Source organism: Ixodes scapularis, unplaced genomic scaffold, assembly GCF_016920785.2.
Source record: "Ixodes scapularis isolate PalLabHiFi unplaced genomic scaffold, ASM1692078v2 PGA_scaffold10__122_contigs__length_95168666, whole genome shotgun sequence".
NCBI lineage: Eukaryota > Metazoa > Arthropoda > Arachnida > Ixodida > Ixodidae > Ixodes > Ixodes scapularis.
Genome location: NW_024609836.1, coordinates 6803937 through 6936552, shown reverse-complemented (window position 1 = coordinate 6936552; position 132616 = coordinate 6803937). Strand labels below are relative to the sequence as shown.

General features: G+C 47.1%; 2 protein-coding genes across 2 annotated transcripts; one reads left to right on the top strand and one right to left on the bottom strand.

The window, feature by feature from the left end:
* Positions 1-28986: 28986 nt before the first annotated feature.
* On the bottom strand, positions 28987-35137 carry LOC8041112 (general transcription factor 3C polypeptide 1). Its single transcript, XM_002414412.4, has one exon. It carries the CDS (start codon positions 35023-35025, stop codon positions 29227-29229), a length of 5799 nt encoding a protein of 1932 aa, XP_002414457.3. The 5' UTR covers positions 35026-35137; the 3' UTR covers positions 28987-29226.
* A 163-nt stretch (positions 35138-35300) lies between these two features.
* LOC8041113 (5'-3' exoribonuclease 2) lies at positions 35301-110051 on the top strand. The gene is given in 34 exon segments (XM_040219653.3): positions 35301-35424; positions 35928-36009; positions 43774-43901; positions 47518-47629; positions 49866-50039; positions 54702-54864; positions 55932-55982; positions 59153-59260; positions 62587-62636; positions 62892-63017; positions 68109-68188; positions 69601-69658; positions 70809-70866; positions 72623-72672; positions 74761-74808; positions 74895-74951; positions 75948-76088; positions 77286-77374; positions 81859-81943; positions 82157-82207; positions 82308-82415; positions 84476-84565; positions 90060-90132; positions 91746-91829; positions 92312-92415; positions 94449-94528; positions 98439-98495; positions 98593-98661; positions 100333-100461; positions 100765-100850; positions 101825-101876; positions 104180-104285; positions 104287-104322; positions 109854-110051. Coding segments are annotated over 33 exon segments (2868 nt in total). The 5' UTR covers positions 35301-35424; positions 35928-35934; the 3' UTR covers positions 109944-110051.
* Positions 110052-132616: the final 22565 nt, after the last annotated feature.

Sequence of the window (132616 nt, the reverse complement as noted above, 5' to 3'; positions counted from 1 at the left end):
AAGACGGAAACGGTATTCGAACTTTTGTAGCAGGTTTTGTAGTAGGCAAAATATTGGTTTGGCGCAGCAAAGTTTGTATTAGATCGCTAACGGCGAAGGCAGGTGGTTGAAATATTCTCGCGAATGGGATTGCCCAAAACCGTCTCCCCCGATCAGGCCAAAAACTTCACGCCTGAGCTCACACAGGAGTTGCTGTGCAAATTGGGGTCGTCAACCCATCTACGACTTTGGTTCGGTGGAGGAACTCCCAACAGACGGGCGGGGAACAGATGGGTCACAGAAGACCGTGGAGAAAAAGGAGATGTAGAGCGCGCAGCAGCTCGTTTTGGTCTTTTCTAAGCGCACAGAAAAGTGTGCAAATGGATTGCACAAGATAAGACTTATTGAAAGCTTACCCCAAAAGAAGAAATATGCTGATAAGGTGCCGATAAAAATGAAGGGAGGAGTGGAAAAGCAGGTTGAACAGCTTCGAGAGTGGGGTATGATCTACCTAATTGAATCAAGGTTTGCTCGTCCGGTGGTGTGCCTAGCGAAGCAGGATGTGAGTACGAGATTGTGCATCGATTAGAGATAATTGAACGCAATCATTCAAGTCAATGCCTTTCCTATAAATAATGCAACCGAAATTATCTGGATGGTCGCGAAGGCGTCGTATACAACACTACTGTACCTAACTCGGGGGTACTGGAAAATACCATGCAGTTGAAAAACGGTCCCAGAAGTTTGTGGCATTCGTAACCAATACCGGACAGTACGCTTGGACAGTTATGCCCTACGTGTTGAAAAATACAGTGGCAACGTTTCAGCGTGTGATGAATGAGGTGCTGCAATCATACTGAGAATATGCAGGAGCATATAACCATGACATTGCAGTTTATTCGTCTAAGAGGGGAAGACCACCTTTTGCATGTAAAGAGGGTTCTCGAGACCTTGAGTCGCGTGGGGCTCACTGTAAAGCGCGAGACACATGCGCGCAAAACATCCATCCGATCCGACGTCCGATCCGGCAGTACGACTGCCTCATCCGAAAAGTTTGGTCGCTTCAGACATCGGATCGGCGATCCGACATGCATCCAACGCGCCAGATAGTTTCGAACGGCGGACGGATTGTCGGATGCGTCCAGCCAATGACAGCACAGCTAGCGCGAACGTCATGATGACGTACTGGGTCTGGCTGGACGAATAAGAAAACGGGACGGGCGACGGGAAGCCGGACGCGTGGATCCCGCTGACCGATTCGAGAAAGATGGCCCCGGCAAAGAATGCACGAGCTAACGAGAACGAGCTTCTAACTTCGCTCGTGTGAGCTAAAGCGTCAATCTGGGACCAGAGATCTGTGAACGCGGACCTCCGCTGGAGTGCTTGGATCTCCTGGGCGGAGCCGAGCGAATCGTCGTGTCGCATGCAAGGTCGGAAGCGTGTGTCTCAAACTGTCGCGTGCGGCAATTTGGAGTGGCGTTCGGACTGTCGGATCAGACGTCGGATCGGACGATTCTGCCGTCCATGTGTCTCGCGCTTAAAGCTGTCCAAATGTAGCTCTGCCAAGGGAACGGTCATGTACCTGTGCCATCAGATCGGCTCTGGGGGGCATGCTCCTGACCCCGTTCGTGTCAAGGCGATTCAGACCATGAGGAGGCCAAAGACGAAAAAAGAACTGATGAGCTTTACAGGTCTCATGAACCATTATTGGGACTTCATTGCGAATTATACTGGAGTGATGTTACTGTTGCCATCAATCGTCTAAACTGGAGACAGGACTCCGAATGTGCTACCACGGGGCAGTGTTGTACACGTTCCTCGCTCCTTCTGACTTTTGGAACGCGTCCCCGTTGCAAGTTCTATTTCTGAAAAAGGAACTCGTTTGCGTTACAGTTAAAAGAATGGAACGTATCGTTACATATACGTTACACTTCTATTTTGCTGATTACCATATTTAGTTAGACTAAGCAACGTTTTTTTTTTATCTATCCCATCAAATGGGAGCATACGAATTTGAATGCAGTTATGGAAGCGCATCACGAGGAGAAAACAAGCGGAAGCGGGGTTTCATTTGTTCTATCCAAGTTTAAAATCTCGGCTTTTACCGCATTCTTGGTTGTGGTGGACGATTCAAACGAACCACCTCGGTATGAACTTTCAGGCCGACCGCGCGAACACCATCCTGATAAATAAGCTCAAACACACCACAGACCAAGTCACCCACATGATCCGACGTATAACCACCAAAACGAGGGGTGTGCGCGAGGTCGATACGGCTCGCCTAGTCCAGGCATTCATAATCTCCCGCATTACGTATGCCATACCTTATGCAGTCCTAACCAAGACAGAACTCTTGAAGGGGGATGTAATGATCAGGAAAGCCTACAAACAGGCCCTCGGACTTCCCGTCAGCACGGCCACCGACAAATTGTTAAAACTCGGCCTACACAATACAGCTGACGAGCTCATAGAAGCCCATCTTTCCAGCCAAAGAATGAGACTGGGAGCCACGGGCACAGGAAGACTTCTTCTCTCTCGACTGCGTCTCACAACCCCTCTGCAGCATCCTCCCTCTGAAACCACGACTCTCTCTCACGAGGTCCGGAGACACCTCTCCATTTCACCGCTCCCCCGCAACACGCACCCCGTGCATCATGCGGGACGAAAGGAGGCGAGAGCCCAAGCCATATACAAACGCTATGGCCACGAACCAACCACTGCATACACGGACCCGGCCTCTTATCCCGGCATAAGAGCCATGACAGCCCTCGTCGTCCAACAAAATCATCATGTCAGCAGCATCACACTACCAAGATACGAACCTTTACAAGCGGAAGAGGCGGCCATTGCTCTTGCCATCGCGCAAACTACAGCCGAAGTCATCATTACAGACTCGCAGCACGCGTGCCGTAGTTTCTCCATAGGAAGAATTCACCGTACAACAGAACAGATTATCTCCCAACACCCGCCGGATAGACTCATCACTATCATATGGACACCCGCCCACTCCTCTGTACCAGGCAATGTAACTGCCCACCTCTTGGCCCGAGAGTTATCCCGCCGGGCCCTGGGAGACGAGCAGGAGCGGCCGGTCCCATTGGTAACATATCAAGAGATCACGCAGCACTATAGGTTGGAGCGACGTACCTACCCACCCCCACATAAACAACTATCGAAAGAGCAGGAACGACATCACCGTGCCCTACAAACTAACACCTTCCCTCATCCCACTAAATGCCATATCTTTTTCCCTACCCTCTATTCCCCATTATGCCGCTTTTGCGGAGCTCCTGGGACCATCTTTCATATGGTAGGGGGATGCGACCAAAATCCCACCCAATTGTCTAACCCCTTCCAGTCTTCATACGAGCTTTGGGAGAGAGCACTGACCAGCTCCAACCTCGACGACCAGCTCATGCTCGTGTCGAGGGCTGTCGAAGCAGGGAAGGCTCAAGGCGTCTTGGACTAAGGACTCCTTCCCATCGCTTTCTCATAATAAAGATGTTTATTCTCTCTCAAACGAACCAAATGGACTGTTGCCCCTCATTGCACGAGCGTTTTACAACAACCTCACACGTTTTAATCTAACAATGTCCCTTGTTCGAACTTAACAGCAGTTGCTTCTCGATGTTGCTGTTCGCAATACGAGCAAGTGAAGACAAGGATAAGGCTTTTGGAAGGTCAGTCTTGAAAACATCAAGTCCTCCTTCGTGAAGGTTGGATTCGTTGTTCAGCTTGAAGGTGGGGGACTAGGGGAGAAAGAATGAAGGTAAATGTTTTTTGTATCTTTTAAGTGACCAATGTTCGGGATAAAAGGGTGCGTTTAATGTCTGGTAACCTGTTATTTTCTTGTAACTGTATGTCTCTTCGTGGAAGCTCGTTGATGGCTCTAGTCGGCCTTAGATTTCTGGATATATGAGGATTCGTAGAAACAAAGAAAGTTCCTGAGTTTAAAACGTCCCTCTTTCTGTGTCTTTTCCTTTGACTAAGAGTTTTGCTTTTTGTACTGCCGTCTGGCGCGCTTAAAGAATAATCGATGTCCACTAGCTCTTCTGCACCCGACTGTTACCAAGCGAGGACCACGCGAAATAAACCCTAAGAAAAGTAACCCCAAAAAAATTAACGAGATCTTGCTCTTCGTAAAGATATATTGTTTTTATACTTTAAGAATTTCCTTCACAGGAATAAAAATTTAATTACCCAACGTCTCCTGTTTAAGGCCCGAGCAGGAGCGCAGCGCTCCTGCTCGGGCCTCTAACAGGAGACGGCTGCCTAGACTGTTATCATAGTAGGCCTCCGGTCCAATTGTGTCCTTGTGAGCGCTATAGATTTGGCGTGAGGATTTCTTGTTTGCCTCCTTAACCCAGAGGGTCGTCTCTGCCTCTTTGACCCGTCGCCTCACATCACCTGCCCACTTACTCGCAGTCGCCTCCATGACTGACTGTGTGAAAAATCCATACTTCTTGCGGAGCTGGTTGACCCGCTTCGTCCACTGCGTCTGCACGCAGTTGATACTGATGTAGCCGAACACTCGCCTTGCCCACCGATGCCTGTTCATAGGTAGGAGTCGTCCCATGATGATGATGATGACGATGATGATGATGATGATGATGATGATGATGATGATGATGATACTGCGGCTGCTCCCTTTATAACGGGCGCGCTCGAATAACCGTGCCCAAGCCTGGGGGTGAATTCAGCGCCCTTTGTGTTGTGTATGATGCCACCAATCCTCCAGTCGCCTTTTCGTCTGCTCGATGGTCTTCCAAAAGGCTTCAGTAGTATTGGCTGTTTCGCTTGTTGACGAAAAGCCCAACGCTGCCTCTAAAGGCGGGACACCTTCGTGTAGTCGGTTCGCCTCTTCGGTGGCAGAAGTGGCAGGAGGTCGGATTCCGCCACAACGGAGTATGGTGCGCTCTGCGGTTTCGCTCTCACCCTCGCATACTCGGCATACAGTCGACTGCACACTATTGTCGAAGCGCTGTTTGTACACCAGTGTGCGCAGGGCTCCAGCACGAGCCTCGAATTATAGGCGGCTGCCCAAGCTGTTGTCGTACAGCCGCGTCTCTACCGTGATTTGCTGTTTTAACTCCGCATACATGGTAAGGGTTGACTTTGTCCGGGCAGCCTCCAGCCATTGCACATTCTCCTGTTCGCGGACCCTCTTCCGCACCACAGACTCCCATTCTTTCTCTGTGGTCGCCTCCACCGGTTCTGTGAAGAAGCCGAACTTTTTCTCAAGCTGGTAAAGGCGCTTTCGCCAACGGCTCTGCAGAGAAGTCATATGTGTGTATATGAACAGCCTCTTGGCCCAGCGGCACCGGTCCATGAGTCGAAGCCGCCCGTCATAGGAAATTTTACTTGTCGCCTCCCTCGCTTCGAAAGACGACCAGCCCAGGTCCCCCTGCAGTGACTCAATCGCCATCGTGCCATGGCAGCCCAGCGCTTGGCGTCCCACTTCTCGTTTTCTGCGCTCCAAGGCGGTTCTTGTGTCGCCTGGTACACACACCACTGCGTTGGCGAACGAACGAACGAAAGCTGGAACCAGCGCCATTCTTGGCAGTTTACTGAACGTCGCGTAGTCACATTTCAGCCGCCACCACATAGAGGGCGCAACCAGACATCCAATTTATATTTTTTGTATTTCTTATGATTTACGCAATAATTATGCACGATTAGAAAAAAACGTGAGCTAATAATCAGGACCTGGGACAGTAAACTCTATTTTATACTAAAAATATCGGCCTAAATGTCTGCCAAAAGAGGTCAAAATACTCGTTTTTCACTATCAACAAATTCGTGATTTTGCCTATATTAAACGTTTTTTTGTTTTCTTTTATGGAAAATCAAAGGTGAAATTTAGAGAAAGGGCCTCGGTTGACAAAGCAGAATATGTTTCTCTTCGCGGGCCTACAATTTCATTCAACTGTGCCAATCTCTAAGTGCTGTACCACTGTACTTCCAAATGAAGTTTGCCAAAATTAACTGTTTTTGTCAATTTTCACGTGAGCATTCTGAAAAAGGTTTAGGTCATATTACAATAAAATTTATTGTAACTGTTTCGACTGTAATCGCAAACACCTGTAAAAAGTTTCAAATAAAATGACCGAGTAGGCGCCGAAAAATTCGCGACTGAAAGTCAGTTTTGTAAAATAAATATCTGTCAAAATTAAATTTAAAAAAGGAAAAAGGGCCTCGGTTGACAATGAACGCACTCTTCTTTTATAACATTCTAAAATTTGAAAGAAATTGCTCTAGTAGTGCACCCTGCACCACTGTACTACGAAACCATGTTTTGCCGAAAAGGCCAATATTTGCGGGTGCCCCACTGAATTAGCTTTCTGCATTAGCACAACAAACCCTACATCAGAGTAAATATAATGTTGTTCACTACAATATAATATATAACACATAATTCTAGCAAGCTTGAACACGCCACAATCGCATTTCGAAAACGCGCGGAAAGCGTCATATGTCATGGCCGCCGTGGGACCGCACCGTCGCCGACGGGTTATCGGGCTTCGTGGTGACTTGTTTCTGTTACACGTGGTGAGCACTGATTGGTGCCCAGAAAAAAAAAAAGCAGAACTAACGACGGAAGAGAGGAGAGACGAGACGGACAGTCGGGGGCTGGAGCTGCTGCAAGCAGGACTTGGGTGGCGACCAAGGAGGTTATATTTGAAGACTTCTGGAGTGGCGGTGGCGCTGCGGAGCTGAAGCCAAAAACAGGGACCGCCGCCATCTTACTAAAGATAGAAAGCGGATTTTACTAAAGGTAGAAAACGAGTCTTAGGGCGGCTTTTGAGTCCTCTAAAACACATTTTAAAAAATCTTTTTTTTTTTTTTTTTATATACGCAGCTTTAAAAAGCAACGGTGCACTGCTACTGCCGCTTCGAGCGCCGTTTCGTTTTACCTTTAGTAAGATGGCCGCCGACTGGCAAAACTGCCTTCACCCGGTCGTATGGGAGAGTGTGGGAGACCGCCACTCCAGAAGTCTTAATATAACCACCTTGGTGGCGACCCGGGGCCCTAAACCCGTCAAATACAAGGTTGCAGCCGAAAGTTCGCGAAGAAGGCCAATAGGACACCGGCGACAAAAACGCAAAGTCATCGTCGTGATAGTCGGATTGGTGCGCTCCGTGAACTTCGGCTCATACTTTGTGTTTGCCGAGCCCGAATCTACGCAGCAACTCCTGTGTGAGCTCGGCCAACACCACATAGACAGAAGGCCTCCGCACCGTCATCGCAGTCAGATCGATCCAGGCCTGAGATTGGGCACCTGTACTGCGTCAGTATTCGTCCGGGGCTCGTGTCCAATCAGCGCGTCGAAGGTCCGGCTCGGGCCCAATAGCCGAGTCAGCACGATCCGACTCTGATGACGTTTCATGAAGGGCGGGGAGGCCATGCGGAGGCTTTCATTCTTCTAGGCGGCGGCTCGACCGGGAAGTTTGTATCAGATCGCTAACGGCGAAGGCAGTGCGTGACGCGCTGGTTAAAATATTCGCGCTAGTGGGGATTCCAGAAACCGTCTCGTCCGATCAGTGCACAAACATCACGACCGAGCTCACGCAGGAGTTGAAACGTAGATTGGGGTCGTCACCCAAGTCTTGCTCGCCCAGCTTCACCACCCGACTGCCCGTCTCATCTTTCTTCCGTCGTCAGTTCTTTTTTTCCGGCCCACCAATCAGTGTACACCACGGGTAACAAAAAAAAATATCACAAAGCCCGATAAGTTGTCGGCGACGGCGCTTATAATCAGCTGCCTCATGCATGCATGACACATCCACTGACCATTTTGGAAGAGAGAACATGTGTTAGCATGTCACTTGAAAATTTAACCCCCTCCCCCTCCCCCTCCCCTCCCCCGACTGTTGCATCATTAAATTAGTCAATCTTAAATGAGGATTATGGATATATATCATATTGCTGGTCAGAGCTACGGAGTTGGAATCATTACACACTTTTGAAACCGCAGAATAAAAGGGGAATAAATGGAGGTAGTGCCAGAGGTATGGTATGGGATTGAACTTGGGTACTTTTTGCCCGAAAGGGAGTAGGAACAGAATGGGCTCTGTTCTGAGTTGGTAGTTGAGAAAACGTCTTTATTTAATGCCATGCATGGCTGTTCTTAAAAGTAAACATTAGAAGTATGTCTGGTTGGGGAAAGGGAAATGGTTGGGGAAATGTCTGGTTGGGGAAACACCTTACCGTTTCTCGATGTGCTTGTGCAAAGGCAGAAAGCCCATCTCCAGTTCTCAGTTTACCGGAAACCAACGCACACCGGAAGATACTTACAATTTGACTTCAATCACCCAATGTGCCATAAAGTGTCGGTGGTTAACACACTCCTATCAAGGGCAAAGAACCTTTGCTCAACTGATTCTGACCGACGAAAAGAAGAAGAAACCATCATTTGCGACCTCAAGAAGAACGGATATACGGGCAGCTTCATACACCGTATTGCCCGTCGTCAAAACCGAAGTCGACAACACCGCCAGTCGCAGGTTGATACGAAACGCCGGCCAACCACGCGCATCAGCGTCCCATACATCAAGGGAACAAGTGAAGCGCTGGCACGAGTGATAGCAAAGGAGGGCATTCAGATAGCCCACAAGCCAATTTCAACCCTTGGACGCTTTATGTCACGACCAAAAGATCGGCCCCCTAAAGAAAAAGCGCAAGGTGTGGTGTACGAGATTCCCTGCACGGAGTGCCCGTCCTCGTACATCGGGGAAACAAAGAACTATCATGAACGGATTCATCAACGCAAGGCTGATGTGCGCAACTTCGATCAAGAGCGCAGCGCAATTGCTGAACACTGTGAAAAAAATGACCACCGCATTGACTTTCTAAACACACGCATCCTGGACATCGAAACTAATCCTCGCCGGAGGCTCTTCCTTGAATCTTAGCACATTCAGACCACGCCAACAAACATTAATAGGTCTCTTGGCGCACTGCCATCAGTGTATGTGAACGGACTCCACCAGTTGTCTTTAAAAAACAATCAAAGAGGAAGAAGATGGGATCGTGCACGTTCGCCTCCATCATAGAGGAAAAAGAAGATTGTGGCTCCTTTCCTCCACAGTCGCCTCTGAAGAAGAAGCCGAACCGGTTTCGAAACGTTGGGCCCCTAATTTAGGGACTGGTTGGTAGTCGTATTTTAATAATGGCTGTTCTTGCCTTAAGGCATCCGCAGCGCCAAAACACACGCACGCAAACGCTCGAGCGCACACACACACACACACACAACACACACACGCACATCGTTTCACAATTCAACGCCCACAAACACCGCCAAACGCTCCAAACACCGCCAAACACTCCAAACCGGGACCGTGCGATGGGACTATTAGTTCGCAGTCGCCGATGGCCATCGGGACAAGAGCCCCGCTGGACCGCCGTCCGCGTAGAAAAAACTGCAGAGCTGATTCCACAGGAGCCGCACTGTAGGCGGCGGCTTGCCCTGCGGGATCACCCAGTCCTCAAAGGTGCTAGGTTGGTCTCGGTGTGTCAGCCAAGGCCTCGAAGCGAGCCGCATCGTGCCCCCAGATAACGGCCTTGTGGCTTACTACTGCTGGCATAGGGGGTATCATTATGTCGTGCTTGTTGAAAAGGGAGTCCGCAGTCCTCAGGTTGCGGAGAATTTTCATTCGCTCAAGATTGGCGAACGCGGCTCTTTCTGTGAGGTCCGATTAATCGAAATGGGGCCCGCTGTAGATGGTGGTACGACTGGCGCGCAAGATTTGCGAATGGCGCGCAAGAAAGAAACGGGCCCATAAAGAGGCACGCGCCTTTTTATGGGCCTATTTGTTTCCCCGAATACCCGAGTGGGCGGGTGCCCAAGCGACACGGAGTTGAGTGTGGTGGTTGGAACACAGGAGGCACGCTGTCGCTGGTCGATTTCGATGCGTGGCGGCACTCCGAGTAGGCCACTTGCCTGGCCACTTGCGAGTCTGTCTGGTGACATTTGTGGTTGATGTTTCTGGATGGTTGTGTTTGGGATGTCGGGCGGCTTGTACAATGCCTTCTAACTCGGCCTCCTTAAAGGGGCGGTGCAATGATATTCAATTGGAATTTTTTTTTCACTTTACATGAGCTTACTGGCACCAGTGGGACTCAAGGATACTCGCACGCAACGCCACTGGCCAAGAAACTCCTTTGTTGCGGTGTAATTTCAAGGACAAAAGCGATCATTTTCATTCAGTCTTTCCTTCGCAAAATTTGATGACGTAACGTGGGGATTGCAGTACACCCCAATGACGATATTTGAATGTGATTCATAGATTCGACCCGAGCATTGCGTGAGCACTCAATTTGGGTTCGTGGTAATTACTAGCTCAGAGCATTCGGGTAGTGGCCCGTGTCCAATCGCTGCAACGACGACAGTAGCGGAGCCATAACAACGTCTGGAACTCAGCGCGTGTACTGTGCTTTGCCAACTCCAGCGCACGGCTATGATCAACATTGGCGGCATATAATCGGCTCGAGATCACGTGGCCGCTTGTTCTGGCTGCGAGTTGAGGGGGTGAACGCTGCTCGTTTTTTTTTTTTCATTTTTTTTCTTGGACTCCTATTGCGTGGGGTGAAAAACGAGTGCGTGTTTCATAGGTCGTCAACGTCAGGGATCCGTTCTAAGCGGTATTTGCGCGAAGTACAAAAATTGTTGCATCGCCCCTTTAATGCCCACTCCTGTAGGGAGCCGCTGGGACAAAATCCCCTTCATGTTATAAAAGTAGCGCAAGGTGCGTCGATGCACAAGGCACGTGCAACGTGCAGCATCATGGCGGCACAGCGCAGCTCTGAGCTAGATTTCAGACGCCATGTTCTTCCCAGAAGTGGTACGCGGCACGTGTCTCGAGCATTTGCACAACAATGAATGGGGCCAAATTTCCCAGGATAGAGGGGCTTTATCTGGAACCACACGTCTGGGTGGGTTATGTTGACCCACGCAGCCGACGCTGGTGGTGCTCCCTGGGCTGGAGCGGGGCCGCTAGCAGCGTCCGTGTAGCAAACGACGTGTTTTCGTGGATCCAGGGCGGCAACGTGCCGCTCGTGCGCCTTGGCATGATAGGCTCGTCACTCTGGATGATCGGCGTCCATGCTGTCGTGTATCGTTACCTTCACAGACGGCGCCAAGCGAACAATGGGGCAATGGGGCCATGGGCAACGCACGGGATGCACGAGACACGCGCGGGAGATCTAACCAGGCGGAACGATCTGTGATGCTGCCGAGTAAAAGCTTGGTTTACCCTTCGCACTCCTCAACTCCTGATCGGAAACGCGGCACATGCGTCCTGGGGTGCTATTCTGGTCGCAAGCGGGCACCTTTCGAGTTGTCACGTACCGAGAAAGAAGGGGCGGAGCCTCAAACTAGCATGATTCTTGTTTGAGGCTCCGCCCCGACGTTCGGGTTCACGCACACAGCCAGCTAGAATTTGACGATCCCCCTACGTCGCGATGACGTGTCCACGCAGTTGGGGCGCAGAAATCTCCGCATTTCCCCCCTCCCCCCTCCCCCCCCCCCCTCCCCCCCCCCCCCGTTCTTTTTGTTCTCTCCTTCCTTTCTTCCGAAAGTTAGAACCAGCGAATAACGGAGAAAAGGCTACCTTCCGGAAAATGGAAGGAAGCAGAAAAAAATAATATCATCATTTTATAAAATACGAATGATTATTTCAATAATTATGACGTAAAGTAAATTTAGCTAAGATATCTCAGCTTTTTTTCTCTCGAAGTCTTTCCACTACGGTCTTTCAAAACAAACACGGCGAAAACCGCGGTAGCGACCTTGTGGTGTTTGTGCCTCGTTTGTGTCGTTGCTTTCCCTGTTTCTGCACGATACGGATGGCATTACGAGAAGAAAATATTAGGGGAAGGTACGCTGCGACACCGATCATCTTTTGTGAAGCTGTCGTGAATATAAGCTGCAAATGAAATGTCCTGTTTGCCTGTGAAAGAGACTCCAAATAAATACAGCGCTGACGACGACTCTGGTAATTTATGACAAGTCGTGAGATCGACGCAGAGTGCATCGGTTGTCGACCCTGCGGGCGGCAATCTACTGTGAATGACGCAGGAAAGTTTCTTCGGGCAGTTGTAATAATGCTTTGCTCCCTTTGCTCACTGCAGTGATTACGACGGTAGTCCCCATGAGCCATGTTCTTTTCTTTCGGCGCTGAAGAAATGGACGCGACCGCATAATCTCGGGCAGTCCTTTTTACTTACTTTTTTATTTGCAAAAAAGCTCGTGGAAAAAAAATACGGCTTTTACGTTTTTACACGTCCCTACATAGGTACAGTACGTAGTACTTCGCTACCCACTGGCTTCATTGCGCGTGACGATTCAACGCTCTTTGCCATGGGAACGTTCGTGAAACTAGAAGGCCTCTGTTGGCCGCTAACAGACGTCGCTTTTCGAGTTCGGGTTGTGACGACAAAATGACGTAAGAACAAGAATGCACGGGAGTGTTTGCATTGTTTTAACTCGACAACCGCGTACCCTTGGCGTGATAAACTCGAAAGAACATGGCCACGATGCTCGTCGGATCGACCGCGGCTGAAGTTTGACATGCGATCGGTAACTTGATCAACGCGCACGCGAATGCTTATGTACTGTTGGATGAGCCCAGTTGACGGCAGGACTGGGTTAAAGAGCACGGTGAGCTGGCGTTCAATGTCTCCGGTTTAACACTTGGCGAGATGCAAGACTTGGCTTCTATTCGTGCCGGTGTTATGAAGCTTGAAAGTGGTGGTGGTGTTGTGGCTCGTAACGGCAGCCTTGCTGAGATTATGAAGACGGTTATAGGCCTTCATTCAGCGTTGCCATGCGTCAAGATTCAAAACCCCACCTTGTCACAAAGTGAACAACGCTTCCGCGAGCACGGAGGCAGGAGCCAACGGTCTGGGAAAGAATTGTGCCGCCGCCACGACCGTCAGTGATTGCCCCAACGGCAAGAAAACAAACGGCAAGCTCATTGAGGTTTGTGTAGCGCTGACTGCTGATTCATTGGACGGCAAGGGTGAATGATGTAAAACGCAATGTAATTTTCCCAGCGTTTTGCAAAACTAACGTGTTTCGTTGAAAATTTAATTTGTGGAATCTGTTAATGCCTTGAGAGTTTGACACGGACTACATTGCGAAGGCAGCCTTCACACAAGTAATTTTTAAGTGTGCGCTTTGCCTGCATGCATATAAAGACAGAAACACAGGTTACCCTCGTCCACAGCCACCTAGTAGGCGTATCCGGTATGGGCGAAGAAAAAATAATAAAAACGTTTCAACCTGTAACCAGCAAAAAAATAGAGGGGAGCCAAAACGAGAATGTGTGACGGTTAGGCTTTTATCCTAAATGTCTTCTATTGGCGTGGCGACGGCAAAACAATGCTTTCGCCCGTACTGGAAGTGACGACAATTCAAGATGGCGGCGCCCTTGTGGAAAAGGTCTATATGGTGCATAAAATGAAGGAAATTTCGCTTATCCTGATAATTTTGACTATATATTAAGTGCAATTGATAGTATTGGCGTAGCCAGGGACTTTTGAGGGGGGAGGGAAGTTGATGTGACTGGGATGTTCATGACTTGGGGTGCGGAGGGGGGGGGGGGGGGGAGGGTGTCGAAATTTGTGTGCATATTCCAGGGCCCGCCAAATTTTGGGAGGGGGGGGGGGACAAAGCCCCATAAGCCCCTTCCCACCTCATCGTCCCTGGATGATACCATAAGAGGAGCATCCTACATTCACAGGCTGCCATAAGCGTGTGCATAGCCCCTGAGCTCGTACAACAATGGCAAGATATTTGCTGACATTCTTTACGTTACGTAGCAGTTCTTTCTTTAGTATATATGCTCGTTTTTCCTTCACATATCTACTCTGCTTCCGCTTGTCGTTTATGCTTGATGGTGACAAGTCAACAGTACGCACAGGCAAATTTCAAAAATCCAGTTCACACTACTCTTTAATTTCAATGAGTTACTGTCACTTTTGAAACGACAATCTATGTAATTGGTATCATAACCTTATGTTGGTATCATAACCTTATTATTTAAAAACACCTTACGTGTTTTTAAATGTAGGACAATTGTATCTTCCTTGTTTTCCTTGATCACGGAGATGACAACCATCCACAAGATAGCACCGGCTAAATTTCTCGTCTACAGTGGGTAACAATGTTACCATACTCTGTCAGACTAAACTCCTGCTGTCTAAACAACTAACGATTCATTTTAGGACACAGCTGTCCATAGTTCATTGCAGGGCATCGAACAGTGTTTCTTGTGACTGTCCGATGACTGACATGCAATTTCAGAAGCTTGGCGTGAAAAGGTAAAATATCTAATTGATACAATAAAATGCCATCAGCAACCCATCCAGATTTTATTGCGTGATTCACAGTAGCTACAAACCACAACCAATTGTCAAGTGTAGACATAGGTACTAAGCCTGCACTAACTTCGAAGCGGTAGAAACCCAGAAGTTTTAACGTCAACTTACCACCATGTTGTTAATGGCAAAGTAATGTTTGCGGCAAAGTGTTGGAGTCCTTCAGAACGATGACGGTCTCCTTCAGACCCATGATGATGGTGACGAAGGTTCAGTTAGATTCTAGGTTCAGTCAACGCACCCCACGACGTCGGTGTGCTTGTCGTGGTGGCGGCGAAAGCCTTCTTTCGCACATGCCTCAGCTGCCTCGGTCCGGGGTTTGTCGACCCAGCCGTCTCTTCCCAGCCGGTCGACAGCGACACTCACGACGACCGTCACGGCTCTGATCACCATCCACTGGGCATTAGCTATGTGATCATCGGTGGCAACCGCGCCCTTGTAGTTCCCCGTTGCGAAAAATCTCAGTGCGATTCATTTAGTAGCTGCTGCTCAAACTCAAACTCAAACTCAAACTCTTTATTCCTCTCCGTTTGGAGAGGGGAGACAGAGAAAAAAGCAACTCAGTTGTTGCTCGACGAGCCTTTGCCTCCCCACAGCAGCGAAAGGGGACAGCATGTACATACACATGTTTTTTTTTTCTTTGTTTTTTTTTCACCATCACACTTATAGCACAAAAATGAACAACATTAGATGGGGGAGGGGGAAGGGGGAAAAGTAATCGATTTAGCCAAGTTTACAAACATGGGACGTACATTTTTTATGGTTTCATTCAAAACTTCTACATTCAACTCACTCAGGCGAATAAAAAAAACAAGGTACTATATATTTCAACGTCTGATTTATGTAGTTCGTTCTGCAGTGCGGCACTGACCATGCGTCTGCAGACCTAGTTTCATAGGTAACCTCCCTCATTCTAAGGTTGGAAATGCACACGAATATATTTTCTTTTTGGTAAAAAGATCTTTTCAATGCAAGAAAAAGTTTATAATAATACTGATTAGGAATCTGTACTATATTCAGTTTAATAAATAATGGACTAGTATGACTATTATACTCAGTATTACATATAATACAAACCGCTTTTTTGTAGAGTATGTATGAGTTGTATGCTTGTAGGGGTTGTATCCCCCCATACCAAGAAGCAATAATTATATTTTGAGTAGAAGAGGGAATTATATATAAGAAGCATAACCGAAATCGGGATGATGTGGCGATATTTGTGCATAATACCTACAACTCTTGATAATTTTTGACATGTCTGTTGTACAGTTTCGTCCCATGACATGTATTAATTAAATATAATTCCGAGAACTTTTACGCTTTCAACTATATCTATACAGTGTGTTCGAAGAGAAAGAATGAACGCATAGAAAGAGTTTGTATTTCGTGATCTAAATAATACGGCTTTTGTCTTACTGCCATTTATTTTTAATGAATTTGAATTTGTCCAGGCACTTAACTTTTCCAAATAAATATTTGCGGCACTTATAATCTGATCAGTATCATCACTTGAAAAGGATATACTGGTATCATCAGCGTAAATAATGAGACTTCCATTTTTATCAATATTTACGATGTCATTGATATATAGATTAAAAAAGTGAAAGCCGTTTACAACTCCCTGTAACGCCGAATTGGAGCGCAGCTCTTGAGGAGGAGGAGGGAAGGGTACTGAGGGGAGGGTAGACCCCTCCTCCTCCTCCTTCTCCTCCTCCTCCCCTCCTTCTTGAATATGCTCCGGGGGGTCACCTGACCTCGGGGGGGATGTCACGTGACTTCGGGAGGGAGGGGGGTGGTGTGACCTCGGGGGGATGTCACGTGACTTCAGGGAGGGGGGTCACGTGACTTCGGGGGAGGGGTCACGTGACCTTGGGGGATGTCACGTGACTTCGGGGGGAGGGGGGTCACGTGACTTCGGAGAGGGGGTCACGAGACCTCCAGGGGGTCACGTGACTTGGGGAGTCACGTGACCTTGGGTGTCACGTGCCCTTGGGGGTCACGTGACCCTCAAGGTCTCCTCAAGGACACGTGGGTCACTTGGGGTGACCTAGGGGCGGTCACGTGACCTCACGGTTACGCCGACGGCGACGCCGACGCCCCTCAAGCCAAAAACGGGCGCCTAAAGCGCGATCCAAACCAACACTTCTTTTTGCGCCTGTAGGTCGTGCGGCTGCGGATGTGACGCATTTCGTGGCGTTTTTGCTGTTTCCGGGCGCGCTTTCTGAGTCAGAACCGTGCGCTTTGGTTTGGACGGGCGAAACTTCGGCACGAGCGCACAAGCAAGGTGCAACTGCGACAGACTGGCCGGCCAGACGGCGAGAGAAAGAGAGAGAGAGAGGCCGCGTTGTCATGTTGGAAGAGAATAAAAGGGGGGGGGAGGAGAGGGCAGCCAGACGGCGAAGAAACACGGAGCCGGAACTAGGTTGCCCTCCACCGATTGGCCGGGACACAGGAGCGCCCTACTACGGCACCGCGCGTTTTTGTGCGCGTTGAGAAAGAAGTTGAAATTATCCAACTTTCTTGTGCGCGCCCGGAAGGAGCGAAGAAGCGGCGCGACGTCACGAAAATACGTCACATCCGCAGCCGCACGACCTACAGGCGCAAAAAGAAGCGTTGGTTTGGATCGCGCTTAAGCGCGATCCAAACCAACGCTTCTTTTTGCGCCTGTAGGTCGTGCGGCTGCGGATATGTGACGCATTTTCGTGACGTCGCGCCGCTTCTTCGCTCCTTCCGGGCGCGCACGAAGAAGTTGGATGCAATAAAATGCTTAGATGGGCCAGTGTCGCGCCCTGTGTCGTTGTCAATCTACTCTTTGTCCGTGTTTTTTTGGCGCTTATTTTCCCACGAAGTTGGATGATTTCAACTTCTCTCTGGACGCGCACAAAAACGCGCGATGACGTAGCAGGGCGCGCCTGTGTCCCGGCCAATCGGTGGAGGGCAAGCTAGTTCCGGCTCCGCGTTTCTCGCCGTCTGGCTGCCCTCTCCTCCCCCCCTTTTATTCTCTTCCAACATGACAACGCGATCTCTCTCTCTCTCTCTTTCTCTCGCCGTCTGGCCGGCCAGTCTGTCGCAGTTGCACCTTGCTTGTGCGCGCGTGCCTGCGTGCGCGCGTGCGCGCTCGCCCGAAGTTTCGCCCGTCCAAACCAAAGCGCACGGTTCTGACTCAGAAAGCGCGCCCGGAAACAGCAAAAACGCCACGAAATGCGTCACATCCGCAGCCGCACGACCCACAGGCGCAAAAAGAAGCGTTGGTTTGGATCGCGCTTTAAAGCGCGATCCAAACCAACGCTTCTTTTTGCGCGGAAAAGTGTAGCAAAATGATCCCTAAACTTTTTGGCCAAAATAACCCCTTTTTCAACGATACCTTCGATTTTTATTTCCGTTACTTTATCCGCGTGCCACCCTTGTTGTATTAACTCATTTACTTTTTTCCATACTACCTGGGATCTCTTGTCATATTTAAATAAATTATTGAAATACACGCGTTTAGCCTGCCTTAAAGTTTTTGTTGATTTCTAAGTTTCTTAGATATAACCAAGATGTAAACATCTATAGTGTGCACGAATCTGTGGTAGAGATTATTTTTCTTATATATATATATATATATATATATATATATATATATATATATATATATATATATATATATATTATTTCCGGTGTAACCCAGGGTTTACGAGACTTTCGAGGAACCCTATGCAATTCATAAGGAAAGCAGCAATCATGTATCATTTTAAACTTTTCAAGAAAGCAATTAATTGCTTCGTCAGCAGACACGCTAGACAGCACCGCACTCCAGATTTCGGAACTTATCTGTTGTTCAAAAAGATCAAGGTTTTTAGCGCTTATATTTCTAAAATAAATCTGGTCATCACATATTTTTTTTGTTGTTGTAGTAGTCTACATTTACAAGCATATATATTGGAAGGTGGTCACTAATAGTTTCCCCAACCACTCCAGCAATTACGTCCGTTTCTGAAATATTTGTTAAAAATAAATCCAACAACGCCGTATTTCGGGGTGTAATGCGAGTAGGTTCGGAAATAACGTTGAAGAGTCCGTATGACTGATATGAAGTGAACAATTTAATTTTATGTGAGGACGACGCAAGCATGTCTATGTTAAAATCACCTCCAAAACAGACAATCAATTTGTTTTCACCAAGAAACCTAGAACACACGTCGAGAAACTCAAGAAAGGAGGGGATATTACCATTTGGCGGGCGATAGACAACAGAAAAAAACAGATTTTGCATGTTGTAAAGTTAGTATTTCATAATCGCTTGAAATAGCTGCAAAGTCACTTACAAGTGTGCACTCAAGACCTCTTTTTACATGTATACATACTCCGCCTCCTACTTTATTGGTTCTGTTTGCACTAAATATTTCGTAATTCTCAAGCCTACCTACTTCTTCGGTATTTTTATATCATGTTTCACTGACCATAATAACATCAAAAGGAAAATTAAAACCATCCAAAAATACGTTTAAGTCATCAAATTTATTCCGTATCGATTGCACATTTACGTGAAAGAAAGAAAGTGGCACCTTTGGTTTTTTACTCGTTTTTAATTTACAGCGAACCTGAGCGCACTGAACGTAGTAACTTAGTGAACCTTTTCTTTTCTCGAAATTCGCTTTATTTTAAAAGTTATAGGTGACATTCACTTGACGTCACTCGCTAGGTTCGCTGGCATCGCCTACCACGGTCGCCATCTTCGAGGTCTCTTTCTATCGCGGGTGTCGTCTGGCCGGACTTTTTGAGCGTGGTTTAGCAGCATTTTACAACTTTAAAGGGTCTTTTTGACCGAAACCAGGGGTTATTCTTATACTTTGGTGCTTTTGAAGCGCCGTAGGAGTATTTTTTGTGTGTTTTAGTTCGTTTTTGTCGCTATCGGACTCGTTCACCGCGGCCGTGTTGCTCCCTCGGCTCCATGAAGCGCTCCGTGTCGCGCGCCGTGCCCACGGCGGCAGCTTTTGCAAGAACTGATTTTTCAACGTTGGTGCTTTTGTAGCACGGTGGGATTAGTCTTTGTTTTATTTTGCTAGTTTCTTTATTGTTTTTCTCTAGCGGATTTTCTGCACTACGGCCGTGTAATCGTGTTGCTCCATCGCCTCTGTGTCGTACATACGTCGTGCCTTCGTGTTCGTTCCTGTGCAGAAACATACCGTGCGGCTCACAGAGTGCGCACCTTATGAAAAATACGGTGCATTTTTCATTAGCCCAAGCGATTTAAAAACCGCATGTAAGCGATTTGGCGAGCTGCGAGACAAGCGACGGCGACCCGCTTCGCTGCCGCTCGGTCACTCGCGCGACGAGGCAAACCGCATGAAAGCGACGGAGCACACAACCAAGGCCGATGAGCGCTAAGTTCTCTAGAAATCCCAAAACCGTGCTACGCGACGAGCGACAGTGAAGGGTGAACCGCATGTAAGCGATTTAGCGAGCGACGGCGACAGCGACGGGAGTTGGCGACGAGCGACGGAGATTTCTCACGGTCGGTCGTCGCATCGCTCGGTTTTTTGGATTTCTAGAAAACGTCGCTAATCGCCTTGGTCGCTTGCTCCCGTCGTTTTCATGCGGTTTGCCTCGTCGCGCGAGTGACCGAGTGACAGCGAAGCGGGTAGTCGTCGCTTGTCTCGTTGCTGTCGCCGTCGCTCGCTAAATTGCTTACATGCAGTTCAGCCTTTACACACGGTACTCGGCGGCAACAAGGAAACTAAAACGGCCCGCCCCCGAGATAAATCTTTTTCTCTCTTTTGTTCAACGAAGCTTCTTCAACTATATGAAGTTAGCACACACTACCAACGTACGACCGCGTACTCAATCCAGTCAAACCGCGACCTCGAAGATGGCGGATCGACGGTGGCGCTCCCTGGCAAAATCGAACCTGCAGGCTCAGTGAATACCACCTATGGACTAATCAAAATTACGAAAACAAGCAAAAAATAACCTCCCTCATGATATCCTTGGTTGCTTCAGTGGCCGTGAACTAGAGGAGGGATAGTGGGCTCATCGCGAGCGCTCACGACTGCCGCGCTCCGTGTCGACGGCACGAGAGGGCGCCACTAAAGCATGTTCTGAATAGGCTGTATGCAGCGGGCATCCAGAGCGGCTCTCATTGCATTTGCTGCGTTATTAAACACTAATTCGGCACGACACTTCATTGGCCACAAACAACAGCAAACACGGTGTAAAGATCAGTTCAGAATGGGAGCCACTTCGCACTGCCCTACCGCGAAACGGCCAAAACGCAAGACAAAGCTGCTCACTGAAGGCCTTCGGAACGCTCGGAGCCGGTTGGATCCTGCAGTCAGTAAACGACCGCAGCGCCGCCGCGTACATCCGGGACCTTTCCGTGTCGGCGCGTGATCCCACTACTCTTTATCCCACGGACGGCTAAGAAACGTGCTTCTCTGTGAAAAAAAAAAAAAAAGAACCTTTCGATATTTTTGGACTGTTTTATCCTGTTCTCAAAGGTTAACAAAAGCTTCAAAAAGAATTTCAGGCACCGCGTTGCTGCGCATGCGCTTTCGGATTTTCGGCATTTACAGTTTTGATTTTTAGGTTTTAGGCAGACATATAAGTTTTCGAACTTTTTCCTCTTCTTCAAGTTCATAAAGTGTTGAGTTGGGCTTTCGTTGCCTACAGAATAAGCCACAAGAAACACTCGCCCGTAATTATTAATTTGGAAGCAATATATCCAATAAACTTAACAAATAATACAAAACGACATTTCCTCTTTTTACAAAGCTGACGAATTTTAATGATAACAAAATGATATATATGTTACGCCTGATCCAACAGCCTACATCATCATCATCATCATTTATTTTCCTTGAGGGCCCGTGGGTCATTATACATAGAGTTATTATAATGTACGCTAGAGGTTCAAGTGGCGCTAGTGTGCTGACGCAAATTGAAGCAGACAGCAACCAGTCCAAAATTGACTTCCGGTAATGCATTGCGCTCAATCATAAGAGCAAATATCGCAAATAATTCGTACGTACTAGGTAGCTTAGAACATTTTTCAGTCAGGCCGACGAAATAATTGGTCAGTTACGGTGTTTTTCTTTCAAATTCATCGCATTAAAAACGGTGCTAAAACAGCTTCGTACGTGTATTTATGTGCACTGTCGGACACTGTTAGCGCGAACACGACTTCGGCGCTTTTCAGCGTGGGGGATATACGTGCCAAACGAAAGAAGAACATCTGGAAATTAAGAAAGACGGCAAGAACTACGTAGTAACACCGGATCAGTAACTACACGTGCATATACGATCAAAATTAATTGAAGGCCGCGTAATGTATTCCTATTTTAAATAAGTAAGTACCGTTTTATTCTTTCTGCTCTGAGCGAAGCTGCTTGTTCTACGTTCAAAATATCACTCGCACGCTCGAAATCTTTGAGAACAAGTGCCCGATAAAAGCTGCCTGGCAGAGAAAACAATATGAAGAGACAACTTTTATAGCCCACGGACTTTATTCTCTACGTTTTGAATGTTTTTATCCGCTCATGCACGACGGGGTCATTTTTATATAGTGACAAGACTGGCATATTATCAATATATAAGCGTCACCGGATTGCTGGCGAGCCTTGAACACACTCTACATTCCTTTCGATTCTAATTTTGCTTCGAATCGTCGCTTGTTTCTACACACCTGCTGGGGAACACACGTTTGGGACTGAAATGTAGCGAAGTTAAACATCGGTCACTGATGAAGAAAAATGCGCTAACTAAAGCAATTACACTTTTACAGTCTTAATTAAGGTACATACTATTCGGTACGACCCAAATAACCAAAGTGTTCCGTGTTATTTTCCGGCGAAGAGACAAAAGGCACGCGCGCTTTCCCATAGGAATACACAGGAAGACTGGAAAAGTAGACTGGTTGCTGTCTGCTTCAATTTGCGTCACGGAAGTCGCATAGACACTAGCGCCAGTTGAACCTCTAGCGTACATTATAATAACTCTATGTCATTATACAAGGGGGGTGGCAATAGAACAAAAACAAACAGAACAGTAAACACAATTATAACACTGTAAGCTAGTTAGGTAGGTTAGATAAAGAGAGGGTAATGGCTTCAACAAATTTAGTAGTATCATTAATAGAAACGATGTTAAGAGGTAGTGAATTCCAATCCTCGATGGCCAATGATAGTGTGGAAGTCTGGTGAGAAACAGTTAATGATCGAATTGGACGTAATTTACATAGGTGATCTAAACGCGGGAAAATACGATGGGGAGGTGATAGCAGTGATTCTTTGAGCTGGCTATTGTGGTAAAAAATTCGATGGAGGAGAGAACGGCGTGATACTCGGCGGCGAAGGGAAAAAAAGAAGAAAAAAAAATTGAGGAGCTTTTCTCCGCATACGCTCATTGGCCGCGGTGAGCTTTTCTCCGCATCCGCCGGTTTTGCGGTGAGCTTTTCTCCGGTGAGCTTATCTCCGGTGAGCTTTTCTCTGGTGAGCTTTTCTCCGGTGAGCTTTTCTCCGGTGAGCTTTTCTCCGGTGAGCTTTTCTCCGGGATTCATGAAAATGACCCCGTCGTGCATCTGGTGTTTTTTCTTAATACTTCCTATGTTGGGCTGTTTTTATCGCGCACCTGTTCTCTGGCTTCCCCCTATATGCAAATATTTGGAGCGTGCGGGTGATGATTTGAACACAGAACAAGCATCTTCGCATATATTCATGAGCAGAAAGAATAAAGCAGTACTTATTTATTGCAAATCGGACTATATTACGTGACTTTCAATTTAGTTTGATCGTCTGCAAGCACGTGTTACTCCGTGGTCCTTGCCGTCTCTTTTGGTTTTCCACATGTCCTTCGTTCGTGTATATCCCCCATGCTTGAAAGCGCCGACGCCGTGTTCGTGCTAACAGTGTCCGACAGTGCACATAAATACATGTACGAAGCGGTTTTAGCACCGTTTTTTATGCCACGATTTTAAAATAAAAACGCCGTAACTGACCAATTATTTCATCTGCCTGTCTGGGAAATGTTTCAATGTGCCTAGTGGGTACGAATTATTCGCGATATGTGTTCATAATATCGAGCGCAGAGAGGAAATCATAGAGTTATTACAATAAACGCTAGAGGCTCAGCTGGCGCTAGTGTGCTGTTGCAAATTGAAGCAGACAGCATGCAGTCAGAAATTGACTTCCGGTAATGCATTTCTATGGGATAAAGCGAGTGCATTTTCTCTCTGCGCTCGATTATAAGAGCAAATATCACGAATAATTTGTACGTACTAGGCACATTGGAACATTTCTCAGTCACGCAGACGAAATAATTGGTCAGTTACAGCATTTTTATTTGAAATTCGTGGCATGGAAAACGGCGTTAAAACCGCTTCGTACGTGTATTTATGTGCACTGTCGGACACTGTTAGCACGAACACGGCGTCGACGCTTTCCAGCATGGGGGATATACGTGCCAAACGAACGAACGACATGTGGAAAACCAAGAGAGACGGCAAGAACTATGCAGTAACACTAGGTAAGTAACTCCTTGTGCTTGCAGACGATCAAAATAAGTTGAAAGTCACGTAATATAGTCCGATTTGCAATACATAAGTACTGTACTTACTGCTTTATTCTTTCTGCACACGAATATGTGCGAAGATGCTTGTTCTGTGTTCAAATCATCGCCCGCACGCTCCAAATCTTTGCAAATAGGGGGAAGCCAGAGGACAGGTGCGCGATAAAAACTGCCCAACATAGGAAATAATAAGAAAACACACCTTTCGTAGCCCACGTACATTATTCTTTACGTTTCGAACGTTTTTTTTAACCGCTCGTAGAGATGCACGACGGGGTCATTTCCATATAGTGAGAGGACAGGCATATTAGCAATATATAAGCACCAACGGAATGCTGGCGAACTTTGAACACACTCTACATTCCTTTCAATCGTTATTTTGCTTAGAATCGTCGCTCGTTTCTACATACCTGCCATGGAACAGAGGTTTGGGCCTGAAATATAGCGAAGTTTAACATCGTTCAGTGGTAAAGGAAAAATGCTGTAACTAAAGCAATTACACTTTCACAATATTAATAAAGGTACATACTACCCGGTACAACCGAAATAACAAAAGTTATTAATGTTTTTTTTCCGGCGACGAGACAAAATTCACGCGCGTTTTCCCATAGGAATACATAGGAAGACTGGAAAAGTAGACTGCATGCTGTCTGCTTCAATTTGCAACCGGAAGTCCCATAGACACTAGCGCCAGCTGAGCCTCTAGCGTTTATTGTAATAACTCTATGGAGGAAATGCACTCCGGCAAAAGGCCAAAACACGCTTTATGGATGGATGGATGGATGGCAGAGCCGTATATGTAAAGAGTTTGGTCAATGGGAGGTGCGGGCAGAGCCAGGGCGTGTGGCAGACTCGGAAAGAGGGCTTGGCATGCTCTCTTGACCAACCAGAAGCCGAAAAGAATCCCCTAGCAGTGGTGGCGACAAACAGTTCTGATCAAAGGTCTATATTCGTTAATGGTATTAATAAGCGCGTAAGAGTGAAAGGTAGTAAGTCTTTGTGGTTGAAAATAGGGTGCAAGCAGAAAGATGTAAGAAACGAATGCGCCGCGCAACTCTGTTTAGCGTGGACAGAGTGTGACCGTTCGGACGGCAGATTCCCGGCCATCGGCGCTTGGCGTACGGATTATGTCGATCGTTCCGCCAGTCGCACTCTTACAGCATCATTTTGGACGAACGTGATTGAAACATCACGTGTACCATATTTTCAGCCATTGAGAGTTACTCCAATGCAGTTATCAGGTTTGTTTCTGGCGACCACCGCCAGGGTATTATTTCGAGCTTCTGGTTGGTCACATTCAAATTTCTGAAGACGCCCTGGAACACACCCAGCCCGCTTTCGGCCAATGACGCCTCCTCATTTGTCTCCTATACTTCCCAACAAATGGCCAAACTCTCTACATATACGGCTCTGATGGATGGATGAATACGGCTGAGCCCTTTGGATCGGGCGGTAGCTTACGCCACCTAGCCATTTTGTTTTACCATTTAAGCTTAGAATATTTAAATGTGAAATCTATATTCACTCCGCAGTGCAAAGAAAGTGAGGCTATGAAACCCCCTTGCCATCAGTGGATAAGAAAATGCCTAGTTTTCTCTCGATTTCTTATTTGCGCGACCTCTCCTGCCCTCCAGTGTTGAAAATTGAAACTAAAGCCGATCGACGAACCTGTCTCGTGTTTGGCAGTGAAAGCAAACCATCGTTTTGACTGGACGAGTGTGACTCGTCATTGGCGATATCGGTACAACCTTCCATGACGAGTACAGCTCGGGCCGGGTGGTTAAAGGGTTAACATTTACCTACATCAGCTCACTTGCCCCGTCGTATTTTGTTCGAAAAAGCTCTCGTTCTCGACGCCCTCACCAAGGCTAATATCTAATCCGCCTATAATGACGATCCAAATCGAAAGTCCCAGTTTTGCTGGATATTTCAACAGGCTAGTTTTAAGTAGGGATGTCGCGAACCACCCTAGGTTCGATTTCGAAAGGTTTCGATATTTGCGAAGTGAACTGAGGTTCGATTTCGAAAAATTTCGATATTTTCGTACCGACCGAGGTTCGAATTCGAAAAAATTCGCAACTTTTGACCACAGCGGAGTTTCGAATTCGAAAATTTCGAAGCTTTCACGGTTTCTCAAATTTCGAATTCGAATATTTCGAATATTTCTTTCCTTCAGGTTCAATAAATTCGAAGATTTCGAAATTCTTTGGAAAAAAAAATTCGAAAACTTCGAACACTTCGAATTTTTATAGACATGAAGTTCGAACAATTCGAAGATTTCGAATTTCTTTATGCATAAAGTTCGAAAAGTTCGAAGGTTTCGATCCTCTTTTAACGCTAAATTAAAAAAAAAAAGAAGAAAACTTTGAAGATTTTGAATTTCTTTCTCATCCAAGTTTTCGAAGTTCGAAGTCTGATTTTCAAGTTTTTCCACAGTTTCAGTTTCAAATAACGTTTTCACGACTCACTGGTTTTCACAAAATCAAGTTTAGAAAAGTTAGGGTAAGATATCTAGATTCTGCGAAGTTGCTCAGGCAATTGAATGAGACGACGAGTGTCCCGGACGTGCTAGAATATTTATCAGTGCAGAATTGTGACCGCCAGCCCCCGGGGGGGGGGGGGGGGGGGGGGGGGGGGGTCTTAATCACGCAGTAGTGATTGCATGAACACACTGTTTTACGAGACTCATCCAGTTCGAAACGGCCAGGGGTGAGCAGGAGGTTGAGGCTCAGAAAAACCTTGAAGCGACCTGGCAAACTACCTCGCCACCCCTTGCACGCTGGTAGTAATCCGATCCGGTGAAGTTTGTAATTGTCCTGGAGGTTTATTTTCTGGGAAGGAGGAATTGCCTCGCAAAAAGCACAAAAGCCGACACAACTCGAGGTCGAGGAGCGTTCTACCATACAAGTGGCGTCGGAAGAGGAAAAACGGGGGGAAAGAGGGTAGCGGGGGGAAGGGGGGCTTCACCTCTTTCTCCCCCTTGCAGGTATTTCGGACTGTTAAAGAAAACAATACGGGGAAAGACGGCGTGGTCGAGCTTATTTTCATCTGAAATTATTTATGCATATGTATAGCTACTGTCGCTCTTCACTGCATAAAAGGTTGCGTAGATGGTCATTGTTAGAAACTCGTTGTCAGAAGGCACTACTCGTCACATGCTCAGTGGTTCGGAAGTTCAAAGCTGTCTTTTCGACCTAAATACCTGTGCCGATAGTAAGAAAAAAAAAAAAAAAGAATAAATGCGGAAATAAAAAGCAGGAGGAAAAAAAAACTATCAAGAATTCGTCAGAAGTGTTCTATTCTTGCATATTCAGAGGTGCAGAACTTCGAAACAAGTTTCTTTTACCAAAATGCGTACAGGCTAAAAGAAACACGTCCCAGGAACGTGAAGTGAAAAAAAAAAAGCTTTCTTTTAATGACGTGCTGAACTTGAACACTATTAGAAATCTTCTCCCATGAGTTAATTTATTCCTTAACGTGAAAAAACAAATATATTATTTTGTATTGTGCAGATAGCAATGATATGTACTGTCTGTGGTGTTAATTTAAATGCGATACCTCAAACAACTTAGACGAAAATAAATATCAAGTTTAGGTCATAATTTTGCATGCAGATACATGTTTGACATTTCTTCGAAACTCACGTTGAATAACAATAATCACATCTTAGACGGCACTTACCTAGGCTATACATAGATCATTCTTAAAAAAAAGTGTAACATATCTATCATAAATAGCTCCGGCTGCAGCGTGCTTCAAATCTGGCACAAACGATAATCGTCAAAAACCCGTTGTCCTTCCTCGCCCCTTCGGGGATTTATTTCTTTAAACCTAAGCATGCCAGAACATTGAAATTAAACGACATTGTTTTTCGTAAGGAACGCAGCACCGCGTGTAAAAGTTCGAGAAAAAAAAAATTACGAATGTACCCCACTACTTGAAATCAAATGAAACCGTCCGCCGGTCTTTCGAAGTTCGACGAACGTCGAACTTTTACCCTAAAAGTTTGAAGTTCGTCGAACTTCTGACTTTTCAGAATTCGAAACTTTTCGATTTCTCTTGATAAATAAGTTCGAAAGTTCGAAATTCATCGAATTTTTTGGTCAGTAAAGTTCGAAAGTTCGACAAGCATCGAACCTTGCAGCGCAATAAGTTCGAAAGTTCGAAAAAGATCGATTTTTTAGCGTAATAAGTTCGACGGTTCGAAAAGCGTCGAACTTCTTAGCCTAACAAGTTCGAAAATTCGACCTCCGTCGAATTTTACGATATAGACAATTCGAAAAATCGAAATATTTCGAACCTTTCGAACCGCTTGATTCGATCATCGAAACTTCGATTCGAAAAAAGTTCGCGGTATCCTTAAGCCGTACACTTTCAGAGGTTCACGCATAATACCATGCTCAAACGGATCAGGTTTCTGCTCGGACAGCATCATCAGTTTTCTTCAGTGTAAACGGTTATAATTGAAAGATCACAACCAGCTGCTTTGTAGACAGCTGGTTGCGGAAATTTACACTTCTGTAATGATCTCTACGGCAGCCTAGCTCCTTGAAGTCAGTTGCAGCGACCAACGTTTGTAAGTAAACGTTGGTAGCGATGGCATTCTCGCATTCCCACGCATCACTCTGAACAGAAAGGCTCTAGTTTTGGTTTGAAGTCGGTACCCTTTCTACAACATAAATGGCGGCAGCATCAGTCTTGTGCACTCGGTGCATTTGGCGAGTTCGTTTGAGTGTTCTCCGTGCAACACTCTGCGAGTGCGATGCATTTTGGGGGAGAACTCGAACGGTGCCAGTGCGTGTGAAACGAACGGCCCGTGACCACGGAAAAGAGTGAGCGAGACTCAAACCGGCCAGTTCTCGATCGGCGGTTTTCGGGCGGGAAGAAAACGAATTTTGAGCCGCAAATTCTGTTCTGGCTGGGTAGTTGGGCTCTCGTATGTCACGTACGACTAAAAACCTCGGGGAGTATAAATACAATGACAGTGTCCCTTTAAAGGCATTTCCTGTTAATCTGCCCAATTTGTAGCTTGCAAATAGAGAAAGAACAAGACAGTTGAAGGAAATCTTGTCAGACATCAGCAGTTTGAAATGATAAGCAATATTTATTTCGAAAAACCGGATGGGCTATACAGAATTTGATAATGGTGGTATCTTGCGCAGAAATATGACTTGAACATGTATCAGGCAAGACTCAAAAACAGCTGCAGGCTAACCTGAATACTGAAAAACAATACATCAAAAGTAAATAAGCATTATGTACTTCTCAACAAAAAAACGAGTCATTTACAAAATGAAAGCTGTACAAAACTCTTGTCTCTCCCTTCACTTGAGAAAATAAGATGTGAATGCCGCAAAGTTCAGTAACGCCTCCATGGTGCCCTCAAAGCAGACATCGTCGTTGACTTCGTACACTTCGGAAAAAACAGCCGTCCTTCTCTCGGAGAACAGTGTGCACTTGGAAGTGCCCGACCTGAAGTAAAATCGCTTGATGCACCCAATCTCCTCTAACATCCTGAGCACGTCCAAAGTCTGGATGCACGGTCCAATATGCTTCGCAAATGAGGTCCGCATGGACTCTTCCGTAATGCCAGGATTGTCCATAACGAACGACAGCACAGCAGACATGTATTTGTGGAGCAGCGCTCGGTTGAGCGTGCCGTCGGGCTTCTTCCACAGTCGCGGAATGTACATGATCTTCTCCAACTTTTCCATGTTTATGTTGCGAGACATCGCTTCAATGCATGTGCGATTAAAGACAGCTCCTCGTGTTGCTGGTCGCTGTCCTGGAGAAGTCTGCTGCGTTTTCTTGGGTTCCGTCACTGTCACAGCACTGTTGGGATCATCTTTAACTTTGAGCACAGAAGCTTCACCATTGTCTGGTTTCTGCATTGTATTTACAAAGTCACTCGATTTGACTTCATCAGCTGGAGACTTGGCATATGTAGACAGATCACAATTGTCGGCTGTGCTGTCGTCCACTTCCATTGCAGATACACCTGCTGGGCTCTCGTCAACCGACATAGGAGAGACTTCAGCTGTGTTTTCATCGACTACCATTGGGGAGGTGTCCACAGCAGACGGTTCCTCCATGGCTTCGTCCTCTGCTGAAGAGGAAGTCTTTCTTGCCTTGGCCTTTCGAGCCAGCTCTTGTTCACCGAGTGCAGTCGCAAGCGACCGCAAGTCTTTGGGGATCTTGACTGCTCGTACCATCCAAGGCTTGGCGTGAAGCAATGCAATGTACCGCACACAGGTCACTCCTGCTCGCACAATGGCCTTGCAACTCACCAACACATCCAAGTGGGACTCAAGAACTGCACTGGTTACATTCAAATGAAATGTTTCACACAGAGTGGTGAATGTGATGCCAAGCTCCTTCCTGTCGACTATCAGGGCATACAGCCCATGAGCAAAGTTTGCCTCAGCATCATTCTTTCCGTGATCCGCATAAGCTTTGCTAATGTCCTCTGCAGTCCACAAGAGCTCGCATGCGTTTGCTGCAAGAACTTCTCTTTGTTCTTGCACGAGCTTGTCGTAAACAGGACTTCGGATCTTGAGTTTGTATGACTTGTCAGTTGGTTCCTCGACGGTGCATCTGGCAAGAACATCACCGTCTGACAGGCCAAAGCTTATCTTGCACGGCTTAATAATGACATAGTCCTGGGGCCGCAGAGAGGTAAACTCTAAAGCCTTTGTCATGTCCTGCCTGAGCATGTAAAGGAAGCTCCGAGATGCTTTCGCATTGCTTCCAGAAGTTTCGATGTGTAGGTTACTAAGACTGTCACTGTATGAGCAACTACCTGCCAATGGGCTTTCACTGGGTGGACCCTTTGTGACAACCTTGCAAGGGTTTCCATTATCTTCACAAACTTTGCTGTCAAAGTCGACAATTGCCTGTGGAACATCAATGACATAGTCTACCTTCTTCATCATGATCAGCGTGATTAAAAGCACTGCATGTGGAGGATCGACAGCATCAACAGTTGTAAACTTCTCCCCAGAAGTCTGATTTTTAAATAGGGTAGTCAGTAACTGAGCCATATTCACAAAATTCTCTGGTGCAAAGCGTCGCATGAGCTCAAACTGGAACCGCCCTGACAGCGTGAAAGGCAGCATGGACATGTTGAGTGAGCTGAACTGCTTTTTGGCATGGCACTTCTTCCTGCAAATGACACTGTTGTGCCTAAGCCTTGCAGTCACTGATCGGATCAGCTTGTCTGGATAGAGCTCATAGATCCTATACAAGATCAGCGACCAACTTGTCTTCCCGTCATCAGCGCCAAAGGACGAGATGATGATGATGCCCACCGTGGTAAAGTGAATGTCTACAATATTGTGGGGTTCCTGGTACGACCAGCTGTCAGGCAAACACTGTCCGCTCACCAGGATGTTGTACTGATCCTTGAGCTCTTCTACTGTCTTTGGAAGGGCAATCGCACGGTGCCGCTCCTGAGGGCTTTTGCTGAACTTGATCATCAGGTGGTCCAGAACCGTTCTCAACATGTGGATCCACGCATCCTCCGCACTCTTCACTGGCTTGGGACCATAAAACATTTCTGTAAGCTTTTGGTCCTGCCGTGCCTCACAGAGGAACACGGAGGCATTGGCCTTTGTGGCTGGATTGAGCAGCATGAAGCGCAGCCGCCTTTGACAGGCACGGGACGTCTTGTCCTTGCTGAGCTCGGGAAAGTGCTCATGGAGAATATCCCTAACGGCCGTGAAGGGCACAACCATTTTAGGCTGGTGTGGGTCCAAGAACCAAGAGGCCACTTTACACATTAACAAGACTATGTCTTCTTGAGAGCTCCATGCAACACGCATGAATCGCATCTGCTTCAGGGCAGCCATGTCCTTGTCATCATAGTACGGTCTTCGTTTCTTAGCGCGCCCGCATCGTTTCAGCACTCTGAAGATGCTATGGGGCTTTCTCCTAAATAGAGTTCTTTTCTTGGCTTCCTCTGAAGCCTTACTCCTCTCTCTAGAGCCATTGATGACAACAGGAATGGCCACCGGATCTGTGCTTGGTGCTCCCGGCTTTGGATAGTACACAGACATGCGGGAAATGGTTGATCGGAGCCTTGAGAGCCTCTGTTTCTGTTTCTGCTTCCGTGCAGTACCGCCGTCGGTCTCCTTCCCAGTCTTATCCAGGTATTCAATGTAGTTCTCCAGCGGCTTTGACTTTTCCTTTTGTGACACGGTCATCAGTCCAGGTGTCTTCAAGACCACAGTGGTCGTGTAGTTCCAATTTCTTTTAAGGTGTGCAAAGAGTGCAGAATCAAAGCCGGCTGCACCTAGCTGGTCCCCTGGTATTGAACCGGTGTCCACTTCCTCACCAAACTCTCTGTTCTTGGATGCCTCAATCATTGCTGGCTTCTTGTAGAGGTTCTGCAGCTCAATTACCTGGCCGCGCATCGTCTGGGCTGTTCCCAAAGGAGTGCTGAGGCAGATGCCTTCTAAGTCAAACCAGAACCGGTTGACGTCCTCTTCAGTCTCAAGAAAGTAGTCTTTGAGAGGATACTCTGTGTCTGGTGAGATCTGGTGGTACCCCGGGGCCGAGCAGGCAGTGTCTTTGATGGTGATGCGCTTGTGAAGGAAAAGATACACTTGATCCTTTTCCTTGAGGCGCTGCGGTCCAAATGTGAGCAGCCCAACAAAGGACAGCCTCTTGATCGTTTCATGGATGGAGTATATGTAGCGCCTCGCGAAAAGCAAGGCGTTCCTGAGCTTAACAGGAAGGCTGCGTATCAGGTAGTGGCACCTCACATTGTGCTGCAGGTATTCGTCCAACCCTTCTATCTTGTACTTAATGCAGCTCACAATCTTGACAAAAAGGGAGAGCGGCAGCGAGAGCAAGATGTCACTGAAGAGGAGCCACCCCTTGGGTGTGCTCGGGTTTGCTGGGAGTGGAGCCACGAACGTCTTCCAACTGATGCCTTCCTGGTAGCGCATTGGAGCCGATGGATCGTCATCCAAGTGCCCTAGGGGTGCCCCATCATAAGTATACAGCATGTAGTGGATAAAGCTGTAGCACAGCTGCATCCGGCGGAACTTGGGCTGAGAGCCATAGAAGCGGCCCATCGAAGGGTTGTACTCCATCTTGGAGCACTCCGTAAGCTCGGGGCTTTTGGGAGCTTGAGGTTTATTGTTTTCGTTGTGTATGGCGAAATACTTGAACTTGGCTTGTTCGATGGTCGACCTGACCAGCTCGTCGTCTTTAGTGACATCGGGGTGGCAGATGAACTGCAAATTCTTCTCCTTTTCTCCCAACCGCAGAGTAGTCCGTATGGACTTCAGATAACCGCTCTTGCAGAGCTTGTAAAGCAGCCGCTCTAAAGAGACCTTGTCCAGCTTCAGCTTGTAGCCCTCTTCCAGCTCTTGCTTTTGCAGTGTCTTGAGAAGCCTTGTTAAATCGGCAACCAACTTTTCAGCCTTGACGTAGTCAATGATCCTGTTGGCCCTCATAAGCATTTTGTAAGAGGGGAGCAGCTCCTGCAGGGACTGCCTCTTGTTGATAATGCCGGAAGTGCTCGGGAAGCTCAACACCGTACAACCCTTTGTCTTTATTTTCTTAGAGAGTGGTTCGTTGCTGGCCTCCACTGTAATGGTGGGTTGGTCGCACTCTTCGCTCGGAACCTCGTCTCCAGTCCCTTGCTTCATTGGCGCGTTCTCCGAAGCAGGTGGCTTGACTTCAGAGATATCCGTCCTCTGAGACACCCGCTGCCTCTTAGCAGGGGGACATTTGCTCGCTTGCTCGAGCATTCGCTTCTTCTCTGCCGCAAACTTCTTGTGAGTCTCCGACTGCGATGCAAACTCCGGGGTGAAGTAGCGTGTCACTCTCTGACGGCCAACGTCTTCCCTGTACGGCACCACCAGTTTCCTGAAGAGAAGGGCTTTCAGGAGGGGACGAGCTTCCAGTCGTGTTGTTGACATGAGCTGCGCCAGTTCCCGAAGTGTCGCACCTTTCGTGCCGGCTCGCTGCAGTTCCCTGTAGGCCTGGTCTAGCCTTGGCAAGTCATAGATGTACTTGCGCGGGTCGTAGAACATTGCGATGCTCGACTGGCTCTCCATCTCTTCCCCGTCGTCGTCCCCTTCTGCTCCTTCAGCCTCTTCCTCTTCAAACGATTTGGTGAGCTCAATGACACGAAGGAGCTTCATTCCAGTGTTTTTGGTGTACCACTGCTTCTCCGGCGTGTCCGGGTAAAGTTCGTTGTAAGCCATCGTGTACTGCGTCACATACGGTACGGCGGCAGAGTTAATCAGCCTCTTGAAGACGGCGTTCTTGAGACCCATCTCCGCACGGACCTTCCGGAGGACCTCACGCTTCAGGGGCTTTGTGTCCAAAAGCGCGCACAGCTCCCTCGTCAGCATCTTGAACTTGGTCTGGACCTCGACGAAAAACCGGGGCAGGTGGAGCAAAAACCCAGTTCCGGACTGCTTGTGATCGGAGCGCTGGTAGTAGAGCTGCTTCGTGATGAGGTGCCGCTGAACGAGCTGCTTGCGCAGGAGGAACATGGACGCGTTGGTCAGCTGGAAAACCTTCATGTCCTGCTTGCCCTGCGTCGTTAGCCCCGCGTAGCGAGTGCGCCCGATGCGCTCGAGGACCGCGTACTTCACGTCGGAGAGGTCGAGGTCCTTCACCGAGTTGCAGGGTCCGATCAGCGCCCGTTCTCGGGTCGCCTGGTCTGCGACGATCACGAGCGAGTTTCCCCATTGCTTCACGACCGCTTCGAGAGTCAGTTTCGCCTTGCGGACCTTTTCGCTGACGTTGACGCGGCTGTCAAAGGTGGAGCACGAGCCTCGCTGTCCGTTCTTGTTCACCAGTTCCACGGGGTAGAGGTCCGGCGGCAGGACCTTCGGTTCGATCACATATCCTGAGTCCGGGTCGACGTGCTTGTACCGGTCGTAGAGCACCAGTTCCTGACGTGGCTCTTGGAGTCGGTAGAAATCTAGCCGTGCATCAGGGACGATGCTTCGCCAGATGAAGGCTTTCGACTTGTCGTCCAAAGCGAACGGGAACTTCGGTCGATCCTTGAGACGGATCCACAGGGCCTGTAAGGTGATGCCATCGAGGCCCTCCAGGGCTATCTCTTCGATGCAGGCGGCATAGAAGTCGTTGTCCGCCATCTGCAATTGGGCGAATGGGCTATTTTCCGATTCTAGCCATTTCAAACAAGATTCCGAGGACCTCCACTGCACCCGCGTGATTTACATGGAACGCGTCCATGATGGACCCTCGACCACAGCGTGCATTTGGTTCAATCGGGCGTCAAGCGCCGACCAAGCCATCGCAGAAGCCTATTTTAAGTGTTCCTAATTAAAGCTCAGATACTGTTTTATTTGTAAACAAATACATATAAAACGAATACATTTTACACCACTATGGTGCGCTCGTGACCACCAGCCGCTTCTCGACTCTCGCACCCAGCTCATCGTGCATGGTCTTAAGTTGGTGGTCGTCGCGGTGAATTTTGTGTTCCCCAAAATATCAAGCACCATTTGCGTTTGCTTTTAATACGCACCTCGGTGAGTCCTGCCAACGTTTCGAAAGTCTGTGGTTTAACTTGGTTTCGCGATGAATGAACCAGATTGTTTTAGACATCCCTCAATCAAAAGTGGCGTTTCCCATTGCATTGCTAGTAGACGCTTCCGTGAGTTTACTGAATGTTTGAGGCGGTATTAATGTACTAATGTTCCATAGTGATTCTTATAGTTTTCGTGGAGGAAGAGATTGCATCTAATTACGCTATTTTTGCAGCTCGGTAGCGTCTTATCGCGAGCGTTGTTATTGCAGTCTGAACTACTCCATGACACCTAGCATAGCGGCAGAATGCCAAACAAAAAAATGTAGGGATTATCGTAGCGTTTACTAATCAAATGTTGAAAACATTTGCGTGCGTAATGTACCGTTCGGAAAACGTACGCACGGACATCGGAGTGCTTTCGATGCGGCCGTGCCTTTGCGCCGGCTCCGTGATGTAAATATCCACTAAATCTTTATTGCTTTTTTTCCTCTTTTTCTTTTTTAGATGAGCTATGGGAGTCCCAGCATTCTTCAGATGGCTGAGCAAAAAATATCCCTCAATCGTCGTACACTGTGTGGAGGAAAAGGTGAGTTGCTACCTTTTGTTTTATTTTATGCGATATCTTCCCAGACTGATTTCACGGAGCTCAGCTTTGTCGACATCCGATGCGCTGCAGGGACCAAGGTCGCTTAAAAATGGCTGTTTATGTAAGCTTTTTTTTTTTTTTTTTGCTTCCTTATTATTATTAATTGCGAGAGGCATTGCAAAGTAACGAGTTCCATTGTATTGGTCACCTTTACAGCGAGGAAACCTTGCCTCTAAAAACTCCAGGCAATAGACTATTTCCATGAATCCCTGCATGCAACACGGCGCGCGTTGCACTCTGGGAGCTAGTTGGCCAGGGAGGAGAGTGGCATGGTTTCGATCGACTTGTCGACAAGAGATTATACACAGAGTGTGGACTATTAACGGCCGTCATCTCATGTTTTCTGGTCCTGAAGGCGTCATTCGTGGTCTCTAAACAAACCTAAATGGTCAGACCTCGAAGCTTTAGCACAAGCCTGAGACGTATAGACCGACACGCGGAGCTGCTCTGTTTACCAACATGGCTGGAAGGCCGCACATGCGCGGTAGCTATGTGGGCAAAAGCAGCCCGGCTTTCCATGTTTTCGCCATTGCGTTCTAAGGCGTGCGCTCGTTGTTGACGTCGTAGGGACACTTGTATCTTTATTTGTGCGTCATATTTCCTCATAATGTATGTCATATGCTATGCCCGACTATTTGAGCTCGCTGCCCGAGCCTGAACGGCAGCGGTATCGAAACAAACTATGTGTGGACGGCGTTGCCCACAAAGATCCGTACGCCGTAAACAAGTTTTTTTTTTTTTTGCCGTAAACAAGGCCTGCTGGACTTCCGACGTAAAGTTGCTGCCACGGAAGTCGATGGCTCACGTCGTCGTTTATTTAGTTTTTTGGCCAAGCCAGTTCACGGCCGACACGTTGCAGGCGTACAAGTCTCTCGAGGTCTACGATTACTTCGAGTCGGTTCCCGCACTGCCGGCGGGAGCAGCAGACTCGGGGTCTGCAGAAGTCTGTGTATTCATTGATTGATTAAATACAGACAGCGTCTTCAAGTCAAGGTATGATATTTTTCCTACCCTCATGACCACAAGGCATGACAAGCAGTCACGGTTTGTCCGTTCTGCAGTCTCGTCGGTAACAGGTTACAAGTAACGGCTTTGTTGGTAACGCGTTACTTTTTTGAGTAACGTAGTAACTTACTCGTTACGTTTTCTGCACAGTAGCGGGTAACATACCTAAGTTACTATTTCAAGTAACGGAGTTACGTTAGTCGTTACTACTTCCCAAGTCTTAACGAAATTACACTTAAATATTTTCCGTGTTTTAGGCGTCAAGCCATGTTTTTCTTTGCGTTTTCTCTCGTAAGTATTTAGGTGAAACCGTAAAAAGAGATAAAGTAATTATGTTCAGTTTCTGCATGAACATAATGTTTCTTGATATATGACCTATATCATCAAAACCGTAAAATGTGTTAAATTATAATTTAAAAAAGTAACGCAGAAATAACGTGCATTACTTTTTATCGGTAGCATTAATGCGTTCCTTTTATTTTTGGGTAACGTAGCTCAGTAACGCATACCTTTTATTTGCAAGTAACGAGTAACGTATTTCGTTACTTTCTTTCGGTAACGCCTACAACACTGCCATTCTCTCGCTGATCCCCTTCTGCTGGGTAGCACGGGCGTAGTGAGTCTCCGACGAGCGCTTGGCCAATGCTTTGTGCGCGAACACCATGGGAACAAAATCCGGGTGGTCTCGATCAGACAACGGTTTCCCTGCACATAAGCAAGCCTCGGGCGGAGATTGAAATTGAAGCCGCCCTTGCCTTCAAGAAAGTGTTTGCAGCGCAAACGGTCGTTCGTGTGAGGCGACCATTCTTTTCGATCCACAAATATTATCCACCTTCTGTGCCTTTCAGAGTCTGCCGGGAACTCGTGGAAGCTCACTCCGCTGCTTTTCTTGTACATTTCGGTGCAACACTTTGCGGAATGCGGAAATGCTCTGACGCCCATGCAAAACGTGCGCGCTTCTGCCCACACCCCCGGCTCCGGCGCAATGGGAGCGCCGCCGCAGCTCCGTGACGTCAAGCCCGCGTGTCGGTCTATAGCTTGTCTTAACACAAGCTTGTTGCATTTTTGTACTTGAGCCTTTTTGTTAGCGGTTCGAGGTATGTGGACGAGCCAGTGCTGGGAATCTCGACGCTGCGAAGCTGGGGGATCGTGCTTTTGAACGAATCAACGAGCTGTAGCAACCAATAAGTATGCATACATCGAGCTCGCGCTTTTACGTTAGTGTTGTTGATCAGGAAGTTAGTTTGTTTCGTGCGTCCATAGACAAAAGATAACTTTTTGCAATTACTGTTTTTCTTAATACGCCTGAGTATGCGAGGTAAAACTCGGAGGCGCCATTGAAAAGCTCAATTTGAACACACTTATCTCTTATCTGTACTGACCCGCAGCACTGCACGAAGCAAAGTCCCCATCCGCTTGCATTCCACTAATATTCAACATCGCGTATGCGCATAAAGTTATCCTCAATCATAGGTGTAGACTATGGGGGGGAGGGGGCTTGTGTTCCCCCCCCCCCTCCCGGGCCCAGGCCATGATCCTTACCGAGACGCTGTTTACGCGCCATGTGACGAGCTTGTATACTTGGTTCATACTTAGTATGCAACGCTGCCAAAGCTACTGGCGCGAGCACGTAACTTTCTTTATAGTTTCGTTCGCGCGAGCACGCATGCAAATGATCAACAAGATCAAGCCTCATGCTCGCGCCAGTGGCTTTAACAGCGTTGTACGCCAAGCATGAAACAGAGTATAGGGAGTATTCACTGGACGCCATATTTGTGGGTGCTGTTTAGAGCGCATGCTCAGAATGAGCTCACATCAATAGGCTGCTAAGACCGGCACTCTTGAGGGTGCAGAATGCACGTTGCAAAAGAACTGTGGAGGCTCGCCATCAGCACGCGCTCAGCATTCGCGCACACGGCTATGGCCACCAGGGAATACTCCCTGTAGTAGTGGCATGTAGACAAAATAATGCCCACGTTGCTTTTATTGACAAAATACTTGGGAAATGGAATCCCAGCGTGCTTTTGTTAGCCTCAATCTCCAGTTCTGGCGAGAAGGTAACGTGCAACACCCCCCTCCCCCCTCCCGCCCCCCGGGAAAATGGAAAGTCTACATTGCTGCATGCAATAGTATAGGCACATTCGCACATACAAACCGTTTTAAGAAAGCAAGTTGAGCACTTTTGTGAAAAATGTCGCACCGTTCGTCATAAGTGCGCCGGACGGATGCGGTGCGCCAAACGAACAAAATTATTCAAAGCGAATTTGACGGTTGCTAATGGCCATAATATTTGTTATGTGTTTACTTTCTTCCTGACTGAGTATGCCGAAATAATTTCAGACACACCATTCAGGCACAGATCTCGGGCTTCAGTAAAAGCTTGTCCAACAAGGCTTAGCGAGGAGTAGGGGACGCTTGCTATCTTGTGTCGTAGCTAGCCGATCACAGTGTTTGCGAAAACTTAAGCTTCTATCAGCATAAAATTTGAGTGGGAGATATATGATGACACGAGGAAGACATCATAGTAACTTTTGTGCAGTAGTGAGGTCAAATTTACTGCGTTTCCTGAAAAGTTCATGCGTCAACGCTGGGCTCAACGTTATACTCCTGTGAGGATGCGGCTTGCTTTTCGCCCAATGAAGTAACAAGAAGCGGACGTTTGGCAAACAAAATACGTGCAAGGCTCAAAGTGACAAATTTTCAGATGTAGTTCACTGGTACTAGACGGGATTATTGAAATTGAGCTCAAAGATGCACTTGTGGCGTGAGGTGACTAAGCCACGCCATACTAAGTTTGCATACGCACGCACAATATCCGGTGTTTTGGGAACGAAGGAAAGTGCCCTGGTCTTTGTTTTGTATTGCTCGAGAATGAGTGTACTGTGCATTCGGAAAAAGTCAGATAATCGAAAACGCAAGCAGCGCGTTCGGTTGCGGCGTGATAGCATGGGATGAAGCTGCTCAGTCGAAACTGAAACTGTGTGGACAACTAGTTCCCAGAGTGCACTGCGTGGTATTTCGCCGCGATGGGGCGCGTTGGTTTTGGAAGAAGTCCATTGTAGTTAATTTGTGTTATTGCTATGGTTCGTAGTTTCTTCCATTGATGCAGGGTCTGATTCAGTAAACCACTTCAGTTCGTCTTTAAGTTGTTGGCCTCAATTTAAAAATAGCTCACTATGCTTGAATTGCCAGTCGAGGTACAGAATGTTTTAATTCTGTGTTTATATTAGATGAAAGATAGGGAGGGACTCTAACCAAACGTTTAATAAAAAACAGTCTGGCTTTACTAAACCAAAAGTTGAATACATGAAACTTTTGGTTAGGTTCCCTATTTGTCGTCTAATGTCTATTCCTAACCAGGCAGAGATCTGCCGAATGTTTATCTTCAAGTGTTTTCATATTTCTTGAGGCCCTTTCTTTGAATGTCTTCAAATTCTATAGAGTCACAACATCAGATGGATCCAAAATTATTGTGTGAGCCCAAAACCTAAGAATTTGAGCTCGGAATAATTTAAAAGCTCAGGGTTTTAACTAAAACTCTGAAAACCGTCCACAAATTTCTCTCCAAAATAAACTCGGAAAATGCAGAACCCTCCCTCTATTCATATAAAACTAAACGCTGAAGGGGTATTTCCGTTTTCGGTGCCCCATCTGATTTTCCCATCAACCTAACAAAATGACTGCCCACATCTTTGTTTCATGCTGCACGAATACCCCCTCCCCCCCTTTTTGAAAAGGAAAAAAAATAAGATATTCCTGGCTATGTGCTAGTAACTAGAAGACCTAATTGTTGCTTACCGGGGCTACTGTCAGGCCTGTAAAGTCTCCAGCAACTGTAAAACTTGTATGTGCCAATACCAAGTCCTGTGCTAGGCTTTCTCAATTATGCGATTGGAGGCAGTTTATCACACTTTCATGTAAATTAATTTGCAGCGAGTTCAAGGACTTTTGACAGGGCAGTTATGTGTGCCTTTGTTCTTATGAAGACATGACCCATCAAGGCCCAACAATCATAGAAAATGTTGAGAACTGAAGTGCCCTTTCCCTCTATTTTCCTCGGTCACATCCAAAGTATCCGTTTAACTTAGGATATCCGAGCTGTCATGGCACGACCATTATTTTGAGTTGGAACTCACGAAGGCGAAGTTTTGTGGTCATGGAAACCCCAAAAGTGCACCGATATTGAAGAAACATTGAGCGCATCACAGGGAAGTGAGTGACTCCTCGCAACTCCCAAGATACGGTGCCTGGAATGTGCCTTTGACTTGTGTGTTTAGCGTCTAATTCACTCCTTCTCGCGCGAGTTGGAACGTGTTGGCGCATGTGTGCAAGTAGCCCCCAATCACTTCCGATTTTGAGCCAGACGGCAGGTTTCGCAGTATTTCTGGAAATGGCCACCTATAGCACGGTCAGACTTAATTCACTCTTACGATAAAGGATGATGTGTGGAAATAGATGTGAACCGGAAGTGTGCCGGGGCTACCCAATAGATGGCGTCGCCGAGTCGTTGCCAAACGAATAAGGCCGAGAACCACCCGTGCATCCAAAGGGGTCCCGAACTGGTGGCAAATTACATTGCGCAAGCTGTCAATGTCACGCCGTAAGTTGTTGCAATCTTGGGAGTACGTTGTAGAAGTTCCGACAAGGAGGACGAGCGTGCACATGCGTCGCTGTTGTCATGGCTGCCAAAGCTTCCGCAAACCGTCACGCTCGGGAGCGACCTGCGTCACAGCAGGCGTCTGCCGCATACACCACTGCTGCCGCACCACTGCCAGTATCGTGGCAGGCGACGGCATTACACGATTGCGACGTCGTCGGGCAAAGGTCTAGGAAACACAAACGAGGATGCGCTAGTCGCGGCAGTTGAAGACACGTTTCAGGCACCATACTTGAGGTCCGATTTTTATTCGAAGTGGGAGCTAGAGCGTTCTTGGCCGCCGATCGGACACGGTGCCACAGCCTGCGCATAATCAACCTAAGAGACGTTTCCGAGCCGTTCGCGGGCTTACGATCGGGCAAAAATCTGGCGAGAATGTTTCGTCAACATACCAATGTGGAGCGCAAGTTTGTCTGCTTCTTTTGAAGGTGTTGTGGTGACGTCAGAAAGCCGAGCTTTGTTTGGCTCTGACGGAAGGATAGTGGGTAGACCTCAAGGCAGCTTGCTTCGAGGGCTACCGACTATCCTTCAATCAGAGATCAGTGTCTCTCTGGCATCACCACAGCCTCTACAAAAGAAACAGGGAAACTTGTGCTCCGCATAGCGAGAGAGGTCTGCCGGTCGACGTCGCCTTGTATGGCACAGCAGGACAACCTCGGACTTGCAAACAAAGCGCAAGTTGTTAGTTTTAACGTGAAATAGCGGACAACCACAATCACAGCCTGCATTTAATCTCACTTCGCCGCGGTGCTCGTTTCGTTGCGGACTATCGACTTTTCTCCTGGCCGACTAATAGACGACATACGGCGTTTTCTTGTTTCATTTTCGTCCACAAATGGCACTTCGTAGCAGATGAACTACATTCTTCGCTCGCGTTAGCGGACAAACCGTCTAAAAAAGCTATCTTTGCACGCTCCGCGAGATGCAAATTAGACCTCGCTCTCGCAATGACCAAAGTCAAACCCCTGAACTATTTGATATCTTTCACGTTTCTCCAAGTTGGTTTCATTTTGTTTGGTTTTATCCGCAAGTATGTTACTCCACAGTAAGAAAGTTTCTGGATGGTGTTTTGACAAATGGCGTAGTTCTTTGCGTGAAAAGAATAATTGTTTGTTTGCGGTGTCAAGGCTGGTTTTTCATATTTGCCTTTGAGCGTGTCCAACTGCAGTCCTGGAACACTTACGATCCGAGTATAACTAGACCCACGGTGAATCAATGGCGCTTAAAAAATGATAAAGATATATACTATGCAAATTAATAGTGTTCTCTGATAGAGGGTGTCAGTATGCCCCTATGTTTACTTGTTGTAACCAGTTACGCAGAACGGTGTTCACACAAAGGCAACTGCATGAAACAGCCTTAAAGGGGCACTCATGTGGAACCTGAAATCTTCTGTTTATGGTGATAACTCAACCTAAGCCCTTGAAGCTCCCTAAAAAAACACGAAATTACACTCATGGGCGGCCGATTTCCCAAATGAAATTGTTACCAAAGATTGTGAAACGTTCCTCTTTCTTCACTTTCGCAGATGGCGTTTTCGATCAATAATTGCTGTATTACTGTACTTCTACACCCAAAGCTTTTGTTCAAACATATGGCACAAACTGCCTAAAAAGAGCAATACAGTGATATCTCGTTAATATGGACGCCTGTGTTCCCGTAAAAAATTGTCCATAATGTGAGTAGTCCATAATAATGAGTCAAAAATGCATGTATTTTCCCAGTTTGTCCCCGAAAGTGGTGTTCACAAAAGAGGGGTATCCATATTAATGGGGTCCATATTAACGAGACATGACTGTAATAGTACAGCTTGGAATCTTTACGCAATTAACTATTTTCATTGGTCAAATGGACCTGAGGGAATATTGCCCATGTGTTTCTATTACCAGGACGTCTACTAGCAGGAAGTCTTGCCATCTTGAACTGGTCAATTTTATTTGCTGAACGGCAACAAACAATATGACATCAAAATCAGGCTTCTACAAAAAGCGCTAGAGTGCCGCCTTGAGTGACGTGCTTGCCCTCGCCTCCTCGCAAAACAGCCGCAGGTGGTTGACGGCGTCAAGGTGCCGGTGGACATGACGAAACCTAACCCCAACGACGTGGAGTTCGACAACCTGTATCTGGACATGAACGGCATCATCCACCCCTGCTGTCACCCCGAAAACAAGTGGGTCTTGCTTTTGTTTCGAAGTTTTGCTGCGGACGTACCCAAACGTTTCCATCTCGAGGAATGCCGCGAGTTCGCGCGCCAAGAACGCCTTCGCATAGTTCCGTACGTACGCGAAGCGCCTTCGGGCGCACTGTCAACGTTAGCCAAGGCTATGGCGGGTAGCAGGCCCACACTGAAGCGTGACGCCTCGTGAACACTGCCTATACATATAAAAGTAAAAGCAACGATAAGATAGAAATATGAGATTAGTACGAAACATCATTTAACAAATTAGTGATTGCTATTCTAAAATCAGCGGCGTTAGTAACTATAACTGTCAAATAGCAGGTGCTCTGAGCACGCTGACGGAGTGCCTCGAGCGATCCCAAGAAGTTCTTAGCGCCACCTTTTTTGGACGAGTTTGATCCATAGTCGCTCTCAACATTTCAATATTTACACTAGCGACGTTATTGCAGCCAACTAAGCGATTGTGCCAGCAGCGCTTCACGATAGAAAGTTACGCGAATATCGGAGGGATGCAGTGCTGTTACGGGCCTCGTTACGAGCCGTTCGAAGGTCGGCGAAGCAATACGTTACGATGCAGTGCCGGCATGTTGGAAGGTCCCTCCGACCGGCCGGAGTTACTATCAAGTTTAAAAAGTCATTTTTACTTGGGGGTTACGCCTATTAATCTGTGGGAAGGGTACGCCAGTCGGCTTCCTTAGGAGCTAAGGTAGTTCACCCTAAAGTGCCTTGGACGAGCTGAGCTGGTCGGCCACTTTCTGTCTAAAAATGCCATGGACGAGCTCAGCTCGTCCAGTGCTTTATTCGGTAGTCCTCAATTCCACAGATGAGCTAGGCTTGTCCGAGTAGCTTTGCGGCGCGAATCATAGATGGGAGCACTCGTTTTAGTTGGCACATTTTTTTTGCCTCCGCTGATTTTTGCATAATAATTTTTTCAAATTTTATGTGTAATACTAGAGGAATAAAATATGACACTTTTAGGTTACTTTAGGAAAAAAAAAGTGGCACTTAAGGGGTTAATGTATGCTGCGCTGGTCCAGCTTGATGGCCTTTCGTTTTGTACGCTGGGCTGGCGAGGCGTTGGTCGGCAGTGGGGGTGAAGAGGACAGCAGGAACAGCAGCGTAACGGTGGTAGGAGCGCGGCGAAAATGCCAGCGAGTGCCAGGCACGTGCAGCTAAAGTCAATGCGCCCCTTAGAGTTGTCGCTCAGCCGCTCCACCACCGAGACTGGATGCTCCGAATTCTAAATCTGCGATCGCTCGCTTTTCGTAAGGGGAAGGAGCTTTATGACTGCGGGAAGGCGATTCCCATTGACGTAGGTTTGGTGGGCAGAAAGGAGGCACTAAGAGTAGGTGCGCTGCAATGGGGATCCTAACTTTTAGTTGACTACTGGTGCATGGTGAAACGTAAGACGGTTCTATAAAGGACGCTTGGCAGAGTGTTGGGTTGGAGTGATGCAGTAAAGCAGCTCGCAAGCCTGCAGACCATGTACACAGTAATGCACATACTATGGAGTGCACGACGCCCGGCTATGCATCAATAGGTGACTCAGATCTGCTAAAGTAGTGCTTAAACTGTAAAACATGCTTAGCACTTTGGGACAGGGAAGGTTGAGCAAATGGCTTGGGGGACCCAGTAAAACAAGTATTCTGGAAACCCAATTTTTTTTCTTTATTTGTTTCATAAGGGACAGAAATAAAGATGTGGTGTCTGACAGCCTCTGCCCCCCCCCCCCCCCTCCCCTAACATTCAGCAGCCCAAGATAGTTACATAATAACAGTTCTGCAAAACATTATGCAATTAAATAAACAAGTCAAAGCAACAAGGGGATATAAACAGTAAATTAATCTGGTAAAAACACTATAAATGTTGGTATATGTTAGTTGTGTGAAAACTAAAAACAAAACAAAAAACTGTGATACAGTCACATATATATCCGACATCTCAGCAACAATAATGAATTCAGATGAGATTAAAAGGCAACATCAGGGTGTTTTATTTTTGTTGAATACAGATTTTTCTAAAAAAAGCCGTGAGACTTACACAATTGCGGTCTGTGCAAGGAAGTTATATGGCCAGGCGGGCATTATGTCCAAGAGAGAATGCAACTAATAGATGACTAATTAATTTAAATTCAATAATTACTCTTTTAATTAGATGCTTTAGGGCACATGGTAATATTGAAGAAGTGGAGGCAATCAACGTTGAAAGCCAGCCCAGTTTTTAAAAATCCTGGAGAAGGTCCACGCCTTCGGCCACGCGTCATTCTTTGTGCTCAGACACAGCCAAGCCACCCATCCATCTCACCAAGGACAGCTTTGTGACGGGGCACAATATCGGTTCCTGGCTAAACTTTGGTCCGTGGTCCAACGCAGACTTGATGTTTGGTGGTTTGAGCACGAACAACGATGCGTGGCCGACGGCGTGGACATTCTCCAACGCACCGCTGGCCAGTCAACGAGAAGCTTCAAGACCAGCAACATTGTCGCCTACTTTTCGAAACACAACCTCAAGCTGGTAACTGCTAATAAGGAAGGAGGATTCGTCGTTGCTCCGTCCGCCCTTTACGGTGGGAAGGCAATCCAGGTCATCGACAAGGATTTCAAGGGAGTCTCTCAGGACCCTTGTCAAAGGGGAAATATAGGACTTATGCAGCAAATTGCAACTATCGGGGTTGCTAAACAGCGTCCGGTCTAGCCAGAAATTGAACCTCGTCATATTTTTGACTGCTAAAACACATAAGCTTGAAGTTCCCTTTAGGGCCATTGTTACAGAAAGAGGCGCTTGGCAGTTTCACACAGTCTTGGGTAGTAACGCGTTACTGTAACTTCGTTACTTTTTTGGTGACTTCTAACTGTATCGAGTTACTTTTTTTAAAATTGTAACTTGTAAGTGTAGTTCCATTACTTTTTCTGACGTAACGATGAAAGTAACAACGTTACTTTTGTTGTTACTTTCCAGTTGTTTTATGAATAATATATCATTGAACAAGTACAATCCGGCTACTCCTTGCACTTTCCAAATTGTCTTTTCCGACATTTCGGGTGTATTGGCTTTGCACAAACTTGTAAATACGTTTGTTCTCGCAAGTCACGACCCAAATATAGCCACGTGTAGATTTATGACACTAAGATTTTGGCTAGGTATAAAGATAAAGTGTCGCGAGAATTGCACGAGGCATTTGAAATTAGGAACCGAGAGGAGAAATGTATAAGTGACACGTCCCTATCCTTATCTACAAATGAGTTGGAATTTTTGAAACACGGACTGAGCAGGTAGGGTAAACAAGGTTTTTGTGGCTATATAATGTGCGAATTTTCAATAAACTTCAGTTGAGAGTGTGCCTTGTCCTGTTTCCCGTCGTCTGTGTCCCTGTATTTTTTCGGCGCTTTTTGTTTGCAAAATAGTGACGCGAAATAGGTTTTTTTATTGAAATGGACGGTTGAGCGACTTGGGAGGAGTTCATAGTAAACTCGTACTAACCTGCTTGTCCCGTGTATTTCTTTTTAATCATCATCCCAGTCGCGCTGTTTTTCACTATGAATAGGGTTCTGTTTCTCCTCTCTTCACATGATCCCCGCACTGACCGGACGTGCATACTCTGTCGCAGGCCCGCACCCAAGAACGAGGACGAGATGATGGTGGACATCTTTGAGTACATTGACCGCATCATGAGCGTGGTGCGGCCCAGGAGGCTCCTCTACATGGCCATCGACGGCGTGGTGAGAACTTCGTCACCAACAGCAAAGCGAACCTCGTCGCAGGTGTCAGAGTGAACTCTGTCGCAAACGGCGGAATGTGCTTTGTCACAAATGGCAGGGCTAACTTCGTCACAAATGGCAGGGCTATGCCCATCAAACACTTGCGGTGCTGAGTCTGACTGCAAGTTTTGCAGTATTTTTGAGATCAAATCTATTCGCCGTCCTCGGGGTAACGGTTGCTCGTATCGTTGTTGGACTTATTAATGCGAATGCATGAACTGGTCTCATGGAGCGAGCTGACGTTGTTAGTTTGAATCGCGAAAACGGCACCTAGTTTCCCCGATCCTTCAGTTCCTTTGGCTGGCGCACGTCGACAGTGCTCCCACTGGCCGCTGCGCTCGTCAGTTTTCACGACCGCTCACCCCGCGGCGCTGCATGCCCGTCAGCGTGCCAATGCTCCCCTGGGCACGGAGCGTCCAAGGTCACTGTGCCCAGGGGAGCACACCACGCGCTGACCGGCGACAAAAAGGGGAGTGGACGAACGGCTTGCATGCTTTTGCATTCACAACCCACGAGAAATGCTCGGGTGTACCTCAATCTTTTTTTTTTTTTTTTGCCCCTCTGGTGAAAGTGTGTGTTGGGAAATATATTCAGACCAGAAGTGTACCAGGGATACCCGACAGCTTGAACCACTGAGTTTGTTGCCGAACAAATAGGGGCAAATAGTCACTAGCTGCATGCAGTTTGGGGTTGGACCTTATTGTTGCTCCAGTGAGATTGTGACATGAGGCGATAAGAACGCCAGAGAAGGAATTACAATGCAAGAAGCCTCACAGCCATGATGCATTATATCTTAAGCTTTATAGCGATAGAGTGACCGGATGCAAAGAGTGGCAATGACTCTTATGCATGCAGGATGTTTGGGAACTTCAAGGCCAGAACACACTGCTGCAAGTTCCTAGGTTGGATTGGAATGTTCCAGCCAGGTGTCGAGGAAAGGAAATGGGAGCCTGAGGGGGTCGATTTAATTTTTGGAAAAGAAGCTCGAAATGTCTAGCAACTGGGAAAACCGGGAATTGTCAGGGAAATTGTAGTTACCGGGAAAAATCGGGGAATTGTCAGGGATATCGTCAAAAAGCGAGCCAGGTCGGGGAAAACCAGCCGGAAATGCCATCGAGTGCCCTGAGCAAAGACTTAAGGACTTGAGGGCAGAAAAGTAGGCAATGAATTCTGCTTAGAGCAGAGCTCGGGCTCTGCTCAGCTGATGTAGAGTGAACTACCCGATGCAAAGCGAACAGCCGACAAATCCGGTCCAAGCCTTGAATTGGATTGGATTGAGGGCACGACACTAGGCTAGATCCAGTTAGAGCTACAAGATTTAGTAACAAACGGGAAAGTCGCAGACTCCAATCCAATCCATGCTTTAAGCCAAAAGTATCCGAAAGTGTGCATCTGGCGGCCATTCCGCCAAGCTGCCATTCGGTTATTGACGTGTGTGGTTGAGCGTCGTGTTTTCATTGTGTGTCCGGAAGTGGCCCCTACACTGATGATGTCGGCGGCAAGAAAGTGCTCATTTAATCTGGACTGGACGAACCCGAATATTTCAGAATATGCAAGTTGGATTAAGCCCGTGCAGAATGATCCTCACAGTGCTCAATGTTCAATGCCTTGTGCTGTGATGGTCTTATATATTTACCCGCCTCTAGAATGATCAGGGAATTTCACCTGAAATTGTCAGGGAAGACCTGGAAAAGTCAGGGCATTTTAAAATAATAATGTGCTAGACACCCTGGAAACTTAATTTCCACAAACTTGGCAATTTAAAAAAAAAAAAAATGACGCAAAAAATTGATTGCAAGAGCACATCACTTTGCGTACTGAATACACAGCGTACCATTCCCAATCGCAAAATCTTGCGAGCACGAAATATTGTCGGAACCCATATTTTGCCAAATTTGTTCGATGCAGAGCCCACGAAAATAAATTTGCTTACAGATGGGTCTGGCTGACTTGAAATAAATTGCAAATACAAGCTTTTCATGCTACCACACTGGAACTTACCCGGGAAGTGAAGCTGGGTTGTAGATAATGAACCAATAAGAACTCTGACAAGAGAAAAAAAAAGGGAAAACAGATAATAAAATAAAATAGTTGGTTTGCCCAGCTTTCTGCGAAGTAAGGATGGGAGCAGAGCTGTACCTGTTTTGTGGGGTTTAAAGAGACTCCAGGTTTGTGCAGAGTGTGCCGTCTTTTGCAGGCGCCCCGTGCCAAGATGAACCAGCAGCGCTCCAGGCGCTTCCGTGCGTCCAAGGAGACGGCAGAGAAGGTGGAGGAGATGTCCCGCATCCGGACGGAGCTGAGGGACAAGGGCATCCCGCTGCCACCCGAAAAGCCCAAGAGCGAACACTTCGACAGCAACTGCATCACCCCCGTGAGTTGCACCTACCCTCTCCGATCCCTGCCGTCTCCGAGAAGAGAGAGATGGACCGGTACCAGCTAGAAGACGCGTGGCATCACCAAAACACATGCTTTGCGGCGACTCTCGTCGAACTCTGGCGTGTCGGGGATCCACTAACGACGGCTATATGCACGGGCCTCGTCTTCTAGGCGGTATTGGATGGACAGATGGTTTCTCTCGTAGGGTGTTGTTGCGCTTTCTCATTGATGGCACGTATATTGGGTCTCTGATGCCGGACGATTGCGTGTATGTGCTCTATGGCTCTTGGTGAGGCACCTCCTTCACATTTGCAATTTTCATAAATGTAACCTTTATCAAACATTATTTATTTATTTTATTTTTTTCTACCTTCAAGGCCGCGGTGGTACGGAGGGGACGGGGATTTGGAAAGAAACATATTCAAAAGCTGTTATACAGTGCAATCAACTTACAACGATAATGAGCAAACCCAAAAATGCAATTGTTATAACCAACAATCCTTATATGTGGACTGGAAACTGATCGTTTCTAATATAAAAACTCTATAAGCTTATTGTTATACGTGGTATTGTTAAAAGTGGATTGCACTGTATACCGTAAAATCCCGGAAGGGTGCCCACCCCTTGAGAGATTGCTCGTTCGGTTGGGCTAAATACCCGTAACATGAAAATTCTGAAACATTGCCCACTCCCCGATCCCCATCTGATGTCACGCGATTTCCGACGGGAAGCACATCAACTGGTATGTGTGACAGGCGGGCTTGCAACGGGCTCCCGCGTTTTTGTTTGCGATATCTCGAGTTTGTGTGACACTCGAGTTTGTAGCGAGTTTCCACATTTTTTTGTCCGCGATCGGCATAAGCGTTATCGGTTCCCGTGGCACGCGAGTTTAGCTGGCTTCTACGTGTTTATCGCACTGTGAAACATGAATCTCCTGCATCCGCAATATGTGGTATCCTTTTCCATGACACAGGAGTCCTTAGCGAATTCCCGCTTGTTTATCGCGTTGTGAAACGCTAGTTTGCCATGTCCGTGATTTACAGTATCAGTTCCCATGTCACATGGTTTGTAGAGCTTGCCCCTTGTGTTTATCATTAAATTTTTATAAAGTTTTGCTGCCTCATCCCCAAATATAGCCCCCATATCATGTTTTTCACCATTTCTTTTCATTATGAACAGGTGCCTTTTACGAGATATTGCGGTAGGCTCAAAACAAGAAACTAGGGCAGCCTTAAACCTATCAAAATCTTCGATTGTTGCCGTAGGAGGGGGAAAGTGGTTTCAATTGCAAGAAGTTTTAGGGATGAAGGAACCGTAAAAAGGGGTAGGCACACACGTGATTATGCCAACTGTGCAGTTATGGTCGAGACGTGAGACATGCAGATGCGGTCATTAACTAGTTGTGCTTGTAGATTTGAATTACTGTAATATACTTATGAAATGGACTTAGACGAGAGAAAATGTGCCATATGGAAAGATGGGTGAATATTTGGTTATTACGAATATCCAATCGAATTCTGTTCTGTTCGGCATTCGCTTCGAATCGAATTTAAGTATTCAACAATATCAAATTATCCGACAATATCGAATTATTCTGCCTTTCTAAATACAGTCAAACCCGACTATATCGAACCCGATTGCATGAAAATATTCCTTATATCGAACAATTTTTGTGCTCAGTAATGTTACAGTGATAATATATAGCAAAAACTATGGTTGCTTCGAACAAAAATAGCAGCCGCTACCGATATATCGAACTGCCAAGAGCGCCGTTTTGCTCTGCAAGCTGGCTTTCCCCCAATGCGGGTGGCCGCATTGGGGGAAAGCCCGCTTGCAAAGCACGCTGGCTTTTTTTTTTTTTTTTTTTTTTCTCTCTCTCGGGGGAGGGGGGGGGGGGGGGGGGGGGCGGTCGCATTGATTGTTTGGAAGAAAAGAAAAAAAAAATCTTTTTCGGAGGGAGCGGAGAGAGAGTGCTTCGTGCTCCCTCTCCTTGTTCTGTCCGCAAAAGTGAATATTATTTTTTCTTCCAAACAATTAACCCAACCGCTCGAAAAAAAAAAAAAAAAAAAAAATAAGTTAGCTTGCTTTGTTATAGTGAATTCCACTCGTAGATCCGGAGCGCTTTCCAAAATCCGCGAGGGAGGCGATATTCCGCTCCGTGGGGCCCGCTCCAAATCAACGAGGGGAAGATAAACTTGCATTTTTGGAGCGACCTCCCCCACACCCTCCCCATCGCTTCCCCCTTGCCGTTCAAAATTGGCCGCTGCTCAAACTTGACAAGCGCACCAATGCCTCAGCCGACTGATCTTTCCGACGACCTGTGACGACTGCCACTGCTTGGCTGCAGAAATAACACGCGACACACGCCGGGCGAAATTATACGTACCACGACGCCTATGTCACAAATAACAAAGACGTCCGCGTTCGCACCGTCACATCCCTTTCGGCCGCCTCGAAGCGGCGGGGCACGGACAGCGATTGCCAGGGGTGGAGTTCAGATTTCTGGTATGACTTTAATAAACACAGAGGTAACCAACCATCACTCTCACGATCGTTGCCTAATCACTTGTTGCTTTATTTCTCGGGAAACGCCAGCGGTATGCAGTGTAAAAAGGTAAACAAGCATTGGCTGCAGAATGAACCGGCCTAACCTTGCGTCTGCCTCTGGCTTTTCTGTTGTTTTTTTTCTTGTTCTTCCTCTCACGATCACAGATGTCAGCGCCTACGATTTACCACGCTCCACAGTCCCGGCTTTCTATCCCTGATGTATGCGAGGTAGAAACATTCGAGCCGTCGCAATCCCACGTAAACAACCGACACCCCCGAACAGATCCAACTCAACGATCTGACTGTGGCCCGACCGGCCAAAGCCGCCGCCCGGCCCGCGAACCTCTCCAACCTCGCCGCGCATCTGCACTGCCGATTTAGACGGAAATCACGTGAGCAGCTCTGTCAACTTCCAAAGAGATATGTGGAATCCTGCAGAGCAAGTTCGGCGGGGTTTGGGGCGCTCCGTGGAGCGGGCGCTGCCAGAGATCTACGAGCGGAAGATGACCAACTCGAGCCAGATCTGCGAGCGGAATATGCACGCTCCAAATGGAGCGCTTTTGGAGTGCTCGAGATCAGCGAGGGGAATTCACCATAATGGTGAATTCCCTGGCTTCCCCCAACGCACCCACCTGTCTTAAGGGAAAGCCAGCTTGCAGAGCAAAACGGCACTCTGCAGGAGAAGGTGCTCCTGCTCGGACGTACTCCGTGCTCTCGGCATAGTTCGGCGCTAATTGGGAATATAGAAGGCAGCGGCCTCGGCATTTTGCATTTTGGAGTCCGTCGATAGCGTACAAAAATATCGTTATTGTGGATGCAATGAAGGAAAAACAGCAGAAGATGCAAGACTACATACTTCATTGTGTAATATTTCAGGAGAGTGGATTTTTGAGAGTCAAATTCAATAAAACTTTTATATTGAATTACCAGCTATATTGAACTAGTAGACCTTTTTTTCCGAGTTTGAAATAAACGGGTTTGACTTACTCTGGCTTGGATTTCCAGCCAGGTGGCGCAAGCTTCCGACCATTTCGTGCTCCTGAACTCAATACGCTTGAAATTAACAATTACAGTACTTCTAATACCAAATAAAGGCAAATATAAGACTATAGTTTAAACATATCTTGTGATATTTGTTGCTTGTCCTATTCGAACTATTCGATTCAAAATTATTCGGCCAAAATCACTATTCGCTTCGAATTCGATTCCGACCCGAAATCCTCTATTTGCTCATGCCTAGTAATGAGAGATTACATTTTATTGACATGGCACTTGACGTTCAATGGTAGTCGGATAGTATAAAAAGTGCTGACCGGTTTTTAATATTGTTATGGTCCAGATTCTCTAAAGTTTTTAATGAAAAGAATTGATGTTCACATACGAAACCACCTCAAGAGGAGCAGAAAGTTATACTTAAGCCCTGGTCCCACTTGAGCAACAGACGACGACCAATACCGCCCAGCCTCGAGCATGTGCAGCAAACACGTGAAAGTATTTGTGGTAGGCTCGCTGTCACTTGTGCTTATTTCACGAGTACTGAAGGCGTACAAGCCCGCCAGAGGTACCTTGACGTGCATGCCACATGTGCTTAAAGTCAATTGTTGTCATTTTGTTGTGAGTTGTAGTTACGAGAAATTTGGGAGATATGCTTTGCCGTAACCGACCAAACTGACAGAGTCCAAACTCAAAACAGAAACAGTATAGTTCAGCCATTATGTATATTAAAAGAAAGGATAGTTACACTAGCTTGATCGTGCCGACAAAGACTGGGGAGCACAGAATATGTTGTGAATGAGGCGAGACATGCTTTGTGTTTGTGACGTCACATGACGTCATGTCACATGATAGATGTCGCAGTTCTTTGTGACAGTTCTTCGTGATGGTACTTTGCGACGGTTCTTTGTGGTAATCATTCGTGGCGGTTCTTTGTGATGGCTCTTTGTGATGATATTTTGTGATGGTTCTTCGTGACCATTTCCTCACAGAATTAGGCTCGCAAAACACATTCTGTGTTAGAAGCTTTTGTGTGGAGCATGTCCCATTAAAACAAGAAGCAAAGTGCTAAGCCCAGCGTCCCATGCTGAATCGGGGTTTTGGCGTCCCTGTGCAGGGCACTCCATTCATGGCCCGGCTGGCCAAGTGCCTGCACTACTATGTGCACGACCGGATGAACAACGACCCCGGCTGGAAGAACATCGAGGTCATCCTGTCGGACGCCAACGTGCCAGGGGAGGGGGAGCACAAGATCATGGACTTCATCCGCAGGCAGAGGGGTCAGTGACGGGCACCCTGCTGCCAACACCCCTTATGGAACTGCGGTTCTCAAACTTGCAAACTCCCAGGGGTCTTCGTAAGAATTCACGGAGGATTGCGCCAAATAGGAAAGCTACCCTTAAAACAAAAGCTCTCCTAGCCATCGCACGAGACCTTTGATGCAGAATGCATGGTGGGTCCCCGAACGGCCTTCGAGTGTCGGGGGTCCATGACAGCTAAACGTTTGAGAAATGTTGCTATTGACCAGGGTCGCTAGCCTTGTCAAACACAAAGTTGGGGCCTAATTTTGCGGAGCGTGCCGATTGAACTCTTGCGGCGATGGCCTCATACGGGGCGAGATCTCAATTGTTTGAACTTTCTAGGTACTCAAATTTCAGCGTGATTGTGGAACATGAGGTTGTAGCGAGGTTCATCGGAGCGCACGTGAGCAACACTGTGCGGCTCGCTGAATGGATGGCTGCACGGACGACGTTGCGGCGGCGTGTCCATACGTCCCGATGCCGCATTAGGGGTCGATGCCGTCTAGATTGTCCCTAAGCGGGCCGTGAATACTCCAAACTTTCTCTTTGCTAGGGTCGTTGTTTACGATAGTCATCAGAGACGACAAAGTGACGTTTTACAACTTTGGGAAGAAGTTATTTGAGGCCAAAATCTTTGCTTTCGGACCGAGGCAGAGATTTAACTTTCTGATATGGCGGTTTCATGGGCGGCTTACACGGTTCACAAGCTCATCGTTTGCCATCGTGAATAACGCTACCGGGGTCACCGAGAGACGGTGTTGTTCACTGTAAGGGATAGAGAGATGAGGGGCTAAATTTAGCGGGGTAACCGAACCAGTGTTTACGCTACCTTGAATCACCCACTAAATTTGGCGGGAAATGCGTGGACGAACGGATGGACATGTAGTACCTGTTTGAATTCATACATCCGAGTTTACTCAATTAACCGAAACCTCCTGTACCTAAAATGTTTGTCTGCCTTTGTAGGCAAGGATTGCCCTTTGCAAGAGGGTCTCAACATTGTTTTTTCTTTTGACTAATGGTTTCTTTTTGTATGCCTTTTTCAGCGAACCCAAAGCACGACCCAAACACCCACCACTGTCTTTGTGGAGCGGACGGTGAGTGCAGCATGTCGTGTTCTTGTTGCCTGTTCTGGCGGTACACTTGTACCTGTTGTTTCTGCATTGTTGCATCTATTCAGACTCGTGCAATCTTGGGTAAGCCAATAGCGTGGGGAGAAATCTTCATAATTGCTTGAATTCCAAGACACCTCTGACAGCCCCCCAAATACGGAAAAAGTTGCACAAAATTTTATAATTTGGTTTCTAAGACTCTACTTGTTGATATATTTGCTGCACAGTTGCATATCTGCTGTGAAAATCAAAGGAAGTCTGACCAAATCCAGGGGTCCAACGCAGGGAATTGGTGTATCAGGAGCTCCGGAACTTCCCTGTGTATTTTCAGCTCTTATTACTATGCATTTTAAATTTATTAAAGGTTCTGTGCTAGAATATTTGTACTTTCAGCACATTTTCTTCAGAATCGTCTGCTCGCGTGTGCCAGCTCAGAAATTACTTATATACACATTTGCAAGTACGGTCTCTGGGCACCGCCATCTTGCCGATGGGGCACCAAACTAATTTGATTATCGGACTATGGCAGCGCCCAAGTGTACCCCAAGCGAGCAAGATGGCGACGCCCAGAGGCCGTACTTGCAAATGTGTATGGGAGGCCAGTGTCGTTGCATCAAATTAACATCACCCTAAAGGTAATTTTGTGAGCCCCCCATTGGTTGGAGGGAGTGCAGAGGAGAGATATCCCCGCGGCATACCGTTCCTTCATCAAATTGACAAAATAGAGGGACTTTGTCAATTTCTTAGCTCTCTTAAAAAATAAACAAAATTGACAAAGCTAAAAAAATGTTTTTCAGTTTTGTCTTCTTAATGCGAAAGCTTTAACTGTCCCATGGAGTGGAGTCGACGGCAACTGTAACCCCAAAAGAAACCGCGAAAGAAATTCCCAGGAGCCGGCGGCGTCTGCAACTGCGAAAGACCGCAAAAGAAATTCCCAAAACCCGGCGGGGTCTCTAGCCGCTGTAACCGTGAAAAACGTGAAAGTCCCAGCGAAACGGCTCCCTGGATAGCCATTGGCCGGAACACACGTACGGTCAAACCCGGATATATCAAACTCAAAGGGGATCGTAAAATAATTTGATATATCAAGAATATTAATTTGATATACAAAAATATCTTCAATTAGGCTCGAGTTGAAATATCCTGGCGTCTCCGCTAATGCCGAAGGTTGCGACAAACGAGAGCTTAGCAAATAGAGCATCCAAGAGTTGATAAATAGAGTAGAGCGTAGTTGGCGGAGACCGCAAACACTGCCGCGCTTACACGCACGCCTGGACGGAACCTCCAACAGCGTAAACAGCAAAACGCAAAAATAATTTTAAAAAAAATGAAAGAAAAATGGAAAAAGGAGACTCATAAAAAATATCTCGTGATCCATAGGAAAAAGTTATACAAGCAACAAAAAAAAAAGCTCACTAAATTGTTTTAACAATACAGTCTAAGTTTGTTATAACAGACCTTGATTTTGATCAAGATTTCAGTCTGTTGTAAAAGGAGTAAGTTGTATGCAGATATGAAGTTGAGTCAATGGTGCATAGAGGAAAACCAACCGAACTTCAGAAATTGGTATGTTAAATCCAAATGTCTACTGTAACCAGGTCTGTTGTGATGACCTTAGACGATATTTAAAAGGATACAAAGACAAAATACAAAGAGTTGTGATTGTGAGTTCAATGCTGTGTGTATGTTTTTGTGTCCGTAATCGAGTGAGGGCCTGTGTTGGGAGAAGTTTATATTTTTTATTTATTTATTTCCAATACTACTAACCCCATTCGGGGTTGTTGTAGGGTGGTACAGTTTGAGACATTACAAGCAGAAAAATAATATTCAACACACAATTTGCAGGTAAATATTCAAAGCAAATATAGAAGTCGCGAATGAAAAATTAGTAAACAACTTCAATACAATAGATACACTGCACTTTTAAAAACAGCATAAAATATTAGTTTATGATGAAAAGTGGGCATCTACGTAATCGAGGAAGATTTCAATAGAAGAGCAATGAACAACGTTTTGAGGCAGGTGGTTCCATTCGTTAATGGTTCGGGGAAAAAAAGAGAATTTAAAGCAGTTATTATGAGCGACGTCTTCCTCGTAAAGCTTGCCATGGTTGTACCGTGTTAATCGTTTGCTTGTATGGATAAGATAATTTTCTTTTGGTAGGTTGAAATGATCGTTGGCTAATTCGTATAGAAATTTAAGTCTAGCTGTTTTTGCTCTTTTTTCTAAAGAGGAGAGACCCAGTTGCCTGCAAAGTTCAGAGGGAGAAACGTGCCTATTATACTTATTGCAAATAAACCTCGCGGCCATTCTCTAAACTCTTTCTATCTTATTGATGCCGGAGACTGTGTGGGGAAACCAGACGACGTTGGCGTACTCGAGCATAGGACGTATTAAAGTTTTGTAGGCTAGTAATTTAGTGGCAGGAGATGCAAATTTTAAGACTCGTTTAAGGAAACTCAGTTTGTTTAGAGCTTTATTAGTTGTGGAGTGAATGTGTGAGTCCCAACGTAAAATTTTGACTTACACACATAAGGTGTGAAGTCGCAAGATAAAAAGAAACCTTGGGAAGGTGCCCTAGTTTTGCGTGGCCTCCCTGCATGCTCGCACAAAAATCCAGAGAAGAAACAACGTGATGAGACATCCTTTTGTTTTACGAAGATCTCGAGACAGGTGTCTGCCCTGCAACAGTGCCGGCAACGACTGATCATTATTTATGGATTTTCCCTTTGAATCGGGTGGTCCCGCATGCTAGGGATATAGCCTGTGGTGTTTGCTTATCCCCTTTGCTGCACCAGCCAGCCACCAATTGTCTACGCTCGGTACTTTCCACCCTCCCCCTCCACTTCCAAAGTTGGCCGTCGGCGTAGAGTCAACGTATAGACCAGGCCTAACGCTGAGTGCCCCTGCCAGTGCGTGCTCGCGGGTCCCTTGACCGAGAGGTGATCTAGTCTGGCTGGATGAGAACTGGTGCGTAGATATCTCGTTCACCGTCTCTCGAGGTGAACTAGGAGTTTTCTGCCTAGCACAATGCTGACCTCTCACATGCAGCAGGGAAGTCCCTATAACTGCCATCACTGTAAAATTGTGAGTTTAGCGAGTGATTGTCCGCAGTTGAGCCTCGTTGCTCAATGGCACTGTCTCGTTCTGCGCAGCCGACCTGATTATGCTGGGACTGGCTACACACGAACCCAACTTCACCATCATCCGCGAGGAGTTCAAGCCCAATCAGCCGAGACCCTGCGAACTCTGCGGCCAGCTCGGTGAGTTGGGGCTGACGCCTTTTAAACTGGAGCAGCCCAACATTCAAATGGCCATGCGCATCTCCCAACACACATAATGGATCACGTGTGCATTTATGCTCGCGAGGCGATGTTGTCGAGACGTGGTCGGTGATGTCTTTTTTTTTTAATTTCTAGACTTTGGTTTGAGTGAGGGAAGCTCACAATTACGAGTGGTTACCACTTTTTAACATGGAACATGTTTTATGAGTCGTTTTTTTTAATATCAGGAACGAGTGTCACGCACGATTTTGGGAACGAAGGTCACAAACGATCGATGTTGACGAGCGTCGTGAACGAGTGAAACGCTGGGAGCGTCGCACGTTAAGGTTATATGTAAAGTTAGAGGCTCAGTGGGGCTCGAACATGGGTCTGTGCGGTGGCAGTCGGATACTTTAGCCACTAAGCTGCATAGCACAGCTGCTCTACAAGGACTAAGCTCCTGGCAAAATGTGCCGGCGAGAGCGACGCAATGTCGTACTGTGTGACCGTGCGGTGCGCTCGTTCGCTTGGTCTTACCCTGGATATCACCCGTGATGCACAATGAAAAAACTAGCGCAAGCCACGCACGGAGCGTGGCTTGTGCCAGTTTCAGAATGAGTCCCTGGTTTCCGTCTCCACAATAGAGTGATAGAGAATTTTTTTCTATTTGGAGGACTTTCGGTTAAGAAGACCTTGCTTATCTCCCATTCCTTCCAGTGATGGCATGCAAAGGGCTGGGAAGAATGAACATTTATCTTGATCCTACGGGTAAAACTGGCATGCGCAGACTGTGTGTCTGCGGCAGTCTTTGAAGCCTGTGGCGAACTTTGCAGTTATATTTTTTCTTTTAATTTTTTTCGGTTATACAAGTAGAAACCAAGGTGGAGGAGGATATGAGAGTGCGCAGGGACATCGGAGCTTCGAGCTCTGGTTGGAAGGATTATTGGGTGGACGCAAGGCTAGCCGCCCTTGTCTCGACTCGCTGCCAGAACGCGTTCTAACGCTGGCATTCACTTTCGCCACTGCCCCTTTGGCACGGCGGGAGAGTGTCAGAGCTCATAATCACGAGGTCATGCTTTCGATTCCTGTCTGGGCGCATTCGGATTTTTGTTCCTTCTTAATGAATTTCTGTGTCTTCCCCCTTACCATATTTACTCACGTAATGAACGGTCTTCATTTTCCGAAAAGTTTACACATACTTGGGGGGTGCATTCAATACACGCCCTTTTGCCGAAGGAGAGGCGCCCCACGAAGCTCGCTCAGCGCAGAGAGCGACGCGACCATTCTTAGGTCTAACCACTTTGGTGATTTTACTGTCTGAAAGCGAACCACGGACGGCGGCATGTCCGTTGGCATCAGTGTATTTGATGGGTCAAGCATGTGCTATCTTTTTGTTAAGGTTAAGGAGGGCTGTTATATTTGTGCAATTAATTTTTCGCAATACATTTCCATTCCCAGTGATGTGATTGCTGCGCCAATTGCGCCAAACTGCGCCAAGGGGCTAACCCTGCTATATCCTGCTACATTTTGTCTAAATAAGGGTAATCTGTGCCAAATGACCAATTTTGGTCGCCTTACAATACTAAAACTAAACTGAGTGCCGTAATTGAGCATGCGTGAGCTAGGTGGCGCAAGCGGCCGCCCGACACAAAGTACCCTGCATCAATCGTTCATCTGTTGTCTCTCGTTTCGCGCCGTCTCTCGTTTTGCGCTCTTGTCGTCTCGCATGTCACTTCTTTTTAAAACTCTTTCAACGATAGACGCGCGCATGTGCAAGCAGCCATGCCATCAAGCTGTGAAACGAAAAACGTTTTTGCGCGGTGGGAGTTACTTTGTGAGCTGAAGCACTTGCGCCTGAAAGCAATGGTCGTGGAAAAACTATATTCGGTCGAGACAGAACGAGCGGTTTGGTAGAGATAATCAAAAACTTGAGGAAACTTGCCAGTTGGAAGTTTGTGCTTGTCTGTTCCTTCTCGTTTTCTTCCTCAAGTTTAAATATATTTGGTCTCTGCCTGCCAGTCAGCCGGGTCGCGCGACGTCGGCTGTTGCCATCCCCACGTCGCTGCAGATATGGCGCTTTCTAAAATGAAACGTAAGGACCGCCCTAATGTTCACCAACGTTCCAGTTCTTGTTTAATACGCTAATATCCCTTTAGCTCAAAGACTGCTGTGTCGAAGTACTGATTGCCTGGGTTTCTCTTGGTACACTTTCTTTCGAGGGGTACCCCGGTACAAGAAAAATCTGCCGCAAAAGAGAGTTGGTGAAGGGAAGTAAGGCTAAAGCAAAGAAGCAATCTCTGCACGCTGAACACTCACAATGCACTTGTATGTCTCGAGTTCAGTCGGTGCACAAAGCGCTCCGAGAGCTTTTTGACCCTGGCTCGTGAAGTCTTGCATCGATGTGCTCAGATTCTTTTTTTTTTTCTTTGTGTTTAGCTTGTACCTCACTAGCCGGTCTCGCAAGTACGTGCGGCTGGACTGTTTTTGTCGTATCCTGGACAGTTACATTTTGTATACAATTTTGAGAACCAGTTGGCGATGGAGCGGAGTGGCATGGTTTCGATCGAACAGCCATTGCCGCTCGCGCGACAATTTCGCATTGCACTGTAGTGGTCTCGTGTATCAACGGTCAAAGACAGCTTCCATTTATTATATAACTAGTCAACCTAATGCTGCGATATTTACTACTAAGCTGGTCATTTTCAAATAAATTTTAATATGTGCAGCTTGGTTCTCATTCACCTATAACGGGTACATATATATGCATCACTTAACTGAAGCATTGCAAAATGTGACATGTCATTGGCATTTCAGTTACATGTTGAAAGACTCTCAAATGGTCTAACTTGACTATAATTTGTTTATTTCGGCGAGCAAAGTGCCCTTCGTTTGTCCAGCACTTGAAGCAAATATTTCTATTTTTGTAAGAATATCTGCACCAAAAGTCACTTTTGCTGTTCCAAAACACTATTTTAGCTGCTCCAAAATCCACCTTTGCTGCTCCAAAACACTGTATTAGCTGCTCCAAAGTCCACTTTTGCTGCTCCCAAGCACTGTTTTGGTTGCGCCAAAAGGTGCTCCAAAACGGCTTAGGCCAATCACATCACTGCATTCCCAAAATGCATAGAAGTTGTGTCCAGTGTTCTACATACAGACTTGTGTTGTAACCGCATTTCTGGTGACCAGGTTATGCCGTGGCTAGGCTTTGCTTTTTGAGTTTTCCTTCCACGTTTTTGTTTTGCCGATTGGCAGAATCTACTGTGTAGATGTCTGTGCATAGTCCTGGGAACAGCCATTCACGGTGCTTGTTCCCATCTTTCTTGCAGGCCACGAAATGAAGGACTGCCAGGGTCTAGCCAAGGAGAAGACTGGAGAGGTGAGGCTTGCTTCTGGTTTTTCGGAGCAACTATGGCACATAGCAGTCAAATACAGGAGTGTTGACTAAACGACAGAAGAGTGTCAAACATATTTCTTGAGAGTGTCTTTGGGTCACGTGGTGAAAAAACCACGTGACGGGATGCTAACGTTGCATTGGAGACTATGGTTAAACTATGATCACTGTAGTTAAGACTCTTGTCTGCCTATTCTGTGCCTGTAGCAGAGTCTGAGTATTTGATTAATGATATTGCAGTTTGACGAGCTGGAAAAGCCGATTGGCTGCGAGACGGAGTTCATCTTCCTTCGCCTCAACGTCCTTCGAGAATATCTGACAAGAGACCTCCACATGGACAACCTCCCCTTCACATTCAACATTGAGGTAAGGTCGCTTACCCACCACCCCTTTTTTTTTTTTTTTTTTTTATTAATGTGTTAGCACTGGTACCCACGTGACGGGGAAAAGCTGATGGCGTCCGTCTGCAGGCAAAACAGTGGAAAGGGAAGCGTGCCGCGTAGAGAGGAGGAGAGTAGCGAAGGTCAAAGGCGAGAGGGAGGCCACGTCACGGGGCGGAAGCCAGTGCAGAGCACGTATGCCTTGGTTTGTGCTAGAAAATGGAGTGTAAACCAAGCACCAGCAACGGTCCAACTAGGCGACAAAATAAATTACAAGAGAGATCCATTGGGGGATCTTTAGGGGATGTGTTAGTATTGGCCTCGAGATCGACCTAGAGGTGGCGCTACGGTCGCGCTATCATCATCATCATCATCATCAAAGCGGGGATAGGAGAACGGCCGCCCCATAGGCTCTCCGCGGTCGCGCGCGAGACGGCGTAGATTCTTGCGTTTATTTTGTCGCATACTATCGATAGAAAAACGATTCTAGCGTAAAAGGATGCAGTACTGTTTGGTGCTTCAGTAAAGATCGAATCATGTTGCCAGCGTGCGGCCCAAATGTATATAATCGCTTCTGTGGGTGCGTCGTCTGCTCTAGGCAGATGTTGGAAAGCATGGATCACCACGACTGATGCCTGTTGAACTGGAATATTTATGTTAAATATTTGTTTCTTTTAAAATGAATGTATCGGTTCATCAATGAAGGAATTAAAAAAAAATCCAACCCAGATAACATAATACTGGTACTGTGGGCTGTGAAATCGCAGTTTCTATGCTTTTTTTTAACATCTAGCTTTTGCAGTAATATAAATATTTAGAATGAAGATGAGTTAGCGCTGTATTGGAAATTACCATGCTATTGAGTTACTCTGCCCTTTTACTGTGCCATAGTGTAGGTAACATTCTTGGAGTCTGAACAAATCTACTGCGTTGCGATGAGGAGAGAGTGTCTCTTCTTGTTAAAATCTGCAAACTTCACGGTCGGCAGGACAACTGAAACAAGTGAAACAAACTGATCTAATATATCTTTTGTGACTGTAATAAACGAGTGTAACCGAGCAACGCAGCAATGTTCCTGTTATTAAATGCTTTTCTCGGTAGTGTGAGTTCACCCGCTTCAATTTTTCTAGTGAGGGCCGCGGATGTCAAGAGGTAATACTATAAATTTCTGGCTAAATAATCTTGTATTCAAACATGGTAGACCTTGCAACCCAAACAAACGACGTGCACCATGACACAGGCAGCATCGGCCGCAGTGATACTCTTTTACCGACGAGGGCTAGCCACCTTCACGAGACTCCGATTACCCTCCGCCCTCACCTAACGTATATCGGGACTGGGCATTCCTCGATTATGAAATTTTTTTGCCAATTAATTGGAGCCTTGTGCTGGAGAAAGTCAACAAGGAGTAAAATATGCCTGCTTTAATAGTTTTGACCTCTTTACTTCTATTGTGGCACCGGCTTGCACGGTAAACCACTCCAGCGTGGTTTACCATTTATTAATTCTCCGAGGGTGATTATACTGTTTAAATAATAACTTAAAAATACCTCATTTTAAAAGGCTTCCCGTGTTCATATTTATGTAGGACTCACAACATGAAGTTTATAATGGGAATGCAATATGCCATTTATGACATAGTAAAACCAGTAAAAAATGTGTAGTTTTAACGTCTTTCACGCAATATGACTGGGGAAAAATCAACATACGGATTTATTGATTGATTAGTCTATTGAAGGATAGCCATCAGTCGGGTTAATTTTCTAATAAAACCACAGACCCACTAAACATTCAATGCTTTATGAAAGCCGCGGTTTGTGCGAGATAACAAAGATACGTAGACCAGCGATTGTATAAAAAAACAACACACTAAGATTATGGAAGCCTCCGACTTAATAATAATCGCTTTGCTGAATTTCTACGCAAGGCGAACGATACAACACAACCTTTAGTAAGAAGAAACGGCAACAAAAACATAAAACATTTAATAAGGACTGTCAAGCTCAGCCTGAAACGGGCTTGCGTCGTCGAGATCCATGCTTCTGAGCGTGCGCCCGTAGCAGACGACGCACGGCGGTATCCCCGCTTTCGCGCGTTTCCAATTTCGGCCGCACGGTGGCAGCACGGTTCGATCTCGAGGCGAATAACCCTTGGGAAACGCTAACGCTAACCACGTAACGAAGCAAAAAAAAAAAAAAAAAAGATTTGTGTGGTGTTTTTTAAGGATCACGCTAGCACATTCCTTATGTATCCACCTGACACTTGCATTGCCCTGGGGGCATTATTCCGGGGAAGTTGCATAAAGTAAATAAACATTATTCATAAATGTAAACAACGTACACTTAAAAAGAAATAAGAACAGAAATTTGGTAACAGTACATCTGACGTGCTTCTGTAGAAGTGAAAAGAAGGCATTTTCCTGACTGGTGAAAGCAAAAAAAGTGGTCAAAAACATTTCTACGGCAGCTCAACTCCCACACTTTTCTTTTCACGGTCGTTCCGTTGCAAAATAAATTTTGGTTCCTTCGCATATCCTTATGCCTGTGTGCACCACCGCTTCCCAAACTCTGCTACCGTGCGACCCACCAAAAGTATAAAATATGGCGTCGCGGTCCCGACTTCCTGGCTTTTAAAGACGCCACAAGCTTTTCAATTTTGAGTGCCTAAACAGTAAAACACAGAATTGAGACCCAAATTATTTTACGATTAATTTAGTCGCAGCGTACCATCTGATCAGGAAATTGTGAAAAAGAAAAAAAAAGTGCTCGGCAGCACCTATTACTGTTACTAATGACTAAAGCCGGCTGTTAGAGCACGCTTTCCCAGAACAAGGGCAGAGTTGGGACACCGCAACTCTCAGCTCCGGATTGACGTTGAGCTGCGACCTGCAACTTTTGTTTTCATCGACACCACCGCAGAAAAATCAAGTTTGTATTTTTTCAACTTTTAGAGCCGCTTTTCAACCCATTTGTTGAATCTGTGGCAACCACATCTCGGGGTAATGACCCGTAGCGCAGGAAATGCTGCTGTACAGTCTCACTGTTTGGAATGGTATTGTTGTGCCTAGCTTAGTGGCCAGGAAAACAGACATTTTGTGTTTTTCTTCCTGCTTTTCTGCTTCTAAGGCCTTTTTTTTTTCTTTTTTTTTTAATCCGTGTGCAACATATAATAAAATATGGGTTTCCGAAATAATTTTTGTCACTGACTGGTTGACAAAGCAGCAAGTCCAGACAAACTTAAAAGGCTATGGAAACAACCAAAATCAAAGGAAAGAAGAAGACAGAATGACTGTTTTCTTGGTCACTGAGCTGGAAAAAACGATGTAAAGCCTGACGGCGAGAGATCAAGTTGGTATCGCAGCTTCTGCCACTCGTCGTGCCACCGAGATACAGCTGCGGCACGGTGGCCAATGGTGGCTAGCGAAGCGGTGCCCGGCGCCGTGTTCGTGAGAATAAGAAGGCATCGGCATGCTTACGAGTACCAAAGGACGCATATGCACGCACTATGAGTGTCGACAACAGACGCCACGCCACAAGGTAGCGCGATGATGCAGCTTGGCCATGGGTCGAGTGGTCCGTAATCTTTTGTGACCGGCTGTACACCATCAAAGGTGTGCAGAGATGCTCTTGAACTGTAGACCGTTAAATGCTTATAAACGCTTAGAAGTGAAATGTGTTATACATAGATGAAGTACCAAAACTTTCGGCGTCATAGTTGCCATGAGGAGCCGAGGCGGAAGACTACTGTCTTCAGGTTGACAATACTTGGCTGCGTGTGCATCGTGTTGATATTTGCACACATTTGCAGTTCATGTCGCTTACTTCGAGACTGCAGTTGAACATCTGCTACCTACTTATGAGGTCCAGAATTGCTGTATAATTGCGTGCATGTGCCGCCCTCGTGTAAGGGCTGCAGCCTCATATTTATACCAAAGTATAAAAAAACTGTTCTAAAAATTATTTGCGGATAAACCGCATCCCGCCCCCCTCCTTTTTTTCCAAGGCGCGCCAACCGTTTCTGCAGTGTGGCGCGCGCTCCGCATCTTTGCCATCCTTGCCTCACCTAGTACGCGCTGCGCTTGCGCTTTTTCCTGTGTTTCGAAGCACACATAAGAATGGTTGCGGGAGTAAAGCTTCGGAGAGCTGTCCTTTTTATGGTTTTCGTATGGTCCACAGTCGCCTTCTGCTCACGTGACAGTAGCTGCTGTGAAATCGGACACTCTGGTTTGCAAACATTGCCGTTAGGCCTCGTGAAAGTTTCGTTCTCCTAAGTTAAGGGTCTTGTGGACCCCACAACCTGAGAGCAGTGGGCGAGCAATTTTGGAACCGTCACTTATGCCCTGGAGTGTGGCAGACTTGCAACGTGTCGGAAATACTGTGTCGACAAGATCTGCATACAGCGCTGCACAAAGCGTGCGGTCCGAGGCGGGTTGTCAGTACGCTACAGCCGGTCGGCATCAAAGCGAAAGTTGAGGCGAAATTTTGCGGAATAAATGGTCGACGCGAACCCAGATAGGCGCATACTGGGCGGCTAGAAAGAGCAACTCTGGCCATTGTTGCTGCCAGTCAGACTTGAGTGCCGGGGATACCGCAGGTTATAACGGTCGAGATTGTAGTAAAGGCGCTCGCTTGAGACCCCTGTGTTCAATCACAAATACATCCACTTTTTTTTTTTTGCACATGCACGTACAGAACTATTTTGTTTTTATTCAGGTATTTGCACTTAAACTCTTTGTCCCGAAATTTGAAAAGAAAAGGAGCGGCCCTTACACGCTCTTATACAGTATTTCCAGAAACCACAACTCGCTTGAAACATTTCATGGGGAGTGCAAACATATTAGATTTTGAATTTGAATTGAATAGACATTTGATTGCTGTTCATTTCAAGACTATTCACCACTACTCAAATTTGGCCACATCCTCTGTATGTAATCTTTTTCTGTGCATCTATGTATGGGTGTACTTTGGTAAATCCCAAGAATCTGATTTGTACTGCAGAACTTTGCATGGCTGCAGGTTCACCATTCACTTTTCTTTTGCATCATTTTGTCCGCATATTTTGCTTGTTGCTCCTCCAGAGGGCCATCGACGACTGGGTGTTCATGTGCTTCTTCGTTGGCAACGACTTCCTGCCTCACCTGCCTTCCCTGGAGATCAGGTGACGCAATCTCGACGAGTTTCTTATGACAACCTTTTCTGGCACAGCTGTCTTGTGCCTCAGAAACAGCAAGGTCGAGGCTAAAAGAAAGGGTTCTAACGCAGAATGTCATGAGAAAAGCGACGCGTTACGCCTGACTGACAGACTGATCAAGGTGATAGAAGCAGTAGAGCTGAAAGTCTACTGTGTGTAAGCAATGGCTTATGCACCCGTGATGTCATGCTGTCACCCTGACGGCACGTGACACCCAAACTTGACGTTATGATATTGGGAGATGTCACGGTGTCATGTGATGTCGTAGGTCATGTGACGTTATGCCGTGATGTCATAGGTCATGCGACGTTATGCCGTCACACGATGCCACGTGACTGACATTCTGCGACACTGTGATGTAATGTGATGCTATGACGTCATGTGATGTCATGAGGTCACACGACTGTGACGTGACATTCTAGCGTCACTTGACACTTTGACGTCGCGTTACTTCACACACCACAAGGTCAGCTCATTGCGCAGTACATTCTGTGCATCTCGGAGTTTATCAAACGTAATCGAGACACGCTTGGATTTTGTATAGGAAGTGTGTCGGCTTTCGTTACAGGAAATGGCCACTATACTTACCTTCGAGCTTGGAATTAGGAATATAGTTTTTGTGCCTTGGACAGTCCTTGAACTCATTGTTTGAATCGAAGGTTTTCTAATTGCTTCGTTCTACAATGCAGACATTGGGCTTGAGGTCATTTTATGCATTCTTTTTGTACTTTTTTGGAGGAATGAACAATAGACCGATCTCGCCAAAAGTTCGGCACAAGCATGAAGCAGCCACAACTTTAGGTCGCGAGAGGCAGGTGGCGGCGCTCGAGGTGCCGTGTGTCGTCTCATGCCCTGCACGTGTAAGCCGCCTCGGTGGCTCCGAGGCGAGAGCGCCGGCCTCCGGATCCCCATGTGGCGGGTTCGAATCTTGGCCAAGGTGCCCGCACTATGACGGAGGCTTATTGCGGAGGAGGCGCCGTGTAACTGAGCTTTCGGTTGCACGTCAAAAGATCCCCAGGTGGTCCAAATTAATCCTCAGTCCTCCGCTGGGGCATGCCAGATGCCCGCCGTTGGTTTGGCACGTAAAACTCCCAAATTTGGCTTTTTTTTTTGGCTCTGCACGTGCGGAGCTCCGGTGAGGTTGGAGTACCTGCAGAGAGACTGAAGTTTTCTCGACGCAGTGCAGCAGCAGTGGCATAGCCAAACTGCCTGGTGAAATCTATTAAAGTGTCTGTTAAAAAAGTTGCATTTTGTGTTCCATTCTTTTATGTTGCCTGTGCTTCTACTGTTGAGCACTTGGTATTTTTTTTTCTTGCTCTTGTAAAACATCCTCATGAGGTGTCCAGCGTTTGAGGTGTAACGATTGACAATGATTTCAGGGAAGGGGCCATCGACAGACTCATCACGCTGTACAAAAAGGCGGTGTACAAAACGGGGGTGAGTCAGAGTTATGCTCACTCATCAAAATCTGTTTTCACGTTTTTAATTCTATGGTGCCGCAGCCCCACGCTGCTGCGGGAGTATGTGGCTTTGTCTTGTGTCTCGTTTCCACGTGCTTGGGAAAGTACAGAGCTCACCAAATTTTTCCGGAGTGCGCGAGTGACGTTTTATCTCACGGGAGAACCGCTCCACACCGTGGCTCTCAGCGAAACAGCCCGATCGGGGGAGGTCGCCCGCCAGACCGTAGACACCACAATCATCCTTTCGGCCAGCCAATTTATACTTACGGTCACCTTTTTGCACGGAGATATATGGGTGACTCTCCAAACAGTCGGCGATTAGATGATTCAATCGCTAAGCATTTGAGGTACTTACTGAATGAGGAGAAAAGTAGATTGCCTCGCAGACCAAATTGCGCGTTGTCTCCGGTCCAGCCGCGATTTCGGCTTTGAGCTAGTGGCGCCCCCGCTGTGGCCGTTGCACTCGTGTTTTTGTCGTGAAGCAGTTCTTTGGTTACCCCCGGGGTATCGGCCCCCATGAGACAAGACGCCGTTTGTGTGTTCCAGACAAGTTTGGTGGGCACTGTACATTTGACGGTGTTGGAGCGCTGTGAAAGCTACGCTAGCCCCGACAACCTAACACAAAATAGTTGACGCCGAGTATAGTTAGACAGTATTTATACTTTCCTCGTAGGCATGTGCAAATGTTTGTTTCTTGCGTACGTCGCTTCTAGTATTGTTGCGTTGAATCGGGTGTTCGAATTGAATAGTGACATTATTGGAAAATATGAGGTGTTATATTCTGGAAATTTGTCGCAATAAACTCTTTCGGTCCACTAAGTGGCCTTTGCCAGTCCGAAATCTTTATTGCCTCAAGCACGAAATGTTGCAGAAACATTCTTAGTGCCAGGAGAGCAGGCATATGTAACACATAATGCTTGCCCAAAGAATTTTTGAGTGCAACGTTTTTGTCGAGACTCATTTTGGAGTTAGGACTGATTCTGTAAAACATGCTGAAGACATGTGTTACATGTAAGACATATATTATGCAAAAGACAAGGTATTCTTTCGGCATCAAACTTCTGCTGACCTTTGCATGGCTGTAGTAAAATTTGAGTCTTTCTTTCCCGCCATGTCTCGTTGTGCAGGGGTACCTGACGGAGAACGGCTTTGTTGCTCTGGAGAGAGTGCAGCTGATAATGTCGGGCGAGTGTGGATTTTCTCTTCTTCTTGTCTCCCATTGTTTCTGCCTCTTTCTTGTTGCACGTTGCGACATGTTGCTAAGTATGGTCGTGCGTGCACCAGCATATGTTAAAAAAATGTTAAAAAATATTTTCAATATTTGCTGGCCGCGGCTAGTAATGCTCGGCTTTTTCCTTTAGCATTCTTCTTTGCGGCCGGTGCAGCAATTATTGGAGTAGAGAAGTCGAATGAACCCCGTAGCTTTTGCTGAACAGACGAGTTTATCACCTTTTATTTCTTTCTAATGTAGAATAGGCTTTTTGACTCAGAACATGTAACATCACGGATGAGATATAACAGGGAGAAATTGAATGTCGTGGATGGATGTAGCATCATGTTCGGATGTAACATCCTAGATAGACGTAGCGTCACTGATGGTTGTGACCATTAGATATATGCAACCTCATGGACTGAGCATACATCCTTTTCTGCTAGATTTAGCCAAGAAGGTTACCACGTCATATGATGTGATCTTGTATCTGAAGTCACATGACACCGGGACACTTCTGAAGATATTCTACACTCACAGGAGCTTAGTAGGAGCCCAGGCAGTTTTTCTTCTCTCTTGTTCTGACTTTCTTCAGGGCCAGGAGTATTGACCAGTCTTAAGTGCGAAACACATGTATGTACGACGAAACCGTCCGATCCGACGTGCGGACTGCCGGAATGACCTTGGGGGGAGAGGGTTTTCGTAGCATTGGAGAGCGTTGAAAACCCTCGCCTCCGACCGTCGTATTGCGCGGTCGGACGTCGGATCGGACGGTTTCGTCGTACATGTGTTTTGCGCTTCAAACTCTCGCTTGCCTGATGTGTGAGAGAGTGAAAAATATGTTGAGACCCTAATGACAAAACTAGGGGAGCATCATCTTAGCAATGTTTGTATTTGGGCGAGTCTGTGTGTTACAATTAAAATAAAATGGCTAAAAAGAAAGACACACGGACAAGGAGAACAGATGCAGACACGACACTGACTGTCAGCTTGTTTTTTTTTCTCTGTTTAGTTGCATGACATTTACCAAATATCCCAACTGGCTTGACGAGGGCATTTTCCGCCTCTGTCCCTTTCCGGTTTTTTCTTTTATATATTTGTATTTTAGAGTAAAAGCAGTCAGTGCTATGTCTGTGACGCTTTTTTGGATGTTAGAGTGCACAAAAGCAGATGCAAAAGTTGCACAGGCACACAAAAAGGGGGACACTCACGCAGCACTCACTTAAAACTGTTTCTTTAATTTCATTATTGTTTACTCTTCTTTAGTGCATTAAAAGAAACAGTTCAATATCTCTTTCTTCAAAATTTTTCTTTGTGGCGTGATTACTGTTCCTTCCTAATGTGGTGCAGTTGGTTAGATGTGCAGTACAACCGCAATTTTGCAATGAATCCCTAGCTGTCCAGAATTGGCTTTGGTAATGTTGTCTCCAAGTCGGTCATTGAGACAATGTCCAGTCTGCCTATGTAGTGTCATTTGTGCATTGTCGCATCGGAGGTATTAACAACCAACTTGCCCAAACTGCAGTCTCCTTGAAACTAAAGGTGTGCGGGCGAGCTCGTTCAATACTGTCGGGCTGTCCATCCTGTTTTCCCCTCGCTCCTTGCTAACCATGCACGCCTGTCCCCACGTCTTTTTGCATTCTTTTGCTGTTTGTGGAACATCTGTGTTCCAGATATGGCGACTGAGGAGTTCTGAACTTGCGCGATGTTAAACGATGCCTTGCGTTGCAGAACTGGGCGAGGCCGAGGACGAGATCTTCAAGCGTCGTCAACAGAACGAGGTGCCCCTTTTGCTTCTGTCGACCTGCAGTTAGCTTTGGAGCGTCCGGTCTAGGGTAGAGAATAAGGCTAGATAAGACCCTCTCAGAAATTCAGGGCCCTCTAGTGGCTCAAATATCGGCCTAAATTTTTGTAAGTTAATGACAGTTAAAATATGGTGTCTATTCATCGAGGGCAGATGTACAAAAGTTTGTGTTTTTCATCGAACAGTTATTTCTTTCTCTACACAGTTTAGTTCCAGTAGCGTGAAGAAACTTTCATTTTGTATGAGGAGCGTAATACGAGTAAATCAATTTATAACGTTCGGCACCTTTTATTGTCACAGGCTGTCTGGGGCATGCCAAAGCCAACCATTCCAAGGATTTCCGCGACACCCTCGAATGTGTAGCGCATAGAAGCTCATAAGTCTCGTGCGAGTTGCTCGCGCGGCAGTAGAAGGCAGTGCTTCTCTTCTCGTAATTGAAGACGGAGGATCAGAACTCGTCATCCAATGTGGAAGTTCTGTAGAGTGGCTCCTGTTCAGTGTCTGACATTGCCAGAACGTTGATGGGAAGTGGACACGCGAAAATGAAATTGAATGGAAGAAAGGTGACACCTTTTCGCCTTCGAGGTTTCCCTTCGATACTTTCTCTTAACGTTGAAGAACTCTTTGCTTAGGGTAGGGACAGTTGAGGAAATTTGGGAGCTTGAGGAACGGGTATCCCGAGGAGAGTTCTTAGGGACTCGACTTGAGAACCCACTGTGTAGACAAAGCTACAGTTTGCACTGCAAACACCTTTGCAGTTCCTTTTATATATATATATATATATTTTTTTTTTTTTTTTAATTTGACTCGCTTTATTAATTATGTCTAGCTTGAAACTTGATGTCGGTACTCTAGTTGAAAAAGTTTTTACAGCATCGGCTGTACCGGGCGGGCGTCGCGTTGCCGAAAACAAACGGAGCATGGGCGCGTTTGTCGTAGGTGGCTTTGGTGCCGGTAGAGGGCGAGTACAGCAGGAACACCCTTGCCCTTTCACCGACGATAGTCGCAGTTGACGTGCAGGGCATTCGGCCAATCGCGATTGTGCCGGGGGTCATGAGATCACGCTCTTCTCCACCCAGTCTTCCTCGCCTTCGGTTGCCAGTTCCCCCGGTGCTCTCAGCCTTTGCAAAGGCTCAAGGCTCTGTTATACTCCGACGTAACACGCGCGCAAGCAAACGCTGGCCGAAGTCTGCTACGTCACGTCAATCGCGCCGCGCGCGTAAAAAATTCGCCCTCTTTACACTCCGGCGGCCCTGGCGACTCCCGCGGCTGTGCATTTCCCACAGCTGTGCGTCTCCCGCGGCTGTGCGTCGGTGGGCCGCTGGCGTGGCGCATGCGCAGAGTCTGACTACGAGGGCGCGTTTCCTGCGAGAGTGTGCCACTTCCGGTTCCTTTTCGTTTCAAATAGCAGACGAAAATGCTCGCGCTTCTTGAGCGCCAAGTTTGAGTGATGGCGTGGACGTACCTTGCACGACGAAAACTCGCGCTTGCACTGTTGGTGCACTGCCTGCACTGCAAGCGTAGGTGGTCAATGTACATGCGGTACATCTTTCACAAGTGCCCGGTCTACAGTACTCAAGCTTCCTCGTGTCGTAAACGCACGGGTGAGGACGAATTCCCTCGATCAACTCCTCGACCGGTCGAGTCCGATTCTTGAAACATGACGCCACACGGAGTGGTGCTCCCGTCGTCTGCTATTGCTTGTATTCGCCGCGAGGGCTACCGGGAGCCAGCGCGTGATGCATCCTGGTCCGACGTCGCCGGCCCGGCCGGCGCGGAATACGGCATGCTCCATTTTGGTGTCAAGGCGGTCAGGCTGCGTCAAACGCCGCCGGTCGCGTCGGTTACGCCACGACGCCGGAGTATAGAGCGTCGGGTTTTCGCCGACGTGACGTCGCTGTGACGCGCTCGCACGCACGCACGCACGCTTTACGTCGGAGTATAACAGCCTTCAGAGCCACAAAAGACGGCTGTCGGCGTTTCTTTGCATCTCATGGCGTGATTATCCACGCAAGCCTTTTCATTGCCCTTCTCGTTGTCTCATTTTCTTTGCTCGTTGTTGCAGCTCAACTTCAAACGAAGGATGAAGGAGAAGAAGAAGAGGATGAAAATGGTACGAGCTTACCTCACTTTTCGTGGCATCTGGCGTCTAACTGTTGTCTTCGGTGTTGCCCATTTGTTTGCTTGTTTCTTCTGCAGGAAGCAGAGTCTGAAGCCAGGCCTGCATGGACTCCACGTGGGCAGTTTGCACCAGTGGTGAGTGCCAATCGTAAATCAGTCGAGCATTTTTAGGGCCAGCTCTTAATTAAAGGGGACACAGACAGGGTTTTTATGCTCACCAAGGTTTTTATTTGTACACGACATACGAGGGCCCAACTACCCAGAACGCAATTTGTGGCTCAAAATATGTTTTCTTTTCACCCGAAAACCGCCGATTGAGAACTGGCCAGTTTGAGTCGCGCTCACTCTTCGTGCCTTTTTCAATGGTTTAGACATTAGCTCCAAAGATAATCAAAGTCGTGGGTCATCAAAGGCACACACTTAATATAAAAAAAATGGAAAGGAAATATGATACCCATTTTTCGTGGCTTCTAAAACTGCAAATACGTTCATTAGAGAAAAAAAAAAGTTACACAGCCCCATGACTTGTGCCAACTCTCTCCTCCTCTATATTTCTTCTTCCTCCCCAGTCCAGCTTCAGTTTCAGTTTCGAGCAGTTGTATCTTTTGACTTTATTATAAATATATGTGGCACTGTAGCAAAATATTGATTGGGTAGCCTTCTGACACCATAATAGATTGCCTGGCAAAAAATGAAAAAAAAAGATTGTGGGGCGTCAGTATCCCTTTAATGATGGTTCACTCGCTACTGCTTACGATCGTGAGCCTTAAAATGTAAAATTTCTTTCAACGAGAGAATACACTAGCACCACCTATCGGGTAGCTGTGGAACACTCGCAGTTTTCATATGTTTCGTTTTTTTTTTTTGCACGTCATTGTTTCTTTTTTGGTTGGAGAAACTTTCAGCGCGACCGTAACAAACATCTGTTTCTCATAGTATGTATGTTTGATCTCGCAAATAGTACTGCAAAACCTTCGCTCTAGTTAATGCAGTTCTAAGATTACGTAGCAGACAGCAGCAGCTTGCCATTGTGTTCTCTCGTCATAAGGCTTCCCAAAAGCTCGGTCCTGAGCAAACGCGAGCGTGCAAACGGTTGGTTTGCAAGTCGTTCAACGGTGCTCCTGTTTGCAGGCTGTGGGCCAAGCGGTGGGTGCCACCCAAAACGCCCGTCGGGAGGCGTACGACATGCGCCGGGAGGGCATGGACCACCGCCGGAACCTGAGCACAGGGAACCTCGCAGCCAACGGACCCCTCGAGTCTATGCTCAGACCCGTGAGTGCACGCTCGAGCGCTCCCTCGTCTCCACACCCTTCCCTAGGGCACAGGGCGTGCTCAGCAGAGACTCGTCGGGGCAGACCTTGATAGCGACGAAGACTTTGGTCTGTTGTAAAAGGAGTGTGCAGAACGCGAATGCTCGTAGTACAAACCTTGACGTGGATTGCGTCTGGAATCTTTTCTAACCGGTGATACTGACGAGTTTGAATGGATGTTGAAGAGCTGGTTTATTGAAACTTCTAAACTTTGAAAGATGGGAATTTTTTGTTGAGCTGTACTGACTATCGTAGTCGCGTGGCGCCGAGCGTGATAACGGCGGTTCATAAAATGGGTGCCGCCATTACTGAATCAAAGCTGCGTAGTTCCCAAAGTCCTCTTGGCGCGCGCTTCAGTAGCCTATTCTGTCGTCCAAATGGTGCTACTGAGAAAAAAAAGAAGCTAACAAACGCATAAAAATGTCTTGTCATGGCGCCTGGGCACACACTCTTTCTGCTCGGAGCGTGTTCTCTGACCTTGACGTATACTGGCTCGCCTTGTTGCTTTAAACTCTGTGTTTCCAGTTAGCCGAAGCCTTGTCTGAAATCGCAGGAATGTCAAGATTCTGGCAAGGCACAAAGACAGAATTTCAGAGAAGTTTGGGAGACAGATTGTGCGAGCGAAGCCTCTATTATAGGTTAAAAAGAAAAGAGTGTGAATATTGTAAACAGCTTTGCGTATGGAGGTAATTGAAGGCAGTTACGTACTAGCCCCGCTATCGACCTTGTTGTAAACAGCTTTATTTTCACGAGCTCGGTATTTTACAAAGTTTGAGAAAAGTGGGTTTTGGTTTTGAAAATATTTTCCGGAGTGGCGTGCGACAAACTCGTTATCACAGTGTAATGTATTCAAGCAATCTATTTTTCGCAATATTAGAGTCGCGCAATTCGAGAAAGTCAGGTCCTAGTGAAAATTAACTCACACCAAGATAAATAGGCACTTCTAGGTGGCTTTTATTATACGTGCTTTCTCGATAAACTTTGGTTGGGTGTGGGCATCATATTGTTCGACCGGTCTTGTTCTCGTCTCTTCCTGCACCTTTTCTAAACTTCTAGGGTGTAACTCCAACCCTGCGGGTGTTTCACGCTTTTGACCGCTTCGTGACGTTCCTGGATCGGCGAGCGTTCACGGACTCATTTTTGTCTTCCCTGGCTGCAGGTGCAGAGCGAGGGCGACGTTCAGGGGGTGAAGCGGAAGCACGAGGGTGACGACAGCTCCGACGAAGAAGAGCCGCACGACGAAGTCAGGTGCGCCAGCCTCACTCCCTCTGTCCGCTCTTGCGCGGAGTCAGGGTTGCTATGTACTTTAAGGCCCACTCACAGACTTGCGCAGAGTCAGGGTGGCAATGTAGTACTTTAAGCCCCGTTCACAGCTTTGTGCAGAGTCGGGGTTGCTATGTACTTTAGGCCCTATTCACAGACTTGCGTGAAATCAGGGTTGCTATGCACTTTAAGCCCCATTCACAGACTTGCACAGAGTCACGGTTGCTATGTACTTTTAAGGCCCATTCTGAGAGTTGTGCAAAGTCGGGGTTGCTATGTACTTTACGGCCCGTTCACAGAGTTACATAGAGTCGGGGTTACTGTGTACTTTAAGGCGCGTTCACAGACACTCGGGGAGTCAAGGTTGCTACCGTAAAATACCGAGCAAGCGCCCACTCAAAATTACGGAATAATCGCGGAAAACTCGGGAATGGGCTCTTGTTAGGTCCGAGAGCAAAAACGCAGAAGGATAGCATAGTCGGGTGGGCCCTTGCTCGACTTGACCGCCGAATTCAAAATGGTGGCCATTTGATGATAAGGCATCATCAACCTCTTCACTGAACACCGGCGCCCCCGTCACTCCGCTTGCGTTTCAGCCGTGATCTTCGGTGGTTCTGTTGCAGGAGCAGTTCGTACTTTGAGTCCCACTCGTGCACTCTTTTATGGTCAATCTTGAATTCACGCGATGTCCGGCTTACATTTTTTCCGTGGCGCCTATGCCACTCAACAACTTCGACTTTCCTAGCAACCGTATACGAGTGCATCGTCCAAACACGCGAACCGAGCGAACGCAAGCAATGCAGCGCGATAAACACGGAACTAACCGAACCACCGAACAACAAGCGAAAGCGGAGGGGCGAATGGAAAGCTCTGTGCGGCTTTCCATTCGCTAGATCCTTCTTTCCAACGTAGTGTATCTTCACTGCTTCACTCTTGCCACAGCGCCCTACCCTCTCTTCCTTTGTACACCAGCTCGCCTGTATCTTTTGTTATTTCTTCCATTGACCTCTATTCCCGCGGCGCCCGAGTGTTGCCGTATTGCCGCGGAGCCCTTCGCCCGATTCCCGCGGCGCCCTTTGCCCTCTTCGCCCGCGCTGTCGTGACTCATAACTAGTGCCGGTCGCTTCAACTTCAGGAGATAACGGCCGTCCGCGGCGACTGGGCGCTTGCCATGTCCTTCACATATTTTTTAAAATTTGCCTAAAATGGGGGTGGGCGGTTGATGTGTCCTCTGTTTGTTTTTGAGATAGTTCGAAAATAGGGGGTGGGCCCTTAATGTGACATGGGCCCATGCTCGGTATTTTACGGTATGTACTTTAAGCCCCGTTGACAGAGTTCTGCGGAGTCGAGGTTGCTATGTACTTTCAGGCCCGTTCACAGAGTTGCATAGAGTCGGGGTTGCTATGTACTCTAAGGCCCGTTCACAGACACTCAAGGAGTCGGGGTTGCTATGTACTTTCAGGCCTGTTCAAAGACCTCGGGGAGTTGGGGTTGCTATGTACTTTAAGCCCAATTTGACAGAGTTGCACGGATTCGGAGTTGCTATGTATTTTTAGGCCCGTTTGCAGAGTTGCAGAAAGTTGGGATTGCTATGTACTTTAAGGCCTGTTCACAGACTCGCACGAGGTCGGGGTTGCTGTGTACTTTAAGGAGTGTTCAGACAGTTGCGCTTAGTCGGGGTTGCTATGTACTTTAAGGCCCGTTCACAGACACTCGGGGAGTCGGGGTTGCTACGCCCTGCAATCATATTTAAGCGTGTACCTTTTTTGCTGTTTCCACGTCTCTTGGGGTTCGGGCAAGCCAGCGGGCACGGAGAGAGTAACTAAATATCAGTGAGTCATATTTTAACCGGACAACGCGGAAATCTCCTTTACTGACGGGGGCGACCTGCGGTGCCGAAAGCGGGCGATGTGTGACGTCTTTGGTCCTGGCTTACTACTGGTCAGAGCCGCTAAAAGCTTTTTTTTAATCGAAATACAAAATATAAGTGTCGCAAACTGTTTCAATAATTTATAAAAGTAGATTTTGTTCAGTATTTTGGATCAGAAAACAAACAAATGCAGTTTATAAAGTATGGAAACAAGAAAGGACCCGCCGACATACCCCCCACCAAGCGGTGGAAAAGGCGGCGCACACTAGAAAGGAGTAGTGGGATCAGGCGCTGACATGGAAAGGTCCCGGATGTGCGCGGCGGCGCTGCGGTCGTTTATGGACTGGAGGATCCGACCGGCTCCGAGCGATCCGAAGGCCTTCGGCAAGCAGCTTTGTCTTGCTTTTTGGCCATTTCGCGGTAAGGCAGCGCGAAGTGGCTCCCATTCTGAACTGATCTTTACTCCATGTTTGCTGTCGTTTGTGGGCAATGAAGTGTCATGCCGAATTAGTATTCAATCGCGCAGCAAATGCAATGAGAGCCGCTCTGGCTGCCCGCTGTATTCAGCCTATCCAGAACATGCTTTAGCGGCAGCCGTGAGCGCTCGCTGAGCTCACTACCCCTCCTCTAGTTCACAGCCATTGAAGCAACCAAGGACGTCATGAAGGAGGTTATTTTTTGCTTGTTTTTGTTATCTTAGCTTGCCTATAACTTTTAAACTAAAGCGAAATTTGAGAAAAGAAAAGTTTCTTTGAGTTACTACATTCAGTGTGCTCAATATAGGTGCAAATCAAGAACCAGCAAAAAAGTCCTTGCAGGGCCCCTTTAGGGCCCGTTGACAGACTTGTGCGGGGTAGGGGTTGCTATGTACTTTAAGGCTTGTTCGCAGAGTTGCGCAAAGTCGGGGTTGCTATGTACTTTAAGGCGCGTTCACAGACTTGCGTGGGTTTGAGGTTGCTATGTGCTGTAAGGCCCATTCACAGACTTGCGTGGGTTTGAGGTTGCTATGTGCTGTAAGGCCCATTCACAGACTTGCATTTCCTTACGGCCGAGTTCCTACAATCTCTCACGACGTGTGAACAAACTGTCACGCCGGGGCCATCTGTGAGGTGACCCCGAAACCGCATTTCGCTAGCTCAAGAATTTTGCAGTAATTGTGAGACCAAATGTATATACTGTCTGTGAAAAATGGCCGTTTATAATGAGGGTTCTGGAACCGGGTTCCGCAGAGCACCCTTGGCTGTTCTATGAGCTCGCCAATTTCCTCGACCCTCCCCACCCTTGGGTTTTGTGGCTTACCAATTTGAGCACTCCTTTAGCAGATCGGTGCCACTCAGCGATGCATGACTATGTGCCAAGCGCTTTCCAGTGTGGGTGTTATCGTTTACAAGGCCTGTAGACTCTTGTTCAGCGTTACCGCATCAATGCCAAGACCAGTAAGGGTTCCTCAGCTCCCATCCAAGGCAGATGAGGGTTCCTCAAGATAAAAAGGCTCGAGGACCGCCGATTTATACATAGCCCAAAGATATTCGAGCCGAGAAAGTGAGAATGATGGGCAAAAACTTGGGAAATGTACAGAAATGCTGAGGGGTCCATGGGTACCCATGGATTGTTTGGAACACTTACAACCTGCGAATGTTTCACACTTTGTTTTTCACCGTGTGCTCGAAGTAATTCTGGCAATGTTAGAAAAGACCCTTTCTCATTGATGGTGTCTGGGTTTTATTTTACAAATGAAACCGGGACACCCCATTTTACAATCCTTCAGTCTGGTTATATGCAGATCGGACGGGTTCCTGGGCTCGTCATAAGTGTCCCCAAGCAGCAACGATGCACTTGAATTGCATGCAAATGCAAATGTGGGAACCAGCCTTTGGAGGAAGTTTAAGTGTTTATTTCCATAGGTGTTTTTTCCCTGGCAGAATTAACTGGAACGCTGCAACACTAGCTCTGTAGCTAACAAAATAAGTACTCTGTCTATAAGAAGAGTATGCCTGTGTAATGATGCTGACAAAGACTGGTAAACACAGAATGTGCGACAGGCCTTCCACTTATCGACGCTCGTCTGCAGGGTACCGGGCAAAGGCTCTTCCCGCTGTTTCTGCCATTTCTTACGTTCTCGATAAGTTCACCTCTCTCTTGTAGAAGGTGAGAGTGGCACCTGGATGGCATGGCTTTGCTACAACGCGAGTGTGTCGAGGATTCGCTCCCATTTCTGAGTAACACCGCAAGATGGCATAACACGACATGCCCACGCGCTTCCAAAGCTACAAGGCAAGCGACCATGCCGTCTTTGAACGTTGCGCGAAACTGTCTCTCTCCGCATTGAGAGCGAACGCCATCCCTCGCTAGCCCGGTCGGTAAAGCACTTGGCTCACAATCTCAAACTGGCGAGTTCAAATCATACCGGGGGACTGAAGTCTTTTTATAAAGTTTGCTTTGGGCGTAACGCTTTCAGCGTTGGTTTTCCGTTACAGCCAAACGTTACACACAAGGCGTTGCTTACCTCTGTGACAAATGCGCGATTAAACGCATCCCGCATTAAAACGTTTCTTTTGGCCGTGACGGCTAATGCTGGGTACCCTCCGTCTTCATGCAGGCTGTGGGAAGACGGCTGGAAGGAGCGCTACTACGTGTCCAAGTTTGACATCAACTCTGACAACGTGGCTTTCCGCCACGAAGTGGTACGTTACTCCTTGCAGGAGTGCCTCGTACCGGACGGCTGCGTGTAATGAACTTCCACAGTATGAATCGAGCCGTCATATGCTGTCCCGTTTTCTGCTCCGAGGAATATGGTCACCCTAGTGAGAATGCAATTGTGCATCGAAATAAATGTCATAAATTAAATTAAGAACAGTGCATTTGTGATACGAAATCTGTTTCTGCGCACATTGCAGGCCACGGCGTACGTGGAGGGCCTCTGCTGGGTCCTGCGCTATTACTACCAGGTGAGGGCCACGTCTCGCCACTCTCCCAATCTTTGCCTTTCACGAGTACGTGAAATGTTGCAGAGACAGGTTAACGGAGTCAATCATTTCCTTCCGCAAGGGCTGCGCTTCCTGGAAGTGGTTTTTCCCGTACCACTACGCCCCATTCGCCTCGGACTTCATCAACGTTGGCGACATCAAGATCAACTTTGAGCGGGACACTCAACCTGTGAGTGTGCACTTATGAGGCAGTTTCCACTGCTGTTATAACATTTCTTATATATATTACAGTTGAGGCTATCGAGGTTTTCTTAGTATTACTTGTAATTCTTAGTTGCCAAGCCCAGTTGGCTGTGTACCAGCTTGAAAGGTGATTGCTCAGCTTCCTCAGTATTTTGTTTTTGTCGCCACATCATTTGTGAAATTACCTTTGTAATAAAGTGTACTCAAAGTCAGTCAGTTGCACGGTGTTGGAGAGGGGCTGTATCTATTGCTTTACAGTTTCTTGAAAGCATCCTATTCTAAACGGGCAAGTAAATGTTGAACCCCATGAGCTACAATGCTTTGTAAATATGTCTGAGCAGCAGCAATTTGACAACTGGATAAAATAGGGTGAATTGAAGGTAAAGTGCTTGAAAAATTGCAAGACATTAGAATTTGCTTTTTGAAATTTCTGCATTGGAACCAGCAAATGGGAATTTAACTCTCAAAAACCTTCCTTTCATCTTTTTTTTTTCTTTTTTTTGGGGAGCATAACTTGAGGTGTTTTAAGACTTCTATTGATGTATTTTTCTGAAAAGAGTTTTATTAGATTATATAATGATGCACCAGTTTTCATGCAGATTTCAGATATGCAGTTTGATATTGGATATCTCCTAAAACCAAAGTTTCTGGTGAAGTGCTGTAACACCTTGAGTCGTCGCCCACCCCCCTGCTGCCTGAAATTCATAAAAAAAAGTGTGCTGGGTAAACACAAAAGGTTCAGAAAAGGCTAAACGCCCATTTTTCTGTGTGTATGTAGCACGGCTGCACAGATGATGCATTAAACTTAAAACTTGAATTAGTTTCATTGTTGTATACAAGAAATGCTCATGAAAGAATGTTTTACCACCTTAAAGTATGTTCCTTGCATACGTGTAGTGAAAACTGCTGATCGGCATGCAGAGCCAATGTTTGTTCCATAAAAGCACGCTTCTAACACCACTATGTTCTTTTCATTAGTAAAAACAAAAGAGAGTAAACGAGAAAATAGAAAAACCAACCAGGCACAATGAGCGAGTGAATAGAAGAAGCAACGAAGAGAGATGCCAGGGAAGCGGAAATGCCGGCGATCGCATTGGCAAACACTTTGGCGTAGGGCCAAGTTGGGCGCCTTGTCAATCGCAAGGAGGAGGCTCTTGTTCAACTTTCTTGTTCAATGCGTACGCGTGTGCATCTGTGCATGGCATGCTACCGCCGTGGTTTGATGCGTGCACGGCACTAGAACACGGAGCTCAAAATAGGACGCTTCACAAACGTCGGTGTGCGGCGTTCCAGAAGAACTTTATTTACCCGTTGGCTTCATCTCAAACATTCCGCAACCTTACCAACCGGGATCGCGACGTTCTGGGAGAATGACTGGGTATTCGTGGCGACCTTATTTTGGTGGAGATGAAACTTGACCTTACGCTCCACGGTGACATTTTTCCAGGATATGGGGCATTCGCTGATCTTGCAATCCCTGAATAGGTTACTGCTTGTGTTGTCTTTCTGACTTTTCTTTTGTTCGAACAAACTTTTTAGTAAGCCAGACAAAGTTTGAATCTGTCATCTCCATCGTTTTCGTTTTGCACGCATGTACTTTGTCTAGTGGTTCACGGAATTAGGAGAGGGAATCGCTAAACAAAGTGAAGAATCTTTCCCTCCTTCGTTCCACATTGCCACAGACGTCTTCCAACCGTGAGGTCTGGGGCCGCATTATGCGGGTAGGATAAATATTTGCGTATGGGGAGTCTGCGTTGGAATTTGGTAGGGGTGGGGGCGATCACTGTGTGTTTTTTGGGAAATCGATGTTGTCCCAAAATGTGGGGTGAGCAATGACTCGGGATTTTACGGTAGATATGTCACTACATGGTAATTTCTTGCGTTTCATTAGAGAAACTTCCTCTGGGCATCGCAAAATATCAGAAACGATTTGTGGGTCCACATTCGGAAGGATTCAGCTTGTGGGAGTTCGCTATTTTGCGTGTGGTACCATGTACTGTTTTGTGAGTCGACGCACTTGAGACATTGAGTGTTCCTCGATTGCAGTTCAAGCCCATGGAACAGCTGATGAGTGTGTTCCCGGCTGCCAGCAAGCAGCATTTGCCTCCTGCTTTTGGAGATCTCATGGATGACCCAGTGAGTATGCCAGCATCAACACATACCGTATTTACTGGCGTAATAATTTCACTTTTTTTTTTTCGGAAAATTGACACACATCTGGGGGCGCAATTGTTGCATGGTTAAAACTTTTGTGCATTTTATTAATGTCATTTAAGGTGCCGATATGACAAGGCAGGGTACTGTGGCACGTCTCCACTGACGGAGGTGCACCCACGGCTGGTTGTGTGCACGCCACATTAACCATGCTCTACAGGGGTTCTCAAACTGGGTTACCCGGAACAGAGGGGTTCCGCAAGCTGGCCTCATGGCACCCAACATGCAGTGCCCCCCATGCCCCCCCCCCCCCCCCCCCCCCCCCCTAGTTCAACCTTCCACAGACTGAGATTGAGTTGGTGTTGCAGAAAAAGCAACTGCACCCTTCGCACTAATATGTATATATGTACCGTATTTGCTCGAATATAACGCTACCTCGAATATAACGCGAGGGCACGTTTTGATCCCCTCAAAAAGAAAAAAAAAAACTATTATAGCGCGAGCCGAGGCCACGTCAATTTCTCGCACTCAGGGGCATAGCAGAAGTGAAAAGTCAATGGAAATAGAAGAAATATAATTTTATGTTTTGACTGCACTCATCCTCACTGCTCAGGTCCTTCCGTTTACAATCCACTTGGCAACTACGCAGATAAGCAGCAGCATGGCACCGCTTGTCTGGTAGTTCCTTTTTCTTCGGCGTGAGCTCCTCAGCAGCCCACAATCCAAGCAATGCACGAAGCAGAAGCACCAACACACAAACACCAGACCACTCTGGAGCATTAACTAAAAAATGCGCAGGCAGAAGAAATACTGCTGAACCCGATACACAACCACACTTCTTGTTCTGGTCCCGCTGCATAAACAAACGCATCGTGTTGCACGATTGCGGAAACGTGGTCGGTGGTCTTGGCTTGGCTTGTGTTGACTTGGACCTGCTTGGCTTGGCTCGGGTTGGCCAGTGCCCGCATTCCCGCATGGCGCGTGTGCCGAGTTTCTGCGGCATGCGCGTGTTGTACAAACACAAAAGCGATAAAAAATGTTTTTTAGGGGCGAAGCTGCTTAGGGTCTAGCCTTGTCCGGCGTCCGTGCTCACATTGATTACCATCCCATCTGTCTTCTTGAAAAAAAGAAAAAATGTTTGCGCAGTCGACAGGATTCAAACCTGTGCGGGGAGACCCCAATGGATTTCTAGTCCATCGCCTTAACCACTGGGCCACGACTGCGGGACAAGTAGGGGGCTCTGAGATGTGGTAGCAACTCAAGAGCTGGGTTTTCTCTCATGGATGAAACGTTGCATGTAGCCGCTCAACGTCTATACAGGAGAGGGCGCTGCGGTCAAATGCGTATATAATCGGGTTAAAGTTTGCATGCACTGGCTCAACGTTTATAGACGAGAGGGCACTGCGGTGAAATGCTCAAATGCGTATATAACCACGATCCATACCCCACATTCTCTTTCTGACATGGATTGTTGACTTAAGCGGTGGAGATGGGTTCCCACGGCTTCTAGCGGATCCGCTAGAAGAACCACTGGCTCTGCATTTCACCGACCATAAAGCAGTAATAATGAAGTCGAAACGCAACCCGGAACTCAGCACTACCTATGAGTGATAAAAAAAAAAAAAATCAGCACTACCTATGAACAATAAAATCGGTATCATCAGCACCACCAGGGCTTCGCTCCAATCAAAATCATTCACCACGTGGAGATGCGTCCATTTCTTTAATGTTTTCTATTTGCCCCTTCACGAGGCCCAATAGCTAATAAATTCCCTTCCACACCCCCACTTCTTTTCCCGCCGGATCTCTTGCATTGAGCCGGAGGGATGTCTTTCTCCTCTGGCTTTCTCCAGACTCGCACGCCTCGTGGCTGAACTTGATTCCAAATATAACGCGAGGTGCATTTTGGAGTATGTAGTCTCTGCCTTCTTATTCTGTCTGTTTCTCTGCCTTCTTATTCTGTCTGTAGTCCTCCTTTTTGTCTTATTCTATCAGGGTTTCTTGGGACTTTTTGAGGCTTGCTGGATATTCCTGGGACAAAAAAAAGTTTGAGAACCCCTGCTCTATAAATTGCTAAACTTTCTTGGACGCCTTCAGCATTCCTTTTGTCGAAGGAATAGCACTACGGAGCTCACTCGGCAAGGAGAGTGACGCAACCGTTCTTAGGCGTAACCTCCTTTACGATTTCACTGTCCGAAAGTGGAGCACAGACGACAGCGTGTTTTTTGACATCAATGCATCCAATGGACGAAACATCTCCGGGATCTGGGCAATTCCTCGACCCTAGCAGCGTTAGCTGTACGCGCCGCTCGGTTTCGCTGTTGATCACTTCTGCAATTATGCACTTGCAGCCATTACATGCATGTTTACTGCCATTACGTGCATGTTTACTGCCATGCTTGGCTTAGCTTGGCCTGGCCGCTCGGTGGCAAAAGAAAATTGGCTCGGTGAACATGGCGACTGGCTGAGTTGGCTGCAGTTTGCGACTCACGGGGCTGGAAATCGGAAAGGCATTTATTACATGAGGGAAAGAAAGTCTAAATGTTGATGTTTGTTGTGGGTGGTGCGTTCATTAGCATGTGTTCATTATGCTAGTGGATACGGTATCTTCTCTAGAAACGGCAGGTGCCACCTGGGGAATATCAGAAGGGACATTCCAAGAGTGGCGTTTTCTGGTGGCCTTTTCGGCGGCATGCCTGCCTCGACCCATTACTTGGAGGGAGGAGAGTTATAGTGACATTATAGACATTATAGACATTTTTGTGGCTCTGAAAAATAAATGTGATTGGGAAAAATGTGATTTCCTTTTTGGAATGCAGATCTGCAGAAGCGCTGGTTGTGTTTTTAGAAGGATGCAGCAAACTTTTACTTTCATACTTAGTGCATAAAAATAGATTGGAGGTAAAGCTTTAGATTAATTCCATTGCTTTTTTCTAACCAATATTTAACATTAAGAATGCTTTCTTCTTTGTGCAGAGAAGATAAAAAATGATTTATTTGCATTGCTGGTTTGTAAACCATATTTAGGGGGAGGCACGGCCTTAAAGGGGCACTGACACATCAAAATCGTAATTTATTTTATTATCCGAAAGGATTGAAAATGATGCCGGGACATTACCCTCAAAATTCGAAACTTGGAAATTCAGTATTTGTGAATTAAAAAAACAATTTCCAAATGCCGAATTTGAAGTTCCCGCGCGATCCGCGCCAGTGCAGTGAGTCAAATTTTGCGGTCTTCTGCGACTCGACTTTCTTTCGGACCTCCGCACCACACCGTGAAGCAAAGCGCCGTTGCTACCGTGACCCGAAGAGAGGAGGAGGTGAGCGGGCGGGATAGAAGGGAGCCGGCGCGAGGAAAAACCAGTTTGTTCCCCGACTCGGCGATAAGCCTCTGTTCGAGCGCCGCCAAGTTTTCCGAGGGAGAACACAAATCCACCAAAATCTGATTTTTGGTATTTCAAAAAGAAAGGCCGTAGTGCGTTCGTCATTGCGTTAAAAAACATGTTTTACGATTGCCGTTATTAAATGTTATAGAAATTTCACCTACAAAGCTTCTAAATTTCCTGATTTTTGACGTCACCGATCAAAAGAAGCAAGGAGGTGAGCGCGAGAAATATAAACGCCAAAAATAAAAAGGCGCGCGCGCGAGCGGGAAAATTGTTTTTCGCAATGCGTTTTTTTTTGCGTGTCTATGACTACAACTTGCATCGTTTTAGACAATAAAAAAGAATACGACCTTTGGGGTGTCAGTGCCCCTTTAAAATCATAATTTTTTGAAAAAGTCATGTTTTTGAAAAAGTCTTATCAGCTTGTATAACTCCCGAAGAATGATGTGAAAAAGTTTTATTCCTGTAGATCCAGTATTTAGTCCGAAATAAGTTATTTCTGATGTGCCGGCGGCCGAGAGCGCTTCATAAAACTGCACGCGGTCACACCAATTTACCATTCTCAAAGTGCGCTCGCTCCGCATTCATTAGGTCTAGCACAGACAGGCACCCCTCATTAGAAAAAGTGCTTAGCCCTCCTTCTTTTGGTATAGAGCTCCTTGTGAGATGTTGTGCGCACCAAACGTGAAACCGCATAGAAAACAGCACCGCACGCTCTCTTGTTGGCCACACTGGTGAATAAGGAAGCCCGATTCGCTTAAACCTGCCACAAGACCCAATACTCCATGCAGCGTGGAGTGTATATGCCAGTCTCCTGCATCAACGCATTGCCTGCATTCATACCACCCCCCGACAAGGAGCCAATTCATTTCGCTTGTTCCACTGGGATGGAGTCCTGGTGCCACTTGTACGAAGCAAAGCTCTCAAGGAAGCGAGAGAATCACCAGCATCTCGGCCACATAAGCCAGCTTTTCCAAGGAGATAGCGAAGGAGCTAGTGCCCTTGTACAACCGCCTGTCACGGAATGATTTTCTTGAAAGATGTTCCCAGATGAAAACCCAGAACGGGAATGATTCTTTCAACGCCTTGCTTTGGAAGAGGTGCCTAAAGGTCGCTTCTCTAAGTACTGTACTCTCGCAGTCTTCAACCTGGATCCTCGAGGCTTTGAGAAAGTTCTTCGGATATGGGCATTGAGCCAGGGAGCCACCAGACATCACAGGCCGTGAAGGTCACTCGGACGAAGATTGCAATGGCCCAAGTGAAGGCACCGAGGCATCGCGCAAAAGACAAAAGATGGAAGCTGTGGCCAAAGCACAGAAGGACAATGCAGAGGAGAGACTGCCGTACAGTCCTGGAGCATTTTAGGTCAAGTGGCAAGTGCCATCGAAAGTGGAACACAATATAGATTTTCAAACGCGTTTTCCTCAGCTTCATGTTTTGACCATTTTTTCATTGCTCAAAAACTATCATTCGATGACTGAAGTACCTTCGTAACTGCTGTGTGGTTTTTCTGGAGTGAAATTTACTGGAGAACTCGACTATGTGTTTGCTTTTTCAAGATTGCTATTTCTTTAGCGAGAAAATGTCAACTTTTGTAACAGTAAAAATATGAATGAAATTAACCCCTTTCTCGAAGTTTACTTTAACGCTAAATATGGCGCTTAAAATTATTTGAAACCCACTACCGATTAGTCTAGTCACTCGTCCTTATATCCAAGGAAACAAATTGTGACATTTTGGTACTGTTTTGAAACTATAGTTTTTTCCCCTAGGCACTACTAGCTGCATAGTATTTTTGACATATAAGGCTGTAACTTGGCACGAAATTGACCTTTTCAGCTGAAAGTTGGTGTAGCCTCCCAAGTTTGCATGCCTAGTATACCGTGCCAATTTCATTGAAATAGCATTATTGGTTTGCATGGTTTTTATTACCAGATCTATCAGGAAGGATCTTTCCTCATATTTTTGGGTGGAGAGCAATATTTTTATTTACATCTACTACTATGAAGGGTAATCTTAATTATCTCGCAATAGGATGACTTCTGGCATTCCTTTTTCACTGACAGCTCGTTGAACATTGTTTTTTTCAGGATTCACCCATCATCGACTTCTATCCCATAGATTTTAAGATCGACCTCAACGGCAAGAAATATGCCTGGCAAGGTGGGTGCCCTCCACTAGCCAGTCTGTCTACAGCTTTCCATGCCTGCTTGTCAGAGATCCTAATCGACCCCTTTCGAAAGTGTGTCCTCTGCTGGAATCTGGAATCTCTGCGCAAGACACGGCCGATAGTTTGAGCCCGGAGATGGTATTGACTTTATTTTTATCGCCTTACATAGTTTTAAACCTGCGCATTGTCTGGTATCAGCTGTTATGCCATTGTGCTGTTCCACCCTTCTAACAGTCAGCATGTGGCTGCTTCTGGGCATCACCTGCTCTGGGCATCACCTGCTTGCAACAAAAGTAGATACTTCCGAAGAAGCAGTAATGGCTTAATATTTGTTTGGGTCATCAAAGGGCTTTCTACACGAAATGGTATGTTTTGGGCTAGGGCTTTATGAAATAAAATGCTCTAGAAAAGTGTACTGGAAAAGTGTAACGCGTTATATCCCCGGCTAAATTTAGCGAGAAAATGCTTTCTGCTGGTTTTGGGCTTCAATAATATGTAGACAAAGACCCAAGACATATCAAATAATTCCATCTCGCAACCTGTGCACCTTACTCTAATCGTGGACATCAAGCACCGATAATAAAATACATTTTAAAGTAGTTCTCTTCAAGTAGACTTTTTACCTTGTCACCTCAGGAGCAAGTGTTGTTTTTTCTTTGTGTGTCTGCAAGCTTTTTTGGGTGTTAGTTGACCTAGTTGAATTAGTCCGTAGCTCAGTTTTTACGTATATACGATTCTTTCTGGGCCTGGAATGTTTTGTTTTTTCAAATGTGCATATTTTTGTAATACATTTCTGCGAGTTCCGTTGCACACGACCTGGTGTCTAACTCAGTACAGCCTAAGCTCGTTATAAAAGACCTTGATTTTGACCAAGATTTCAGTCTGTTGTAAGAGAAGTATTTTGTATGCAGATATGAAGTTGAGTCAATGGTACATAAAGGAAAACCGACCGAACTTCACAAATTGGTATGTTATATCTATTTGTCTGCCGTAACCAGGTCTGTTGTAATGAGCTTAGACTATAACCACCGCTTTCAAAGCCATCCAGTACTGTATTCTGGCTATGACTGTCTTAGAGGGCCATTTTTCTTGTCTATCTAGAATCCTCGTTGTTCGTTGCTTATAGACAGCTATTGCATAATAAGTTACGGGCATCTGCTCGGAGGCCATCCCACACCACAACATCCATTTCTAGTACCTTGTGACAGGATGCCTGTGAATCAAATTTTCAAATGAGATTTTTACCACAGAATGTGTTTAGGGGTCATTTTCTATGAGAAAACTGTTATGAAAGACCACCTGATAGGACCGTCGTAAAGAACAATCAGGAACGAGTGTCATGAATGTTGACATGCCATTACATGACATTAAGGTTATGCGTCAAGAAACTGAGGAACGGGACGAGACGAGAGCGCATCTCCTCGTCTTCCCCAGTTTCTCCGCGCATATATAAAATATAAAAACATAAAAGGTTAAAAAATATATATTGGTGTGTGTGGGATGGTGCAGGGCAGATTCCGTGCTCTCAAGTCTTTGTCAACGTTATCGAGCTTGCATAATATTCTTTTATCTGGGCCTGAACTTTTGGAACGAATTTGTTACGCAGGAGTGGCGTTGCTTCCATTCGTGGACGAGAGGAGACTGTTGGAGACCGTCAAGACGGTCTATCCGACGCTGACCGAGGACGAAGGTGGGTCCCTCTGCTGTCAGTCGAGCAATCTATCTATCAACAATTTATTTTACGTCAGATGTAGGCTGCAGAGGCAAAAAGTAAAAAAGTTCACCCGACAAGGCCTCGGCAGCCCTAGCAAACACTCTAAAATAGCCGGTCCAGATTACTACTGTTCGCGTTTTTCCCTTGAGCCTCTCACTGCAAAGTTTTCGAGGGAGTAAAGAAACTGGCCAATATTTTTAATCTTGTTATTTGACCAGCAGAATGTCTCGTGATGTTCCACCTAAGCTCGTACAAACGGAATAGCCATACTATTCAAAAAGATTCGCGTTGAATATTGCTTTTGCTCTACATATCCATTGAGGTCTGATGTGATAGCACGCTCGTAAATTGAACTTTACGGTTGCTCGACGCACGTTTACTCTGAAAGCATTAGCGTGAATAGCAGTGGTAGTTGCCTCGAGCCCGTTTCCCAACTACTGCACGTTTCCATCGCGCAGTGAAGCGGAACATAAGGGGCGACGACGTGTTTTACGTCCGCAAGGGGCACCGAGGCTACAGCTACCTCTTGGGACTGTACGAAGCCTGCAAAGATTTTAACAGGGTGAGTACATTTATACCCATGCATTTACGTACATACCTCTAAATCAACGCCAAACTCTCAAGAAACAATTTTTAGCACAACACTTACGTCGCAACACGTGTTTTGAGTTATGAGCAATTACAGAGCATGCCTCACAGTGAAACCGGGTTGATGCGTTCCCGGTTTTGTGTATTCCCAGATTTTGCATTCAGAAGCGCCGGTCGCGCCGAGCTCCCGTAGGAACACGTGTATTCATTTTCTGCCTAGTGCGTTTGCTTTCCTGGTGCTTATGTCCAAGAAGTCGCCAAGATAGCACCACAGCGCTGGCCGATTTAAGCAGTCCGATTCGCAGACAAGTTAGTCGCGTTACGACACGTCCGCGGATCGTCCGCCTTCCAAGCACATTCCCACGGAGGGGGAGATGAGGGACGGCGAGGATCGACTGAAGCACGCACAGCGGCACCGTCGTCCAAGTGCGACGTTTGTCTAACGAAAAGTAATTTTGTGCTTCTTTTATGTGCCGTGCGAGACAGAGCATTGTGATAGGCTTAGTGCAAAGCCCCACTTGCTTTATTAACCCCAGGCATAATGCAAGTGTGGTCCCGATCAAGGAGGGTCAGAATAAAAGCGACGGAATCCCGGGCTTTCGAAGGGGCGTTTGTCCATGTCCTCGTCCCTGTGCACTCGCGCGCAACACTTCAGTACACCGCAGGCACAAAAGATGTCTTGCCCAACCTCATTGGGTCTTCGTCTTGCCTGACGAGAGGCTGGATGAGTGTCCGGGACAGAGTGCGGCATGCGAAACGAGTTTTGACAGAGGCTTCTTGACACTCACCTTAAAGAGTACCAAAACCTGCAGTGCGTCGGCCACTAACAGTTTTGCTAGCTCTCTTCACGCGTGGAACCAAGAATCACACGTAAAACGGAACAAAGGGAAACAATGCGCCATATATTTTTGCTAGTCAAAAAAAAAAAGGGGGTGTGTTGTTGCCAGGCAAAAAGGTTTTCGAGTCAGCCCCCGCCAAAAATATGTGTAAAGCACAGGCCGAAAAAGCCGAGCACCTGTTTAATCGCTGATTTTTTTACTTCACACCACGCTTCAAATACCTTCAGTCTGGCATGAAAAATTATTTTCTTTTTAAAGAGCAATTTCAAGACTTCTCTCCTATAAAGAGAAATTCTTTTAATGCTTTGTTCTGTTTTGGTTAGTTTGCTGGTCCATGTTGTTGCACCGTTCTTGGTTCCTTATGTGAGAGAAGGTGCAAGAACTTTGCCCAACTGACGCGCTGCAGGTTCTGGTATTCCTTTGGGTCTGTGTAAAGGTACATCTGTCAAAACTCGTTTAGCACACCGCAACCTCCTGCACATGCACTACTGTCGAGACCGGTTATAATGAAGACAATGGGAATCGGAAATCACTTTGCTATATCCGCTATTTCGTTTAAACCTAATTCAATTAACGAAGTGCAAAAGGGAATGGGGAAATTGTGATTCCTTCGCTGTAGCCGCTATTTCGTTATAACCGACTTCGTTACAACCGATCTCGACAGTATAGCCTGTCGTCCAGCAAGACCTTTTTGGCAGCTTTGGTGTACTGGAGTGCTGTGCATGACCGCATGGCGACAAACCGACGTCGCTTGCCCACATTTCAGTCACCCAAAGCGCCAGGTGTAAATATCTTACGGGATGTCCTGTACACACGGTTCCATTTAGAAATTCACTGCGTGTCATCAAAACCACCTTAATCAGTTATAGAAAGACTTAAAGCACATGTCAAGGGAGGGGTGTGCACTAAAGTTTCCACTGGTGCAGCAGGCACAAGGCTGGCGATGCAAAAGCGTGTTTTTGCATTGCCAGCCACGGCAATGCAACCGGGCCTTTTAGTGAAGGCTCTCAAAAATTCCTACCGATAGGGTTTATTGGTAGCGATTTTTTTAAGTCTTTGCTGATGCTTCTGATACGTCCTATTCAGGCAGGTAGATAATATATGTTTTAGCGAGTCGAGTGTTCCTTTCAGCGAAGTTCTTCCTTCAGTGATGTTGCCTGCCTTGCAGGAGTTTGACCTGGAACCGAAATACTTTGGCGGTGTGGGTGGGAAGATTCTGCTGAGTCACAGCGCTGTCGGCCCTGGAGAGTGAGTTCATCGTCTTTGCGTTTTCTAGGTTTCCCTCTTTTCTGCCCTTTATGCTTGCAGGTTTTATGGCCTTTGCATCTTGGTGTTTCTTTGGCAGTCCGGAACGGCTTCCAGCGTGGCTAATGTTGTGATGCTGTAGGGGAGGCTCAGTAGCATCTGCTACAGCTACCTTATACGGGGGAATTCTTATAACTCTTGCTCGAAAGTACTACATTGATCCAGTGTTGAAACTTTCGTGAAAGCCAAGAACAACCAAGTTAGAATGAAAGCAATATCACGGGGTTTCAGAGCCACAATTTTTGTACTTTCACAGCAACAATCCTTCTTGTATGCAATGTGAACATATGTTCGCTGCGAGCTAAACTATCGAAGACCACCAGAAATTTCGTCATCTGGGGCCAAAACATTAGGAAAAGACTAGACATCTGTAAGGCATTGAAGAGGGGGACTCTCCCCCCTCTATCAAATACCTTGAGGGCATTTGAAACAAATAAATAAATACATTACGATAGTACAGTGTAGACCGCATATAACGTATGTCGCGGGAGTCGCGAAAATCCGCACTGTAAGCGGTACCGCGCTATAGCCAAAACATCAATTTTTCAGGCCGAAATACATGCCATGAGACAACTTACCTTTGTAAAAGAATTTATTTTATGTTAGATGAAAAATAAAGCTTAGTTTGAGGAAAGTCTTTATTTCACCAGACTAGTACAGTTCTATCTCAAGTGTGTCACAAATTTTGAAAGAAATGAGCGACTTTCGCCTGGCGCAGCCTTGTAGCGGCGTCGCGGGTTGCGGACGGACGTTGCGAGCGTTCAGGATTGCTAACCCTAATCACTTTTCTCCGGTGATATAAACATGTGAAAATTCGCATCCTTTATACGGTACGTGCCAGTAATACCTTCAACTTGAGCACAGGCATGAAATGCTCCAAATAAGAAATCTGGGCGATGTTCGAAAACACAAATGCTTAAAAGTCACCACTGTAGTCGAAGTCACCACTGTAGTCGAAGTAAACAAACACGACGACACGGGCGTTTCTGCCGTCTTGAGAGTGCCGCCACGACATCGCCGCACGAGTAGGTGGATCTTCCCTTCTAGTACGTGCTGGGTTATCATAGCGACACACAACGAAAATTCACAGTCAAGGATAGCGCTTTTACGCGGAACGATGAGCTTCCACCACGCCGTCTACGTCGACGATTACAACCGACGCCATGTTTGCGGATAGAAGCAGCCGGCCCGCGACCGGGATGCAACGCGCGCGAACACTTCTCCTCGACCTGCGATTGGTCGGTCGTTGTGGTTGTTTTCCAAAGCAGCGGAGGGACGCACGCATGTGAACGACACGTGCGTGCGTCCCTCCGTCGCTATGGCAACTGAAGCCTCTCTCTTCGCTTCTCCCCGCTTCTTCGAGCAACCTCCTTGCCATCCTTGCCCCCGCGAGTGCCGCTTGCGGCTAGCGCCATTATCTAGTGTCGCACAGGGTCGGTCGGCGGACTGTTCCAGAAACCGCACTAGAACTGGTATTTCCCTTCGCGCGCCTGCATTTTAAGTGGTATGTAATTACATGGAGTTCTATGGGAGGCGAACCGGTGGTTTAAAAAAACCGCGTTATACCCGGTCCTGCACTATAAGCGGTTACGTTGTAAGTGGTCTATACTGTAGTTGGAATACCTAAAGCGTTAACTTTCCCATGGAGCTGAGTTAGCGGCATCTGTAACTGTGAAAAAACTCAAAAAGAAATGCCCATCCTCCAACTGGCTGAGTGAAATGGCTCCCAGGTAGCCGTTGGCGGCCTCTTCACGAGAGCGCTCGTTCGGCCGCTACTCTTGTGTCGGGCATTGCCGGAGGTACGGGGCTGCGGCCCGGAGAAGGAACATGGCGGCGCCTGAGACGTCCATATCGTCAGCGACCGCAACCTCGGCAGTAGCGAAACGTGGCCGTCCACTCCAGTACACCGCAGACGAACTGAGGGAGCAGAAGAACGACATTCATGCTTTCGCATTCGCTATTCATAAGAAGCGCTTAGGTGTCTTCAAATTTTTGTTTGTTTGTTTGTTACGGCAGTTTGGATGCGAGACAAACTGGCTGTGGGCTGGTACTTTGCAGTTTTGTAAAGAGAAACGACTAAAAACGTTGGACAGGACCTCTTTTTTTTTTAATTTAAACTTAAGATAGTTACCTGCAACGTATTAACTGTTAGCCCTATGAGCAAAGTCAATTTTGTTTAAAAGAGTGGCAAAATGTGAGAAAAACTGGAATGGAGAATTTTTCACTTGGTGGCACATTAGAATTGTTTTTCTCTCAAACCGATTACCTGTTAAAGACAGGCCTGTATATCATAGGAACGGGATATTGACATACTTTTTTCCACACGAACCTGGATACTCTGTTTGATAAATAAATTTGCTAAATCGTCGGTCAAAAAACTTAAATTACAATTCGAAGGAACTCGCGTTTTATTACGCAAGGACCCTCGTAAGCTAGGAATTCTGCCAACTATATTCGAGACCTCAAAATGTCACCGGCTTTCGAAACATTTCTTTATGGAACGTCAAAAGACATTCCCTTTCATACACTACAGTGTTTACACAATCATAAGTCATTTCATTTGTACATTTTTGAAAATCTGAACTCAGGGGGTCGACTTATAATATCGGAACCAAAGGATTCTACTGCCACAAGACCAAAACAGTCGTAATGTTGGGAACACCTCAATTTGCTACAGGTTCAGCCGGCTCTCCGTACAGCATTGTGCTGTTCTGTGCGCTCGTTGTACAATTACTTTTTTTTTTACCTGCGCAAATGAGTATCACAATCCCGGTGATCGCATTTTGCAAATCGGTACGAGTGAACGGCGCGTGTTGGTTCGTTGTGCGCTGTCTTCGGAATGGCAGCAGTTGATCTAAGAGCCATGCCCGAACGACGGCTGGAATGGCCTCAACAGCTCCCCCTCTCTATTGCATGGTCGCACGTCATTTGATTGAGTATCGAAATCGTGCAACCATGCCTGCTTCCTTTGCTCTGCGTTGACACGCTCAGTCCGGGAAGTTTAGGTTTTCGGTGCTCGTTTACGGTCACCCTTCATCCGAGAAAAACCAACAACTGCTCCGCTGGATGCGAATTTGACCCGTTGGAGCGGGCGGTGTGCCAGTGGCGTCTGCAACGGCGCAGGACCTTTTAACCGCGATGGCAGACAAAGAGGCCTCTTTCGGGCCAAAGTCCGGATAGGTCTAGACGCTTTCCGGAGCTAGAGGCCTACCTTGCGACGTATGTAGCGCAAACGCCCGATCAGTTCTTACCCGTAACTTGCGCCACGATCGCCGAGTAAGCGCAGAAGATGCACTTGGCGCGGCCGTTTACGAAATGCGAGATTTTGTCGGACGACGCGACGTGCTCCGGAGGCGTGGCAGCAGCGACGACGGAAATAACGGTGCCAGCGTGGAAGAAAGACAGAGTGAGAACGATGAAGAGGGGCTTCAGTTGTCTCGCCTCGAGCCCGAGCGTCCTAGCTCCGATAACTCTTGGTCACCTCACGGTGCACCTCACACGTGTGTGCATGCGCATGCATGTGCATGCTCAGCCATAGCAGGTCAAAAGGCATCGAGCGGTCGCTGCAGGACGGGCGTCCCAAAGACACGCCGTTCTCGGCTTGTCAGTAACCGTAGCAATTGATAAATATTCGCCGTTTGTTTTGCTTACATGCAATGGGGGAGAGAGGGGGCGGGGGTCAACTTAAAATTGAGTTGACTTCCAATCGTGTAGATACTGTATTTGTATGCTTTAGGCCGAAAATAGAATTTGACGGGATTCGCTTGCGTGAATTGACTTCGCTGGCCGGCAAACTGGCTGATTCCCGGTGTTTTAGTTCTGAAGAGTTTTTTTGCTTTTCCATCTTTTCCAGCGATGTGCAGTCGGTCATACGGGGCCTGGACAACATTCCCGACAACAGTGTTGTCTGGTGAGTGGGCTTGCTGGCATTTTGCACGTTGCGGCGGACTGCAGCGGTGCCTTTCGAAGGGTTTTTGAGCGCGGTGCTTTTTCTTTCCCGCCAACAGCGTCCGTTTCCGGGATCCCAAGTATGGAAACGACTATGTTTTCAAGGCAGAGCGGCTTCCAGGAGCAAAGTGAGTAAATTTTTATGAGTTTTATTTTGGTCGTTGTAGTTTCCTATTAAGGCGTGCCTCCAGTTTCATTTACACCAGTGATCGGCAACCTTTTGTTGCAAAGGGCCAAATCGCCGCAAGACGGAGGCGGAGCGGGTCATTTTGTGGAAATGGAAAATTAAAAGAAATTGTAACATAGTTTCTTCTTTTAGTAAGATTTTGGGTGTTTAATATTGCTTGCCAAGGTGCAAACATTCGCATTTACACTTTTAACCCGGGGTCATAAAACATTGTGGAGGCGCTCATTTGTCATTTGCAAGAACTATGTTTGACTTTAGTCTTCATCTCTAAAAAGTATGTTTGCTGATATATACGTGCTGTAGCAAACACTTTGATCAAGGTTGCTGCAAGACTTTGGAGATTTGAAAGCCTTAAATCAGGGAAGCCAGTGGAAAACTTAAAAAAGTTGTTTGCTACAAATGCATTCTTCAGCTTATTCAATTTTTGAGGATCAGCATGATCAATGATTTATATCTGGCAACGCTCTTGAACTTGTTCAGAGTTAAGCGCCATTCACACACTTGCAACCGATTAAGACTGAAAGAGCCTGTACCGGTTTTTAAGCTGCTTGCAAAGGCGGAGGACCTGATGCGCTGCTGCGGAGCAGGTCCTTTGCCCTTGCAAGAGGCTTAAAAACTGGTCTTGTCTCTCTCCGTTCTGCTTTGTTGCAAGTGTGTGACGGCGCTTTAATGTGCTCTGCACATTAATTGAACATTGAGAACATTGAACATGCACATTGAGAATGAAATCTAAATCTAAATGTGCTATGTACATTTAGATTTATAATTGTTGGGGCCTGCCTCATTGCACACTGGAAAGTCGGGTACGCTTTGGACAGGCTCATAAACGTGACCCTTAGCGCTTTTATGTCCGTGATATGTAGACTCTATGGTGGCATCGTTCCGGTGACGTCTCAGTGTTTGTGCGATGCCATCGCATGACTCTGTGGCACCCTGACCATTCATGGGTGGTAACGTGTTACTGTAACTTCATTACTTTTTTGGTAACTTTCAAGTGTAACATGGTACCTTTTCTATATGTGACTTGTAACCATAGTTCTATTGGTTTTTCTGAAGCGACAACGAAAATAATGACGTTAGTCTTGTTGTTCTTTTCAGTATCTTCGGCATTAAGGTATCGTCGAAGGTGTTTTGACCGTCATGTTCGTCTTGTGCCAACTTGTTTCACCGTGCACTTCCTGTAATAAACTTGAAGGGGGGGGGGGGGGATGCATGTTCAAACTTTTTTTATTTGTATGAAAAAGTAACCTAGGAGTAAAATCGTTACTTTTGAGAGGTAACCAACTAATTATGCAGTAACTGTAACTTTGCTACTTTTATCTGAAAGTAATAACAAATTACTTTTTGAAAGTAACTTACTTAAAACTGATCCTGATGTCACAGGGATGACCTGCGTGACATCATTCCGTGCACTTAAACGACGATACTGGTAATAGTTATATGCACTCAAGTAGAGAGGCTCGCGACAGCGGAAAGACTAAAGGTCCATGCCGGAGGCTTCCAGGATGTGCCAAAGGGACGGGCCGTTCTCGCGCCTTCTAGGCCCCCCGGAGACGTGCCGCAGTTGCCTCTCTCGGCTTCTGCAAAGGGTACCCTCTTTCTCCGTGCTCAGGGACCCCGACCGGGTGCTGAAGCCCGGGGACCTGACCCCGGACCAGAACCGCAACTGGCGGCCGCAGCTGGGCATGGGGCCACGCCGGCAGATGGCTTCCCTCGGCGACTCCGGACACCGCGCACTCGGGTGGGTTGCGCGTCGCGTACGAAGGCCGAAGCGATGTTTCAGCCACCATGCTCCGTCTCGCAGTCCGACCGCAGCCAATGCTACGATCCGACAGAGCCGATCGGGTGACAGCGAAACTGTGCTGTTGCGACGCGGCGAATGCGGCATGATCCTGCTCTTTTGTCTGTTCGTGATTGGTTTTCAGCTGAGGTCGGAGTCGAAGCGTCTGTTGCGCAAAACGTCCAACGATGTACGGAGGCTAGCATCGCGCTCTTGTCTAATTTGCTGGGGTCCTGGCGGGGCTGTTTTCATCTCGTGCCGCAGGCACGCGGTGCGTTCGGCGGGAGGGTACAGCCAGGTGGCACCCCCGCACCAGCAGGACCGTGGCGGGGGCCGGTCCTGGGGCTACGGTGAGTCGGTGTTTTTCCTCAAACCTCTGTTTTGCCCCAAAAGGAAACTCTGAAGCGTCTGGGAAATTCTGGTCCGGTGGACCGAGAATTTCCTCGACGTCTTGGTCCCCGGTTCAGAACTTCCTTAGCGAGGCAAACTGTGCAGTGATGTACTGCAGTGCAGTGACAACCACATACATAGTAGGCGTTGCAATTTCGCATTTCTTGCTTGACCTTAGCGCAGACGAGGTGTAAGGAGAAAGCACTCCTCCAGAGCGGGACCTCGCATTGCTGCTGTACTTACTGAAGATGTTTTCCGCATGGGAGGCGAAACATTTAATGAAATTGGTTTTTATGTTATGTCAACTCAATGTCCTTATTTTAATTACGACGTCTCCCGGCTTTCAGATTATTTTTTCAAGGTTTATGAATATAACTGTGGCGACCCCCTCAAGTATGACAGGAGAGCTGCACAGACACATTTCGAACATACAACTAAGTTCAAGTCGGGATTTCACAGTGTCTTTCTAATACTTAGTGCTCTAAATCATGCATTCCTCGTGTGCCTACTGACTGAAGTCGTCTTCTCACACCCATTGCGGCAATTCTTACTCCTGTTGGTTTTAAAAATGCTGTAACTGGACAGCTAAGGCTTGTTTCGTGATTTTCTTGTCTTTTACTTTTCGTGCATTGTAGTCCCACCCCCCTCTGTACTGCCTCTGAGCCCTGAGGGCACAAATAAATAAAAAGAAAGAGAAAGAAACACACAAGCACCAATGCCTACTCTCTAGGATGAGAGTTGCAAATACTGTAAGACATCCTGTGAAAGGTTGCAATTTCTGTCGAAAGAATCTATTATATGATCCCCAAGTGCCTCGTGGCAAGCGTTGGGCAACGCAATTTTATGGTATATCTTTATAAGCACACACCTCTTCTTGTAAGTTTGACGGTGTTTGTTGGAAGAAGATGTTTCTCTCGATTTTTGTTTTCTTTAGGAGCCTCTAATCAGGGCCAGTGGCAGCAGCCCGGAAGGCAGCAGTCATGGGGGTAAGTCTCGTAAAAATGACTTCTTCCTCGGAATCTTCGTTCCACCCTTCTACAGACGGGGCATGCTTCATAACTCCCGCGACACCATCACTGTCATATGCTTCCGAGATGCGGTAACAGTGAAAATACTGCAATTCAGATAGAGTACATGATTACTATTACCAGTGAATTTCAGTCACTTTTACTGTGCAACACAGCTGAGACGTGACAGAGACTCTGTGTCGGTTGCACCAAACACCAAATTGTGGCGCCTTGTTTGCACGGGAGTGTACGCAAATGAAATGCATGACAAAGCTGAGCGCTCGTTGAACGGTGCGGAGCTGCGCCGACATCAGAACTATGCTAGCTTTAACAGTGTACTGCACAGATATTGACGCCAAGTATAGGGTCCTTGCACGTGACATCAGTTTTGGCTTGAAATACGACAAAATCCATGTTGGCGATCTCTCATCCCATCTTTTTGCTCGTGGAGACGGCATTTCCCAGATTGCTCGAGTTACGTCGGTCAGGGTAGTCCAGAGCATAAAGGAGTGGCAGGGGGCAATCGATCGTTGGACATACCCGCCGTTATTCGTAGCCAAGACGTAGATGGGCAAAATGACCCTGGCAGATGTGTCCAACATAGGAGTAATGACAGCAAGGAGGACCAACACTGCGTTCGAAAACCAGGCACCGGAAACGGAGCGATACTTTGCGGCAACGTCGGTGAAAAGGATGCAAGGACCCTATAAGGCGATTTCACGCGACATACTCGCAGCTCCAAATCTCGCCGGAAGACATGTTGACAAACTTTCTTGCTACGTGCGAGGGCAGTGTTTTGTGGATTGCTCGAATTCTTTCGTATTTTGATTGACTGTGCCAGTCAAGGTGATCGTGCGACATGAGACAGTGCGGGCTGGTACTCGGTGTTTACGTGTACCGGATTTTATTCGGAGTCGAGACGAGCCGGCAATCAAGAATTCGATTCGCAGGCGGCCAAAACGACCCTGGTAGGTGCCGCCGAAACGACTGGGAAAAAAGCGGAGTAGGCGTGGGTGTGTGCGGCCCAAATACATCCCCAGTCACACTTACCTGAGTTCCGTTGACGACGGCGATGCTCACCAAACTTGTGCGTTTCACCGACTCCAGAAACAATGCCGATAACTAGTCATCAGCATTCAGGCTAATGGAGAAGGTGACGGACGCCGTCAATCAACACGATGGAACGTGATTTACCGGAAGGGAACAGGTCATTTGTGAAAACGCCCTTTGTGTGGTCTGTTGCAGGTCCAGAAACGGAGGACAAGCTTTTCTCACAAAGCGCGCCTCCAGTCTTCCCAATTTAGCAGAATGAATGTTGGAGAGGAGGAAATAACATATTGTTGCAAGCAGAGAGCTCTGCGGGGAGTGCTTGTCCCACTAGTCCACACCTGCTACAGATTATACACCATATCTTCGGGACAATAGTGCACACCGGTGGTGTATAGTCCAAACACGGTGCCTAGTTTCCACGTAAAACAATTCTCATATAGGGCATCGACTCTTTGTGTCCCACCAAAATCATCATTAAATTCCTGCCATTCACAAAATTTGTCTCGTCACGATGAATGACCGAGAAAAAAATTAATCCTCGTACGGTCCACACCTGCAGATGGTCTGTACCACATAAAATTTTAACTTTTAAACGTGTATAGTACAGAAAATAGCGGTAGTTCCACCGGATGGCAAATTTGGAAAATAGTTGTTTGCATTTCAGTGCATCCATTCATGTTGAATTTGATACGCTCTTGCTATATGTGCTCTGCCGCTTTTTTTTTCACCAGCTTTTAACAGTGGATTTGGTTTATGAGTCGTTTTCTATGGGAAGGTTTTCACAAACGACTGTCACAGATGACCTGGGTCGGTGCGGTGGCAGTTGGATACTATAGCCACTGAGCTGCGTTGCACAGCTGCTCTAGAAGGGCTGGGGCGAAACGTGCCGGCGAGAGCGACGTGACGTCGTACCACGTGACCACTCGCCGATTTGACGCCTTGCATCGCGCAAGAGGCCAAGAGCCATATGAGGTAGCGTCCTTACGGCGCACTCATTCGTTGGGTCTCGCCCTGGCCATCACCTGTGGTGCAAAACGAACTAACCCCACACAGTGTGGTTTGTACCAGTGTTGTGTGCACCCACGCAGAAAGCGTCGCATGCTGACATGCGGCACGCGGGACGCATTCTGCGGTGCAGTCCTTGTTGACACAATCGAGCGAACGAGAGTTTTCTTCCGTAGGGAAGACGGTAGGCGAAATGGCGCCCGTCTCTTCGATTCTCCTCATTGCAGCGGCCACCAGGGCGGCTACGACTCCAACTACCGGGGCAGCGGCAGGCCCGGAGCCGCGGCCTGGGGCTACCAGGGAGGGCAGCAGGGGCACCACGGAGGGGGCCGGGGGGGGCCACGTCGGGCCCGGTTCGGGCTGGGGTCAGGTGGGTCCCTCCTACGGCCGTTCGCTGCTCAACCGCAGATATGGCGCTCGGAACCCGACCTCGACCGGTGCGTTTACCTTCCCGTCCCGCCCGTGCGTCAAAAGCGGTCTCGAAGGGGCAACAAACGACGTCGCGGGAACCGAAGCCTCGCACCGTTGGTCAAAGTGGTTCTGACAGAAAAATTATGAGCGAACGTCGCAACAGGCATTGTCACGACACGGGTGTAAAGTTGCCAAGGGGGATCGAGGATCCGCTTTTGAGGACGCGGTAAGCGCGCCGGTCAAAGACACGGTCCAGGCACCGTACCCTGTCATACTTTTAAATCTCAAGGAACTCCCCTCTCGCTCGAATGTCAACCGGGATCCCAATCTCGGTATTGGTGCAGTGCGGCGGTGCAGAAGCCTGCCTGCCTCGCCAACGACATTGCACATCCTAGGGAGCGTTTGGCTCGTAGTTATGTACGGGCGAGTATCTTGCCGGGAAAAATAGTATTTAAAGACCCGTGAACAGTTCCTGCTTTCCACTTTTCCCTTCCTTCCTTCTCTCCCCCTTCTACCCCGTCTACCGATGCCTGTTTCCTCCTACCCCATGGTGAGGACGATCTTCTGCCTTGCAGAATCCCGAGTCTGGTTGTCGGCCTTTAAAGCGGAAGAACGCTTTGCTCAGGGGCAGGGACGCTTGAGGAAATTTGGGAGCTCGAGAACCTACGACGGTGCAAGCCGGGTTCCTAGGAACTCGGTTTGAAAGCTTAGGCCGTGGGTCGTTGGGTCGGTGGCATCCCCCCCCCCCCCCATATTTGGGGGTGTTGCCCTTCTCCCATTCAAACTGCGATTGGTTTGTTTCAATAGACCGGTCGCAGAACTCTCCAAAAGACCATGCATAATTATGGGAACTTCCTGTATCAACCTCCTTCTCCCCTAGCATCTACCGGGTGTTTGGGATAAAATAGCACTGCCTTTGTCTCACCTGGAAAATGTATGACGCATTGCAGACGGCATACTTGATAAAAAAAACTGGAGACGATGGACGAAAAAGGGGACAAGCACAAAACGTCGCAACTCTGGGAGACGTGTGTGACAGGTGATACATAAAACGGTTTTCTCAATAAAGTTTAGTAGCTGCATTTGAGACGTTTTGTTTGTCCCCCTTTTTTGTCCGTTTCCTCTCTTTTTTTTTTTTTTTTTCAAATATTTGTAACATCAGCCAGCTTGCGTGTTTACTTATTCTTTCTTCGAGCATTGCACAACCCTTTGCTTTAGTGAAAAGTAGTGCTGGCGCTTGGGACGAGGTGCCAAAGTTTCATAACTTTCCTTTATGCGAATCAAGTTAAAAATGATTTTTTGAAAATTTCTCGTGAAAATTTGGGGTCTGTTTCTAATAGCCCACTACTTTCATACCCATGTACAGTTGAATCCCGCTAAAGCAAATGCTACTTCAACAAGATTTCCTGCACGAATATATATTTCTTTTAATTCTCCATCAATTGCCCTTAGAACAGTGTATATAAAAATTCTCTGCACAAGGAACACATTTTCGAACTCCACTTCGCTTCAACAAAGATTTTTTGTAAGGAAAAACTAAACACTGTTATACAATTAGCGGCGAGATGTTTTGGTGGCGCCCTCCTACGGTTCTCCCTTGTGACGTCATTACCGTGCGAACAACAAGTTCGATGGTGTTAGTAAATAGCACAATGGAAGCTTGAAATCCTTGCACTCTCAAAGGAACACTGCCAAAACCTTCAAAATTAAAGTTCTTTCATTCCTCTTATTTCGTCAATGATAAATCCACTTTCCGACGTCATAGTCAGCGTTCGGCCAATCGTGGAAGGCCGACCACAGCGACGCTTTCGGTCGCGCACGTCGCCAATAGAGAAATAGGAAACCATTTCCCCGTTTTCTATTACGGCTCAGAATATCCTTCTCTCCTCGCCTGGGTGGTTGTGAGCAGCACCACCAGATGTTATGGAAGGCATGAATGCTTTTAAAGTTGTTTTCTGGGTGTGCCACATCATGTAGAACTTGGCACTTGTCAGGCACATAGTTTGGATTTTGATTTCGGGGGGTCTTCCATGGCAGAATGCTGTATGAACGGGAGGGGGGAGAGGAGGCGCCAGCAAAATAGAAGATTTGGGGGGAGGGGGGGGGGGGGGCCCGGGCTCAATATGGCCCCCCCCTAAACACGTGCCTGGCACTTGTGCTATGCATGTTGCTTAGACACTGCTTCGTCACTCACCCTAGGTTCATGCCTCAACGACGGCAGTAACAGTCTTATGAATGCGTTGAAGCAGATCTGGCACGACAATGAAGCCAGTGTTGGTCAAGTCCAGAGCAGGCTCTCCAAGCGAAGCAAGCGCACGCCGTAATACCATAAGAACAAGTCACTTTTTTTTTCTCAGTTACATTTTATGGACGGCAGAGACGTTGTTGGCTAAAGCTACTGGGGCGTATGCCAAAAGGACCTTATCTCGTTGATTTTGTCACAGCGTTCGCCGTGCCGTGTGCCCTCGTCTATATATTGTCACGAATGTCAATTGATCAGGCGACGAAGACTGAAACAAACTAAACGTTTAATGGGCAAACTTGTGCCCAAAACAAAAAAGGAAACAAAAGATAACAATAGAGCGTCGTGGGCGTCGATGGCGGCGCAACAGCAGGATCGAACGCTGGGGCGAGACTAACCCCGGCTTGCCACGCGAAGCACCTTTTGTAGCCGCATAGGTTTCTTGAACATTCGGCCTAGAACGTTCAGCGCGTAGAACATTCTTAGTTCTATCAGACGAGAAAGTTCTAAAATTGGCAGAACGGCAAATGTAAATAAAAGAACATTCCGCTTCCTAGAATCGAACCCAGATCCTCCGTGCGACAGCCAAGCACGGTAACCGTTCGGCCATGTACGCGCTCACTCAGCGACACGCGTGGCAATATGTCCGACTCTGGTTTGGCTCGAGGCAAGCAAAACCAAACGAAGTTCCCGCAAACTAAGAACTTTTCGTGTGTCCCGTCATTTTTGTTGTAGCGCAATCCAACTGTATCTTAGGATTTCGCTGGCATTCGTTGGCAGCCGTTTTTGTCACTCAAAATTCCTGAAAATCGCTTTCAACTTTTCGACCCGATTACGGCAAGTTCCGTAACTTTGGCCTATGGTCCCAACTGCTAGCGCTTTATTAAAGCACAGGCGGAGTGTTTGGTGACGCGTCATTTATTTTTGCACGCAGTCCAGTATATACCATGTGATGATGAGGAGAGCGTGAAAGCGAAGGTAGCGCAATTGCACACTTGTTTTCACCCGCTCCCTTGAGTGGCTTCCGTTGCCTCCTAGGCAGCCTCCGTCGTCTGCTACGGCTGGTTCTTAAAGTCAGTTTCCAGAATTCTTTTTCGGCTCCGTGTGGGTCACCGCATGTCTCGGAACGGGTCTGTTGATGTATAGTTGCATTGCAATTGATTTGACCTTGACAGAGCTTTGAAACTAGGTCAGATTATCTGAAGAGGGAATTACAGCTTACGATTGCAAGCAAAGATTGAATTACAAAAATGACCTGTTTGCACTTGAAACTCGATTTTAAAAAAACATTTTACAACAAAAAAAGGGCAGGGGGAGGGGGGGGCCAAACATAGGTAAGCATTGTTGTTAGCTCGCATCCGACGAACAGATTTTGCGACTCGTTCCAAGTTCAGGCTTACATTCAGAATACACTGCAGCCCAAGCAGGAAATGAAGCTCTTTTGCATTGCTGGACTGCGCAAAGATTTGTTGTCGTTTTCTTTGTTGTTTTTCTTGTTTTGTTTTTAATGCGCCTAATGGGCAGTGTATTGCAAAGTCGTCTTGAATTTCCGCACATGTGATCCCTTCTTTCTCGAAGGCAACGGTAGACTGCAGTCTATTTTAGCTTGCGAGAGCAATTATCTCAACAAAGTTGACAACAGTCTGAACCAAACGTGGCCATTGTCGGCAGAGCACACCATTTTTCCAGAGATGACGACTGAGGGATGTCTTTTTGTGGCGCAAACTCAAGCTGCATGCCCTGGCCATCCTAGAAACCCCAGAATTACAATCGGGAGGTTTCTTGGTTAAAACGGCAACCAAATATTGCGACACACCTTTTTTTTTTCTTGGGGTATATATATTGCCACGCGTGTTGGCGAGCAAGCGCATGCGTGGCCGTGTGGTTGTTGCGCTTGACTGTCGCGCTGAAGGTGTAGGTTCGATTCCAGTTAGCGGACTCCTCTTTTATTTATTCTTTCAACTTGGCCTTCTCGTAAGTTCGAGAACATTCTCGTCTGATCGAGTTCTGAACGTTCTGCGCACCGAAAGTTCAACGCCGAACAATCCAGAAACCCACGAGGGTGCATGAGGGATTCCGCAAGGCGAACAGGGTCAGTCTCGCCCCAGCGTTCGACTCTGCTGCAATGCCGACTTTGACGCTCGCGACGCTCTGCTGTTATCTTTTGTCTCCTTTTTATATTCTGTTGGGCACAAGTTCGCCCCATTGAGCGTTCAGTTTACTCAGTTATTCGCCACCTCATCACTTGTCATTCGTGACAATATCAGGAAAGGGGCATCATGCAATGTTTGGTCCCGTCTTTAATAGGGGAGAAAGGTTGCAAACGATTGTATTTTGGGGTTTTCTAGAATGCTCGGGGCTCATAAATCGTGTTTGCAGCACAAAAAGACAATTTCAAAATCCGCTTGACTGTCTTTTTAGAAACAGTATATTTAGGGATAAAACAGGACAAGAAAATTCAAACTGCAAAGATCCGTTTTCAAATTGTTTTATGGTTCTTTTTTAAAACCAGGAAAAAGGACTGCTCTCATCTCCTACCTAATCTTTGGTGTCCTCTTCTTTCATCTCTTCATTTTTGATATCTTCATGTTTGACCTATCAATATCTCATCTCTTAACATTTGATCTCTTCTTTGTTCTCTTTATCTTTAGCTCTGATCTAATCATCTTTTATCTCTTCAATCTCTTCATCTTTGGTCACTTAAAGGGGTACTAAAGTGGATCTTGAAATCACCTTTCTATAATGCAAGCTCAACCTACACTCTCTAAGCTTTCTAGAAAACCAGGATTTACAATCATGCATGTTTTTTGTTTTTTTTTTCTTTATTGCAAAACACTTGATCAAATATTATAAAATCCTTTTGACCTAAGCATCTAAACCTCAAACTACAAGTATGCATGCCTCTTCTTTAAAACACGACCAAACATCTCCCTTTGCCCTAAGCGTCCCAGAAACCCAAATTTACAATCGTGCGGCAATTTTTCCTTATAAAAATGTGGGCAAACATCGCGACATGCCCCCTTGTGAGATTAATCCAATAAAAGAGGCATGCTGCGATGTATGGTTGCGTTTTTAACGGGAAGAAAAGGGCATGCATTATTTTGAATTTAGGGCTTCTAGGGAACTTATTACGTGTAGGTTGAGTTCGTGCCATAAAAGGGTGATCTCCAAATCCACTTCAGCAACCCTTCAGTCATTGACATTTCAATATTTGATGTCTTAATCCTGGATCTCCACCCGCCTTGCAGGGCTCTCAGATCCCACGTTCGTTGCCTCCACCCCCACAGGAACACCGGCAGCAGGACTACCGGCAACACAACCGGCATCCGACCTGGTAGCTGGCCGAATCAGCGGAAGACGAAGAGTTTGCACCCTACCATACTGGCTGTTAATTCATGTCCACACCAATAAAGGAACAACAGAGATGAATTTTAACGCTTCATCCACAAACTGTCCGAGTCCTTCATTCATTCGGAGCAGAACCAACAGGTTAAAGTAAACCCAGGTGACTCTCAGGGTGGTTTTTGTTTTCTTGCAAGCCACAAGTGTTGGAGTTTGGTTTTCAGCTCACAGTTTGACATGTTCTTTTAGTGCTGCTTCCCCTCTGGCTTTTAGTGCTCCCTATGTAGTATTTGTGTGTTTCATGCAGACTTGTGTGTAACTCAATCACTCTACTCAAATTACTCTAGTTTAACAACTACTATGGTTGTATACATTTTTAGCTTCAGGTACATTTCTTGCATCTCCAGATATCTGAAAATTAGGGATGCCACCTTGATTCAACTGCACTCTACTTGGCTGAAGAAGTTTCAATTCGGCTTACTTTTCGGTTTGTCTGAACGTGCCAGTTCAACTTCGTTTTTAGTTTGGCTCCAGCATCTCACTTTGGTCGTAGACTGAATAACTTCTTTAGCAGTTCAGTTGAGCTGCGAGTTTCAGCTCGGCTTTTTCGCGGTCAGAGTTGTTGGAAGGCTGAAGAATGCCCGCACATTGTTTTACCAAGATATTCCGTGATAGATGGAGGTTAAAACCTCTGATATGTTTTCAAGGGACTTCGGTTAAGATATGTAGGATCTGGAGAACTGAAGCAACCAATAGTGCTTTAGGGGCAGCTGTAAATTGAAGGCAAACCAGTCCATTTCAAGTGAATTTCATGGCTGCACAGAACTGGCGTATGTATTCAAATATATGTCGACATTTTGTTTTTCTGGACGTTATGTTATGGCTGGTTGCTTCCATGAACAGCCATACTTCACGATTGGTTCACTGAGTTACTTGTCACATTGAGTATGGTGAACACCTACCCCTGTGGCCAGTGTTGGGAAGTTCTTTAAGTACCTTGTACTTAAAGTACTACTTCAAGTAGGTTTAGGAAACTTGTACTTTACTTGAAGTACATTCTCTGAGTATGTACTTTACTTAACGTATTTTTTCTGTTACTTTCCAAGGAAAGTACAATTTCCGCCCTCAGAGTACATTCCACAAATTTGGTTATGTTAAATTTGTATCACGAAATGATGCTTTATCAACTCTGGAGAAATACTGGGAGTGATATTCTACTCACCAGAGGCGTAAGCAGACGATGCATCGCTCCGCTTGTTTTAGGGGCGGCTTCCCCGTAGCTTTTTGAACTCTGGCTACTTCTCGGTCGGTCAGCGCAAGCGAGGAGGTTTAAAATATTAGGAGAGCAAAATTAATCATAATCTGGCACCTGAAAGTGTGGTGCGGAACAATTAAACTGTTAAGTCGAAGAAAAAGACAACAGAGGATTACATCACAATGCTTTGAGACATTCTTTTCCTTTTCCTTCGACTTGAAAGTTCCTCAATTTTTCTTTTCACCCCAATCTCAGGTGTCACATTATGATTAATTATCACCGGCTCACTTTCACACTCACTGTTTTTTGTTTGTTTTTTTCTATAAAGAGAGGACTCTCCTCTCTGAGAGGATTGCTTGCGGAAGCTACGGGGCTGACGTCATGCTCTCTGCTAGTACATTTAGCATCCTTGGGTGCAACAATCCAGTGCAAGTGACGCCAAATTCAGAAGAGGGACTTCTGAATTTGGCTCCATTCCTGAAAATCCCTACTCTGTGGCCACTTGACTTTATCAAATATTTGCCGCTGTTTTTGAAAATAGATCATGCACCCCTGATTCCCTCTGGGTAATGCATACGGGTTAAAAATCACTGTATAGGGGAATTAAAGGACATCATGAAAGATTGTGTTAAAATACTTGTACTTTACTTTTAAAGTACATTGTATTTATAGTTTTTTACTTCAAGTACATTGCACCCAGTGTACTTACTACTTAAAGCACATCACGTCTCATTTACTTTGTACTTTACTTGAAGTACCTTTTAGATGTACTTTCTCTGTGGCTCTCGTTTCATCCAGTCACTGTGAACGCGGCCAACAGCATTGGGGGAAGGGCGACCATAGGTCCTGTTCTGGAGGTTTGTTGCTTCCTTATTCCCCTCATTTTGTCTGAATGAAGCACCACAACCCTTTTTCGTGGAATTATGAATAATGGCACATTTGTAGTAAGCGAGTGAAAGAAAACCAAACAATTTTTACTTGCTGCAGAAGTAATATAAATATAAACATGAAAATGTTATCCGCCTGTAGACTAATTTTAGCTCTTTCTGGTTGTGTCTGCCAATGTTACTAGAGGGGGTCTAGTATGGGAACTCGAGCGGCATTCAAGACTCCTTTTTTGCACGTCGGGGCGCAGTCGCGTGACCGCCTTCCCCACCACGGATCGCTTTTTAATGCGAAAGCATTAACTGTCTCATAGAGCGAGCTGACGTCATCAGTTTGAAGTGCAAAAACGGCTCCTAGTTTCCGCCGCGAGCGATTCGCCTTCGGTTCTATTGGCTATACTCCGTTTCACCTTATGTTGTACCGCGGCGAAGGCTAGAAGCGCGAGCTCATAGCGTTGGCAGCTGCCCTTGGTGCACGAGAGCTTGTGCCGCCGAGCTGTGCCATAGAGCAAGGAGGAGCTCGCGCTTGTAGCCTTTCCTGCGGTACAAGACGGGGCTCCCATTGGCCGCTGCGCCATGGTGTGATGATGTGAACGGGACATAGAAGAAAAGGAAGACAACATCGGCAGATGTGACCCTTTCCCCCCCACCTAATCTGAGGCCTTCAGGCCAGAAGGCGGCATCACCCAATAAACGTTTTTACTACTACTACTATGACGGCTCAGGCGAGCTCGTGCAGTCCGGTTTTGGGGTTTGGACCCGTGAGTTGGACACAGAAGAAACGAAGTACGGCTCAACGCCGTGGGCCCCAGCAGCCAAGTAACGTCCCGGACGGGCGTCTGGGGCCCGTGGGGGCACCAACCAGGCTTGCCGGGGAACCACCGCGGGCACCGAACATCGAGCCCTCGTCATCCGGAAAACGCCTAGGCCATCCGAGGTTCCGACAACACTAGAAGTGCGGCGGCGAGTGAGCAGAACACCCCAGACTTGACGTTGGGTATATATTTTTCGCAGTTACAATAACGTTATTATTCCGATTCTTTTCAAACAATATATTTTTCCTCATATCCACCGTGTCCGAATCCCGAGTCCATACTTCTTACCATCACGGATGGCGAGATCCCGAAGCACGCGCGCGCTAGTACGCAGCAGACGACAAAAAGGGCGGACGAGTGGCTTGCATAACACTGTAGCTTGCATGCTTTCGCATTCACAACTCATAAGAAATGCTTAGGTGTACCTCGTGTACCTAGAGATTTTTATTTTGGTAGTGACTATTTCGGACGTCATCTTTCAAAATAATTTAAATGCTATTTTGACGTCCGTGACGCCTCACCTAAAGTCGTGAAACTATTTTCAAAGTTGTTTCGACGTCCACCGTCAAAATATTTTGTTTATATCCTTAACTTGACATCTCGAACTTTGGAGCTTTGGATTGGATAGTGAAGGGCCAAACTTTTGCTGAATCAAAAATTCGGCACCAAATCTTGGGGTTCGTAAGAGCCGAACTTTTCTAAGGATTCGCCCAAAATATTGTCGCGGAGTTAACGTTGATTATAGTTCTTTTCTGGCGAGAAAGGTTTTATGTTTTGTTGTTTTTTCTTAACTAAAATGTAAGCTATGTAATGCATAGGTGACATTCTACAAGATACCTGTATGCCTGTATCGGTGTCGTTTTTGTGTGTTTGCTGGCAATTTCACAGTGACTTCTTGCAGAAGTGGCGTGACAACGAGCTTCGGTAGTACCGGGCGCAGTCACGAATCACGCTACGAGAATTTCGGTTTTGATGCCTCATCAGCGCAAGTGTGTGTACATTGCAACGAGGTAGAGGGGCTTAGAGCGATAAACCGGGGTTCCGGTCTGCACTCGAAAGTGACCCCCATAAGGCGGCTGCCATTGTACGCAAATTTGACCACACGTCACATGACCATACCAAATACTGACGTCACAGGAAAGATGGCAGCGCCCATGCAGCGGCTGGCCCCAGCTGGGCCGGAGCTTGTCGGATGCTTTGTTGGTTGTCGTTCGTCTCGGCGAGTTGATTTCAGACGCGGAAGCCGTCATATGAAGCCGGTCGAAAGCGAGTTCAGAGTTCAGCGTGGTGTTTGACGTAGGTATAACGTGAACATACGGAGGAACGGTGTGCATTTCGCTGGTGACCGACCGGGATATTGCCACGGAAGAGACAATCTGACCTACGTTGCTCGGACCTCGGATTGATTCGGATACCGCTAGGATAAAATTTAAGGCGACGTTTCTGTGCTCTCGTTGACCATCGGAATCTTCGAGGTTTGCAGTGAAGCGTGTGCAATATATTTGGATACACAGTTTAGCGACGGAAGTTGCGTGAGTCGTGCTTGGCGGTGTGCAATCGTGGTGCAGCTTCGATCAAATGACCGAGGGCTCACTTCGGTTGTGCGGCGCACCGGAAGGCTGCCTTGAGGCTGCCAGTTCCCGTGCCGTGCTGAATGATGCTGTGCTGCTTACAAATTGTTCCGGCGCACCGAAGAGCTGCCTTCAAGCTGGTAGTTCCTGTGCCATGCTTTAGGTGATGCTGTGCTGCTTCCGAAATTGTTCCGGCGTAGACGTGCACTTTCACGGAGCACAGGTGTTGCAGTTGGTATTGATCCCGCTGGTCTGTCGCACGTTTCGTCAACACAAACGTTTCATCCACACTCGTTACGCGAATTGCAAGCTGTCCGGACATTTTATCGAGCATGTTACGTGCCCAGCTCACGCCGCTTTGTGGCAACAGTCTGCAGTGGCTCATTACCAGAAAAGTGGCCCCACATCCATTTCAGTTCAGTTCACCCACGGCACTCGCCAAACCCCGAAGGAGAGGATTTATTCGGACAGAATGCCACTAAAGCAATGCAGCTTCTTCAGTGGTCAGGGTAGATTCTCTTCTGCGAGTTTTGTTATACTGTCACGGATCCTTGTTCACTATTCACTATTCTGGGACACTGCAGGTCATGCTCAGCTGTAATCGTATGTTCTGGTGGAGGTGCTGGGCACCCATAGCCCTTCACTCTGTGTGAACCCGGCGGCTCTTCAGCCGAGTTACTCGATAATGGGACACGGCTGGCGGACTATCCTGCGTCTTATACCCCCGTCGAGCCGTAAGCAAAGTCCTGACCCGAGCCAGGCAGAACAACCGCAAGACGACCGAATACCACAAGGAGTAACCTCGGAAATACACCACGAAGCACCTGAAATCCGAGCCAGTTGCTGCTACCAGGAAAAACCACCGGAATTCGGTCTCCTGTCAGAAAGTCCGAAGCTGACGAAGCTAACAATGACAAACCTGTAGCAGCAAACCGTGTCCCCTCCCACCATTGTTTGCATGCCTGTCGCAAATCACACTCCGACGCTTTTTTACGCAAGCTGTATGAAGACGTCAAGGACTGGATTGAACAATATGACAGTGTCGCCCGCCACATTGGGTGGACAGACAACCAGCTCCTGCAGAACCTATACTTCTTGTGGAAGAAACTGCCGGCGCTGGTCTGAGAACCATGGATCCTCCTTAACGTCATGGGAAGTTTGCAAGATCAAGCTGAAGCGCGCATTCGTCAGCCACCATCAACGAGAGAGAGCCGCATTCTTGATTCTGTCCAGGACACTGCCCTACGAGAGCGCCACCGCACTCGTGGAGGATGTTTTGCGCTTGATCGAGTGCCCACGCCCACCTTGATGCTACAGAAGACAAGAACCTAAGAATCCAATGCCCCTCACGTGAGGGACAACACCTTCGGCAGCCTTGTCGGCAACCCCCAACAACAGTCGAAGTGTTCATATCACCGAGGCTTCCAACATGGGATGTGCACTGCATGCCCGAGCCTGCCACTATGAACAACTTCCCGGCGTCTCGACACTCGAGTTGTCCAGCTACTACTTCGACGCCAGCCTCCCAGGCATCCACGACATCATCCACGACGTTGTCTGGGAGGAGATCAGGAAGCTACTTCCTGCCATCAGTTGCCCGGCTTTTATTTTGATTGCCGAGATTGTTTCGGAACAAGTTTGACAGGTATTTCAACCGAGACTTCTGTGAGCGAAGCGGCATCTGACAAACCAAGGGCAACTTACGCCACAATGGCACGACGACCGCCACCGGCTGCCCCTTAGTATTCAATGCCAATTCAATGAGACACTCTAACGCCGAATCATTTTCGACATCGTGTGTAGGTCTGTGCTCAACAAAATACACCGAGGAAAACGTAGGTAATGCGAATGTGCGACCGAAAACCACTTTGCTACCACTGCATGAAGCCGACCATGTCTACCAAAGCAGCCCGTACCAATGAATTGGTCTGCGAGGGTTCGTGCCAAACGACCCTCGATTACGTCTCGAGGAGCGACCACGGGAGATTAAGGATTACCTTCGGCGACCTTTGTCCCTGATGCCAAAGGTGCTGAATGGAAGATTCTGAATCCCTGATTACCCCGAAGCTCCTCATGTCCATTACCTCAACAAGAGGTAAGCACGACAAAGCAGGTGAGCGGCGGTGCAGTGACAGTGGATTTGGTGTCGGTTGTCGTCCAAGGACAATACCTCAAAATTTGCTGACATCAATTTTCTGTGTCCACTCCACGAAGCACACAATTTCCAAATTTGAGGGAAAATGCCCCTGAGTGACTTGAAGGAATAGAATGGTTGGTTGCTCTCGAAAGTGAACTGCAAGCATCACCATACTTGGATAGCAAACAAAAATTGTTGCCAGCTATCAAGTCAACGGTACAGCAAAAAGCACAGCCACGTAAGCAATACATGCCCGAGCTTGCTGCATTGATGCCGTAAACTACCAGGACAATTTTCGGATTAGAAGCCAGCCCTGCAGCTTCAGTGCATCAGACGTCAGTGGCCGCACATGACGTATGATTACAAGACAGCATCAGTCGGTCAAAGTTGCCACTCGACCAAACTGAACACCGACGTGCCAGGAGCGTCATCCGACAACAAGGTCCACAGGTACTATGACTGAACGCCTGACACGAGACTGTCGCAGAAAGAACTCGTTATGGAACCATTTCCTAAGAATCAATAATTATGTAATCAAGTGGAAATAAACATATTTGATACACTAACCAGATAAACATATTTCCGCTTGCCTTCATGCCTTGAGAGTCTACACACCGAGAATTGTGTCCACTGCACGCCCTAGACCTTACGATGACACTCGCATCTCTGACCCTTCAATATTAATTAAGGGGTCATACCAGACTGGCAGACTTCTTGCAAGGGGCTGCACTCGTTCAACCTTTCCTGAACATGTGGTGCATCCGAAAACCAACTCCAGTGATGTGAAAATGTTATTTATTAATTTATTCCTTCCAGGGGCCTTCGTAGGCATTGCAGAGAGGATACTTAAAACTACACACATGATAATAGCATTAAAGCACACTGCTGTAACTTGTTAATTGGAAAAACAAACACACCTCTGAGCATATAGTTTAATAGTATGTGTTGATGCATTGTTATATAGCATGACACTTCCTATATGTATGACACAATAGACCCTTTGCAGAACCTTATCAAGCAACACAACTTTGAACTGTCACCATTTTTTTCGCCGTAAAGCACACGAATGGGCCCCAGTTCACGTCGAATGCTAATGCAGCATTCGAGTCCAATACGTGCTGAGCCGAATTCACAGGGATGGCGGACATAACATTCTTGTCGAACAAATGCCCAAAGTCTAAAAGCTTGGGGTAATTACAGTAGTAGCTACTGTAATTTGTTTCATCAGAATTTGGCAGACGGCAAAGGCTACTGTCTCGGTGAGTCAATACACACATTGGAGAGAGGAACATGACAACATATCACCAGAGTGCTCGTCTGCACAGATTTGTCACACACCTTCGCTCCGTCTCTCTGATTGGCTCGAGGGGGCTGTGGCGGTTGGCCTTTTCCAAGTTACGGTGATGCGAAGTATAGACAGCCCACACTTTTAAAAAGAGTCTATTGAAGAGACCGAAGGGAATCGTAGTCAACATTTTTCAACAAGACTGCTCTACAGCAAGGGATGAACACAAATATGAATCATCTTATCCAGGTAATTAGAACAATTAAATAATTGACCGACTAATACAATGCACTCTTGATGGAAAAGAGTATAGCTGCAATAAATCCTACAAAACAGAAAAAATGCGCAGTTAATCTATGCATGCACCAAAACAGTTGTTCTTATAGCAAGTTGAATAGCTTTGAAGCAGGTGCCTGCAACGATTTATTCTTCCCCATACTCAATAAAACGCCATCCTCGTAGCTGAAAATAAGGGTGCACTTCGCACTCACACACACACAAAAAAAAGGAAGAAAAGCGATCGAATGTAGAATCGTGGATTAGCACAAAAGAATCGCAGGAGCTTCCTCGCTAAAAGTTGCTATGGTTGTTCGGTTACGGAGGGCTGAAACAACTTCCCTTAGGCCCTAACGCGACGTATACATTTCGCGTAGATTCTCAGATATTTCAACGTTCAAACAAAGCTAAGAGAATGCGAAAATTTCATGTTAAAAGCACTCAAAGTTCTATCGGTCCTCGGACACATCCCGGAATCCGAGCACCGGTACGGCGATGCAGAGCTGATGCTGTCTCACAGGCGTTAATATCCAGATGATCCAGAGCGATCTTGCGCAAAAACGGTATAAAGTCTCATTCCTTCATATTTTCACATTATACCTGCGTCAGCGAGCACGAAGAAGCCCGAAGTCGTCGGAAAGCAGCTGCACATCACGGCTACCGCGCACCGAACAAACTCGCATTCGCCAGCTCCGGGCGCTGCCATCTTTACCTGTGACGTCACGGCTTTTGGGAGGTCACGTGACGAGTGGTCACATTTGCGTAAAATATGGCGGCAACCGGGGGAGTGCCACTTCCGAACTTCCGGTTCATCACTCTAAGCCCCTCTACCCAAGGAGGTTAGAAGTACTAGGAGGGGGCACGTTGGAATATTGGTGAAGCCTAGTCATAAAAAGTTTAAACGATTTTGTGCCCAGCGTGACCGCAAATCTCTCTGGCTATTGGTGCGCGTGACATGTCACGTGTGAGATGGATGGTTGATTGTAGAAGGACTCCTTGCAGGCTGGCGCGCGCTCCGTCCGGTAGGTTTTATCAGATCGAAGGCTAGACTGTGGTGTATTCTAGTACCCCCATAGCAAGACGAAGTCTAGCTTCGGTCACGTGATGTGGTCACGTTGGCATGGTAAGCGAGGAAAGTAAGGAGGAAAATGAGAAAGAGGCGAGGCGTCAAGGGAGCATGGCTTGTGGAGGCTACGCGGCCAACGTCATGCCCTCTCCTACCCTTCTATTCTCCATGCCTCTACCTCGTTGGTACATTGTTAAAATAATGGCAATAACAATGCGTTCTCACCCTCTCGGAGAGTTGCCGTTTTGTGCGCGAAAACGAATGCAACGGTTGCTGAGACTTCACCAAAAGAGATAATATTATTGTAAATATGGGTTTTATTTTATATATTTTATTTTGATAATAAAATATCAAATATTTTATTTGAGTCACTGGACGTCAGCTTTTCATGAAAGTGTTCATTGTCCCATATTCGCAACGTTTCGTTTTTTTATTGTAAAGCATTAACTATGGAGCGCCGCCGGCGTTTGTGACGAGCAGCTGAAGAGGGTGGCACGCGCTCCGTAAGCTCAAATATTTTGGTAAGCTTCTCTCTCCCTACTCTTGGGCCACGAAGGAGGAGGGAGGGGGAGCGCGAAATTCCTGCGCATGTGCTCTACACTCTGCTTTCAGCCATGTCGCGCCGCGGAGGGGCGGGCGCGCTGCTTGTAGGAGTGCACTGCGTGTAGGAGTGCTTTCGCATTCCTACACGCAAGCAGCAAGCAGTCTTGTAGGAATGCGCTACGTCTGGGAATGCTTTCGCATTCATACAGGTAAGTAGTCTTAAGTGTACCCCTGTAATTTGTATTAACCTTTAATATGCCGGTTTCTGGTGTTAGAACACACACGGACGTTTAGGAAGACGGGAAGAGTTAGAAATGTCGGATGTGCAACGTCGAGGGTACGGAAACAAAAATTGACATGTTCAGATTTCGTTCGGAAATGAGTCAAGCGTGATGGATAATAACCGTAAATGATAATCGCACGTTTGTATTTTGAACGACTGGCTCTATTTTTCGTTCCAAACTCGAGGAGCGAAGAGAAGCGAACGGGGAGCGCGTTGCGTCATGGGATATCCGGCGCAAACACAATCAGAAAGAAAAGATTTCCCGCCTTCGTGGAGTAGCAAGGCCATGAGCAAGGCAGGCGTGGTTATTAGCTTTGCCGTTTGTGGCGTTGTCAGCGTTGTGGTGGCGTCAACGCGTTAGAACCGAACGGTTCGAAGTACCCGTGGGTTGACTAGCGTTTCACGCGTGAAATCGGTCGTGGGCGTCGTGTTTGTGTGGTCCCATTATGCCCATAGAAGAAGAAAAAAGTCGTGCTTTGTATGTTTAAACAGCCTTGATGCTGGTCCGCCTCAACAGGTGACCGGCCTCCCAGCTGTAGATGATAAATTTAGCCAGTGCAGTACAACCGCTAACCTGGGGTTTTGAACGTGCATCACGCAGTAGTGATTACGCGAACGCGTGCCGGGGCGGCGGCGGTCGGGATCGAACCAGGAGCTTCCCAGGGCAAGCTTTCGCTCCACGCTCCGAGCTGAGACGCGCTTGCCCAACTCGGCCACCGAATCCCCCTCCCCCTAGAAGATTAGCCCGCCGTTCAAAACTTGAACAAACCTTGCTTTCAACACGCCGTTCACCCCTAAACTGACAGTGCTGTGGAAGCTACGTGCTTCTTGGAGTTGGGCCAGCCACACTTTTGCCACGTGATCACGCTCTCTCGCGCATAGAGGGTGAGGTCAGGTGATGAAAGCAGTGGCGTCGGAAGTATTTCTGAGGTGGGGGGGCAACGGAATTGGGGTGGGGGGGTGGGGGGGAGGGATGAAGCATCTAGAACAGTATGGATATATAAAATCGAAACGCTCAAAAAACGTTTATTTAGAACGAATATATGTCCTCATCATGTCGTATTACACCTGAGACTGCGGTGGAAGAAATCGGAAGAACTTTCAGTAGAAGGAACAGACACAGAGAACGTCTCAAACTCAGCTAACTGGTTTATTTCTCAAACAGCCTTTAAGTACCCACGGAACTTTTTTCCCAACCACACTCAACAGATAAACTCCTTTGTTGCAGACATTTCAAACCGGATGGATACAAAAGATACAAAACAACCCACACATGAGACGAGGACTTAACAATGGGACACTGCGGATCATCGCAGTGACCTTGACAGAGATATGTCCCGAATTATCCTAACAGTCGGGTCAAAGCGCGCAAAAAAAAACAAAAAACACACAGGTGGCCTCTAAACCGTGGCGACGCACCCAGACATAAAGAGACCATAAAAAACACATTTTTTCCCCTTTTTTTTTTTTCTTTTCCCTTTCCTTTTTTTGGGAAAACACACCCAAGTGATCTCGAAATCGCGATCACAAGCACATTTAAAAAAAAAAAAATTTTGATATATATACACATATACATTGTCTCTCCCCCCCTTTTCTCGTAAACCGAATGCGTACGCTCAAAGTCTGAGAAACTTTTTGGAGTTGCGTCAATATATGTCCTTCCTCTTTTGGCACGTGGTGATCTTGTTTTTCTCCCATGTTGACGTCTTCAAACAGCGTGAAATAAGAAAGAGCTCACTGGTGCCCGAAAACGGCTCGTCGTTCAGCCGTCCTCGACACGAACTCTCTGATGATAGAGTTCAGATCAAGTTTTGCTGCTCGCTCACTATTTACGTGCAGCAGCATCACCTGAGTCAGTCGCTTTTGTGACATGGTAGCTCTGAGGTAATTCTTGATACGCCGAAGTGCGCTGAAACTTCGTTCAGCTGATGCCGCTGACGCCGGCACAGTCATTTTAAGTGCCGCAAGGCGCATCACCTCAGTCATCATCCTCTTGACCTCTGGGACTTGTCCGCCCAGAGCACGGCACAACTCGGGTACGGAGCCGATCTGACCGAGTGAACCATGTTCAGCTGCCTTTAACGGCTTTCCGGGTGAAAATCAGTAGCGTGGGATCCCATCTTCCTTTCAAGTTCTTCTGCAGTTTGTGGCTTCTCTTGAATAGCGCACAAAATTATTTGCTCTAGTTGTGCGAGACTCTGCATGCCTGGTTGCTTGAATCGTCTTGCAAGCTCGGCGCGAACACAAACTAACGCTTCGTAGAACTGCTTCCGAAGGCCTGTCTCCGCGACTAGAAACGCTGGTTGACAGGGTTCGCTGCTCTGTGCGAACCTTCTTGGAGGGCCGCAAATAATTGAGCCCTCGAATAACTAAACCCATGATGATGAATATCATCATGCCACTCGTAATGCGAGAAATTCATGCCCGCGAAATATCTTAAAAATCGCACTCTGAGAAATTTGCGAAATATCGAGCTCGCGAGCCGCCATTACTAAAAAATCTCGGGGGGGGGGGGGGGGGCGGTACGCCCCTGGATGAAAGGGAGGCGGCTGATTGGTCCCGCAAGCGCATAGCTTCCACCGCACTGTCAGCTTAGGGGTGAAGGGAATGAGTGAGGTCCAGTGTCGTGTGACGTCCGTTTGGACCCGGTGTCGCGCTTTGGGTGCCGTGGATGTATCACAGTGAAAAGGCAGGGCGCTTCTGAAGGGAAGGAGGTACGAAATAGTCCGCTGGGTTTTCACATTTGCGTACTGAAAGTCAGGCTTTATGACGTTCCACCTTCTTTCTTTGACCCACTAAAGATGATACGCTATTATTAAAATCCTAATCTAAATTCATTTATCCCAACCCAAAAATTCGTTTCATAGGCCCTTCAAACTGCCCTTCGGCCATGGTAGAGAACTACATGGTTTATTTTGCTGAGTGCACGCTTGCGACAAGATTTCTGAAGGTTCATTCTTTTGTCTGGACATCTCAGAGATGTAAGCAAAAGAAAGAAAATGCACGTTTTATTTTATTTTTATTTTTTTTAACAGAAATTAAGCGCTGCTGTATTTGAGTGTAAAAGGCGCTGCTGACTCGGACTTTGGAAACCTGCCAGTTCCTTTCCTTTCTTTCACATCATCCGTCGAGGCTTGTGAACGTGTTTTCGAGGCGAGCATCAACAACCTCATTTGAAAGGAGGGCATAGGGTGTACTCATTGTGTACTTTTTCATCGGGAGGTCCAAACGTCTCTTGATGTGTGTAACGACGATGTGTATGACGATTTGTTTTTTTCTGTTTGCTAGAGTCAGGCTAAACTGGTTAGCAAAAAAAAAAAAAAATCCAAAAAAACAACAGCACTGAACCAGTGAACACACACACACAAATCAACTAAAAATGAAAAAAAGAAAAAAAAAACATTGAGACAAGTGTTTGCAGAGAATCATGTAATCACGTCTGGAGCGAACGCAGAGTCTTTTGAGGGATGTATGAGAAGACTCCGGGCGTGGCCCAAACCAATACGGAGCGCAAATTCGTCTGCTTCGTTTGCAGAGGCTGTGGTGACGTCAGAACGCCGAGCGCTGATTGGCTCTGAGTGAAGGATAGTGGATAGACCTCAAGGCAGCTTGCTCTGAGGTCTTCCCGCTGTCCTTCAATCGGAGCCAATCAGAGCGCGGCGTCTTTCTCATGTCACCGCAACTCCTGCGCAAAGAGGCGGACGATTTGCTATCCGCATTATATGCTGTTTTAAGAAACGCCTACGAGAGCCCAAGTGACCACTTAGGCAGCGCCAAAAGTGCGGCGTCACGGCATTCGTTTTCTTTTCGCGCGCGTGTTTTCGATACGAGTGCAGTGCAGCGTGAGTGAGCTTGCACTTTTGGTTCGTGTGTATGTCTCGGTGACCGGAGTCATGCGGTTTAGAGAAGCTCGTTTTAGCGAACGCCGTTTTATCGACCCCAGTTCATCGAATGCCTTTATAGAGAAACCAAGTTTAGAGAAAATGGTGACGAGCCTCCTTTTAGCGAATTCGGTCGCCGCGAAGCGGCGTGTGCGGATAAGTCTGGTGAGTTAACATTTTTGTAATGAGCCGCCGCAGACTGCCGCCGCGAAGCGGCGGGAGCGCAGCGGGGGGCTTGGGTTAACACGCGCACCAGTGATACACGCGAGAAGTAGGAAAGCCTTTTTTAAATATTGTTCCCTTTTCGATAAACGGTGTTTCTCTAAACTGAGTCTCTTCTTTCTCTAAACCGTACTTCGATAAAACGAGCCCGTTCTCTAAAACGTGCTTCGATGAATTGGCATTCGATCAACTGTAGTAAACCCCTCGGTGACTGCCTCGCGATATGTTCAATGCTGTGCATGCTCGGAGCGATTCCAGTGAGATGCACCTTGCGCTCAAAAAACAAAATCCGTGCGTCTACTTTCCCGCACAACACTCAGGAAGCCAATCACCGCCAATTACGGAAGCAGCTCAGCGAATGACGATGCCGAAATATATGTATAGACCAAAAAACACGGTCTAAGTTGCGACATTAATCTGGGATTTTCTTTTTTTATCTGAACGTATGTTTTGGCATCGTCATTCGCTGAGCTGCCTCCGTAAGTTGCAGTGATTGGCTCTCTGAGTGTTGTGTGGGAAAGTAGACGCGCAAGATTTTTCTTTTTAGAGTGTGGGACTTGCGTAAACCTCGACGAGGAATTCGGCGACCGCCGGATCGGTCGGCGCCGCGCTTGACCTTGGCACCGGCCAATCACGGCGGTCGAATATTTCTCGCCGAGGTTTTTGAAAAGTGTTCAGATTACACTCTAAAAAAAAGCCAGTGCGCCTGCTTTCCCACACAACACTCGGAGAGCCAATCACCGCAACTTACGGAGGCAGCTCAGCAAATGACGATGCCAAAACATATGTTTAGATAAAAAAAACACGCAGTCTGAGTTGTGAAATTCAGCAATGCAAGCGTGACGTTTCACATTGCTAAATGTCGCAACTCAGAATGCGCTTTTTAGTCTACACATACACTCTAAGTAATGCCTGTGTGTCTACTTACCCGCAAACTCTCAAAGAGCCGATCATTGCGGTCTAGGAAATCAGCTCAGCGAATGATGAGGCGGAACATCCGTTTAGACTTATGGCGAATTCCACTGGTCGTTTTGGAGCGCGCCGGAATCGACTTTTCTGGAGCGAGCCTATTTCACTGGGCGATCGGGATCAAGACCGACGTGTTTCACTGGTCGTTTTGGATTAGCTCCCGCTTCAGATCTCGATCTGGATCCGAGAAAAGTCGCTCCCACGATTTCGGCGGATTCAACCGGAAGCCAGCCGGGCCAGCCCTCGGCCCGCACACGTGACTTCCTTTCTCGTGGGGCATCTCGCCTGATCTCGCCCATCTCGCCCCAGGAGGAGCACGTCGCGGGCTGGGCTCCTAGATTGTCTCGAGATCAGAAGAATTTGTAATGGCCGCCTGCTTACCCCTTGGCTTGACAGCCGGTTCGTTTTCCAGAAAGGAGAAGAGAAGGTATTTGCCGCGCTACGGGCATTCCGGCAATTTTTGCTAGAAGCGCCTGAGCCATTCCTGCCGCTCGTGCGTCGAACACGCGTGTTAGCGCCACGATTGCGAAAACGTCTTCGAAACGACCGCGGCGGCCGCGGAAAGGGGATTCCTGGGCAGTTGTGACGGGAAGGCATCCGCCGATCCCGGAGCAGTGGTCATGTTCCACTGGGGATCCGTAGGCGGCGCGACCTTTTTCGGATCGTGTGCTCCATTCCGGATCTGGTCAACTGATCCCGGCGCGCTCCAAAAGTCTGCAGCAACGAACGAGGATGCTTGTGGCAATAACACGCAGACAGACGCAGACGACGTTGCGAGCAGACGACGTTGCAAAGGAGCAGACGACGCTCAGATAGGGGGTCGCGATCAGCCAATCAGGGCTCGGCGTTCTGACGTCACCGCTACTTCCTTTCTCATGCGCAGAAGACGAAAATGAGCCCACAAGTGCGGCAGATCTTTCTGCATCTTCTGGAAAACGGAGTTGTGCTTCCTATAAATCACAGAAGCGTTATCTGCACGATACGCTATAGCTCGCTCTAAAGGAAGACCCACCTTTTCCAAACTTGTTGCCAAGAGTTCGCTTATGCCGCCGAAAGTCTCGTCCGTCTGCTCACAGAAGTCGATGAGAGCTTCCGCTATTCCGGCGCGCACCATTCACGTCGCGCACGGCGATGGGGAAATGGTTTCTATTTTTCTTGTTGGAGGCGTCCATGGAGAGAGCAAACGGGAGGTTGCGGCCTGCTGGGCGAAGTTTCTCGACTATGCACTCCACTGCATAAGGCGCCAGAACACCTTTCACGAGGTGTTCTATCTTCGTTCTTCCAAGTCGCGTTCTGCAAGCGACGTCTGAATCCGGGAAGTTTTTTGATGCTAACTTGCTGCCACAATCCATTGACAGGTAACTGTAGTTGTGCTTGATGCCGTGGAATATGGTGCCCAGTTCTGCAGCAGTCACCTTATCTTCTGCGTTAGAAGTCGCTGGAGCGAAGAACTTCGTGAGCGCAGCCGGTTGTTTAGAGGCGAGGCTCTTCTGCTTATGTTTCTGCGTTGACGCGTGATGGGCTTGACAGCGCTGACGCCATCAAATTTCACCGTAAACGTGCTTGCGCATAAAGTACATCTTGCAGCGGTAGCATCGTCATCTACGGGCAGGAGCCAACTCTCGTACTCGGGTTGAGATCTCCAGTCTTTCTGGAACAGGCACTGACGTGATTTTCGCTGTTTCGAAGGCAGAGAATTCGCCCTCATGATGCAAGCAAAGGAATCGCGTAATTACTGAAGCAGATTTTCGCTCTCCCAATGATCAGTATACCTGAAGGGACCCTGCTTCCAGTATTTATTGGCACAACATAAAAAGTGGTTGACAAATAGCGTGGAAGTTTTGGTGTTTGACGTCGCGAACGCCTCTGTACAAACAAATCGCATCGCTGCGCACGGTATCTGCCCTTCAAGACCCAATCTCCTATAGGAAATAGCAGAAAACGGATAGCTTTGCCCTCGGTTCCGCCTCAAACCTCCTCTGTGTTAGCGCCCCTTTGGAAAAGAGACAGACACGTCTCTCGGCGCGTAATTAATTTATGGCAGCCATTTGGAAATAATTAGAAAGCAAGGCTTAACATAGCAGCACATATCGATGCTCTGAAAGAGTGCCGAAAAAACGACAATGTCGGCGTCTTCCTTTGATCTTCTGCGATGGCTCCACTGGCAGTGCACCGTGCACGGTAGCACAGACAATGAATTAGCACTCTCTGTCACTTTGGAACGCACGCAGGCCACCAAGTAACCCTAGCTGCGAGAGCCGCGCGCATCCCTTCCTAGACATCGTCGGCGCGTGTCTGGCTTGCCACTCAAGCAATTAACTTTGAATATCGCCTTGTGCTCGCGCAAAACTTTCTGAAGGGGGCGATTAGCGAGAGCAAAAGAAAAACAACTATGGAGGTCTGAAGGGAAGGTTCCTTTTGGGACACATGTAGCCAACAAAGTGACAACAGCTGCAAGAGACGCTCAGCTCTTCCTAGACATCGTCGGCGCGTTTCTCTGGTCTTAGCACATAAACAATTAAATGGAGAACGAAAAGGGAGGGGAAAAAAATTACGAGGATCTAAAGCAACAACAACAATATTACACCATGCGTAGTGGAAGGGGAAAGCTTGGGAAAGCGCACACGCCGCCCGCCACAGTGGACGGATGAAGCGCCGTGCGTGTCCTTGTCATTAGGGAGTTTTCGTAGATCGTTTTCGGCGTCCCGCAACGCCCTCCGCAACCCGCTACGTTACCCGGAACTCTACAGTCAAGGCTATCGGCGCGCAGGCGCAGTGGCAACTTCTTCGTTGCGGAGGGCTTAGCGGAGGGGGAAACGCGGTCTACGAAAACTCCAAGCCAACACCTCCCAGAAGGCAGACTTGTACCGTACGCATTACAAGTAATCAAATTACTTGTAATCGATTACTTTTTGGAGTAATTTTGTAATCAGTTGATTACTTTTATTAGGCAGTAATCACGAGAGTAATCTGATTACTTTTTGAAGTAATAAAATTACTTGTAACCGTTACAATTTGTCCACGGGACCCCCCCCCCCCCCCCCCCCCCTCCCCGGGCACACGCATTTTTTTTATAAAATGCCAAAAATAAAATTTGTTTTTTTTTTGTTTTTTTTTTTCGAGCGGAAAAAAAAGAAAGATTTTTGCGGAGCTCTAGGAAACGAGGTCAATCTCTTTCTATGTACATTTCTGTAGAATGTTCGGGTTTTTTTTTTTTTTTTTTTTTGGAGCTGGGACTGGGAGTGGGAAGCCAGAGTGCGTGACAAAGGCCGTTCAGGGTGAAGTTTGAGGAAGCAGAATGTAGCTTTGTGAGTCCTTCGTTCAAACTAGCCCCCTCACGCACACACACACACAGAAATAAAAAAATTAAAAAAATCTTATTTAGGGTACCTACTCGCAGCCCGTAGGAGAACCAGAACCGAAGACTGCCTAAAGCGGATGCAAAATATAACAACGGCAGTTGAAATATTTCCCCATTTCCCCTGCGTGGTCTTTGTGACAAGCAATGTTTCGAGTTGAGAAGTGGTCGGAGCGATCTCTTCCGCTAATCAATACTGCACATAATCCGTTTCAAATCCTGGAGCTGCTGCTCTTTTGTATAACATGCGAGCTCATCCACATGTGAATAATAAAATGAGTGACGCAAACTTTGAGCGACAACCCTTGCTCAAGCTTTACAAGATCTAGAACCCCCTCCGCTCCTCCTCCCCCCCCCCCCCCCCCCCCCCCCCACACACACACACACACACTGGCAAATGCCCAAATCGTTAAACGTCTTCAAACGAATTCTATGCTTGTGTCCGCATTGTAAAGGTGCAACGACCACAAAGAGGGAGCCAGTTTTTCTTCTTGAATACTTGTGCAAATGTGAAATATAGGTTGGAAGTAGTTCATTGTTATGAGCGCTAAAGATGTGTCGTCACGCAATAAAGTAATCGGAAAAGTAATGATTACTTCTTTAAGTAATGTCCGATTACTTTTGCCGTCAAGTAATCAAGTAATCTAATCGAATACTTTTTAGCCAACAGTAATAGTAATTGTAATCGATTACTTTTTTTTAGTAACGTGTACAAGACTGCCAGAAGGCTCATCTATCGGGAGGGCCCGCCGGCGTCTTTCCCTTATTTTCCTGCTTTCCAGCTTTCCACCGCGCGACCGGTGGTCGTTTCGTTCTGTGTTGACCGTACCCCCCTCTCAGGGAGTTCCCCTGCTCGCCCGCGTACTTTTTCTAATCACGTTTCCTCGCGCTGTTTGTGTATTTTTAAACTTTTTTTTTTTTCGTCGACAAATTTTTATCGTCGCTAAAAGCTAAGCAATCACGCTTCGATGGCTGTCAAAAAACCGGCCTGCTGTCTAAAAAACCGGCCGGGCCGGTCGAAAACCGGGCAGGTGGCAACCCTATTTATCAAGCGATCGTTCTTCCGGAGACACTCCGCGTCGCTGGAAAGATTATCGCAGTTATGAGATGGTCTTGGGAGCCTGCGCCACTCAAAGATGAGCTCATGAGGAAAGAAATTGTAATATACGAGGTGTGACAGAGAAGTAATGAGACTGACAGCACCCTGCACGAACTGGCAATGCTGCTACTTCCCCCTTCAAATGCCAGTTAGGTTTCCCCGCGCGTCCAAATAGAAAAAAAAAAAAAAAAGTGTTTAGCGCGGCGGACAACATTTTTACATAGAAACGAGGCAAGATATGTCCGATGAGATTTTTAAGAGCCAGATTCTGCTCACGGTCACGAAAGTGTGAGGGGTGGCAACAATAAACGCTGAGACTAGAAGCTCCGACTTCAGCGAAAGCTCGCTGGCTTCCGCAGTGCTTTGGTTGCGTGTGCCTGCGCGTTCACACTTTTGTTAGCAAGGGCGGAAAGCTAGCGCAGAAGGCTGAGCTTCTAGTTTCAGCTTAAGAATTAGCGGAGTATAGGACATGGTAGTAAAACCCGAGACTCAGGAACACAGAAGGGGACGAACACAACACAACGTCTCAAACACAGCTGAAGGTTTATTTGTCAAACGCTCGTTTAAAAAGGCGAGCTCCTTCTGTGCCCCAACCGACATCCACAGTCCCGAAGGTGAAGCCGCTTCCTCCCCGCACAGTCCACGTCAGCAGCCCTCCTCGCAAACACAGCCATCCACATGCGCTAGGCGCCACAAAGTCCATGAGAACGTCCACGCAGTTGAATTATCACCCTCCACTGCCCCCACTGCTAATCCCCCACTTCCTCGCAACGCTTCCTTGCCCCCCGCCGCCCTCGTCTCGTCTGACAAATAAACCTTCAGCTGTGTTTGAGACGTTGTGTTGTGTTCGTCCCCTTCTGTGTTCCTGAGTCTCGGGTTTTATTACCATGAATCATCACCAGCTCGCTTGTTTCTTAAAGTATTATTGCAGTATAGGACAGTAAGGTTGAAAGGACCGCTGCGAAAATAAAGGATTACTTTTTTAGACAACGGCCACTTACTTTCTGGAAGTGTAGTTGTAAATGTAATTCCTTAGCTTTTTTAGTGACGTGAGCAAGTCTGGTCCACCGTCACAAATGCCTGCGCGTCTACTTGCCCGCAAAACACTCAAAGAGCCAATCTCTGCGATCCACGACCACGAAATCAGCTCAGCGAATGATGAGGCGGAACATCTGTTTGGACCTCAAAATGAAGTCCGCTCTGTGGCACTGTGCGATGTCATGCTTGCATTGTGTAATGGCACAGCGCAGACGTAATTCTGAGGTATAAACGAATGTTCCGCATCATCATTCGCTGAGCTGATTTCGTAGATAGCAGAGATTGGCTCTTTGAGTGCTTTGCGGGTAAATAGACGCGCAGGCATTTCTTAGAGTGGATTGCCAAAAGGCTGCAAAATAGATATCAGGCGGCCGGGTCCGTAGTGTGAAGTCATGGCTTTGAGCCGACCAAGGCCCAAGCCAAGGCTCATTCCTCGTCGGACGACGACTGCCCGAGTAATTTCTTGATGCTTTTGCCCAGGGTGCCTACATGTTTCCGCCGCTAACATGTAGGCACCCTACTTTTGCCGAGCATTGGCCACTCATCGGCATCCTTGGCCGGTAACCGGACAAAAGCTCACCGGACCGAAGCTCGCCGGACAAAAGCTCACCCGTTTTTTCGCAGACCCGGACAAAAGCTCACCTCTTTTTTTTTTTTTCGCTACCCGGGCGAAACAAGGGCTTGGATAACGTGGGGACGCGATAAACATTACACCATTTTCAGGAGAACTGGTACCCCATCCTATACAAAGGTGACGACAGATAAGCCATAACAGGCAGAGAAGCAACTTTTGGGACCAAAATTAAGATAACCGAAACTGAGTGGAGCTAATTAAGATCAAGTTTGCTTGACCCAACCTTCAAGGTATGTCGGAGCACCCTTGTATATCGCCCAAGAAACTTCGTGAACCGGAGTTTTGGAACCCGAAGAGGTCCACCGAGATCTACCAAGACTGGTGAAGCTAGTAGGAAAATGCATTCGCTTCTAACCAATCGATAAATAAACTTGTTTCTATTCTTATCAACAAACCATGCGCCTGTCAGATTAAATTTATCGTTGGATTTTAGTGTCGCCGGCAAGCACCTAAGTTGTCCGCACCCGCCTTAAGACCAACATTAAATTTTCTTCTGGTGAGCTTTTGTCCGGGTCAGTGAAAAAAAGGAAGAGCCTTTGTCCGGGATTCTCCATGGCCAGCGATGATTTGACGAGCTTGGTCCAATGTTGTATTTGCTGCTTGGATAATTTAATCATTTGGCAGATTGGAGCATGTGCCTTTGTACGCTCTCTGCAATACGGTGATGACATCTAGCCATTTTGTTCCGAACGCTTCTTTTGCTTTGTCACTCTGGAGCGCAAGAAAGAGCACCTCCCGGATCGAGCTCTTGGCGTCGGCGGCTAGATCCACGCCGCAAAACAATCAAAACGGCGGCCGGGATTCATGCCACCGTCGCAGCGTCGCTATCGGGCGTCGCGACGCTTTTCTGTTTATTTCAAACCTGTACTACGGCGGCGTTGGAATTTTTGCTGTTTCTTTGCATTTTCCTCCGGATCGCGTTCCACACTAACCGCTCATTCACACTGGAAGCGGATCCGCGTTCGCAAAGCGGTTGCGAACGCGGTTCACGCGCACTTGATGTCATCGAGTGCGCGTGCAATTGTATTGGATCTTTATACAACCGCGTTCGCAACCGCTTCTACGATCTACGAAAACTCCCTATTAGGGAGTTTTCGTAGATCGTTTTCGCCGTCCCGCAAGGGCCCTCCGCAACCCGCTACGATAGCGGGAACTCCACAGTCAAGGCTATCAGCGCGCAGGCGCAGTAGCACCTTCTTCGTTGCGGAACGCTTAGCGGAGGGGACAGCGCGGTCTACGAAAACTCCCTATTGAGCGGTAACGGAGAAACGTCTCTGACGCGCAAGACTGCAGCCACAGCTACAAGCGCGAGCTAGCCCGCACTCCTGGGCCCTGGCTTTCAGACGTGCCTTT

Coding starts and splice junctions, on each gene's coding strand:
- LOC8041112 (XM_002414412.4), bottom strand. CDS start 35,025: ATGGCGGACAACGACTTCTATGCCGCCTGCATCGAAGAGATAGCCCTG.